Source organism: Mirounga leonina, unplaced genomic scaffold (genome assembly GCF_011800145.1).
Source record: "Mirounga leonina isolate KUSES-001 unplaced genomic scaffold, KU_Mleo_1.0 Mir_173, whole genome shotgun sequence".
NCBI classification, from domain to species: Eukaryota; Metazoa; Chordata; class Mammalia; order Carnivora; family Phocidae; genus Mirounga; species Mirounga leonina.
Window position 1 is genome coordinate 39551942 of NW_023270447.1, and position 144179 is coordinate 39696120.

Sequence of the window (144179 nt, forward strand, 5' to 3'; positions counted from 1 at the left end):
ATTCATGAGGATGTGGAGACATTAGAAACCTCATTAATTGCTGGTGGGATTGTAACATGATGCAACCTCCTTGGAAAACAGTTTGGATCCTCAAAATGTTAAACATAAAGTTACCATATAATCCAGCAACTCCATTCCTAGATATATATACAAGAGAAATGAAAACATGTCCACACAAGCCCTGTAAGCAAATATTCACAACAACATTACTTATGATAGCCCCAAAACAGAAACAGTTCAAATGTCCATCAACTGGTAAATGGATAATTAAAATGTAGTCTATCTGTATAATGGAATATTATTCAGTCAAAATAAAGTACTAATACATACTACAATATGAGTGAACCCAGAAAACACTATGCTAAGAAGCCAGTCACAAAAGACCACATGTTATATAATTCCTATATAAGTTGTCCAGAATAGGTAAATCTGAGACAGAAAGTAGATTAGTGGTTGCCTAAGGCTGGGGGTGGAGGGAATGGGGAGTGATTGTTAATTGGTATTGTTTTCTTTTTGGGGTGATAAAAATGTTCTAAAATCAGCTAGTAGTGATAGTTGCATAACTCTGTGAGTATACCAAAAACCTTTGAATAGTACCTTTAGATGGGTGAATTATATACGGCGTATGAATTATATCTCAGTAAATCTTTTTTTTTTTTTAAGAGTACAATGCAGGGGTATAAAAGGAAGGGAAGTTTAAAATTAAGAGGATCAAACTTCAAAGTAAGTTTGAGGTGGCAAAATAGAGAGTGTAATATTTCTATTTTTAGCTTTGATATTCTAACTTTAGCAAGAGCATAGACTTGCAATTTTATACTTAGCATTACATTCTCAGACACAGAGGATTTGCCCTTTTCTCCACAAGTACCATCTTTATTGCTTTTGTTTTAAAAATGCATAATGTATTTAGAGTGCACTAAAAATTAGAGCCTTTTATTTACATTTATGTGTTGCCTATATCTAGTGCCCCCAAAGTGTTATAATAATAATTTTACTTTGCTAAAATGTAATAGCAATATAAAGATGAAAGACTTTGTTCCCTCTGCCATGTCCCTCACAAGTATAATAGTTGGGTGCCCAGGCTGTGAGATCAGACTTCCTGAACTGTTCCAGGCAAGGTGAACTTGGGAGAGGCAGTTAACCTCAGTTTCCCTATATGTAAAAGAGAGGTAGACATCATGATACTATTTACTTCATAATGTTGTTCTGAGAATTAAAGGAAATAATGCATGTGAGGAACTTAGCACAAGATGTCAAGAGCATAGTAAATGCTCAAATTACAGTAGTTGTAAGCAATCATTATTTTAATTTAGCAACAGTGATAAGTGATTGAGATTATTAAGAAATGGGTAGAAACAAGTTATAATGTGGTTGAGAACTGAGTATTAAAATTCTAACAGTGAGGAATGGAAGGATGTATAATATTCTTATTCTCAGTTTTGTTAACATTAGGTAACTGCATTCAACATTTAAACAAGATATTTGGGTAGTCTTCAGGATTTATCGCTAGAAAACTCTTTAGAGAGCTTGCTAAAGATAAAGCTTTGAAGTTGCATGAATATTTTTCAGAGAACAATATGTGATTCAAGCATTGCTACAGAGTCCTGATATTTTAGGCTATGTTGCTAATCAGTGGTGTCTTATCACTTGTCACTTTACAACTCAAGCCTTTGAGTAACAGATTTGCCAAAAAGTCTCCTTTCCTCCTCCCTTGAGGTTTGTTCAGCCAATATTTTTTTCTATGGAGAGCAGCAGGAATTTCTAACCATTTTTAAGGACTATTTTAACTTCTTAGGAGAAGAAACATTAGTGAAAATAATTACTTATAAAATAATAACTGATTGTGAGGTGTGAAAGAATTGCTGTTTTGAGCTTTGTTTGTATACTTAAAAGTGGGCTTTAAAACTTTCCCAGATTAACCAAAATTCCAGGAAAGAAGAAAGGGAGAGAAGGAAGCTGAAAGTACTTAGAAATTTCTTCCCTTTTCCTCAAATGTTTATTCTTATTTTTATGTTATATTAGTAGGTAAAATTCTCTAAGGAATATAAGTAAACCTCAGAAACTCATAGCCACACAATTCCCTTCTGTGTAGCTTATCTGTAAATATTCTTATTGTAATAACACTTGGTGGTCATAAAGATCTGTTTGAGGAAACAGAGGATCTGTACATAAGATAAAAATTACTAAGGATAGGCCTACCCCACGCCCCAGTTAGTCTCTCTTTCTACTTCATTTTCCTCACCGTAAAAAGGGAAAAATGAACTTTTTCATAGAGTTGATAAAAGGGTGAAATGAAATCAAACATGTAAAGTGCACCAAGCACATAGTAAAATGTCAAGTTTTTGCTCTTATTATTGTTGTTGTGGCAGTGACCAGAAAGAGGTAAAGAGGAGCTGTAGCAGATGTCTCAAAGATGCAAATATTAACAGGCCATGGTAAAGAGGAAGGGTTTGTTAAAGCATGGACATTGCACTTGAGCTATTTTCAAAGGGGCATAAAGAGTACTGTCAAAAACTCCTTGTCTTTTGTCTTGGTGGGAGCCACAAGAATCAGAGCTTGTGGAAGGGGGTGGGATGTGTGTGTGTAAAACGAGAGTGTGTGTAGCAGGGACTGAGGCAACAGAGAAATAAGTGACTTTGAGGAGTGGGGTTGGTGTTAGAAACTAGAAAACCACCAGGCTTGCTGCCACATGCCTGAACTATGACTCTTTTGTTTTCCCTGTTAAGGAATTGATTTAAAATCTCAGAAATTAATAAGATTATATTCAGCCATGTTTACATACCCTGCCTGACATGCAACAATATTTAAATCTTATTAAAGATTGGAAATAATTAATAATGGACTGATTTCTATCAGAAGGCAGAGTTTGGATTTAAAAGTTGATGTTAACAGTCTCACTGTGGAGTTAGAAGACTGGGTTACCTCCTGGTATTAGCACTTAAAGAGGTGTGAACTTGGTAACTCATTTCACCTCTGAAATGGTTTCATCATTTGTGAAAAGAGGAAACTACCTACCTAACAAGTTGTTGTTGAGATTAAGGTTATTCACAGCACCTGGAACATAGAGATGCATTTTCTATTTTGTGTAAATGGGAAAAGGTTGAAAAATTATGGTGATATATTTAAACACTTAAGAGTGTTACCAAATATGTTTGAATGTGCACTGACATCTATTACCTTAATAGACCTTAATATTCTCAATTAATATCAATGCTTTTAGTAAAGGCAATTAATTTGCCGACATATTTTCCTCCCCTCACTGCATCTGTCAGCACCCTGCACACTCGGATGCTTTAAAATGTTATTTCTTGAGCACATGTTACTAACACCTAATCCTTAGCTTGCCGGACACTAATGGACAATTGGATTGACTTCCCTAGAAGCACCCATCGCAACACCCAGGAAAGGCTCGCAACACTCCCCTGCGAGAGTTCAACCTGCCTTTTCGGTTAATTCTGCTAACCGAGCTCGTGTCCCAGCGAGAGAAAGCGTATTCCTCCTCACATTAAACAGAAGAGTCTCGATTCATTATTGGCCGTGCAAGAGGGCGACTCCAGCACCTGGGCAGGTAGGGACTTGGAACAGATCGGGACCTGCCTTTGGGAGGCCAGTGGGGTACCTCAGCAACCCTCCAGCCCTGGAAGTTTGCGAGTCCCCACTTGTAAAATCTAGAGTCACCTTGACCTTCCCGGGGAGGTGGGGAAAGTTAGTCCAGCGATGGAGGCGGGGTGTGTAAAACTAAACACAGAGAACTTTCGCGAGCGAAATACGCCGTCACGTTTTCCTGTTTTCGGCGTAGCTCGAGACCCAGAGTTCGAGGGTGGCAAGAGCAGGTGGCAGGACTCCGCCCACCACCGCGCTTCCCCGCCCTCCGCTCGCACGCTCCACTCTCTCCGTGGGGTCCCGCCTCTTAGGCGCGCGCGAAGAGTTGTCACGCCGTGCCTTCTGGGAATTGTAGTCTTGGCGCCGGGAGACGCCTCAAGAGAAGCGACTTTGGCCTACATACCCCATAGTGCCGTGCGGCGCTGGCCGCTCCCGGATGTGTGCCTGGCGCCGGAAGAGAAGACGGCCCCCCTCTCTCGGCCCGGCCATCTTGTGGGAAGAGCTGAAGCAGGCGCTCTTGGCTCGGCGCGGCCCGCTGCAATCCGTGGAGGAACGCGCCGGCGAGCCACCATCATGCCTGGGCACTTACAGGAAGGCTTCGGCTGCGTGGTCACCAACCGATTCGACCAGTTATTTGACGACGAATCGGACCCCTTTGAGGTGTTGAAGGCAGCAGAAAACAAGAAAAAAGAAGCCGGCGGGGGCGGCGTTGGGGGCCCTGGGGCCAAGAGCGCAGCTCAGGCCGCAGCCCAGACCAACTCCACCGCGGCAGGCAAACAGCTGCGTAAAGAGTCCCAGAAAGACCGCAAGAACCCGCTGCCTCCCAGCATTGGCGTGGCTGACAAGAAAGAGGAGACGCAGCCGCCCGTGGCGCTTAAGAAAGAAGGTAAAGCTGTGGTAGAAGGTGGGGGAGACCCGGGATGGAGGGAAGGAGCGAGGGGACTTACGGCTACCACTTGCTTCTGGACTTCGAGGGTCCGCGGGAGAGTTTGCCTCCGATTTCCTCACGTTTCCCCCGCACGACAAAAGCCAGGTCCCGCGAAGGTGCCGGGAGCGTGGTAGCCCCAAGTTGAAACCACCTGCAGGGATCCTGGAGCCACCCCCTTCCCGCCTCAGGTCCTGAGCGGCGGGGGAGCGTGCTCCGGAGATAAGCCGCTCCTCGAGCGTGTTCGCGGTCCTGGGAGGCTGTTGCCTTCCCGCCGGATTCCTTGGCGGGCAAGCGCATGGACCGAGGTTCGGGGAGGCTGGCCACTTACTGAAGCTTTTGTCGCTACGGGGTAACAGCTTTTCCTGTTCAGAGCTCTCCCTCGGCGTGCTGCTTGGAGGTGCGGTTGGCTTCTCTTCTGCCATCTTGTCCCACGATGGCGCGGAGTCCCCCCACTGGAAAGCTGGGGGTCGGAGACTGCACCTGAGCTAGTTCGAGGTTCTGTGGAGTGAGCTACCGTTTCGGGTGCCTTATTGTCCCCCCTCGTCACTTCAGATATTAAAGACTACTAACTTGCTGGAGTGAGTTAAGCTTTTGAGAAGAGAAATTTGGTTACACAGTAGTAAGCAGAAGCGGGAGTTCTGAACGAAGACTAGTTATTGCGGGAAATCCTGAGGGTCGTTCTGTCTCCCGACACCCCCCCCCCCCCCACCCCGCACTCAGTATTTCAAGTGGTGGCTCGGCTTGGGCCTCGTGGTGAATTGAGTGCAGAGGCTGTCACAACTTTTGCCACAGCAGAGCTCTTTTGAGTGTAGCTTTTTCTCCACATGTGCGTGAAGCGTGGTCGGGATTCATTGGCGGGGAATAGTTGCTTCCAGAGGTCACTGTAAACTTCACAGGATTGTCTTGGGGTTGATTTTTTGCATTTTCTTACTACTGTTTTGTCTTTTGTGGTGGACGAAAAAGCTGAACAGTTGAGGATGAAAAGTGTACGTGATCAGTAGCAAGTAGGTGTGGGACCCGAAGAGTGGATCTTTATGAAGTTGCCTTTTTATGTTGAAAGTTGAAATTTAGCCTATACGGCCACGTGCTCCTGAAAGAAGTGTTTCTCATTAGTTTTCGTTGAATTCCGTAGCATTCAGCTAATTTTAAAAATCACAGCAATGGTGCTAGGTTTTGGTTTAGGATTTTTTTTTTTTAATAGAGAACTTCTGTGATGCTTGGAATGAAGAACCTATGTGGTGAATAAAACAAAAGAATTCTTGTATTAAAATTACAGGTTGGGGAGAAGGACAAGGTAGGAGAGTTGGAAAGCCCTGTATACATCGTTTAGACCAAATATCTATTCAGTCATCTTAAGTTTTAAAGCAACCTGTAGCACAGTTGAATAATTATTTAATTTCTGCATTAAGGAACACGGGCCTGTGTTATTATTTCTGTTCAATTTTACCTCCTTGATCTCACTAATCCAAAAAAGTGCATGAAAAAATTGAATCTAAAGTATAAATCTAAAGTGTACCAGGTAGATGTGTTTCACCCATTTTTAATGCTCAAAGCATGAAGCCTGGTTTAAACCCCTCAGTTGTTTTGATCATAAAGCCCATATTTGAGGAGGTAAGCTTTTAACTTGGAACCTAGTATTTTAAGTTGTACAGGTGGGGAATTATTTCATAAATTTATAACCAGGACAGAGTTCAACATTCAGTACTCTTTACTTGGGAGAACTTCCATATTAGCTGTCACCATCTTTAGATCAGCAATACATAGCACTCTTAACCTTAAATTGCATAAAACATAAGCTAATAAATATGGAAAAATGTTGAATGAGAAAGATTTCGTTTTTAGATTCTACTACCTGTCGGTTGATGTTCTGGGCATTGGAGACAGAGAGACGTGGAAAGTCTCCCTACCTCTTGTAGTGGGAAGAATTGCTACCTGATTATGTGTTCTTTGCCTTTGGATGTAGGTGCTGGCAAATACTAGACATACCTTAGATACATGTATTTAATATTAAAGGAGTTTTGTAGCTTGTCTTTTGTTCATTTGAAGAATTTGAGAACTGACACCGCAGAACTTCACTAACAGTGTAGACCAAGGTGTTTTTAAAATTTTTTTATTCAAAGCCTGGAATCTACTGAAAATCAAGTGAGTTTGCAAGTACAGGTAACTAGATTAAGAGAAGCTTGAATTTTTAAATGTCAGTCATTGGGTGAATTTATTTAGCAAATTTTTTAGGCTCTGTAAGCATAATGAATATTGGGTGGGGAAGGAAGCCATTGTTCACATTTGGGTGTGTTTGGCTTGGATATCATTATTACAAGGACTGGTTCCATAGCTCCGCCCCAGTATACTATACCTGTGACAACATTTGTTTAAGATGCCTTAAGATCTAACATTTGTGGTCTATTCTGAGAGTTTATGTGGCATGGACCTTAAAATTTCATTTATGAGTTTGGTATTTACTATTTGACTTTAGTTACAAGCAACTGAATGATGGGGTGCATCCTGGTGGTGGGTCACTTTGTTAGAATCATTGAATCAGTTTAAGATCTTGTTATAAAACCCAATTCCTCAGCTTTTTTTTTTTTTTTTTTTAACTTTGTCAGAAATTATGGTTTGGGAGTTAGAGCATACCTGAAATTTTCCAGTCATGAATTTATCTACTTATCCTTAAGGCCAGTAATGCATACTGGTTGCCTTTGTGGGCCTCAGACACTAGCAGGAAAAAAGTAATCCAGGGGGAAATCAGTAAATGCTTCAGCCATCACTTAGTGCCACAAGTTTCTATTTCTTAAATACAGTTTTTAAAGGGGTGTGTGTGTGGTTTTTAAAGATTCTTTGGAAACAAAGATATGTGTTAAGGCAAAAAAAAACCCCTATCCATTTATAATAAAACAACTGGACTATTTCCTAGTGGTTGCATAGCAGTATGGTTTTTTTTTTTTTTAGTCTGTGTGTGTATGGATATGGATGGATACATATGTGACTACATATACAAAAACTAATTGAGGAAAATACTTTTTTCTGGTTAATTAGTTGTTTGAAACTATGGAGATGTAATCCTCAATGCTCTTTTCCTTTCAGTTTTGTGATTTATAAAACTATCACTCTTTTTACTCTACTGTAGTTTTATTTTCTCCAGATCATGTAAAATAGTGTGGTCTTCACTATTTTTTTGAGGGCCCTTATCTGGTGAGTGTGTTGATTTGCTTGGGTGTTATTAATGAATGGCTACTGGTGTTAATCTTTTTGGTATCTTTAAAGCCAAAATGTAGCATGCCTAAAATTTCTTAAAAGTTAGAATTTTAAATTAAGAGACTGTGGCATTTTGAAAAGAGGAATGATGGCTACCCAGATGACTTTCAAGTCAGTTACAGAGACTGCTTCTTGGGGGAGGCATAATTTGGCAAACTAAATAGAAGTTTGAAACCTTTATGGTTCTTTAAATAGGAATTTCTCAGGTACTTTGTTACACTTTATAGAGATGCCCAGTTTTTGCCCCCTTCAGCAGCAAGTGCTAGTTACTGGATTGAAAGAATAGCAGCTTTTTTTTTTTGGTCTTACAGTATTCTGCCAATTTTTTTGTGTTGCAAAAAATAATTTGCTTATGCGGGTTATTTATCATTTCAGGAATAAGACGTGTTGGAAGAAGACCCGATCAACAGCTGCAGGGTGAAGGGAAAATAATTGATAGGAGACCAGAAAGGCGACCACCTCGTGAACGACGATTTGAAAAGCCACTTGAAGAAAAGGGTGAAGGAGGAGAATTTTCAGTTGATAGGCAAGGTTTTTTTTAAATCTCTTAATGTTTTGTCAGTTCAAGAGTCATATCTTAATACAAGGCTATAAATTGGGCATAATTTGCCAGGTAGCAGTGTGGCTGGTTACATTTATCAGAAATACGAGTGTATTCATGGTCTACTATGAACATTTTGGTAACAATTTTTAGTGTTCAGTCTTGGATTTCTGGTAATGAAACACTTCAGTTGAATCGATGGACAGTTTCTTTTCCTTGGCATCCCTAGATGTTAGCAGGAAAGTTGTGTTAGGTAATTGTTTATAGCAAAACAGATTATTCATATTATGCATGTTATATGCGTTTATTTACTCATTATGCATGTTAGATATGTTTAATTTAGAAGTGTATTGGTAAGGTGTAGTGGTTTTACTGGATTATAATATGAATAATCATGAAAAAAAGTATAGGCACTAGTGGTAAAGTTTTAGAGAAAGCAAAAATAATTTTCTTGTTTTGGGGGGAGCTTCCTGGTTCGGATTTCTTTTACGTGTTTAGAAGTAGACTGTTTCTGAATTTTCTAAAACGTGTGTTTACTTAGCCATTGAATTATTAGCCAGTAAATATGTTTTTACATTTGAGCCTTTGGATGCCTTCCCCCCCCTTTTTTTTTCCTGGAAAGCTTGGAAGTATATAATATTTTTTATTTGTTGTAGACCGATTATTGACCGGCCTATCCGAGGCCGTGGTGGTCTTGGAAGAGGTCGAGGAGGCCGTGGACGTGGAATGGGCCGAGGAGACGGATTTGATTCTCGTGGCAAACGTGAATTTGATAGGCATAGTGGAAGTGATAGATCGTAAGTCTTATATTGGTTTTTATTGTATTTTTTACATGTGAATCTACTTCTTTAATAAAACAAAATTTGAATTTCTAGAATTAAAGAGTATTATGTTAACTCAGTTTTGTTAGTTCTTTTTCACATTACAGTGGCCTGAAGCATGAGGACAAACGTGGAGGTAGCGGATCTCACAACTGGGGAACTGTCAAAGATGAATTAACGTTGGTATTCTGTTTTTTAAAAATAAATAATATTTAAATAAGACTTTATGCTTTATTAGAGTTTTATCCACAATATTAAATTTTACTTGTCCCTAGGACAAGAACAGAGGCTCTCATCTCAGAGCTACTTCTTTACAGTATCTTGTTGGATATGTTTGAGTACAGTATGTCACATGACCAATTTTTCTATATTTAAATAAATGTGATGTTAGTTTTTCTTTTCATATGGTTATGTAACTTTTCCTGAAACCCTACATTTAAGTTATTTGGGTATTCTGATTTTCTGTGTGTCTTTAATAGTTCCTGTTGTAGCTCTTGATCCTTGTGGTCATTACAAAAATTTGATAGGCTGGTGAAGCTTTGTCTTAAAGCAAGCTACTCTGTCCTGCTACTTTTGGAATAAAGTACTTGAAATATAACTTGGATCAGTATGCATTTTTGAATTATTTTCTCTAGGACATCTACTAGGAAGTAAATTTAGTAAGAAAAGACTCTTAGAATGTGAAGATTTTAAAACTGTATAAAGAATCCTTAAGCTACATGTAAATGGACCTAGATGCTTTTCTTTTTCTTTTTTCCTTAGAGAGTCCCCAAAATACATTCAGAAACAAATATCTTATAATTGCAGTGACTTGGATCAATCAAATGTGACTGAGGAAACACCTGAAGGTGAAGAACATCCAGTTGCAGACACTGAAAATAAGTAAGTGGTTTTATGTACGGTGGTGATGCCACAGCATTGGAAGGAATCTGGGTTTCTACCGAGAAAATAACATATAGGTTTAATGCTATTATGTGATGGTTTTTGATAGGAGACTTGTACCCCAATTCCTCAAATAGTTTCTATTTAGAAGAGTGTTTTACACATTCATATATTAGGCTATAATGGTTTAAAAAATAGAAATGGTTATTTTTATTTGAAATTATCATTGTCATCTTTGAAAAGATAAGGAAAATACATTATTTTACCAATACCTGTTTACCTTAAGAACAAAAATTAACTATTTAACTTGAGAATGGAGAATAGGAATAAGATGTCCTGCATTATTTTACTTAGCTATATCTTATTTGGTAGAGAAGTTGTAATGAATAATCCTGGTGATGATAGTTGTCCAGAGACATTGAATAGGTAGGAACTGGAAGCTAAAGTTGGGGGTTTCTAAAAATTTGACCAAATGGTTATCAGAAGAGAGAGAATTTAGAACACATAGTTCAAAGTACTTTGGACTCTTAACTATATAAATTTTATTCCGAGACAGTTTAAAAGTAGAAAATGTGACCATTTTAAAATTAATTTCTCTGAAGTTTTTTTCTTTTTCCATCAACATAGAATTGGAACATAGCCTATTGGCTTATTTTAAAATGTATGAGGAGAGCAAGGGCCAGAATATGTTATTAATTCATTGGCTTTCTTAATCCTTTTCATTTTCTGAGTTTTTAGGTATAAGATTTGGTTTTGAAGTTTTCATTCAAGGATGAAGGAATTATAAATATACAAGTTAACGCTGGTAGAAATAATTTAATGCCTTCCTTTATTAGTTTCCATCAACCCAAGCAGAAGTTATATGCCGGCCATTGCTTACAGTATTGTGGTTTAAGGTCTTAAATTACCAATTATTTAGGGTTTGTAATTCTTAATCAGAGCTTATTTAAATCAGGGAGGGGATGCTTTTCTGCTTTTTCTCCAAGAATTGCTCCTCCAGTGAACCACTATTGGTAATAACTTACTCCATAGGTTTGTTGGAAGAAGGAGTAACAATTGATTTACTGTTAGATAAAAATACATGGTATTAAGTGATATGTTGAACTTGGGGTAATATGAAGTTAGAATTTTGAGTGGTAAACAATGAAATTATGATGGGCGACTGAAATGAACCTTAAAGTAACAGAAGTATTTCACAACGCCCAACACAGCTGTTCCTTTAATAAGAGCCCATGTTTAAATCACCTTAAGAGTAATTTGCAAAGATTATAACTGTTTATCAGAAGAAATGATGTATTGACAACATATTGCAAACAAATCCTTCTCTCGGGACCCAGGAATGAAATTGGGGATATTTGGGCTAAAGAAGATCAAGATGATGACATGAGAGCAGTCTCTAGTCTTACTCCAGAGTAGGGGGAATCTGAATATAGCATTAAATCTTGCATGTGGAAATACAAATTTAAGAAGCACAGGCTGAACTTTGATTAACTCCCTTAATACATAGTTCCCAGAACTTTTATTTTGTTCCATTTGATCCTCAAAACAACCTTTGAAGGTAGGTGTTGGGGTTTCATGACATGGTAAAGGTATGCCAAGTTCTATTCTTGGCTATGTCATGACTTGGGAATAACTAGGATCTTTTCTTGATCCTCCATTTTCTCATTTGTAAAGTGACAGAGTTGGACTTGATAGCCAAGATCTCATTAATTAAATGTAAACTTGGTATAGGCAGTTTTAAGATAAGGATTTGTCAAACAGGAGTAGCATGGAAGGGAGATATTTGAGCTCTAAGGCTAATTGAATCACCTGCTATCTTTGGAAGGAAGCAGGTCTCCCAAAATAGCAAACAACTTGTTTGGTGACAATTGCAAGTTGAGATTAGACCAAAATAATGGATTCTTAGGTCCATGCTTTGTTTTTATAAAAAGGGGAAAGGATTTATATAACTGTTACATCCTGAGAATTGTATTTGGAAATAACTAATTTCATATTAAGTATTGAAGCTGTGTGTTTTGTGGAGGGTTCCAGTACTAGTGGAACCGCAGTTTCCTATCCATATACAGGCTGCTTTGAAAATTTGGAGTACACAGGATTTTGGATTTGTGGCAACTTGGCTTTTAAAATTGTTTTGCCATTGAGTGTTGATAAAAGAGGAATAGTTCTTTCATATTCTAGAATATGAATTTTGGCTGTTCACAGGCATCCTAGATGACTGCCTTTATTTTTGTTATAAGTCCTACATTGTGGGAAATTAAAAGTGTGTTTTAGGAGAAGCTAGGTTAAATATTTTAATCACATAAGGTATGATTTTAAAGCAGTATAGTTTTAAGAAATACGTATTTTGGGTAAAGACAGTTCAAGGTTGTTATTACCGATAGTTGATTTCATAGTTTATGAAGTTGAATTGTATATTTCTCAGTTATCCATGCTTTCACTAATTGAATAAGCACTGAATTCCTAGCCTCCACCTAGTTATGTGTTAACCATTAGGTGACAGAAGACTGGGATCCTCTTGTCCTTGGATAATCTCTTAATGATTACCAATAAGCCAATATTAACTTCTTATAATCATAAGTTATGATTTTATCAACCCCTTACCAGCTATAAAACAAATATATTTTCACAGGGAGAACGAAGTTGAAGAAGTAAAGGAAGAGGGTCCAAAAGAAATGACTTTGGATGAGTGGAAAGCTATTCAAAATAAGGACCGGGCAAAAGTAGAATTTAATATCCGAAAACCAAATGAAGGTGCTGATGGGCAGTGGAAGAAGGGATTTGTTCTTCATAAGTCAAAGAGTGAAGAGGTAAAATTAAGTTTTGGGGTGTTTGAAAATGTTCAGATGTGTATTGAATTATATTTATACTTCCTGTTTTAAAATATCACATGGATAGTTCATAAAAAATGAAAGCTTTACTTACATAAGATCATTTGGGGTAGATAAACTGTTCAGAAAGGAAAATAAACTGCATTACCATATATTTCAAGAAAGGTAGTCCGTCAGTCAATCCACAATATATTTAATGTGGTTTTGTTGTTTTTTCTAGAAAGCAGTCAGTTGTATATAATACATTTACTAGTATTTAAGGTAGGTCTTTTCAAAGTTGTGGTAATATTTTTTAAAAATCGTGCCTAACAGTGAATCAGTTGAAAGATTTGCATTTTCATGTGGTTTAAGCTAAAAGAGTGGCTTCATCAGTATTCAATTTTTCAAACTCTCTGCCTTTGTCATTTGTAATGATCAAGACTCTTCAATAAATGATGCTGTCCTTTCTGAGGACTGATGTCTTATAAGAACCAGCAAATTAATTTACTAATGAAAATATTTGAAAAAGATACATTGGTGGTTTTGATTTGGTAACAGTCCCTGGGGCAGGTCGTTAGAGGAATGGCTCACTGCTACATCATTTAGGGCTTGTGCAAGTATGAGATTTTAGTCATAAAGTTAAATTCAAATGTTATTAAGGCAACCTGTAATAAAAAGATTCAATGAGCTATTGCATGTTAATTTTCTTAAATAGTTGTGACACAAACTTGGGACATTTTGAAATAAAATCAAGGTTGAAGAGACTTAAATATCATTCTAGGTTTATAGATTGTTTTTTTAAACAACATTCACTCCATAAAATAATATAAATGGGGACATTGTCTTAAGTGCCAAGTCCTGTGGGAAAAAAATATTTTGCTTCATTTGAATGCTTCTGCTTATTTTTTTGGTTAATTCATTCAGATAAAGTTGTGTATCTGGGTTAAAGTATTCCTGATTAAAGAAACCATGAAAATTCATCTTGGAGAGATTGTTAATTTGTACTAATGATTAAATTGCTTAGGTTAATATGAAAAAGATTTATTTAGGCACCTTTGACACAATTACCTGTAACTCTTTTGGGGTCTTGACAGAACTTTTCTCCAGAACAAGACACATTCACAAAATACTGATGTATTTCACATAATTTATTAGTTACTTGAAGTCTCTTTATGCATTTTGTAGACATCAGGTTAGATACAATCTTACAATGAGCTTTTCAGAAATAATTATTATATAAGATATATGATTAGAAGTTTTTTGAAAATTAAAGTGTGAAATTGGTTATGAATAATTTTGAAACCATGATATTTTTGTTACCAAGCCACTTTTATTTGTTTGGATTCATGTTGCTTTTGTGATGTGGCCACCTGTTTAGATCTGATCTTATTGGCATATATGGTCTTGTCTTTGAATATGTATAGGTCTTCAAGTTTGTTGTATATTTAAGCGCTCTTTCTTTTTATGTATCCTAATCCTCAAAACAAGTAAGTAGTAGTTAGCGGAAATAAGAAACTTTAGAAACGGAAAACCAAATTAAGGTGTTAAATGACAGGGCTGAAGCCAGAGCTCTTATTTCCTGATGATCATTTCACTGCTCTAGGAAAAAAGAAAAAAAAAACTTTGCAGATTTATTTGCTGCCTTTAAAGGGATGTTCCCTGAACATCCAGACTTCCTCTATATTACTGTAGTAAAACCTTTGAGGTGTTTCAGTAGTATATCGATTAGGTTTTTTTGCTTCTGTGCTCTAGAAACTTAGAAAACGCTTCTAATTAATGAATTGGTATTGTTGCCTTGCAATAGCAAACGTTTAAAAATTAAACAATTAGTATATGTAATTGATTTTAATTTGCTAGTGGTTTTGTGGATTTACATTTAAACATTAATTTAAAATTGCTATTTTAAGAAGAACCTTCTGCCTTTAAGTTAGGTTGGCCTAGCACTGAGGAATGACAATTTGGGTATTAGATGATTAAAGGGTGAAAACATAAGTACATAAGTACAAAATTTATTGGTACTTTCAGGGATAGTCATTAACAGTATGTAGCGTTACAAGATTTAGAAAGAACAAAATCTTTATTCCTTCAGAAAAGGATTATACCTGTATTTAGAAAAACTAAAACATACTTTAGTGTAAGAAAAGTTATAAACTAGAAGATTTTAAAATTTATTCGTCGCAAACATACAGGAAGAAATTAAGAATTAAGCAGTATAAAACTGGGTTTTGTTTTGTTCAGAGTGGGGTGGTGTACCTTATATATAAATACAAAGGAGGATCTGGATTTCACAAACATGTTAACTTTAAGGTTACTGGTCTATAATTAAGGCTTGGATTTATTTGTGTTTGGCTTTTCAAGGTTCCCTGATGTAAAGTTTTGTTTCATTTGAATCTGTACTTCTCCAGTATATAGGGAAGAACACAGAATAGTTGCATATGAACAGAAAAGCATTATGAGAAGTTAATACATGATTTTTTTTTATTTTTTAAAGATTTATTTATTTGACAGAGACACAGCAAGAGAGGGAACACAAGCAGGGAGAGTGGGAGAGGGAGAAGCAGGCTTCCCGCGGAGCAGGGAGCCTGACGCGGGGCCTGATACCAGGACCCTAGGGTTCATGACCTGAGTGGAAGGCAAATGCTTAACGACTGAGCTATCCAAGTGCCCCTACACATGATTTATTTTCCCAAGTAATACTTGTTATAAGAGTACAGAGCCAGGGTGTTCTTTATAACTTAAAAAGTGATTCATTATTTATCACCAATAGAGACCTCACATGCCACCTATCCAAAAGTCTTCATCAGGGGTTCATATTGGAATCTAATCTGAAGGACATATTTAAAATATACTTACCAGACTTCATTCCTAAAGATTATGATTTGGTAGATTTCAAATGGGGCCCAGCCACTTGAGTTGTTTGATTATATACCTTTAATTAAGACTTGCCAGTATCAACTGTAGTTAATAAAGTTAAGAGAAAAGTGAAAGGGGTTCTTCATCTAAGATCACTATAGCTGATCACAAGCCTTATGTATTAGATTGGCAGTTTTTATTATTGATATATTTGTTCACATGAAGTGCAGATTAGATTTTTGGTCTTTTTAAGAGAAAGTTCAATATTTAGAAATTTGCAGTGTTGCTTTCCTATTAATCACCCCATGACCTGCTCTTAAATTTTTAGGCTCATGCTGAAGATTCGGTTATGGATCATCATTTCCGGAAGCCAGCAAATGATATAACATCTCAGCTGGAGATCAATTTTGGAGACCTTGGCCGCCCAGGACGTGGTGGCAGGGGAGGACGAGGTGGCCGTGGGCGTGGTGGACGTCCAAACCGTGGCAGCAGAACTGACAAGGTAATTTTAAGAATTCTTTTACTTTTTCAAGTAATTTGAGGACCTCTTTTGGTAAATCAATATCCTAGGTCCTTTTGGGGGTAGGATTAGAAGGGAAAAAAAGTAGGTATACTTTCAAGAACTTGAATTACATTTTAGGCTGTATTTTTGTTTAAAGCACTTAACTGAATAGCAGTGCTAGTAAAGTTATCACTGTTTATTGAGTACTTACAGGTGCTGGTCATAGTGCTGTGCTAAGTATTTTATGTACTATGACATTTATTCCTTGTTACTACATTGACATCCCCATTTTATAGGGGAGGAAATTTAGGTACAGGGAACCAAGTTAACTCTTGGCTTTGGCTGAGGTCTACTTCCTTTGCTTTGACTCTTTGCTACTTTTGTAGGTCTCAGTATAGCATTTGTGTCCATAATTGTGTGCCACTAACTGGATGATGATTGGCACTTTTTTATTCTTGACTTTTTTTTCTTTTTTACTACATTGTGAGAGCTGAGTTCATTTTTGTCCTACTTTTATAATTTAATGCCTTGTACAATGTGTATGACACAAAACCGGTTCTTAAATATTTTTATAGCAGCCCTGGTAATTGATAAATTTGCACTATGATCTTTTTGATGCCCAAGTATATGCTGTTAATGACTAGATATTATTTAAGTATTAGCAGTAACCTTTGGGTTAGGTTAGTTCATTGTCTCTTGTGGTCTGGCTAGGGAACAATGATGTCCTCCTGAATTCTCAACACCTGATATGCAAATTGGGGACCTACCTGCTTGATTGAGTCTGTCAATGTTTGATTTTAGTGGTAGCTTAATATAGATTTTTATAGTTGATAATAATGGGGTGATGATTTCTTTTTCTTCCTCTGAACATCAGGTTTTTTAAAAGGTCAATGTTGTGTATATGGATCTTTCAATATGTTTTTGTTGTTATTCTTTGAGTGTAAATAGCAGTTGGGTCCCTTTCTAGCATTGATGAATGAATCACGTAATAGGTTTCTTAGCCGGCTCTCAAATTGATGCCATTTTTATTTGCAAGTGAGGAGAATAATAGTAAACAAAGAATCCACATACATATCCCATGTGCATCTATTTATGTGATTTATTAGAAAACTAAACCCATGATGTTATTAAGGAATAGGTCTTGATAGACACTCAGGACAAGCCTCATTGCAAATAATTATAGTCCTGATCCATAACAGTAAAGCTTTGACACGTTTTTACTTAGTATCTTAGAGTTATGTGTGTAAATGCAGACACTGGCAGTCCAAGATTTGAGAATTGTTAATTTCGATTTGTTTCTTTTTCAGTCAAGTGCTTCTGCTCCTGATGTAGATGACCCTGAGGCATTCCCAGCTCTGGCTTAACTGGATGCCCTAAGACAACCCTGGTTCCTTTGTGGACCCTCCCATCTGAGGTTTTGCATGCTTAAGGATCCCAAACGACTTAAGAATTTAAAAAAAAAAAAAAAAAAAAAAGACTGTCATTCATACCATTCACACCTAAAGACTGAATTTTATCTGTTTTGAAAATGAACTTCTCTCGCTACACAGAAGTAACAATATGGTAGTCAGTTTTGTATTTAGAAATGTATTGGTAGCAGGGATGTTTTCATAATTTTCAGAGATTATGCATTCTTCATGAATACTTTTGTATTGCTGCTTGCAAATATGCATTTCCAAACTTGAAATATAGGTGTGAACAGTGTGTACCAGTTTAAAGCTTTCACTTCATTTGTGTTTTTTAATTAAGGATTTAGATGTTCTCCCAATTACAAACTGGTTTTAAATATTGGACATGATATCAGTTTTAATACCTGCTTTGCATTTTCACACATGGTCAACTGGGTCATGTAAACTTTGATTTGTCAAATTTTATGCTGTGTGGAATACTAATACTATATGTATTTTAACTTAGTTTTAATATTTTCATTTCTGGGGAAAACCTTTTTTCACTTCTCATGATAGCTGTTATATATGCTAAATCTTTATATACAGAAATATCAGTACTTGAACAAATTCAAAGCACATTGGTTTATTAACCCTTGCTCCTGCATGGTTCATTAGGTTCAAATTTATAATTGACTCACAATTTCAAGTATATTTACTTTTAAAATGTGTGACTTTCCCATTTTAAAAACCAGACTAGACACCTTACTGGTGGAAGTTTAAGCTACTTTATTGTTGATAACATCATAACAAGTGAAGTAGTTTTATGGGTGTTGGGTTTTTCCCCCCCAAAGGGTGGGTGGAACAAGTTGATTTGGCTACTGCGGAATATTTAAACTGTTGTGTAAAATAAGCGTCTGGCCACTCAGTATGATTTGTGTGTATGGAAGGTCCCAAATCAAAATTGTTCTTCCATAATCAACAACCCTTTAATCCTTCCTTTTTCTAAAGAAACCAAAGGGCACTGGTTTGTATGGTAAGATGGGGGAGTATGTTAATTTTTGGAATTTGGAAAGCAGACAGCTTTACTTTATAAGGTTGGAACAGCAGCACCGTCCATGAAATATAAACCAAAAAATCTTACTGTTTCCGAATTTCCTATATTGCTGTTAATTTTGATCGATGACTGTTCCACAGAAAGTGATAAGTATCTTTTACTTCTTCCTCCATTAGAAAATTAGGTTAATGGATTCCTTGAATGGGAGCATCACCACTTACTAAAACATACATGGAGAGAATTGTCAACACAGATTTTCTAGGATTTTTTTTTTTTTTTAAATCTTAGGCCACATTTATTAGTAAATAGGAAAGGAATTTTCATGTATAGTTTCAAAGATCTTTTTTCACTCAGTATTTTCTACCTGTGTATGGTAATGTCCAGTTTTGAAATATTGAAGATCTTAAATCATAAAATGTCTTCTATTTAGCTGAATCATTCTCCCATATACTTCTAAAAGAGAAATTGTACAGTACAAGAGTTATTCATTTGGGTTAGATTTATTAATCTAGTTACCTGCTAGTTTGACATCTTAGTAAGGAGGTAATTGGTTTTTAATGATGGATAAACTTTTGTGCTGGTGTTTTGGATCTTATGATGCTGAGCATGTTCTGCACTGGTGCTAATGTCTAATACAATTTTATATTTACGAACATACCTGCTACCCAGAGGCAAGTATTAATTTAGTCCATATGGACTATTGACCCCTCTTGAGATTGCAACATACATGCTCCGAAATCATTGTGGTTAGACTTTCAAGTATCATAACTTGTTTCTGGACATGTAACATGTTTATAAACCTTGATTTTTAGCAACATAGAGAAAACACCTCCTATTAAAAAACACAAGTTCTACTTAGTGTCAGCCATTGCTGGCATTCTGTCACTAGAGAATACAGCAATATCTGGTATGTTGCAAGCTTTCAAGATAGCCTGAACTTTAAAAAGTTGGTCCATTAGTTGTATCTGATGGATGTAAATTTGCCTCCTAGTTCACTTTTGTGTCAAGAGCTAAAACTGTGAACCTAACTTTCTCTTATTGGTGGGTAATAACTGAAAATAAAGATTTTATTTTCATGCTCACTTCTTAAAAGTAATGAAAACAATCAAATAGGAGCCCATTTATCGTCACGTGTTTTCTGACCTGTGTGTGCACCCCGAAGATAATGTTCATATTTCATTTTTCCCCCTTAGATTTAGATTTTGTGTATGTGGGTTTTTTGTTAAATCAGGACGTTGGATCACATTTGGAAGGGATGAAACCTACTACAATTAGAAAGTTGAATTTTTAACTTATAAAATGAATTTTAAGGACTGACATGGCAATTGGCATTTCTCTTAGCCAATCACATTTTGAGCCTGAAGGTTAATCATACTGAATGCCACTCTTTTTTTAAACCAATGATATAATACTAAAAAAATCCCTTAATACAGATCTCTAAATAATAGTGGTGGCTGATTTAATGTTTTAGTGAACATTTATCTTGATGCTTTTACAAGGGAGTAATGCCAGAGTTGATGGCATTTTCAGCTTGCATTGAAATAATGGGAATCTAGTTTCTTTTTTAGTGAAATAGTTTTTGGAGACCTATGTGGAATTAGGAAAGATTTTAAAATGTGCAGTAGGTATTATATATCTAGTTAATTTACTCAGTTTTATTTAAAACATGGAAACAAGACACATCATTTCCAGGGTTGTAAATATATTTGGGGCTTATTTCTAGATATGGGTTTGGAGGGAGAATATTAAGTACTCATTCTGCTTTTATTATTTTTCTAAATGCTAGAGGTCATTGCACTAAAATAGAAAAATTTTATTGTGCCATTAGGGAGTTGCATACAAATTCTAAATATTATGTATTGGATATTTAAAACACATCTTTAAGAGCACTAGTATTATGTGGAAGGAACCAACAAGTATTAAAAGGTTAAAACAGAAGTGTGAAGCTGCTGGATCCTGAATGATACTGACTTCAAGGTAAGATTATATCAGGTATATTAATGGCCATCTGTCCCAACTTTGAAGTAACGTATGCAAATTCTAGGGCTGTCAGGTACATTTAAGTTGTACTTTCTAAAGAAAGTAGATTAGTACTTAGATTTTAACCCATACGTTTGTAATTTTGAAGTTAACCTGTGTTTAGCAAGTCTAAAGCTGCCACATCTCCACATTAACGGGAGAAAGCCCAGAGTGTGATTAGTGGTACACTTTACAGAATATTTAGTGACAAGTTGTAAAATGATCTCTTAACCAGATTTTCAGACCTAGTAAATAGTGAACTAATTATTGATGTGATTGGCAAAATTGTCAAAGTTTTAGCATTAAGATTATATTGACTGGCAGCTTTAAGAAATTTGGGTGGTTTCTTTTTGCTCAGCCAAGGTTTACCTTGGAAGTGTTCTTATTGAAAAATCCCACTTGATTTTTAGGTTAGATAAATAGAGATGTACGAGGACTAAAAGCTTGTTTCAGTCTGAGAGGAATTCACTAAATCGAAGAATCTAAACAATTATAACTAAAGGATGAGAGGCTTAATTTCAGAAAATGATTAGGATATAGAGATACATTATTGAAGCTATCAAGATTTTGGCCTCAGGAAGAATAATATTGGAAATGAATATTGTTTAAATAAGTTCTATATCTAAGCTAGAAGTCCCCAAACTTCAGCCTTTGGCCTGCTTTTGTACACTTTATGAGTTAAGAATACTTACACATTTTTAAAGGGTTAAAAGCTATTTGTGTAGCCCACAAATCTTAAAAATCTGTCCCTTTGTAGAAAATATTTGCTGACTCCTGATCTATCATTCCCAGGTCAACATATAATGAGTTCTTTTAAGTGAAGGTTTAGTTCTAGGTACAAATTAAATCATCCTACCCCATGGGAAATTGTGAAGTTAGAAGTATATTAAAGCAAGTTACCTCTTCTACAATCAAAAGGCAAGATATCTTACCTGGTAGCCTCTAGTAAAGATGGTCATGTTTTAAAAAAGATCATATAACTTGTAACTTAAATATATCTCCTGAAAACTTTAGGAGAGTATAAATTTACTGTAAGAGTAAGCTTAATGCCATGATTACAGTTTTATGTTTAGTGCTAGTTTTTGTCAGTGCTAAACTGTTCTAATTGATTTTTCCCATGAGGTGAGAGTTGTGAACATTTTGTATAGGTGAGAAAACAAACGTCTTTTAATTAACTCCATAGGTTGAGCTGGGGTGTGAATCACTGGCTTCTTGATGACTGCCTTTCTCAGAGCTTACTCAGGAAAACACTCATTTGGGCAGAATTTAGATTTTGTGCCATTGATTACCTCATAAATAGTCGATTGTGCATTTCTAAATGGAAAGAAAAGATGAAAAATGACCCATACAGGTTAGGAAATTACCAAATTATGTTTTTGTTTGAGGTGTCAATTATGTAGGTACTTGAGTGTTTTAAATTAGTTAACGTCCCTTTTGCTGCCTATTTGGCAGGGTATAATAGTTCCTACTGTGCTTATATGTATGTTAAGCTTTGTGCTTGGAGATCTATAAAATAACTGGTGATAACTAGTATCTGATAATTCTGATTAATTATGGATTTCTTAAGCCTACTTTGGATACCAGGTGTTGAGAGAGTTGCTCTTACCTGATCCTGGCTTTATTTCTTAAAGAGCTGCATAAAGTATCACTGGTATGGAAATGTGGAGAGCAGAGGGCTAGTTAATATTCAGGGTTTTGATATTTGGTGAAATGAGTACTGAAAATGGACAGTATCGATTACCCTATGTACCTTCAATTGCAGTTGTAGCTGATCATTTATCTCTTAAAGATTTTAGGACTTAAAGAGTTGTCTTAGTTTGAAGAAATGGCCCTGGTTTTCATCTGCCTAGCGTGAAGATTATTTAAAAAGTGGTCCACCTGAACGTGGTTCTTGACGTTTGACTGCATAGAGTTTTGTTACCTTGAGCCTAAAATTTATTAGCTGATGAATAACGTCAAAAACTTTTTGGGAACTTAATTGAATTCTTTAACACCTTGGGTGTAATAATCCATAGTGAAATGTTGCTTTGTTTGGCAGCCACACTCAGAGTGCTCAGACTGCCAGAAGTAGTTGGGTAAAACAGAGCAAAGAAGATGGTAGTTGTCACCACCCCCCGCCAACTTCCAGTTTCATGGCTGAAAATGTTTAGGCTTTCATTGGTGAATCGAACTAAAACTTTGCTGTCTAGAGAGAGTTTGTCTTTTATCTAGAAATTCTGAGTTTCCAGTGAGGGTTCCACACTTTTTTTTTTTCCCCCAGTAAAGGAAGAACTTTTCCAAAATGACAGATAATTTTGTTTCAGCATGATTTTATGTACATAGTTACCAAGGTTTTACCTAAGTGCTAACATCTAAAGAGCTGAAGAGTGCATGAGAAGAATGGATTGGATAAAGGTACTTTTAAGACCTGTTAACTGGTCACTAGGAAGGAAATCAGCATAATTTAGCAGGTATATTTTATTCATAATGGTATCCCTTCAAGATTGAGTGGCATTTAGTCACTGTATTAAGAAAACCCAGTAAATCGAAGTTTTTAACAATTAGACTGACCCCTCCGGAGGCCTACACACAGACACTTGGGTCATGGTAGAACTCTGGAAGTCATGTTGACTTAAGTAGAGAAGGGCTTTGGATGCTGTGTAAAGCTAAGTGAATTAATCTGAGAAGACGTTCCCTTCGGGAGAAAATGGGCAGGATTTATCAAGAGAAAATTGCCAGTATATTGTTGGAATAACTGTAATAACAAGCACCTCCAGTTAAGGAGGGCATGGATGTTCCCCTTTTTTCCAGGATCATCAGTCTTGTTACTTAAGAGTTATTAGACTTTAAAAATAACTGCAGATTTTTAGAGGAAAGAAATCTGAATTGATTTGAAGATTGCATCTGTAGCTGGAGAAACGACTTACTGACTTAATTATCCTTGCAAGTTATTTTAGTCTGTTGGAAGCAGGTCAAAGGTGTTTTCTAAAAACTCTCTTTGCAGCTGCTTTGAAATCTACCCTGCCATAGACCAGGAGGGGTAAAGTAAAGGGGGTGTATAGGAATGCAAAGTAATCTAGTCATAATGACGTTGTAGTACAAGTAGGAGAAAGCCTTTTTAAAAGTATTTTACGCAGTGTTGTGGAAAGATGGCAAGTGATCATTTTACTCTCTGTGATGGAATAATGGAAGATTTCTGTTTCTAAATGAAATCTTGCAACACCCTATTTTCAACCTTGAGAGTTTTTGTTTGGGGAAGATTGGGGATGGGGGTCTCCAGGCTCCTTGGCTTAGGTGGCACAAGAAATGTGCCCTCAGCCTAACATAGGCCACATTGTCTGCTATGATTGCCATTTTAGCAGGTGAATTGAGATTTTCTTTCATAAAGAATAAGTGTCTTATGTTTCTGGTTTTCATCTGATTTTGAAAGAATGTTTTTGCAGTTTTTTGAACTAGTAAAAGTATTCTGCTATGGGGCGTTCAGGCCTTTTCAGTGACAATTCAGGGCTTTTGAGAACAGTTTATTCTCTGAGGAACTCCCTAATAGTTGTTAGAGTATTTCTTTGGGGTCCTATTATTAACTTATAGGTAGTCAAATTGACAAGGAAGGGTATTTTGAGCCTCACCTCACATTCTTTTGCCTAGGGCAAGGCCAGGGTCTCTTACGGAAGAATTATTTAAATTTGTGGAAATTAAAAAAAGGCATGAATTGACTTAAAGGGAACCCATGACAGCACATAAGTTTGTCTCTTACAAATGTGATTGAAATCTCAGCAGATCCAATTAACACTAGTTTTGCTGCTTTAAATAAATGATCAGTAGCAAAATGTGGAACCAATTACCACAGAATGGAGGAAGGGCATTTATGTTTCAATAATTCACATTCACAACAAAATTAAGTCAAATGCAACCCCAAGAAAGCCTTCATATATGGAAAAAAAAATAGATAAGTTGGGTGGGGTAATAGCTGTTTTTTAATTAAAGAGAAAACACATTGCTCTGGTTATTTTTCTATTTAGAAGGCATAATGTTCTTACAGCTTTAAATACTCAATTTATCAATTCTTTAAAATAATGGACTTTACTGGGAGTGTTACTTTCTGTGGCCTACCTGTGCCTTCTATTATAGGATTTAGATTAGCTGGGTGGGTAGATTTGCAAATTCAGGAGTGCCAGATTTTTTCTGGTCATTAAAGCTTTACCATGGTTTTAGGTAGATTTCTCAAGAACCAATAATCTAGAACTTCAAAAGTATAGAAATGCCATTTTTTGGTTACCTAGTAAAAATAGGCATCAAAGATTTTTATGGAATTAACAGTCAACTACAGTCAGAACCCCAGTTGATGTAAATTAGTAGAGCAGTCTTGCATAGGAAGGAATTAGAGTAAAGTTTATGCTCTGAAACAAGACTGCCCAGTATTACGTACTAGTTACGTGACTTAGTTTGTATCTGTTTCCCCACCTCTGTAGTCAGCACTGCATTACACCCTTCAAAACTGCATGTACTAAGGACTGTATTATGTGTTATTGATCATTATTCCTGTTAAAATGGGGGATTTGGGAAAAATAGGCTTGTGATACAAACTTTGTATTTTCAAGATCCATCGTTTAAGTTATTACCCTAAAATCTGCAACCCCCACCCTCACCAAGTGTGTCATATACTTTGCCTTTTTTACTTTTCTGCTATACCCTCTGACAGGAGTACTATTGGTCAGTGAAAGTGCCAGACACGGTGGAGGATGAAAGCGGCATGGGCTTAAAGAAAGTGCTCAGCTCAGTAGGGTCTGTCTCTAGATCCACTGTTTCAAGTCTTCGGAAAGAAATTGGTAATACTTCATATTTTATTGACTTTATCCAATTATAAAAGTAATGAGTATTTGGTGAAAAGGATGCAAAAATGTAATTTAAAAACCTATGGCTGGAGATAACCATTAGCAGTTTGGTGTATATTCTTCCAGGGTTGTTTTTTGTTTTTGTTTTTGCATTGATTTTATAAAAGTGAGATGATTCTATTCAGCCTTTTGTAACTGACCATTTCCATGTCAAATATTGTTATACTTTTATAAAGACTGTATAGTATGCTTTTCAGCAATTCTAAAATCCATTCCAATTTCAGGCATGTTAAAATGGGGGGGGGGACGTTCATCATAGAAATTGATGGAATATTACAGTTTAATTTTCCTGCTCAGAACATAAAGTAATGGTGTGTCCTAAAACTGGTGGAATCAGATTCCATGAAACTTGAGTGTTTCATAATATGGATTATGCTATAACCAGGTCTCTACTGAAGGGCATTTAGGCCCCCTCTCCATTTTAATCTATGCTGTGATCAGTCCTTTATCCAGTGGAGTTACTTATCCAACTGCCTCCAGAAAGGAGCCAGCTAACATTCCTGGTTGTGAGCACCAGTTTCTCTGATTAATACTGGCTAATTTTTCCCTTGATTTTGCTAATTTGGTAAGTGAAAAATGGTATTTAACTTTCATTTCTTTGATTCCAGGTGATTGTTTCTTTCATGTTTCTTGGGCAGTTACATGTATTGTGAGTTGGTCCAGTCCATTTTTCTTTAGTGTTGGCTTTTATCATACTGATCTCTTAAGGGCACCTAAGTTAGTTATTTTGGGCATATATTGCAAATATTTTTATCTAACTTAGTGTATGTGTTTTGCAAAGTTTATTATTGGAGATTTATTCTCATTTAGGCTGTGACGTAAAGATCTCTTTTCCGTTGACAGCCAATTGATTGTGTATCTTTTATTAGTGGAAAGGAGATCTTTCTGATCTCTAGTTATGCTAGAGAAGTGACTTCAGAGTTCACTTAGCCTTTCATAGGGTGGATAATATGAATGTCCAGGAGTCCTTCACATTGGGAAGAGAAAAATGGGGTTCTTTTGGAGGGTTTGAGCTGCAATATTGGAACAGATCACAACTGTATCAGATGAAGGAAAAAGAGGCTAATGGAGAAAAACCAAGAATCAAACATAAGGGATTGACTAGAATAGAATGTGCCTAGCTTGGCATGTCTTTCACTGGCCTCGGCCTTGGTGAGTTGCAGCTGTGGGCTATTAATGGAAGCTGAGAAATTAGGACAGAATGGAAGGGAAAAGTCAGTAAAGGGAAAGAACTAGATAACACTAGTTAGACTTTATTGCCAAAAAAGAAGACAGAGGCCCAGGAAATAAAATCTCCGGCTTCTGAGAAAGAGGACCCTTTCAAGAGGCAATTTAAGATACGGATCTCTACACAAGAGTTAGTGGTGGAGAGTCCCATGAATCCACTAAGAGTGAACTTGGACTCCATTTGTAGTATCTAGGTCTCAGAGAATAAGGAATTTGATGTGTTTCAATAGAACAGAAATTTCTGGGTTGATTTTGGGATGTACAGAAGGAGTGAGGATTAAAATCATAGCTAAGTATCCTGAGTAATAAAAACTGGGCATATAAATATTCATGAGCCTCATCTAGTCCTGGTTAAAGGAGGCAACCTGATTCGGTATTTTGACTGCATCTGCAGGATGAGGGGATTGTGAAAACTACTTGGCAAGGGCAGAACAAGGTTACCCGTCCTCTGTTCTTCATGAAAAGAGGATATTTTATGTGGCAGAGTGGAGTAACTAATGCCCAAAGAGGTCTTTAAAATAAGAGCTACTGCTACATGTATTATATAGCAATGTTGTTAGTGACAGTAGGGTAGAGTGTTGGGAATGAAAAACAAATACTCAGTTGTCCCAATAAAGAGGAAGCAGGCACAACTAGACTGGCTTCTGGAACAGAAGGAACAAGTGAAAACAGTGGCAGGTGATCGTTCTTACTTTTTATTGATAGCCTACTATGAACGAGGCATGGTGCTGAGGAAGCAGATTACCATCGTTCCTGCCTTCATGTTATTTACAGTCCAGTAGAGGAAGTAAGTGGTATGGGCATCATGCTTAGGGAAGCATTGAGAGGGTGAGACCTCTGTGGTCTTAGAAGGAGCCTTTAGAGGTCAAGGAAGTCTCTCTTAATTTTTTTTTACTTTTTAGGAAAACAAATGCAGTATCACCTGGAGACAGGAAAGGGTCTAGGGGGTAATAAGGAGATTGGAGCTGGGTGTTGGGTCCAAGTGGGGAGGGGATGAATGACTTAAGATGGATATCAGGCAATCAAAAGAAAATCAGAGATAGGCAATAAAGGTATTTCAAGAAGAGAAGTTGGCTCCCATTGTCAAGAGGCGATAAGTTAGCCAGCTTCTGAGGAGGTGGCCTTGTCTTTTACGACCCATTGTAAACAGTCAAACATGGGACACCACATCCTGGGTATAGACAAGCTAACACTGAATCTGCTGAGATGCAAGAAACCATGTGCGAGGGTGCTGCTTAGCACCTAAATAGAGTAGAATAGAGATGTAAGGAAGGAACTTAAGCTTTTCAAAGAAAGCCTGAAGAAACTAAGTATGTTCGAAGAACAGGGAGCATAGATAAAGAATTAAACATGAATAAGCGGAGCAAATGTTCATGATTTCAATTTCTAGAGCTCTGAGGGACATCTGGTAAACAAACACTGTCTTGGTGCCAGTGTTTGGGTTGGGGTCAGGGTAGGGGGTAGGCCTGGGGCTTGACAGGGATTTAAGAAGAAGGTTCTTGGACCTTTCATCCTGTTATTTGGGAAGGGCACTACGCATTTTGAAGACTTCCCTACCAGCTTTGCAGAAGGGCCTATAGTGAAGGGATAGAGGCAGTGATGGGGTAGGGGAAGGTGATAAGCCAGGGGCCACAGCTTTAAATGAGTAAAACATGTATCATGTTCCAAGTTCTCATGCTGAGGAAAAGAGAAGTATCTTTTAGGCTCAACTTGAGCTGTCTGAGGACCAGCTCAGAGTCTTCCTGAGGAAGGAAAAACAGGATGCCCTGGGGAGAAGGGGATGACACAAGTGTAACCTTAATGATTTGGGTCTTAGACCCTGAGACATCCCTGATCCTGAAGGCAACAGCTGCTGCAGCAGAAGGAAGAAGAAACAAGGTGTCAGCCTTTGGCCCACTACTTTCCAAGATACTGGATTGCAGAGAGGGGAAGCTTGGCCCAGGGTCTTAATGGCAGGTTTATGGTAACTTTCCACCATCAAGCTGCTCTTGATTCACTGAAAGAGGGTGAAGATAAACAATAGGAAAAAGGTACATTTGTGTAGGCTTTCACAAGGACAGTCATGACCATCGAGGAGGGCGGGGGGCTTTTATATTGGTGTTCACCAGGGTCTTCTATGTCTTCTCTGTAAAACTGGGTTGATCTGTTTTGAAAACTCTATAATGCTTACTAGTGTATCCGTCATTTAGATCTGTGCCCTCCAATACAGTAGCTACTAGCCATGTGTGACTAATTACAATTAAAATCCATTTACTCCCTCAGTCCTACTACACACATTCCAAAGTGGTCAGTAGCCAATGTGGTTCATATCTACTGCACTGAACAGTGAAGATATATAAACATTTCTACCTTAGGCCTATTGAATGCTACTGACCTAGGTGTATGACCTGCACGAATAGTCCCCTGGACTATTAGTGATTGCTAGTAAGAGCTTTGGTTTCTACGCTACCCTTTTGCTTTACTGGCCAACAGAGCCAAGAAAGTTGCAGGAACCCAGATTGCAGTCTAGGTACACATGGTGTACAGGTGACCATTGGACAACATGAATTTGAACTGTGTGGGTCTATTTAGGTGGATTTTCTTCAGTGAATACAGTACAGTACTATAAATACATTTTCCATATGATTTTCTTAACATTTTCTCTAGCTTTATTGTAAGAATATAGTATATAATACACAAAATATGTTATCAATAAGAGTGGTCACCAGGCCAACAGTTAACTTTCTGGAGAGTAAAAAATATATATATATATACTGATTTAAGCCTGTGCCGCTAACCCTCACACTGTTCAAGGGTTAACCATAATCCTAAGGCTCTGGAGAAGGCAAGACGAGGTATCTGGGTTAAGGCCAATTCTCAGTTCCCAAGATTGACCCTGAACTGCTTGTCTGCCCTCTAGTTGCAAACCTGATGGCAGCACCCAGAAGTATTGACCACTGGAGCAGGAGGCTGGGGAGGTGGGACACATTGGGGACTGGGGACACATTGACTTTCCAAGCTTTACCACTTACAGCATGAGGGAGCTGCACCCCATCTTTAACCGATCCAGAGTCAGCTTCTTATCACAGGAGAAGGTGAGCGGGTGAAGGGAACTTGAAGGGAAAACAGAAAGAGAGATGTGCTGAGTCTCTAGTTCTTCCAGAGGGTCAGTTACAGGAACCTCATGTGAAGGGAGATACTGTATGTTGGAGGGTAAGTATCCCTCATGGGTGGGAAGGTAGTCCACTGGAAGGACTGTCAAAGGGTTGGCTAGGTGTCCTGGCTTTGAGTCAGGGCCCCTGCTCCCCAGCATCTTGTACAGATCCACTAGTTGTCCTGTCTCTGCTATAAGAGCTTTTGAAGGTGGTAGGCTTGAGGCACTGTACCCTGTGTCTTCCTCAGAGGTATAGTGACCTTGGACTCCTTGTCCCTTGTCTGGCCAGTTGGGGTGATAGGGATGTCTGAAGGCTGGGGTCACTTGATGAAGGACTTCGGTGATGACCAGGGTCTCAGGTTCTTCAGGATTGGGCCAGTCTGTCAGGAGCCTGTCCGAGGCCAGCTGCGTCTTCTCCTGAGAAAGGGGAGGAAGAGGCTCATACAGCTATGTTACGTAAGTAGCCCTTGACAACGGACTTCTCTGGGGTTATGAAAGGCCTCGCAGCCTACGCTGCCCAGTTGGCTCAAGGTGGGACATTGTGGGCCCTTGACTTTGTGACAGGAGTGAAGCAGTTAACATCGTCAGGGAAGAAGACAGGAGCCAAGGACTCCTGAACCCCCTAGCCAGTGAGTGACTCACTACCCAGCCCAACCTTCAACCAGACTGTTTCTGATGGGTCCAACTGCACTAGCTATTTCTCTAGGATAGAGGGCACAGTAGGTTCAAAGGGAAGGCTGGGCTTGCTCCTGTCTGGGGGAAGAGGCAGGGAAGACTCAAAATGTCACACTGGAGCTGAATCTTGAAAGAGATGCTTTCCAAGTAAGGAGGTAATGGGCCAGGAGGACTGGTCTGTTCTGGAACCTGCTAGTTCTTTCTTTTGCCAGGTGAACTGAGGTTTCAGAAATCTGAGGCCATATGATGAAGAGGTTTTTAAGGGATGCTAATGAGTTTGGGCTTTGATTAAAGGTGCAGGGTAAACTGGAAACTGGAGTAACTTGGAAAAATGTTCATTTCTTTTTACCCCTATGGCTAATTTTGTCTGTTACTTCTCTGCCTTCTCTTTGTCAATATCACATCAGTTACTAGCTCTTCAATGTCCTAATTCTTCCTTTCCCAAATTATGAATTCCTGAGTCCCAAGTCCAAGCACTTTGTTATTTTTCTTTCTAGGTTTTATTGGGCTCTACCTACCCCTCAAAACTATCTTTCACACTGACTGCTTGATCTTTCTAAAGCAGAGTTCCAAAGCCTTCATCAACTCAGACTTAGTATCTGCAGTGAAGCTTCTAGCCCTTAGTGGGGTAGTCAGGTTCCTGCACCTTCTTCTACCTCCCCCTTTGTCCATTCAGAAACTACGTCAGGCACACCATCCTGGTCTTTTTAAAACCATTTTTCTCAGTGCCACCCCCACGCTGGTGCTTCCACTGCCAGCTGCTACCCTGCTTTTGTTTGCTGCACCATTTCCTGCTTGATGCCCTTCCTCTCTCATGAAGCCCCTCCTGATTGTTTCCTGCACTGGACTCCTACAACAGCAAAGAAATCACCGTCAGGTTCTTGGCACATGATGTTTTATACTGTCACTTTTTCTTCTTTTTTAACATGCCCATAAACCATCTAAAAACAGGGATCATTCATGCCTTAAGAGAGGAGGAGGAGGACAAAAAATAGCCTTGGGACAGGGGAAACCGTGAGGACTAGTCCCAACTCTGACACTCTATAGCTTGGGCAAATTCCATCAACCTCTCCGGCCTTTGGTTCCCTCATCTGTCAGATGCCAAGTTGTGTTAAGAGTGCTTAGGCCTGGATCGGCCTCTCATGTCCCCTTCTTTCCTTGAGCATGGCATGCATCCAACAAGTGAATGATGGTGCTGTCTCAGGACAGACTTCCGCAAAGGCCACTGACAAGCTAGAGGGTAAGTGTGTGTTTCCTTCTTGGGAGTGTGCTCTTTTCTGATCATTACCCAAAACTGGCAGTGGCACAATGGTCTGGCTTGGTAGATGGCCTTCAGCTCTGGGAAGCAGAGCTGACAAAGCACTGTTAGAGAGACTATATAGGATGCAGAAATGGTTTGTTTTTTTCTTAAGGTGAGGCATTTGCTATGCCTTCTTGAAGGCTTTGACAGTATTGATAGAGCCTGCTCCTCAGAGTTGTACAAAGTAGGCCCTCTGGCTAACAAGACCTGGAACCACTATTCGTTCAGGTACCTCGTGGACATGGTTTAGTTTCTACAAGCTCAAAATGGAGAACGTCCCAGTGATCCCCTTTATGATTTGGCCTTTTCTCTAGAGCTTGAAGACCTGTTATATTTTAGCCACATCTTAAAAAGTAAAGGGGGATCTAAGGCCTGGAAACTCAAAAGAATTCTGAGAATTTTGTTGGAGGTGAAAGAACACTGTGTTTCTAATGTTTGCCTCAGCCTATGACCAGGAGAGCAGTTTGGGTCTTTAACAAAACAGTCCACCCACGTCAGGGGTCAAGTGACATGGTGTTCTAAGGCTACCTCAAGGCCATCATCAGAGATGCCATATTTAAGCTAAATTTTATTTTCTAATTTACTGGTTATTTTTGCAAAAGATATGTATACACATAGTTTTGTAAAAAAATTTAAAAGTTTAAATAGACTTTGTAATGAAAATTAAGTGACCCTCTTACCTCCAACCTGCTACCCAAAGGCAACCAACATTATCAGTTTCATATGTAGGCTTCCAGAAATATCCTGTACACAGGCTGCAGTTGTGTGTGTGTATATAAAATCTCCTTTTTATACAAATGAGAACCCATTTCAGACAACTGTTACAAACTGTTTTTTTTCACCTTCAAATATCTTAGGGATTTTTAGACATGTAGATCTCTCTCTTTTTTTAGTAGTTGCTTAATATGGATGTACCCACGTTTAATCTGCTCCCCTGGTGGAAGGCTATATTATGCCCAATTTTTTGGCTTCTATTTATAATGCTACAATGAACATACACTATACAACTCTGGACAAATGGATGGCAATTTCTGTTATCTTTTCCCTGTGTTACTGTCCTAACCCTTGTGTGTGTGTCTTAGCATTTCTTCTAGGTTTTTACAGCCTTCATAAGCCCTGCATACCTCTGTTTCTCCTCATGCCCAAGCAGAGGCAAACAGAGACCATGACGCCAAAGCTACAGGTTTGGAAGCCAGGTGTCCAGGACTGACCCAGAGATGCTTCCCACCATGCTATTTCAGGCTCTTAGGACATGGGACTGTGGAATCTCAGCATTGGAAGAGATCTTGAAGCTCAGCTGATGCAGCTTCTGGTACTTGAATCCTCCCTGACACCAGCAGTAGCATCCTTATCGAGTGCATGCCCAAGTGAGAGCCCAGCGTGGGAATACCTTTTCAGTTAGCCTGTTCAGCTCAGAGGTGTTGACTGCTAGAAACATTGCCCTCACCCTATGCTTAAAGATCTTTTAGAGAATATAATGGCAGATAGCACATCCTACTTGTATGTGAATCCAGGATCCACCATTTACTAGCCAACTAGTGTTGGGCAAGTTATTTAGTTCCTCTGTGCCTCAGTTTTCTCATCTGAGAAATGAGGATAACAATAGTATAACCTCATAAAGCTGTTGTATGGATTAGATTTTAATGCATCAAAGAGGTTTTTTTAAAGTGCCTGGCACAGAAAAGCTATATAGCTGTAGATCTACCTCTATATCTATTTATCTATCTATCTACCTATCTATCTATATATGGCTATAGATATACTTCATTTTATCATGCTTGGCTTTATTGCACTTTGCAGATACTGTGTTTTTTTACAAAGTGAAGGTTTGTGGCAGCCCTGCTTCAAACAAGTCTGCTGGCATCATGTTTCCAACAGCATTTGTTCACTTTGTGTCCCTGTGTCACATTTTGGTAATTCTTGCAACATTTCAAACTCTTTCATTATTATATTTGTTATGGTGATTTATGATCAGTGATTATGACTCGCAGAAAGCACAAATGAGGATTAGCATTTTTTAGTAATAAAGTATTTTTAAATTAAGGTATGTATATTGTGTTTTTAGACAATGCACTGCACACTTAATAGACTGCAGTATAGTATAAACATAACTTTTATGGGAAACCTAAAAATTCTTTTGACTTTATTACAATATTTGCTTTATTGCAGTAGTTTAAAACCAAACCAATAAATCTGAGGTATGCCTGTATATATGTATATATAAACATATGAATATATTATTTAATAATACAATTATATACTATTATGTATAATTATCATGTATATGACATATAATACATATAATTAAATATATGTCTACATATATAAAAGCTACTGTTGCTATTATTGTTCTTGCTATTGTAACTTAACAGGGCCAAAATCCCTCAATAGTGAAATATGTCAAGTGTGAGTATTCCTGGGAAGAAAGTGAACTACCTTTGCCTTGTATGACCCACGTGCCTTACATGGCATCTTAATCCTCACACTGGTTTACATGGAAGATACTGTCAATTCCTGTTTTACACAGGGTGAAACTAGGGCTCAGATCATGAGGCAAATTGCCCAAGGGCCATGCACCATAGTAAGTGGCAGAGGTGGGGTTTGCACCCAAACTTTATTTCAAAGGCCCTGACAGCAGTGACTTCAGTTCCCACTGAGCCAGACATGGCTGAAACCTCTCTTCCTGAGCAGGAGCTGGTACCACTGGCTTCTGGCCTGAGAAAGGGTGTGGATGAGAGAATGTGCTATGTAACTGAGGAGAAGAATCTTGGAGGAGAATGGCTACGAGGTGTGAGGAAAAGTGTGGGGCTGCCAGGGTCCTGGGCAATGGGAAGACTATCGGCATACCGCCTTCCTCCTCTTTGCTCCCCTGAAATGCACAGTCTTGCTCCATATTCAGATGCCTCCAACTCCCAGAACCCCCACCTGAGATCCACCGTGAGCTATTCTCACCTCCTCGGGCTGTGCGGCAGTGCCCTTCTCATCCTTTAGTCTCTCCCATCTGCCAGCCGAGCAGCCTCTCCTTCTTTGAAACCTTTTCCTTACACAATGGAATGACTTACTGGCTTCCTGCCAACACCAAAATAGTCTGAGCTCTATTTATCTGTTCCATGCTCAGGACAGGAAATGTCACGGTAAAGCTCCAATTCTCTTGAATTTGGATGAGTCAGGCTAGTGCTCAGCAAATGGCAAAAATACTTGCTTTTTTATTTCTTTTGAAGTTGTTGAGGTGAGGACAGGAATATAAGGCAGAGAGAAGAGTGAAAAGCAATGGGTCTTTTAGTCTTTTGGTCATAAGCTTCAGAAAATTCCTGTGCATGGGAGTGATGACTCAGTAACCTAGCACAGGGGGCTCCACCTGTCCATAGGAACTAAGCACCTTGTAACTAGAGTGGGAAACTTACATCACTGGAATCCAATCAACTCACCAGTAAGGCTTTATAACCTTACCTCCACGATGGGGTATTTCTTGGCCCAGGTGCTGTTCGCTGGGTCTGGAATTTCTTTACTACACCACTGCGGTCTGAGGGCCAAAAGGAGAACAAATGCCCTATAGATAAAACAATGACGTCTGGTTAAATGTGCTCATGGTGGCATGGAAGCATTGATTCTTCGTGCACTGATTTCACTGTAGAGATGGTTCAGGATAGGGATATGCAAGTGAATACAATAAAAACCCTGAAGGAGAAAGAAGATGCATCATGCAAGGCTAGACTCGTTTTCTGAGAAGTCTGGACAGATGATAGAGTCATGATGCAGCCATTTGGGGTTTACTAAATAAACTGTGAAACTTTTACTCAATGTAATGTTTAGCTGTCCTATCCAGCCATACATTCTATTCCACAAACACTGACTAAACCCCTAATGTGTGATGAGCACATGCCACATACTGGGCATGGAATAGCAAGCAAGAAGAATGGTTCTTATCTGTGGAGAACTTAATATTTAGTTTAATATTAGTGTAATAACAGGTAAACTATTACGGATAAAGTAAAAAAAAAAAAACCTTAAAGAACAAAACAGGATACAAAGGGCATAAGTAGCTTGAACATAACCATGTTTAAAAAAAAATACCTAGAAAAAAAATAGAGAAATAACCCAAACTGTTAACAGTAGTTGGATTCTTTTTTTTTTTTTTAAGGACATTTTTTATTTATTTATTTGACAGATAGCACAAGTAGGCAGAGCGGCAGGCAGAGGGAAAGGGAGAAGCAGGCTCTCTGCCGAGCAGGGAGCCCAATGCGGGGGGCTCGATCCCAGGATCCTGGGATCATGAACTGAGCCGAAGGCAGCCACTTAACCGACTGAGCCACCCAGGCGCCCCAACAGTAGTTGTATTTGATAATCAGAAGAAATATGGGTCTTTTTTTTTCTATCATTTCTGGGTTTTTGAAAGTATTTTAAAATGTGTTTATATTACTTTTGTGACATGGAAAGAAAAAAGTCCTAAAAATGTTTCTTATAAATGCATGTGACTTAAATGTTTTATTTTTTAAAAATTCGAAAGTAATATGAAACATTTTTGAAGAATTGGCTTTAATAAATCAGCTTTGATGTTTAATAAGAATGGAAAGCTTCCAGGATGTTTAGCCCTTTGAAGCAAGAGATGTGCCCATGTGACTGGTTTTTCTCCAAACAAGTGTGAGCAGATCATGCAGATGAGGACAGTGCCCAAGGGATGGTGGGCCAATCAAGTGGAAGAAAACTGGGTCCCTAATGACTGTGTGGAGCACAGCTGCCAACCGACCTGGATGACTCACCTCAGGACTGTTCTATGGGAGAGAAATAAACTATTTTATTAAAGCCACATATCTGGGGACTTTTTTTTTTTTTTTGAACAAAAAAGCCTTCACCCTGATAATATTTCCCTGAAGATGAATTGTGATCCTGCTGGACTCTATTTGAATTAAACCTTTTCAAAGTCTGCCTAAAGAGAGCTCTGCTTTGAAGTATCTGTCACACATGGGAGCTTCAATAAATGTAAAGCCTTTCAGACAAGTTCAATGGCTAGCAGAATGACTTTGAGCTAGTTTTATTCTGACCTCTTCTCTTAACTTTACACATTTGAAGAAAACTGTGTTGAATAACTCATTAAAAAATTCTCTTTACAAAATACTTGTTTAAAGAAACTGTAGAAAATAGTTAAACAGAACTATAATCACCTGTTATTCTACCCTCTGATATAGCCACCATTAATATTTTGGTGCATATCTTTGGGGTAAAGTGTGTTAATCACTACTCAATACTCCTTTACCCTCTTCCTTAGGAAGAGGACCTTGATTTACTGGGATGACAATGAGCCCAGATGTCAGACCACAATTTTAAGTCTCCCTTGCCCCACCAAGTTCTGGCCAATGAGGTGTAACCAAAAGTGTCCTGACTTACTCATGTAAAGGCTCCTGCATAGGGAGGTGTGGGCACCTTCCTTCCTTCTGCCTGTAAGTTGTAGAATGCAAGCATGACGGGTGTAGTTCCTGCGGTCATCGGACCATGAAGTGAGCTTGAGGATGGAAGCCCACAGAGGATAGTGGCACAAAAAGAAGGAGTCTAGATCCCTGATGACTACAGAGCTACTACACCAGTCCTTGACCTAAGTATACTTCCTTAACTTGGGTGAGAAACTGTCACCTAGTTTAAGTCCTATAATTGGCTTTTTATGTTATATAGAACCAAATTTAATGCTAGCTGATATATCTTGCATATGGGTATGTGTGTGTGTATGTACTTTTTAAAAAGTGAAAGTATGGGGGCGCCTGGGTGGCTCAGTCGTTAAGCGTCTGCCTTCGGCTCAGGTCATGATCCCAGGGTCCTGGGATCGAGCCCCGCATTGGGCTCCCTGCTCGGCGGGAGGCCTGCTTCTCCCTCTCCCACTCCCCCTGCTTGTGTTCCCTCTCTCGCTGTGTCTCTCTGTCAAATAAATTAAAAAAAAAAAAAAAAGTATGTAATTCTTTGCAACCTTTTTAACATGTAATATTGCAAATATACCATTTAATTTTCTTATACCTCTTTAACGGATATAATATGCCATACAGCATGAGATATAGTATGACGTAGAAACCAATCCCACATCATTGAGCATTTAGGTTGTTTCAAATTGTTCTCCTTTAATGAACAATAATTCAGTGAACATATCTGCCACTAAATATCTGCAGATACTTATGATATAATTAGAGTAAATCTCTACTTAGGAATTGCTAGGTCATAGATAAGTTTTAATTTTTTTCAAAATATTTAACATATACTGTTGTCCAAGAAAGTTGGATAAATTTAGTCTGCTACCAGCAATGTTTGAGAAAGCCCATTTCTTTGACACATAGTGGCAACAGCTATTATCATTAAAAAAAATAAATTTACTGAAATTGGAAAATGTAACCAACTCACTTTTGCCGGAAGTAACGCACTGAGAAAATGCCCACTATGACGACAGCAACGCAAATGCTTGGTGCCACAAACACACTCCAATTGGCTTTACCTGAAAAGTTAGCAAACCTTGTGACTGAGTTACCTGCAATGAACATCTAAAAATACTGTTTCGTGAACCCTCTGGCACCTACCCACAGCTACTGGGAAGCTGGGCTCAGGAACAAGGCCAACTTGTTTTTGTCCCTTCAGTTAGGGAGAAGGGGCCCTAAGGGGGTCAGCTCTGTGGTTCTAAGGAAGGGACTCCAGCCCTACAAGGGCTCCTTCCTCTAACAGGGGCAGAAGGAGAAGGGGATATGGTACACAAAGCACTGGCTGTGAACTGGGAGCCCTGAATTCTAGTCCTGGCTTTGCCACTGACTGCTGTGTGATCAGTAGACTGATCTATATTCTTGATCTATAAAAGGTGAATGATGATGTCTACCTTGCAGGTTGCTGTGAAGATTAGAGATGGTGCATATAAAGCACATGGTGCTTTTTCTGAACATAAGCAGCCCTTGAGAAATGGTATTACTGATTTTACTAAGCTATTGGAAAAGCCTTCTGTCTAACTAGGGTCTTTGAAATTGTTTTGATTCCTTGCTATGAATATGTATTTTGCTGTGTGTCAGCATTCTTCATTACATCATCCAGTTATTGAGTATTAATGCATCAGGCCCTCTTAGGTGCTAGGATGCTGAGATCACTAGGACATGGGCTCTCCTGCCTTAAGTCATGAATCTAGTCCAGGAGACAGATGTGTAAACATGTAAACAAACCATGATGCCATGGGGTATACAAAAAAAAAAAAAAAAAGGCATGTACAAGACAGTGTAGCAGGGATCAGCATGGGAAATGACATCAAGGGCAGCTCAGGTTGTTCTCCCAAAGGCACGATGTGAAAAGTGACAGATTTGAAGGATGGAGCGAGCAAAGCAGACAAGTTAGGGAAGCAGACTAGACAGAACCAGGCAAAGGCATGGGAAGAGCAAACAGTGCGGCACTTTCGGGCAACCACAGGTAGTCTGGTCTTGCTTTCAAGTATAAATGATGAGCATGTGGCAGAGGATGAAGCTAGACGGGTGAACAGGAGCAGCAGATCATGCAGGGCTTGGGAATGGACCAGTTTGAATTCCGGCTTGAAGGCCCTTGGGGAACTACTGATGGGTGCCACAGGAGGTGGAATATCAGCATGGAGCAGGGTGTCTTGCAGAAAGATTCTTCTGATGGAGTGCAGGAGAGGGGGAGGTGGGGGCGGGGGTTGGGGTGGAGGGAGGGAGGGTGAGCAGGGAGGGACTAGAGGCCACAGACCTGCCAGCCCTGAGAGAGGTGTGTCACCAGGGCTGAAAGAGGGAGTTGACACAAGCAGCTTTGCTACTCCCCACCGACCCACCCACCCAGAATCTGCATGATCTGACATTTCTTTAGCATCTGCTGTCCTTCCTGGGCAGATGGGACAAGTCTGGAGTATCACAAGTAGAAAGATGCTGAGTCGTTAATCCAATTAATTGCTCAAAAGTTAGCTTTCATGGGAGTACTAGGAGATGGGGTTTCAGCTTTCCCAGTGGAGAAGTACCTGGCATAGAACAACAAAGTCCTGAATGATTAACTTGATACCCCATGTTGCAAAGCAAAACAGCTTGTTTCATGCTTGGACCAGATGCAGACAGGTGCTACCAAAGAGAACAGCACAATTTAGCCTGCGGAGGGAGGCCCATGTTAGCTAGGTCACTTCTTTATATACTCCAATTTAACTGAAGTCACTAAAATCGGAGTTTGAATTGTAGTTCGGCCACTTGCCACTTCTATGACTTTGGGTAATCTTTCTGTACCTTCTGGGCCTTATAAAAAGGCATCCTCATCCCTATTCCTTTATTCATTTTCAATTGAGTGCCTCTTGGTACTGTGGCCAGGTACACTCGTGTAAAGCAGACACTTTACATGGCTATGGTCAGGATTAAATGAGTAAAAGTATGTGTTATGCAGGTTGAATTGTGTCCTCTCACCCCAAAAATCCATATGTTGAAGTTCTAAACCTCCAGTACCTCAGAAAGTAACCGTATTTGGAAATGGGATCATTGCAGAGGTAATTAGTTAAGATAAGGTCAGACTGGAGGAGGGTGGCCCCAATCCAGTATGATCGGTGTCCTTATAAAAAGAGGAAATTTGAACAAAGACCACCCAAGGAGAATTCTATGTGAAGATGAAGGCAGAGATCTATAAGCCAAGGAACACCAAAGACTGCCACTCAACTTGAGGGGAGAAGCAGGGAGCTGATTCTCTCATAGTCCTCAGAAGAAACAACTCTGCTGACACCTTGAACTCAAGACTTCCACCTTCCCCAAGTGTGAGAAAATAAATTTCTATTGTTTAAGCTACTCAGTTTGTGGCACTTTGTTAGAAGAGCCCCAGCAAACAAATACAGTATGCAAAGCTCTTAACACAATGACCGGTGCATAGTAACTATCTGATATGCAATGGCTGCTATTATTATTATTGAGATTATTCTCATTGGTCATTGGAACAGATATTTAGTGAACAAGTACCATGTGCTGGGCACCGTACTAGACCTTGAAGATAAGCAGATATCAGTTCCTGCCTATTGGATTCAGAGTTTTGAATAGGGGTCAAATGTAATGCATTATGAAGGAATTATGGAGGTGCATCTGGGAAGGCTTCCTGGAGGAGGAAACATTTAGGCTGAGTTTTGAAAAATAAGTAGGTACTATCTCCAAGCAGACCATGAAGTGGTAGCGTACTCCAGTTAAAGGAAACAGCAAGTGCAAAGGTGTAGCAGCAAGAACGTAATTAATGAATTAGAGAAACTCTGATCATCTCTATGCCAGACATAATGGGACTGTATGCCCATGTAGGAATCCAGGGTGGACACACCATATTTAAAGTTGTTTCTTACCTTGCAGACAAAATTCCCTCTCGTTTCCTGGGGGGCTTTCACCAGCAGCTGTCAGAGCTGTCATCCACAGGACATATGTCACACTGGGCTGCAGGTTGTCTACTGAATGTGAATTTGGGGATACCCTATAGGGAATTTCTGAAAGGAGGATAAAGATAAAACAAGAAAGGCACATATTAAAGGAAGTATTTGAATGTGAGCTTTTACTTATTTTTGTTGTTGTTAATGCTCTGTTTAATTTGAAAGAGAAAAGCACATTGTTGTTTTAAAACAGTCCTAATTCATTAGTACTTAATATTTTAATAGGCCCTAGATACTGTCATTTATGGAGGTCCTACTTCACAGCATACCGAAATAACGAAATATATTTTCTGTGGTAAAATCCTCTGAAAGAACTTCTATCATTCTGATTTTTTTTTTTTTAAGATTTTATTTATTTGAGAGACAGTGTGCATGCAGGAGCACAAGCAGGGGGAAGCAGGCTCCCCGCTGAGCAGGAAGACCCAGGTGGGGCTCCATCCCAGGGGATCATGACCTGAGCCAAAGGCAGACACTTAACCAACTAAGCCACCCAGGTGCCCCTATCATTTTGCTTCTGAAATTATTTAGCTGTAGTAACTCCTTTTATTTCCTATGACTATAATGTTTCCAACATTTTTAGATCTCTTTGAGAACTTTTGGGGAGGAAATTAAATACACAAAATGTTTTCAATGGAATTTTTAAGCAAGCTAAGTTTAGCAGTTAATGAAATAGACAACATTAATTTTGATTTTCTGCTTTTTTGGGGGTAGGTTCTGGATACTGGTCTTAATGGGTTTAATACGATGATCCGCTTTGACATAAAATCTAAACGTGGGAGCAATGGTACTTAGATTAGATTTACTTGGCAGTTTAAGCCTAGATTATCAGTCCCTTTTGCTCTCAACACTCCTGCAGAGTCTCAGCAGGGAAGATGTTGGGTTTTTTGGGCAATGCACTGATGTTGTTTTTCTCCTCCTGTAGTACATAGGCAATCTTCTCCAGAGATCTGCCGGGTGTGAGTTTTGGAGTGACTTCTGAAAAGCTGGGGATGCAGGGGCAGGGGGACTACAAGATCAAGGGCAGAACCTTGGCAGGAGTAGCCTGCTGGCTCATTCAGCAGATGCGCCTGTGCTGGTGATCAAAGTGGAAACTAGAACTCAGCACTTTGAGCCGCAACATCAGTTACCACCTCACAAACCCCCGGGCAGGTCAGACAATGCTCCTGTTTGCCAAATTTATTTCAACAGTCACAAATATTTATTGAGCTTGTGCTCTGGACAAGTCACCAAGTATTCAAAGGCACAGAATCCGCCTCGAAGAGTTCACCATCTAGTGGGGAAAACAGACCTCTTATACTCCCACACCCCTGCTTACTATGGGCAACCAGCAAGAAGGAGTCCTTTAATATCAGGGCCACTCCACCCAACAGGGCTGAGGCCTGAGCAGATCACTTAACAGCTATGACTATCAGAGCAATTTCTATATTCAACATCCTGTTGAGAAAAAAGTACCACGTGGAAAACTGCAAGCCAACTCTAACCTGGTGAAATTGCTTGCACAGACTTAAGCAGTATGATTAAACTCAAAAATCTTTTTCCTTATTCCTAAGGCAGGGGATGAAAAAATAAATTTTGGAGAGACTTTTGCTGCAGCAAAGCATCAGTGAGCATCAGAGTCAACTATCCCGACTGTGTGGAGGCATTTTCAGCTCTGAGAGTGAAATGAGAGCTCAAAACAGAAGGGCAGGGATTTGAACGGTTTGCTGGGCCAAAGAGGTTTGCATGCAAACACACACACAAACACACACACACACGTATATTTGAAGAACAAAAACAGTAACTGCGTGGAGGGAGCAGTGAGGCAGGTGATGGCACCAGCAGTTTGGCTAGCAGAAGAGGTTGTGTTGAGTAATGGGACAAGGAAGTCATGCCAGAAATACTGGTTCTGCTGCCTGGTCTGGACTGCGATCTCCAGCAGAGAGAAAGGGGGGCATTCAATAGGGGGGGTCTGAAACTTTAGGCTCCCATGGTGGGTGGTGAACTGAGGAGGCACCAGTTTAGGAAGATGGGGTAGTTGCCAATCATTTGAAAGGCTGCAGGCAGGAAGGTCAAGTGCTACCAGACAAAACAGCTGCTGTTACTGCAAACTAGCTCTAACCTAACAATCTACATTGGTTTAACAAAGTGTGGGGCAATATTCACTCATGTGTCCGTCAACAAATACTGTTTTTACAAAGCACCTCCTGTATGCCTAGCTGTATTGTAGGTCCGGGGAGACAACGGTGAGCAAATTGCCACAGCTTCCTCTTTCAGGATGTGAAAGAGTCTGTGGACACAAGCAGCCCAGGAGTAACAAAGCACAATGTACGCGCCCGTGGAGACATGCACTCTCGGTGCACACAGCGGTACGGGCACGTTTCCAGAGAATCCCCTGTAACGCAGATGCCCCACCCCAGCTGCACGCCTCCCTTCTGCTCAGGCAGGACAACTGCACTCCCCATGTGCCCTTCACGCTGCTGCCCCCCAGGGAAGAAGAGGACAGGGCCCCTTCTTCCTTGGCTCTCCGTTTGTGATGCCGCTCTCTTGGGCGTCTTTTTCCCTCGTCCTTAACCTACTGCCCTCTATTACTCTCTAGAAACTGTACTTGTGGATTTGCCAATGATTTCTGGTTGCCAAACACCATAGGGAATTGTCAGTCCTTGATCACAGCAGTTATATCACTTCTGTGGACTTTTCCATCTCCCTCGGTAGACTGCGAGCTCTCTGAAGATAGGGGACAGGTCTAATTCATCACTGAGTGCTTACTAAACAAAAGGAAAACTTAATTTAAACTGGTGTGAAATAGGACTTTGAATCTGCACCTCCTTTCAGCTTTTTTTTTTTTTTTTAAGGTTTTATTTATTTACTTGACAGAGACACAGCGAGAGAGGGAACACAAGCAGGGGGCGTGGGAGAGGGAGAAGCAGGCTTCCTGCAGAGCAGGGAGCCCGATGCAGGGCTCGATCCCAGGACCCTGGGATCATGATCTGAGCTGAAGGCAGATGCTTAACGACTGAGCCACCCAGGTGCCCCTCAACTTCTTTTAAAATGCCCTTACAGAGGGGGCGCCGGGCTGGCTCAGTCCGTGGAGTGTGCAACTCTTGATCTCCAGGTCTTGAGTTGGGTATAGAGATTACTAAATAAATAAATAAATAAATAAAACTTAAAATGCTCTTACATAGATTTCAGATTCATCAGATTTGTGGTAAAATAAGGTAGAAATTTTCTTCAACATGTACAAGAGTAGCTTTAAGAACCAACTGACCGTGTTGATTGTTAATAGCCATCATGGTTTAAATTCTGCTAAAATGACAATTGGGGGTGGGAGGAAGGAGCACATTTCACATGGAGAATTCCAAATGGCCCACAAAGAGGTCAATGAAGTCATCAGGTTCTGGGGTGCATTTCTGAACTGACTTACCCTGACAGGCCCAGTAGGAAGCAGCTCTGTACAATGATAGATTCTACTTAGCAATGGTGGATTAGTTAAGTGACTGCTTGCAAGGCCTTACAATAGAATTCTACAGAACTGTTAAAAAAGAATGATGCAGGGCGGGAGGTTTGTGGTCCACAGGGCGCCAGCCGAACGGTACTGGGGAGGTCCTCAGCCCAGCACGGTATTTTTAGCCAGGACATCAATGCAAGCCTCAATAAGAAAAACAATTTCTTCCTCCTAAGCCACGGCATATCAGTTATACAGAAATACCACTTTGGGAAACAGTCTCCAGGAGAGCCTTGATGGGCTCATACAGTCTCAACAGATCACCCCCCAACTTGCCCTTCAAGTTCTACTTCAGTTTGATAAAGCTATAAATTCAGCACTGGAGCAGAGGGTCAGGAACAGAGTCAATTTCAGGGGCTCTCTAAATACATACAGATTCTGCGATAATGTGTGGACTTTTGTACTGAATGATGTTGAATTCAGAGAGGTGAAAGAACTTATTCAAGTGGATAAAGTGAAAATTGTAGCCTGTGATGGTAAAAATACTGGCTCCAATACTACAGAATGAATAGAAAAAAAAAATGGCTTTTTTAATGCCATCTTCTGTTATTATTCATCGCTTTTTTGAAGAGAAGCATAGAAGAGACTTTTTTATTTATTCTGGCATCGCAGAAATGACTACACTGAGCTATATATACTATCAGAATTCCAATAGAAAGAAGCTTATAACTCTAGCCTCTTACATTACCTTTTCAGCATGAAGAAACAGAAGTTTTTTTTAATAACAAACACTGTTACCTTCCTAAGAACATCCTTGAATAAACTCATTCTAAAACTCAAAAAAAAAAAAAAGTGATGCAAATCCATACGGACTGATGTGGACTGATATATTATTGAGAGGTAAAATCAAGATGTAGATCAGAATACAGATGATGATCCCAAATATATGCTTTTATCTGCATTAAGTTTTTTTCTGGAACACCATGTGAAGAACTGCTATAACTTAAGAATGGAGAAAGAGATAATTTCCATTGTATAGCTTTCTGAACTATTTGAATGTTTTTTACCATGTGCAAGTGTTATTTATATAATAAAAATTAACTAGCATTAAGAGTCATAACTTTCAGAAAATCAATACTGAAGACCTTCTAAGGTCAAGAGAAAGGACCACCCTGTATAATTTCCCAGGTAAAAGTCACTCTTGCAGGCAGCTCTCTGCTGGCACCCACAACTCAGGGTGGCTTTGCTGCATTCTTCCTGGACCTAACAGCTCTCATGAAGGAATAAAAATATTGCTTCTTTATGATAAATGCTCCTGAAAGAAAGCCAGATGCTTGTGAAATAAAAAGAAGGTCAAGCCAGGAAAAAAAACAAACAAACACGACTCTGAATAAATCAAAGATTTGAACATCAAATCTGGCAAGTGACTTGGAGCTGCTACATAAATGAGAGATGAAATCACTTGAGATAATGTCCCAGCCAGAATTTAATTGCTTTCGTTTTAAAGTTATAGAATAATTATGGGTGATAAGAAGTGACTTAAACTGTATTGTATTTTACCCATTTTAAGGAGAAAATAATACTCTATGATAGTGTTTGCAAATGTGGGGATTCAAAATTTCTTCCAACTCCTCCCTTGCAAACCTCAGGGGTCTATGTAAGTGCTGTTACTGCTTTTTGAAATGCTGTCTCCCTGTCTGAGCAGTTCCTGAGAGCCTAGTCCATTACCTTTGCTTCTTCAATTTGCTTGGCGCATAACATATTCAGGAACTCTGCGTGCATGTGTGTGTTTAGATCTTTTATTTTTCTTCAATTAATTTCACAAGTATTTACTGAGCACCTACTATGTGCCACTTATGCACGTGCACATAGTTATATGTCCCTGACACCTAAATAAGAAAGGTCCCACTGCGTTTGTTTCTCACACATACCATAAAGTTGAGGCTGGGTATTGGAGTCCCGTTCCTTCCAGTATATCCTGTAATGGAGGAGGCAGCCCATTTTCTCCTGGGCTGGAATTTCGGTCCATGAAATTAACACGCTCCCTTTTTCCTCTGAGATGGCATTAATGTGGGGGCCACTCTGTGGTGCTGCAAAGTAGAACACAGGAAGCTTTTGTCACCCTCCAAATCCAAACTGTTGAACTAAAGCAAAATTTGGCAAAAGGTCCCAAGACTCACCTTTGTGCTGAGAGTCACCCCAGATGGAGCTGCATCCTCTCTGGTGCCCCGACAGCGCATACACACTGATTTCATAACAGCTGTAGGGTTTTATGTTCTCTGAAGGGAAAAGGGAGTTCTTATAACAGGTTTGGCATCACATGTGAGTCACTAAAGGAAGACATTTAAGTGTCTGATATGGATGCATTCAAGGCGCTTCTTTGCTCTCCTTACTTCGAAGATAGTTCAAGTACAGTCTGGACTGAGGGTGAAGGGATGACCTAAGTCACGAAATCTCGGCATCCTGTTTGCCACGTCGATGGCTTCTGGAAGCCCCGGCTCCCACCTCCCAAGTTCACCTCAGTGTCTTCGCAGGGTCACACGATCAAGGAGACAAAAGCTATTCCACTTTCAGCAAAGATTTAAATATAACCACACAGACTGCATTTGAAACAGAACTCACTTTCAAGGAAAAAAAAAGCCCATGGACTTCTACAAACAAATCATTTGCTATTTACAGAGAAGTGTGGCTGGTGTTTTGCAGCTACAGAACCTGGACAGCCCTTCTAACTCCGGAGATGTTTATCGGGATCTGCCCCACGCAGCTGGGACTAACTGGGGCGGCTCAGGGCAATCCAACCTCTCCTGCTAACCTCCTCCCCCTCGCTCCCCCCTGTGCTCCAGTCAGATTTCACCTGCTTCACAGCCTGGAGATTAGGAGGATACCTGGGACTGTGAAGGCTACTTCCTAGCTTTTAAAATGCCACACTTGGCAATTTTCTGTCAGTCATGAAGTTGGCTGGCAAGCTGCTCTTTCCTGTCAAAATTCCTTATTTCCATGAATTTCAGATTCTACTTCCTGTAAAGAAAAGGCCCTTTTCATAGATACTGCCCATGGCGGAACTTTCAATTCCCAAGGAAATTTAAAGGGAAATGAGAGAGAATCCCTACCAGGCAATGACAGGGTCACATGGTCAGAGTAAGGACTCTCTCCCATAGTGTTTAATGCCCTTCCATGGGCAGATCTGGTCCCCTCCACTGACAACTGATTAGGGTTTAACATTTTATTTTTGAGGAAGAGGAATTTTACATCACAGAATAATTTACTAAATGATGTGTGTTTTATATGAAAATCCATTGTCCCTTAAATATTCCAGCAAGTACCCTACAAAAAGCTCAGATGTGCAACCAGTACTGTCAGAAGAGACCACGAGGAGATCCAAACTCATGCCATGGTGAGTTTCCATTTGTATTCATGAACCAAGTGATATGGATAAAAAGACACAGTCAGCTTAGTCCAGTCATCCAAAGATTCTTCTCAGGGGCATGCAGACCCAGAAGCCGAAAGGGCAACACGGAATATGGAATCATATTTCATTTGGGAGAGGGTTGGGCCTGGCTGCCGTCTCTAGTCCTGGAAGCAGCCAACCAACCACTGTGCCATGAGCAGGTGTGGGAATTCCAGATGAGCTCATTAAGCAAATAGTATCATTGCATTTTGCCATGCAAAACATGAGTTCAGGGCAAAGGCCTTGGGACTGCTGCATAAGAAGCTGTGGGCTTCTTGTGAACAGCCTACCCTTAATGGAGGAGGGAAGAAAGTCTGGCTCTATAACTTAGCTGACATTTCCTTTTGCATGAAGAAGAGAACCCTCACAAGCTTGTTCCCTGGTTCAGACCTTAGGGACTCTTGTTTTATTGGCTAATTCTTACACAAACACGCCCTAATCATTAGCTTTCAAAAATTCACCTCAAAACTTCCTTAGCTTTGCTGTCCAGTGCGCAACATCCACATTCCTAAGATTTTTATTTCTTTCTACAACCTGGCCCCAACTTCCAGCTCATTTCCCACTACTCCTGTGCATATATATATACCTGGCATCCTTGGGCAAAGCCTCTGACGCCATGTATATAAACTACCTCTTTGGTGGATTTTTTGCAGAAAGCTACTTTCACCTATTAAGTATGGGAGAAGACAAACATTAAATGATCAGTAATGAGGAGTGATCACAGAGGAAATACAATGGGAGCATGCAGAAGAGGGACACAAATAGCCTAGGCATTGGGGAAGGCATTTCTAGACACCTACAGATTTCTACATATTTGTAAAAGGAGTGGTTCTATATGGTCAGAACCATTTTTACCCACAAAAGACAGTACTGATGGTCTCCCAGCCTAGGCCCCATAAACCCATCACCCAAGAGCTGGATTATATTCTGGCCTCCAGAATATACTCCAAAACACCCAATGCTGCCCCAGCCAGATGCTGGAAAAAGGCTGGTAAGGATCCGGTGGCAAGGAGTCACCTTACTGTCTGGAGAGTGCCATACTGAATTCATAAGTACGAATTACTTAATTTTCTAAGTGTTTATTTCCAGAATGTAGCTTCAACACTAATAGCTAACCAAGTGTTTTCAAGCAGGGGAACAACTTTAATTCATAAAGTTATTTTACCCAGTATTATACTGATTTCATTCAAATGAGTATTTCTAAAATGCTTAAAAATATTTTAGTTCCCTAAATAGGCAAAACATTCTCTCTTGTCATCTCTTTTCTGGTATTTGGGTAGTATTACAGATTTTCTAAAAGGAAGAAACTATAAGGACCACAGGGTCCAAACTATCCCACAGAGGTCAATCCTAGTATAGTTTATAATAAGCATTTACAATTTTGTAGCAGTTTGGCGTTCAGTAAATGCCTTTTCTATCCACTATTTCATTTGATCTGATGGGCATAACAGCCCTAAAGGGAAGTTGGTTCTACTGCAACAATTCTAGGGACAGGGAATGCATTGCCCTGAGGGCTACTCAATTGTCCTATTAGAGACTATCACATGTAAGGCAATTTCTGTCTCAAAATTGAGCTGATATCCGCCTTATAATTTCCATGTAGAGGACTTAGTTTTGTTCTCCAGAGCAACAAAGGACACATACTCTTTCTCACATATACATCAAAGCCAGCAACAGCCATCAAATCGCCCACACACATCTAGAATTCTCTTCTATGGGCTAAATGGTTCCCACATTATTACTATTATTATTATTATTATTATTATTATTATTATTATTTTAAAGTAGACTCCACACCCAGCATGGAGCCCAGTGCGGGGCTTGAACTCACAACCCTGAGAGCAAGACCTGAGCTGAGATCAAGAGTCAGATGCTTAATCAACTGAGCCACCCAGGTGCCCTTAAATGGTTCTCACATTAAAAGTTCCAGACCCCCAATGACTTGTTCGTCTTCCTCTGATGTTCACTGGGTTATCTAGACAACACCATCTTTAGGTGTAGTGATTATAACTGAACACAATCCACTAGAAGTCTAACAGCTAAACTGTAAAAGAGGCCCACAGTTAAGGACTAGCTCACGTATTGTTTGGTGGTGTGCTCTGCTTATTTCATTTGTCTTGTCTCCATAGGCAGGGTGTGCATATCCTCTTGGGCAGGTGTAATGATGGCATGGCATAATAAAAATACTATAGAATTTAGAGTTTGAAAAACTATGAGAATCTTAGCCCTGTCATGTATAATAATAACAGTGACAGCTAAATTACCAAGTACTTAAAATGCGTGAGGCTCTGTTCACAATGTTTTCTCTACATTAATTCCCAATGAGGTAGGTATTATTATTTTCCTCATTTGACAGATAAGGAAACTGAGGCAGAGAGAAGTTAAGTAATTTGCCGTAGGTCACACAACCTAGTAAGTGAGAGGGCCAGGGCTTAACCCCAGATAGTCTGGCTGTAGAACCTGCACTTTTTACTATGCTGAGCTTATTCCTAAAAGTGACATTGACGAAGTTCTGTCCGATCGTTTTAACATCTTTTCAGATGCTATCACTTGATAGAAACCACTGACAGATTTGGACTTGAGGACTGAGATGCTGATTATCATATAGATAATTCTGGATTTATTATCACACAAATAATATTCAGGAGAATTGGGAATGAAAGATCTCCTGGTTTCCTCATCTGTACAACGGATATAATTAAACACTTGCTGCACATGATTGTTCTGAGAATTACATAAACTCCCAAGTGAAAGGTGCCCATCACACTGACTGGTTACTACTTAGCTATCAGCCATGCTTGTGTGGTTCAATGATGCATCTGTTTTATATGGCTCTGTGCCAGGCACACGAATTTTCCATAAATACTAGAGTTTTTGGTCAATCAGTTGGTCTTCTATGACTGTAGTGCTGTATTCTGAGGTGCTGTCTTGAAGGACTCTAGGTCATCACTGTCCCTCTTATTCAGCTGCCTGTAATTGAGGAAGGTTCTGGGTTCTCACCTGTGATTTCTTAAAAATAAAAAGTGAAACTCAGTAGCATTTGAAGAGGAAGGTGAACAATAAAATACCTGAAATCAGAGCAGACACATTGGAGGGGGTACTCCGCAGCCAGTTTAGAGGGGGCTGCGTGCCACCCCTGGGATGGAGCTCCTTCCACTCCACCACATACTCCTGGACAGCAGGTGCAGCTTTCCCGGGAGGCTCCCATGTCACCATAATGTTGTCCACACCCTTCGAGTTGGCAGAGACCTGGCGAGGAGCCAGCAACTCTTTTTGGGGAAAAGGGGGGAAGCACAAAAGCAAAATCACAGATGGATAAAGATGTAAAAACAATTCATCCCAGCAAAGCTTTAGGAAGAACCAATTTCTTGTTAAGAACTTCAGATTTGTTCTTATTAGTGCAAGGATCCTGTGCAGGGATATTTGTAGAATTATTTTCCCCTTCATCTTCCACTTCTGTGTTCCCAAAGGTACCTGCTGTAGTGATATATGCATCCTTCTAATCTACCTCTCAGATGTTTATTTAGGTATCTATGTATCCTTGAAAGTTAATGTGGCTTTGTGCTAGTGTTCTGTATTTTCATGAAACGTGCTGGGAGTACATTTAATGCTTTTTCTTACTTTTTCCTTCCCACTCAATATTATATTTCTGGAATATGTCCACCCTGCTGCTATATGTAAATCCAGCTCATTCCTTCCAACTGCTACCTCAAACCTCTTTCTGTCCAGTCTCCAAGTGACAATCAGGAGGTTCCTTCCAACTCTTTGCTAACACAAACAAGGATGCAGTGAACATTCTCTGGCATGTCCTCATGTGTGCAAGAGTGTCTCTGGATATATCTTCACAGAGCTGCTCAATTATAGAGCAAATCCACACATTATTTCATTAAACACAGCCAGAGTGATCTCTAAAATAGCTAATCAGTTGACACTCCAACAAGAAAAGCATGAGGATTCTTATTTCCCCACCAACACTTGGCATTCTCTGACTTTCAAATTTTTGCCAATCTGGTACATGTAAAGGGGCTAATTTAACTGTGGTTTTATTTTGGTTTTCTGATTTTTTTTTAATAAATCATTTTCCAATTTCTTATGAAGCTGAGCTCTTCTTTATATATTACTAGTAATCTGACTTCTCCCTCGGTAAACTCCCTGCTCATATACTTAACTCATGTTTTCTCTTGAGTTTCCTGTCTTTTCTCTGATTTACAGAAATAGGTTTTATATTCTGGCTATCAGTCATTTGTTAGTTTTCAACACTAGAAATATACTCCAGTCTTTCAACTCTCTGATAACTTTATGAAGTGTTTGTTGCACATATTTACTTTGATGTAGGTAAATTTATCTATTTGCTTGTGCATTTTGAGTCTTGTTTATGAAATTCTTCATCCTGGGGGCACAAAGATACTCAACTACATTTTCTCCTATTGGCTTTTGGTTTTACCTTCTCCATTTAAGTTTTTAATCCAAATCTAGCTAAAAACCTTTTTTCTTAAGGGAATAAATTTTTTATATTTTTCCATACTGTGAGTCAATTTTTCCAAATGTGATACCATCCCTAACATATACACCAAGTTCCATATATTCATGGGTCTGTGTCTGGGGTCAACTTCTTTGCCAGAACACACTGTTCACATTATTAGGCATTGTGATATCTGATTATTTACTTGGTAAAGTCCCTTCCTCATTTTGCCCATCATTTTTCAAAGTGGTCCTGGATATTCATGACACTTTATTCTTCCATATAGCTTTAAGAATCAGTTTATCAGAGTCCCCAGAAATTCCAGCTGGTATTTTTTATTGGAATTAAGTTAAATTGTTCCATTCATAAATATGCTGTTTCGTTGAAATTTTTCAGTTCCTCTTTAAAAGCCCCAGCTCCTCCTTAATGGAGGTAAGGCTTTTATGCATTCTTTGTTACAGGCTAATTCCTAGACACTTTATACTTTGAGTTTGCTATTTAACTGGCATCTTATTTTCTACCATTTATTATAGCATTAATTTGTGTGTGTTATTCTTATTTCTGGCAAACCTGCTAGAATTTCTAATTGTTCTAATAATTTATTGCCCTTGTTGAATTTTCCATGTAGTAATCTTATTAGCTGCACACGTAAAATATCTTCTCCTTCCAATCTTTAAATCTCTTATTTTTTTGTTTTTATCTTGTTGCAAATTTTAAAGAGAATATGCCTACCTATATTCATTAGCGTGATACTTGCTGTAGGTTTTTGGTAGAAAGTCTCTAAAAAACTAAAAAGTTTTCTTTTTTCTTCATAGTTTTCCAATAGGTTTATTTTTATAAAATCCTGTTTACTAAAAAATTCTTTTTCACCAGGGCGCCTGGGTGGCTCAGTTGGTTAAGCGACTGCCTTCGGCTCAGGTCATGATCCTGGAGTCCCGGGATCGAGTCCCACATCGGGCTCCCTGCTCGGCGGGGAGTCTGCTTCTCCCTCTGACCCTCCTCCCTCTCATGCTCTCTGTCTCTCATTCTCTCTGTCTCAAATAAATAAATAAAATCTTAAAAAAAAAAAATTCTTTTTCACCAAATACTTCTCTACATCCATTAGAAACATACCCCTTTTCTCTTTTTTTATTATTGTGATGAATTACATTAATACATTTTTCTGATATTGATCCATCTTTGTATTCTTGGGGTCAATCCTGTTGCTCATTCTGCACTAATTTGTTTTCCTCTCCCCACCCCCCTCCCCCTGCTGATTTTTTCTTTTTTTTTTTGCAGAGACTTTTCAAAAACAGAGTTTATGTTTTAGAGGAGTGTTAAGTTCGCAGCAGCATGAGTGGAAGGTGCTGAGGTTTTCCGTATCCCCCCCACCCCCACATGCACACAGCCTCTGCCCCGCTGCCAAAGGCCCGCCCCAGCGCCGTACACCAGCATGTTATACGCCACCAAAGGATTTTCTTATAAACATTTTCAAGTATTTTCCCCCTTCATTTAGTTTTTCCTGTTACTGGAAATCCTTTTAAGTAGTTCATAACTTCTCTTTCTATTCTCTCGATGTTAATTTTAAGTTTTCTCATGTTTTGACTTCTTTCCCCGTTTTGGATGCCTTTAGCAAAAGTCTCTCACCCAATCTTCTGCTCACTCATTCAGTCTTCAGATGAGTCCCTTCTGCTATCCAACCCATTGGCTGTGTTCTTGATTTCAAAACTAACTTTCCATACTGAATCTCTTTATTTGGGGCTTCTTTATAACCACCTAATTCTGACTGAGTCATGTTTCTAGCATCCTCTCTAATCTTTCTAAGGATACTTGTTATGCTTATTCTAAACTTTCGTTCTTTCTGTTGCATTAGTGAGATTTCCTATGGTACAGGCCGCCTTTCCCAGAACATGTGCCCCTCAGATTTCTCCTGATTTTCTCCTTTGGGATCTTGTGTTTTTTTTCTTGGGCTGCTCAGCAGCCTTGGCCTTTATCTTTCTATGGGAGGAGAGTGAAAGGTTTCCCCTAGCTTGTGCTTCCCCAGGCAAGTTCAGGTGGGGAGGAGGAGCTGTTCAGGGTGGAAAGCTCCAGGCCTGAGAGCCTACAGTGATGCAGCCTGAGCTCCACCTGTCCCCAGGTTCCCCCGAGGTATACCTGGTACCTCCAGAACCTACCCATGCCTCTATGGCTGGCACTGCTCTTCATGGGGAATCAAGGCTGTTACTCTCTTTTGTAATTGCCAGGCACATGGGGTGGATGGCAGGAGAAATCTCAAAAGCCAGCCCGCTCACAGGTACTCTTTGCTCTCAGACCCCCTCTAGAGTTAGGTATCAGGGCTTCCTTGAAGTTACTCTGTTCTGCTCTCTGGACTTCCCTGCTCCATAGCAGAAATGTCCAAGCAGTGATCATATCAGGGTAACAGGAGCAAGAAGAAGGAGTAAAACCAGAAAGTGCTTACCTCAGGGCTCCCCCTTATCACTATCCCACTGCATTCAGCCATCCATCGTGTCCCTTGTGTAGCATCCTCAGAACTGTGCTTGGTGGTGAGAACCTGTAACCTGGGCATTGGCTATTTTGCCAGGGACTGGAATTCCCCAGTAGGGGTTCCTTATATTCATCTGCCTTGGTATTGGATGTCCTGGCTATGCCACAAGATTTTTTTTTTTTTTTTTTGAGAATGAAATGCATTCATTTAGTAAATATTTATTGAGCACCTATAGGTTCCAGTTACCCTTTGGCAGGTGATGGGCTAAAATAGCCAAAGAGCCCTTCTGACCACTGCTTCTTTGGAATGAGCTAAGCAAAGCAACTTGGCATTGCCCTGTCTGAGTCATCATATTTACCAGGAACACAGCCTGAATTTCCTTCCCATGATGTTTCCCAGGGCACATTCTCTCTTTCAGAACTCTGCTAACAACTCACCTTCTTTCTATCACCTTTCAAAATTTTTTCTTTAGCCTCAATCATTCAACTTCCCATCTCCTTTTTCCCTGAGAGCTTCTGAACAGAATTATGCAATTCATAAGGTATTTGGAATACGTGCCCACCTAAAAGACAGGTGGCCTGGTTTTTCAGTCCAGCTCTGCCACTAACTGGATGTATGGTCTTGGCTAGGTTCCTTCACCTCTTGGGGCCTCAGTCTCTGACATTTGTGTGGGTCTGTTTATGACTGTACTGGCTTCTGACTCTTCCTGTAGTTTCAAGAAGTCTTGAGCACAGGGACTGGTCTGAAATATTAAATACGTTTTTACTTGTTGACTGCAGGGTTTAGCACACATTCAATCTTCATTGTAAACCAACAAAATCAGTCTAATGATTCTTTATAGGCAATGCTCTGGCAGGTGCTTTTTACAACAAAGTTGTCCCTACTTTCTCAAAGTCAACATAATTCTGCCTGGGTGGGGGGCACATTATTTTTCCTTTCCTAAGAGGAAAGTTATATATGTGAGTGGTGTGAACAGATACTGAAAGAGAGGGAGACAAAATCATGGTATGCCATTCCTACAGATCATTCAGAATATGTGTGAGACAAGAGCACTCAAGGATGGGATGGTGTAATTTGCCAATGTGTCCTCCATGTCATTCTGGGATACACAGAGTATTGGGTGGTTTTATTGGGTGGTTAAGATGTGATCTTAGGAGAGACAATAAAACCCTTGAGAATTCAAGATTTCCAGGACCAGGATCCTCTTGGTTACAGCTCCGTTCAAGTACTGTCCTATCATACCTCCTCTACATGTTCATCCTTATTGAGCCTCATCCTTATGCAACACCTAGTTTCCATCATCTTCCCACTCCCCATGAACCTCATTCCTTTAATTAGCTCCTCTCTCCCCTTTATCTCCAAACTCTTCCCAACCCAATTCTCTTCCTCAACTTCCACATTTGCTCAGATCTCACTTTAAAGCAAACCCTCATGCCCACATACCTCCACTTCCTCACCTGGCTCCCACCAACTTGTCTCTCCATACTCCAGTCACATGTTCTTCCTTCCCGGGCATCCTCTCCAAGCCCATGCTTCATCTTTCCTCTGTTCCTAGAGTTACCTGGGCATCCCTCTAATCTCACACTTATTATACTGCACCACAGTTTCCTTGTTTATGTCTGTCCCTCCCACATGACTGAATATAACTGGAGGACTTCAACAGTATTTTTAACCTATTATTGGATTCCAGCTCCCTTATGTAGTATATGCTCAGGAAATGACTGTTGAATGAATGAAGCAGAGGCCAGCTCTAATATAATGAATGTGTCATTTTGAGAAGTTGTTACCAAATCTAAATAAAGCACCTGGAACAAACCCAGAAAATTCATGAAGTTTTTAGCTTCAAGACCCATCTGCAGTGACATTTGAAGAAATAAGGTATTCTGACATACTACATTTTAACAATAGCAGGATACTAAATAGTGATGTGAGTTCAATTTCCCCTACAGAATTCACTTTAAAAACTATATATGCAGTACTTACCCAAAGAAGAAAAAATTTTAAAATATAAAAAGCAAAAGGGAAGGAAAATCACCTGTAGTCCCATGATACAGTCGTGACCTCTATTAACATTTCCACATACATTCTACTAGATGTTTTACAATGCAAAAAATGTGTACTCGTGTAAACACATATTTTAAATGGCATCATCCCATATATACTATTGAAAGCCTAACGTTTTACTAATTATGTGCATCTTTCCTTGCCAATAAAAACATAGCTACAATGTCACTTTAACCCTAGTGTGGGGTGAAGGCAGGTAAAAGTCATGATATATTAAACCAGCCCCTTCTGTATTATTTTACATTTAGGTTGTTTGTGGTGTTTCACTATTTCAAAAATTTTTCAACAAACATCTTTGTGCTTACACTTTTAAGCACTTATCATTTTCTGAGGATACATATCTAATGGTAAAATTTTTTGGTCAAAGATACATTAGTATTTAAAGTTACATATGGCCAAACTGTCTTCAGAAAGTTGTACCAATTTACATACCCACCAGCAGGGTACAGCATATCTTTTCCCCAGACACTCACCCACATGGGTTAAACTAATTCTACTTACTCTTTCTCAGTCTGATTTGGTTTCTCATGTTTTCTCAAAATTTGCATCTCATTGATTGCTGGTTAGGCTGAACATATTTTCATATCTTTACTGCTACTTTTCTATTTATTTTTTGAGTTGCCTGTTCATATCCCCAATCTCTTATTTATTTGAAAAAGTAGATAGATAGATAGATAGATAGATAGATAGATAGATAGATAGATAATCAATCTCTTTTTGCCAAAAATGTGATATATGCTTTTCTTAAACTGTTATTTACATTTTTAAAGCTTTGTTTATGATGTTTTTAAAATTTTTATTTTACTGTGCATAAAGTTTGAGCTTTATTCCCCCACAGTTAATTCATCTTCTCAGGTTTGTGCCTTAGGTACCCACCCACATAGGCACAGATTACCAGTTGCCTCCCAAACATTCTCTCCTCTTTAGCAAGGGAACACTGCTGCCTGAAATATATTTCTAAGCCTCCTCTGCAGCTGGGTGTGACCAGGTGACCAGTTAGAGCCAATGACTACAAGTGTGTTGTGTGACCTGGAGCAAAGCTCCTTGAGGGTGAGGTGTAGGCCCTCCTCTCTTCCTTCTTTTCCTAGAAGAAAGTAGATAGCGCTCTGGCAGCCATCTTGGTCCTTTTCCATCTTGAGGTTGGAAGCCAACTTGGCAGAGGAAACAGAAGGAAGGAGCCTGGAATCTTAATGATGTCACCAGACCTCTGGTACGAGCAACCCTTACTCCTAAAAGCAATTCCTAACTCATATACCAACTTCAAGTTACATCAATATTTACTTGTATTTTCTTCTAGTTATTTTTATCTACTCTATCATCTCTAAGTTTATGGATATATGACTGAAAGGATATATAACTAAGATTTAACAGTGTATATAAAATAATGTTTGGGTAGAAGCTTCTTTCAAGCGATGATTGTTAGACTCATATGTAGATAAAATTGTTCAACTGAATTTTAAGAAAGGATTTAATTATAGTTTTATTAGGCATTTTTGGAAAAGTTAGGCCAATGATCTTGACATTGAGAAATAGCACTCATATCCACTTTATTGACTAATCATAGGCTTTTATCTTAAGAAATGACTTTTCAGAGCATGCAACTATAAAATGTGTATAGTTGGGAGATTTCAATGTAGATAATTGGATAAATATCTAAATTTGTGTAATAAAGAGCTGCAATATAGAAAAATTTTACTGCAGTTTCATTACAGCCAGGATTTCATTTTAATACTACTGGTTTTAAAATATGTTTTGACTATAAGTGTAGAATGTTTTTTCCTAGAATTTGACAACACATACTCTTCTTGTGTCCAGAAAAATTAGCCAGATATTAGTGTTCAATTTAATGTAACTAACATTTCCTTAACTAACATTTGTTAAGCACCTGCTATGTATTAGTTTTTGTATTTAATCTCACAATGACCTGCAAGACAGATAATATAATCCTTACTTTACAGAGGGGGAAATTGAAGCTCAGAGGTGTTAATTCACTTGTCCAATGCCACTCATAGGCTAAGTGCAAAAGAACCTCTGAAGGCTGTTGGCTCCAAAGTCTAAACTCCTGTGTTACTCATGCCAGGCCCTGGGCTGAGCCTGTGGGAGATAAGACATAAGTAAGACACAGTTTCCCATAGGCAATATTAAAGGAAAGTTGGTACTTACCTGCCCCACACAGGTCCGTTATGTTAATACGAGTGGGCAGGGAACTGCCTTTTGAGTTAGCTGCAGACACAGTCACAACCCAGTTCCCAGTTCTGGGAACGACCCAGGTCCAGGAGGTGTGTTCTGTGATGTTCTGTAGTGTGACTTTCCCCCCTGCCACCTCCTGCAAGGTCACGCGATAGTGGAGGATTTTTCCTCTTGTCTCAGATATACTCATATTCTGCAACGAAACACATCCACTTACTTGTGTACTCCCAGACAAGGTCGCTGGACGCTCTGTGGCTGGACCTGATGGCTCCCCAAGCAGGAGGAGACATATGAGTGACCCTTTTATTTACCCCTTCTCATCTCCTCCACTGCATATTTTTATGCCTCCGCCCAAGCCCACCATTTAGGGAAAAAAAATTCAGTTGACATTTTTCAAAGCTAATTCTTAAGAACACAATTGATTTTCCTTTCTTGCTTCAAAATGAAACTTCCTAATAGTAGAAACCTCAATTATATCCAATGGAACAAGAGTGGAATCTGAACTCAGATGATCTGGGTTTCTGTTCCATCGCTACCAATCACTACTAGCTGTGTGACCCAGAGCAAGGCACTCAGCCCCTCTGAATCTCCAGTTCTCAATCTGTGAAACACACACACACACACACACACACACACACTTTTCATATGAAAGTGTAATGCTGCTCATTAAGTCAAAAATGAGATTTTCAAGAGCTAAACTCGTAAAATCCACACTTAGTGAGCTGGATTAGCCATCTGCACTAGAAAAGTAAGACACTGTTTATAAATGTGTGACTAATGAGTTTTGGAATTGCAAAAATTCCAATTGAGATCATTTGGGAGCAATCCCAGAAAGTAAGCAGAAAACTAATTATTTGTATTGTAACCCTGTTCGGATAAGAACCATGGGAAACAGAAGCAATGAAAATGGAGAGCGGCCAAGGGCAGCCCTGGCAGTGCCTGTCCTTGCCTAGTGCAGGGAGAGGAAGATTAGCTCGCCAGACTTAAGCATGATGTTTTTTTTTTTTAATAAATATTTTATTTATTTATTTATCAGAGAGAAAGAGAGAGAGAGCACAAGCAGGGGGAGCAGCAGAGGGAGAGGGAGAAGCAGGGCTCTCCGCTGAGCAGAGAGACCAATGTGGGACTCGATCCCGGGACCCTGGGATCATGACCTGAGCTGAAAGCAGACACTTAACCAACTGAGCCACCCAGGCATCCCAAGTGTGATGGTTTTCTTGGCAAGGCTATTCCTTCTATGGGTTCGGGTGCTGAAAGACATACATTGGACTGGCAAATGCCCCTTTCTCTGATTCCCTACCCCTTAAACAATCTTCTAATAATTTGGTTTCCTGTGTATTTATCTGTCAGGAGAGACTGGGGTAACATGAACATCTGGTTCACTTAAAATTTGTATTTTTCACTTTAAGTGAATAAATTGGCCTTCTGATGATAATTTGGCTTCTGAAATAATTAGCATGCTGAGAGAGAATGTTCCTATCTGCTGACTCAAGCCTTCTGGGTAGCCCAACAGCTGCATTCCTCACTGTAAATTAATCCATGAACATCTAGCTTTTTATACTTCAGTCTCTGGGAACTTGATTAATGCAGGTCCTATCCCAGCTGCCCTTCTGGATTCTCAAAGTCCAGGACTGTATCTTAAACCATGGTCAATGCACCAGGGGAATGCCATGTTGCTGAGGGCTCTTTTGGGTGCACATTCAGCCTTTCCCTAGAAGACATCTTTGTGTTCTGGCAGGAACCAAGAAAGTTAGCATTTTAATTGTCCATCACAGTCAATCTTACAGACCTGTTGTGTGGATTAAAGTAAATGTCTGCTTTTGAAATTGTGGTATCCTAAACTGTTATTAATGCCCTTTGTCACAGGAGAAAAACAGAATAAATTAAAGCAAAAGCAGGCGGGGAAGACCATTCCCTCAGCTCTTTCTCAATGCATCCTTTTCTGTCTCCTCTGTAGGTCCAGAGATAGGACTATTATTTCACCCCCACACCATGTACCCTCTCCTTAAGGTACTGCTCAAGAGTTAACTGAGCTCACTAAGCTCCCCATTCTTGCCAGGAACCCAAGGGGCTTCAGTCTTACTCTGACAACTGAGGAACGAGAGCCCTAATTAAAAAAAAACAAACAAACAAAAAAAACACCTTGTAAATCAGTCCTTATTACTTTCCTCTCATTCTCCTTAATAGACACCTCAGTAATCCCTATCAGTCCTATGACAGAGCATTGGAAGAAGGGGAAATGTCAAGTCATCTTGGATCCAATGAACCTGCCTCGTGACAGCTGTGGAAATCTAGCTGATTTCCACACACCACACACTACAGTGATCTAGTAAGAGATGTGGATCTGAAAGATGAGTAAAGGTTCCTAGAGGGTAGTGAAGGGCCTGGACCCAAACCCTTGCATTTTCTCCTCCACATCTCATATTTTAGATTTGAAAATATCATTGAGAAGGTAAAGGTAGAATTAAGGTAGTTAGAGAAATAAATATGGTATCCCATGAGTTATGCTTGTATAAAATGTCAAGCTCAAGTTTTGGGATAAAGGCTAACATCTCTCAGGCAATTGGCCTCCTTCACCAATTTGAAAATGGGCCTAACTTGTCCAATATGGTCCATGGAACAAAAAACCCAATCAGCTAATAGGAAAGCAGGTATTTATCCAGCTGGATGTAGTTTCCTGAAGCAACTGAAAACAGTTTAATTTGGTTTTAAAAAAATAGCAACATAAAGTTTGCAAATAATGCATGTTAATCCATCACCTCTGAATTATATTGGCCCTGATGTAATGGAACATCATCACAGAACTACAGAACCAGGAAGGATTCTATAGCTTAACAATTAATTCAACATTTCATTTTATCAATAGGGAAATAAGTCCAGGACATGAAATGACTTGCTTAAGGCCACTCAAGGAACAGATGGAGGAGCTGAGAGTGGAACCCAGGGCTCCTGATTTTTAGGCTAGCGATCCCTCTACTCTGACGTGCTGCTCCTTACGTTGTCACCACAGAGCACTATGTTTCATATTTGGAATCCCCAGTCACCCTCCTGGCCCAAAGTTGAAAAGTAGCTTGTCTAATTGGGAGGTTGTGGTACATTCTGATGTGGAGCATCAACAGCAGACATCAGGTCAGCAATTTTGGGGAAAGTGGAGATCCAGAGTTCTTTTTTCCTGGAGTCAACAGGCCTTAGGTCACAAGGAGACTAGCTGTGAACCCAGAACTGCCACCTGAGGAGCCAGCTGGGTCTTTCCAGATGAACTTACTTTTACTCTAATGTTAATCTATTTGGGTGAGTGATCGGGAGAAGCTATCATTTATTGGGCCATACCATGAGTCAGAAGCTTTACATCTACTGTCACATTTAGTCCTCATATTTCCTTGTCCTGAGGTTAAGACTAAAGCAGTCGCCACAGAAAAGGTGAGATTTTAGTGCGCCCCCTGGTGGGCATGAGGGAGGAAAGAGATGTCCCAAATGTGTCTGGTGTCCCTCGTACTTCTTGTACCTTTATGGGCGGTGCTGAAAGGGGTGTCAAGCCAGTGTTCCTGTCACTGTCATCCTCTCCTACTGGTAACGGTGTGCTAAACAGGAAAAGCTGTCTTATGGCTTCCTTCAGTTTTCTTTCTGCTCTGTGTGTGAGAAATGATCTAAACTTAGTAAACTTAGCTTTTCTGACTTAGGTTTGTCTGAGAAGCAGAGTGAGCAGCTCCCTTATAAAATTATTATGAGAGTTCTGTTGGCTGAAAAGGCTTTCAGCATCAAAAATAACGTGATGAATATAGGACATGATAGGACAAAATCTGGTCCATGTCAAAATGCAAGGCCTCTGTGTTTTGTTTTTAAATGTTTTTAAGTAATCTCTACACCCAACATGGGGCTCAAACTCACAACCCTGAGATCAAGAATCGCATGCTCCACTGACTGAGCCAGGCTGGCACCCCTGTTTTGTTTTTAAGTATATGGGAGGAGGGGTATTTCTGTGAATTGATAAATCATTTCTTATTAGGACTTGAAGAAAAAAATGACTGTTCTTGTCATAAAGTGATATTTTATTCTGAAATTCCCCTAATGCAAACAAACAAACAAACAAATACAAAAATCTGTCAGAGCTAAGCCTACATCAAAGAAGGGAGTCTGTAATCAAGACCTTTTAGAAATCTGGGGAATTCTAATACATCAGTTTTGTCTATGAAGACTTTTTGGGGGGTGAGGTTGGTTTTTCTTATTAAGACAGATTGTTCACTTCCCTGCTCCACCACACAGCAGCCATGTGACCTTGAGCAAATTATTTTACCTCTCTGAGGCTCAATTTACTTATCTATAAAATAAGGATAATTCTATGTACAGCTTAAGCTTACTGGAGGATGCAATGGGTTGAGGGAGGCAAACGGTTTCAAAGAGTGCTTGGCCCAGATGTCAGCCACCTGGTGAGTTCCCTGCTCTCACTCTAATATAAAAATCATCATAATTGGCACTTTTCCCATTGTAGTTATATGACTCTTCCACCAATCAATGGAAAGCCAGGCCATCTTGACTTGGCTCCCACCACAGCTCTCTATGAAAGTCTCACCAATGTCATACAGTTGATTACAAAGTACATATAATTTGTGGGTTTAAGCCCGGGTACCTTGATCTCAGGACTCATGACTGCTTTCAGCAACCCCAGTCCAAACTGAAGGAGCAACTCAAAAGACAACCTGATCTGGAAGTTTTAAAAAGTCACTGTATTGAGGTGATCTATCTGTGGATCTGTCTTCCCACTAGCCTATGAGCCCATCTTTGCGTCCTTGGCGTCCTGCACCATGTTTGCCTTCTAGTGACTTAGCAAACACTTTTCATGATTCTCTCATTGATCTTCACAACCACCTCATGTGGTATATACTACTACTATCTGCACTTGACTTGAAGGAGAGGAAGACACAGAGAGGATAAGCACCTTGCTGAAGAACACACAGACAGTAAGTGGTGAAGCCTCCACTTGAACCCAGGTAGCACAGCTCTACCTAGAGGATGAACTCTTAACTGCCGTCATGTTAGCACGATAGCCCCAGGTGTTTCGTTACCTTGAACTTATGAAATTGATACTAATACCTCATGCTAGTTACCCTGACATAGTGATTTCTACCTTATTTTGCAGCAAAAAAACAGCAAAATAATAGAAACTTTGTCAGAGCAAAACCTGAACTCCCCTTCCATCTCTGTTTTCCATCTTCTGTTAATTCTCTGGTACCCAGTTTCTTATCTTCGTCATTGACCACATTCTGTCATCCAACTGAAATTCCCTACATAACAGCTGCTAGTATGATATGTATGACTAGTAAGCAAGGCAAAACAACCTGTTCTTTCCAAAAATACCTTCAGAAATGCTGTGCCAGCCTGCTGGGAAAGGGAAGGAGACAGAGTTGAATATTACAACAAAACTATCAAAATCTTCCTATTTGCTGCTTTTGCATTTAAATATCGATTCTGAGATTGGATGCCTCCTCTAATTATATAAAGGCCTCAGGCTCCCGACAACCAATCTTCCCTGTGGATTTATGACAGACTTTCATTCTACATCAATATAAATCAGATTACAAGTAATACTTTCCTACATTTACTGGATTTCTTTCATATGAGGAGGCCAAAGAACACATCGCCTCCAGGCAATGTGATATGGATTGGAATATTCTTCATACAACACAGAGAGATACAGGGAGAAAGAGACAAAGGAAATGTAGCGACGAGGCTGCCTCCGGCCACAGCAGCGATTCTGAGGCTCCGCTGTGAGCTGGGGTATGGGGCTTGTTACTTTCTCTTTCTTCTCGCCTTCTGTGGTTTGAGGGTAGCTGTTTATCCAAATGAGTTACTTCATTTAGCAAGTGAGTAAAACCCACCAAATCTTTCCCCCACTTTTGGAACCGAGTTTGCCTAACTCTCTTCTCTACTGCTTGTGAAGGGCCCTGTTCATTACAGGACGGAGCCGCTGGCCGCACGCGGCCACGGAGCTCTTGAAGCATGACTGAGATATGCTGCTCTCTGGAGGGGGAGCTCTTAGCCACTGCACCCATGGGCACTTAGTAGGCACGCCAGTTTTCAAAGACTTAGTTGGATAAGGAGAATGTAAAATAGCTAATCAATAATTTTTAAATATGTTGAAGTGATAATATTCCATACGTACTTGGGCTAAGTAAAATATATTGTTAAAATTAATTCCACCTTGGGGCGCCTGGGTGGCTCAGTTGGTTGAGCAACTGCCTTCGGCTCAGGTCGTGGTCCTAGGGTCCTGGGGATCGAGCCCCGCATCAGGCTCCTTGCTCGGTGGGGAGCCTGCTTCTCCCTCTCCCACTCCCCCTGCTTGTGTTCCCTCTCTCGCTGTCTCTGTCAAATAAATAAATAAATAAAATCTTAAAAAAAATAAAATTAATTCCACCTTTTAATTTTTTAAATGTGGCTACAAGAAAATTTTAAATGATACATGTGGCTCTCATTTGCAGCTTGCTTTATGTTTCTATGGGATGGTGCTTCGCTACAGTTATCCTGTGGGATGGTGCTTCGCTACAGTTATATTTCTATGGGATGGCCCTTCGCTACATATATTCCAATTCATATCACATTGCCTGGAGGGGATGTGTTCTTTGGCCCCTCATATGAAAGAAATCCAGTAAATGTAGGAAAGTATTACTTGTAATCTGATTTATATTGATGTAGAATGAAGGTCTGTCATAAATCCACAGGGGAGATTGGTTGTTGGGAGCCTGAGGCCTTTATATAATTAGAGGAGGCATCCTTTACATCCTACCAAATGTCCTCCCACCTTTATCCCAGCTAATGTGTTCTTCTGGGGTCAGTTCCAGTATTACCTTGCAAGAGGTCTTCAGCGACTCCTCACCCATTCCCCTGCTCTACTGGCTGACCCTGATCATCATCCCCCCAGCTGAATCTTTTTTTTTTTTTTTAAGATTTTATTTATCCATTCATGAGAGACAGAGAGATGCAGAGGCAGAGGGAGAAGCAGGCTCCCCGTGGAGCAGGGAGCCCGATGTGGGACTCGATCCCAGGACCCTGGGATCATGACCTGAGCCGAAGGCAGAGGCTTAACCGACTGAGCCACCAAGGTGTCCCTACCCCCAGCTGAATCTTGAACTCCTCCTTTACACCTGAGTGCTCTCATCATCCCCATTTCTGGCCTTCTGCTGGTCTGTGAGCTCAAGCACCTGAGGATGGCATTTGTCTTACTCACTTCCACATCACTGGCATGCAACATTGTCCAGTACTAAAGAGAGGCTTTCATATGTTTGTTTGAGTGAGTGAGTGGATGATAAATAAAGTGAAGTTGGCTTCATTTATAACCACATTTTTCTCTTCCAAATCCATGGCCTCAACCACAATTTCAGAAAGTTTATGACCTGCCATGATTAAGAAATTAACAGAAGAAACCGGAAAAGTTAATGTGGTTTAAACCCATTGTCATATCTTTTCATGTATTATCTATCTATCTACCTACCTACCTACCTGTCTATCTATCTACAAGGTGATTTTCTTTTTAAAGAATACATGTTGTGCTAACTGGAAGAAAGGTGTATTGGAATCATGGATTGAAATGCTTAAGCAAAGGAAACAATATAAAACTTGGGGAATCTGAGGGAGAGGAGTCCTGTGAAGGACTCTGACATGACACTGGGGCTATTTCTGACAGAGTAACACTTTCTACTTGTTTTTGCATTTATTGTTTTACCAATACCTAGGTATTTTTGTTTTATTTCATAGATTAAGTTGTACTTTCTGGCTTCAATACAGGAGAAATTCTTGCCTTAAAAATAGCTATGGCAAAAAAAAAAAAAAGTATAAGATCATTTTGAGGAAATAGAACATTCAGAAGAAACCCTTTAGGAGAAACCCAGAGTAAATAGGTAAGAACCAGAACAACAAAGCAAAGGTCTCCTTTACCCTCAACACACTCCCACACTCACATTCATATACACACACATCCACACTCATACCCCCACACACTCCCTCCACACACTCATACTCACTGCCGTAAGTCTGAATGTTTGTGTGTCCCCAAGGTTCACGTATATGTAGGAACCCTAATGCCCAGTGTGATGGTATTGGGAGGTAAGTCCTCTGGGAGGTGATCAGGTCATGAAGGTGGAGGCTTCGTGAATGGGATTAGTGCCCTTATTAAAGAGAACCCACAGGGGCACCTGGGTGGCTCAGTTGTTAAGCGTCTGCCCTCGGCTCAGGTCATGGTCCCAGGGTCCTGGGATCAAGCCCCGCATCTGGCTCCCTGTTTTGCGGGAAGCCTGCTTCTCCCTCTCCCACTCCCTCTGCTTGTGTTCCCTCTCCCGCTGTCTCTCTCTGTCAAATAAATAAATATTAAAAAAAAAGACAGAGAGAGAACCCACAGAGCTCACTAGCCCCTTCTTCTTCTTCTTCTTCTTCTTTTTTTAAGATTTTATTTATTTCAGAGAGAGAGAGCACAAGCATGAGCAGGGGTAAGGGCAGAGGGAGAAGCAGACTCCTTGCTCACTGAGCAGGGAGCCTGATGTGGGGCTCGATCCCAGGACCCTGGGATCATGACCTGAGCTGAAGGCAGACGCTTAACCCACTGAGCCACCCAGACACCCCTCACTAGCCCTTTCTGCCATGTGAGGATACAATGAGAAGTCTGCAACCCAGAAGAGGCCCCTCACCTGACCATAATGACACCTGATCTTGGACTTCCAGCCTTCATAATCATGAGGAATAGATTTCTGTTGTTTATAAGCCACCTAGTCTATGGTATTTTGTTATAACACCCACATGGACTAAGACACTCACCTACATGCATCCACACTGACACATACACTCATATATACATACCCACACTCACAACCCACATACATATAAAAAACTCACACCCATTCACACACACACATTCACACTTACCCTTTGCACTCACATACATCTACAACACACATACACACATATCACTCACTTAGATGCACACTCACACATACTCACACTCACCTATATTCATACTTCACGCCCTCACACACATGGGCTATACTCATTCAGCACCAAGCTCTCTTCTGATGTAAACATCCTACAAAAATGAAAGGTCATCTCACATTTCCCCAGTCGCAAGAGAAACATGTTCTTACTTTGTTCATAGACTAATGGGGTTTTACCTGGGGCTTCCTTTGGTGCTAAGACCCGAAATCCCCCTCTCCGCAGTGGCAGGGTGTCCCTCTCATTGGGTTTCCCAGTACCGATCAAAGTGAAAAAAAAAAAAAAAAAGCCACCACACATACGTCTTTGCTTCCTTTCCCCAGTGAGGTCTGATTTGGGCCCCACCACAAGGCACCTGATCTGGCTGCAGCGTTTCCTTCTAGTCTGTCATTTAGACAAGTCCCTATGTCATGGCACCATCCCATCAAATTCCCAAGCCTGCCTAAGAGGAGCATAAGGAATCCACAGTTGGATGAGCGGGACAGCAGGGGTTTTAGACAGAAGGGGCAGTGATTTCTGCCCAGGAAAGTCTCCCAGCAGCAAGCACCACAATACCTGAAATCCTCTTTGGAATCACTTCATCTCCCTAGACCTGTTTCTGTGTTTGTAACATGAGTGGTGGGACTGCACACTGCTTACATTCCCTCTGGGTTTCGGGCTCTGTAGTTCTGTGGTCCGAAGCAGGCCCGCTCATCTCAGTAACTCTGGTCAGTCTTTTACTCCCACTCCCAGGTAAGTGGCCTACTTGGGGCCCCTGAAGAAGCCCAGGATTTTGCAGAAAAGGACTTAATCCTGTAATGGTCCTGCAAAACTGAGGACTAGATCCAATATTCCTTAAGGAGCCTCTCAGACTGGATAGTCACTGAAGGTTTTGAAGGTGCCCTGTCTTGATCACCATCAGGTGTCAAGTTGTAGAAATTTCTAGTATTTACATTTTTGGCTTCTTATTCAAGCCAGTTCCAGTCCAGTACCCACAATTCTGGCTCCACAAAAGGGGAAAATTTTTTTAAAGTTTTATTTATTTATTTTAGAGAGAGTGAGAGGGAGAATGTGCACATGAGTTAAGGGAGGAGCAGAGGTAAAGGAGAGAGAGAATCCTCAAGCAGACTCCCCACTGAGCATGGAGCCCAACGCAGGGCTTGATCCCAGGACCTGAGCTGAAATCAAGAGTCAGCTGCTTAACAGAGCCACCCAGAACCCCCAAAAGGGAAAATTTTCTAACAATAAGAGATGCCCACCACAGCATGGACTGCTTAGAAAGTGGAATTCTACCTGTCCCAGATGGTCCCAACAGAGGTATCTATCTGTCCTGGCTGGAGTGGGAGCAATGTTTATGACAGCAAGGGTGGACTAGAAGAGAATTGAAGTCTTCTTGAATTCCAAGACCTCACTTTAGAATTTAGGCTTTTCAAGGATTAGGGACAAGATTAAAATGAGAAGCAGAGAAGAATTTGCATATGCACATTGGCTGAGCCTTACCTGTGGCTAAAGTATGTTTACTGGAACTAAAACAGTGTATCTTTTCAGATCACTGCTAAGGACATTTAGGGAGAAGGAATCTTTATGGAAGGAGGAATTTTGTTTTTAACCAGTTGCTTACTTGTGAAAATGAAAACCAACAGCCAAGAACTAAGCTAGTTTCTTCTATAATATTCACAAATTATGGCTGCTCTAAATGTCTTGCATTGAGAATTGTCTTGCTCTTAAACATGGCTTTATTTTAAAATAAATTTTAAGCTGCAGTTTTAGTTTCAAAGTGAAGAGCTTGATTATGACTCACCAAGCTATTTATAGTAGTCTCATACCAGACATTTTGTGTGCGTGTGAGAGAGAAAGGAAAAGAGGGAGAAAGAGCTCATTTCTTGCCTGGCTCATTTCTTAAAACTGAAGAAGATTGCAATTATCAAAATCTATCATGCTAACCCCATCAGAGGACTTTATATTCATTTCTCTGACTATTTGGGGTTTCGTGCTCATTAGCTTCATAATTCCAAAACTGTTGATTTACCCTTAACTGGAAGAGGTGTAGTGAGAGGGATGCAGGCTTGGGGAAGTAAAGAGGAGTATAGCTCACCTGAAAACCTCTTTTGAGCATCCAATCAGGAGCTCAACTCAAATAGTATTTTCTTTTCATGAAGATGAGTCATGATGTAGCAGAAAGAGGTCTGGATGGGGTTTCGGTCTCAATTCTGCACTTAGTAGCTGGGTAACTGTAGGAAGAACATCCTCTCTCTCTCAGTTTTTCCATTTGTTAAGTGGGGATACCTGGTACCTGCCTCACAGGGTTTTTGAAGGATTACGTGAAATAACCGCCCTAGATTTCAGCACTTTGTGAAACTCTCACATCCTGTAATAACATTAGGCCTCCCTGTTTTCAGGAAGGTTGTTCAAATCACTACTGTTTTACTATGATTCCTGAGGAAGAGCTGCTTTCCGTTCCTGTTCACACTATTTTCTACTATTGCTTGAGTTTTTGAGGTAGAGCAGCCTTCTTTCCACCCTCTCTCTTTTTGGTGACCATAGAAAATATATTCCTGAATACCCATATCCACACACTTCCCATCTTTAATTTCCCAAAAAAGTGCATAAGTAAGGTGACATGGTCACTGCTGGGGATGTTGTCTGTAGGGGAGATAGGGTGACTGGGAGGGGCAAGAGTCAGAAGAAATGCTGGAGTAGAGTCAGAGGATGGACATGCCTGGGCATGGGAAGGGATTCAAGAAGATGAGGAAACGATGCGGTGTGTGGAGGAGAGAACTCAGCCAGAGCTCTCACCCTTCTCTGGCAAAAGTTAATGACACTGAGTCAAGGGTCCTGATGATATTGTTGAGAAAATGAGCTCCAACTAAGTCTGAAGCCTCGTATAAAGCCATTACAGAAATAAAACTTATTTTTTGGCCTTAAACATTGTTCAAATATATAATTCTTTTTGTGTAACAATTATATCTCAATAAAAACAAAGACAAAAAACAATTAAATATATAATTCTCTTGAATTTTACATTGACACTGAAAACTTACCTTCCAGAAAAGAGAAATCTGTTGTCTACTGTAGTCAATGTGCTGTTTCATGTACCAGACATCCAATGTCCCTGTAGGTTCTGTTTTGAAGGGGAAAAAACATATTTTATATACACACACACACACACACACACATACACATATCCACAGATACACAATATAAAATCTTTCAAAGGCAATTACTTATTTAATAAATAACTCGGGGAGAATAGGATTATAAGACATTCAATTTTCTTTGTGCCCCAGTATTGCTTTCCTTTTGTTAAACAATGAACATGTATATCATTGGCCATAGAAAACACAAGGTTACCTTAAAAACAAATTTTAAAAAATGGTGGTGAGGAAATTAGATTCCTATTTACTCTTAAAATATGTATTGATAAAATAACTCAAAGAAAGTATGTGTGGTTCTTTCTTTTTTGTTGGAATGCAAAAAGAATTCTAAGCAGAAAAATAAAACCATAAATCATAAGGAACATATTTTTTGATCCTGTAAAAATGTAAAATACAAATGATAAACTGTGTTCACTTCCATTCCTGATCTTACCATGTTGTGGCATAATTATTTGGTTTTATGATTATTAGGCAATGATCTACTTGAAAGGAAGGCCTATCTCATTCGTCTTAATATCCCTCATACCTATGCAATGCTTAGAATGTAATATGCTCCCAATAACTCTTTTTTTTAGGTGATGAATGAGCAAATGGACAATCCAGGCAATATTAGCTACCTGATGCTAAAACACAGGCTGAACTGATAGAAGGAATAACCACCAATCCATAAGATTATGGTCAAATATGACCTAATTTAATTTGAAAAAGTCAATCAAACAGATTAGAAAAGAAACTGAATAACAAACTCCTGTGTCTATAAGAGAGAGAGTGTGTGTGCACGCATGTGAGTGGGTGAAATAGTTTTATTTCTCCCATTATCAGATTTGTCTTGATTTATAGTCAGGGGTGGAATCCACAGAAGGAGCCCCAGAAAACAGTCGTCAGCTGCACCAGTCTAACTTGTTTAGCAATGACACTTAGACTGTATTGAGATGAAGCTACACAGGGGTTCCTTCTCGAGTGGCAAGTTCCATTTAACCAGATGGAAGTTTCCAGAACATTAAGTCCCACCAGGAAAACAGAGGACAAGCAGCCAGGGAGAGGAGAAGAGAAAGAGGGGAAAGTAGGGAGCACATGCACCTGCACATAATCTGGGCAGGTCCTGTGGGGGCCCCACTCACAGTTACCTCCCATGTCCTCCTCACCCCCATGATGTACACAGCTCTAGAACAGTGGTTAAAGTGTGAGCTCCAGAGCTAGACTACCTATGCGCAATTCCCAGCTCTGCGATCTTGAATGAATGTTAACCACGTCCTTAAGCCAGTTTCCTCATCTGTTGAATGAGTGTCGTAGTTCTATACGTCACATGGGGCTGTTGTGAGAATTAAATGAATAGAAGAATCCCGACCTGTGGTAAGCACTCAGTAAATTTAGCTGTTGCTGTTTTGGAAAATGAAGTGCTGAGAGCCAAAGGAGCTTGTTCAAGGTCCCAGAACTAGTAAGTGAGGCCAGGTTTTGGACACTGGTCTGTTTCATCACATAGCCCAAGCTTTTTGCTTTGCACCCTGCAGTTACCTGGCTCTGAGAAGGCTTACAATTTCTCTTCAATACTTCCACCCCCAATAGGTGCTCTTTCATGTTTTACTGTCTTCCTTTGTCACTTCCTTTTCCTGACTCTCTCACCCTCTTCCCTTTCTGTTTTTTTTCTAAATATTCACTTATTTTCTTCCCCTCACTTCCCACTAGTGGTAACTTCTACCCTTGCAATGAGGACCTAGAGATAAGAAATGCTTACCTAAGACATTCTGAAAATGCTCTCCATCCTTCAGGATTATGAACAGAGACCCAGAAATCAAGCCTAGGACTTTTTTTCTACTAGTCCAGATGCAAAAAGGAAAAAAGCACAGGCAACAGAAGGAAAGGGGACCTGACAGTTATCAACCACCTACTATGTTCCAGGAAATACTTGGACACTTTATATACTGTACATTATCTCATTTAATCCTCACACAATGCAGGGGGTGCATGCAGCTACACCTGTTTTAGAGCCGAGGACAAGGAGCCTTACAAAGGTTAAATGATCTACAGAACACTTGGGGCTGGTAAATGGCAAAGCCAGGAGCTGAGCCCAGGTTTCACTGTTTCCAAGGACGCTACTCTTCCATTACAGTTCACTACATTGAGCAAAGACGTGAGCAAACTAGGTAATCCAGACATTGACTACATAATCAGGATTTGGAAACTTGGGTGTGCTCAATGTCAAAGCCAGCTGACTCGTTAGTGCTAATGTCCCTAGTTAATTACATATTGGTAAGATATTTAAATGAACACTCATTGCCTCATTAAAGGTCTACAACCTACCAGATTACTACGGGGCTAAGAATTGAATTCTAGAATCACATTCTCTTCAAAGGAAAAATTGCAAGTGAAACTGAAATTTTAATGGTGCCCACCTGCTGTGTTAGCCTCTATGGGAGAGAAATCATTAGTTGAATCTGTGTGAGTTTCAAAGCGTAAAATTTCATGACCGGGGGTGTTAAACCACTGCTGCGTAAAGCAAATAAGAGTTGATATTAAAGAGAATCTCTGACATTCAACTGACGCAAAATCACTTGAAGTTCTAACCTCAGTGTTATCTAACAAAGGCAGATAAAACTATTATAGGCAGGCCAGAAAAGGAAAGTCAAAGGCCAATGTCCAAGTGATTACAAAACAAATGGGCACAAATTATTAAAAATACAAATATTGAGAAATGAAAGTTCTCCTGAGATGAAACTACCTCCTATATAATAAATGGGGAAACTACAGGGTTGCATAGAGTCACCAGCATGGAAAAAAAAAGCAAAGATCCTAAATTAAGCAGGAGATTGGCCTAAATGACCTTGAGGGTGCTTTCAACTCTAAAATCCCAAGATTCTGGGTTTCTACGAAAAAGTATGTGTGGCAAACAAATCAGAGTCAATCCTTGTGCTTCTGAGATGAGCATCCATATCTAAAGCTAAGGCAAGTGCAGGAACGTGGACAAGAGCAACTGAACTGCAGGTGGAAAGCAATCCCTCGACAGAGGTTTTCACACAGTGAGGAGGAGTATAAAAATTTCCAAGAACAGTGAAAATGGAGAATTTACCACAAAGAGAATATGGAAAAGACATTATCTTGGGAGAATTTAACACAAAGAGAATATGGAAAAGGCATTATCTTGGGAGGTTTCAGGTAGTGGACTAAATGCAGCACATGAGAAGTTTTTGGTCCAAGTCATGCTCCAGGCAGGGCAAGGCAGAGATAAGTTATTCGCTGCCCTGGTTCCTTGATGTGCACTTTTTGGGGATGACACATTTATCTAAGATCTAGTTTTAAACAATTAGATTCAAACAGATCTTACAAGTATCCACTTGATTAAACAAGTTTTACTTTCAGATGTTATCACCTGCTATGTCTGCACGGGAAGTCCTATACAGGCTCCCCCATTCCTCTTCCTTCTTGATTAATGATGTTTAACACTTGGTTCACTCTCTCTTTTCACCTGTCACCTCTTTTACTAGTTGTGAAGGGCCACCATTCACAGGTTGTTCCTTCCCAGTAGCTGGTGCCGTCATCCCTTCCACCTGCCCACTTCTAATGATATGTTTCTCCCAGCTGATGCTTTTGTTTCATACTTCACTGAGCAAAAGGAAGTAATCAGGCAGGGATTCCCTCATTTTTCCACCATGGAAACCTCCAAACTTCACCATCGATTCCCTGACATAGCACCCCTACTTCCATCAAAGTTCAACCCCTTAACCTGAGTGCTGGATCCCATCCTCTCTTGCTTTATCAAGGACCTCTCCCCCACTTCTCTTGTATCATTAATTTCTCCCTCTCTGCTGGAACTTATCATTTCCTTGAAAATACACTATATTTTCTCTGATCCTAAAAACAAAACCAGGCAAAGCATTTCCTGATACCTCATCCTGCTCCAGCTACTGCCCTGTATCTCTGCTCTCCTTTATAGAACTTCCTGAAGAGCTGTGAATTGTCATCTTTAGTCCCTCACCTCACACTCACTCTCAACCTACAGCAACTGAGATTGTCTCCTCATCATTCTACTGACACTGCCTCTGGTTGGCAGTGAATCTGTGTTGCCAAATCTAATAGTCACTTCTTTGTTCTTATGTCATTGGACTTCTCAGCAGCATTTGACATAGTTGGGCACTTTCTTTTTTTTTTTCCTTAGAAACATAAACTTCCAACATTTTTTTAAAAGATTTATTTATTTGAGAGAGAGAGTGTGTGCCAGGGGAGGGGCAGAGAGAGAGGTAGAGAGTCCCAAGCGGACTCTCCGCTGACTGCGGAGCATGATGCAGGGCTCAATCTCATGACCCTGAGACCATGACCATGAGATCATGACCTGAGCTGAAATCAAGCATTGGATGCTTAACTGAGCCACCCAGGCACCCCAAGCTTCTTTTAACATTTTTAACATCCGGATTACAAGTGAAGAGCTTGTTTCTTGATAGAAGCAGGGAGGTTTCATCCATACTAAACTAATGGAGGCATTGTGCCAGACTGCTGATGGGAAACAAAGCAAGTTGCATTACACTATATAATTTTGATTAAGCTCAGAAACAAGCAAAACTAATTATTGTTTAGAGATACATTTCTGAAGGCTATGAGAAAAGTACTGATAAATGTACAGGATAAGAGTTACCTCTGGGGAGGCATGACAGGGGTAAGAATATATTGGTAATTTTATAGTATTTAAGTTGAATGGTAGGTTAATAACTGTTCATTTTGTTGTTAACCTTTGTAAGGAGAAAGTAGATTAAACTAGGATAATCATGGTGGCAACAGAAGGAATGAACAGATTTTGAATGTTTACAAGAGTCAAGTGCTGATAAAGGAGAATTTTTTTTTTTTAAAGATTTTATTTATTTATTTGACAGAGAGAGACAGCGAGAGAGGGAACACAAGCAGGGGGAGTGGGACAGGGAGAAGCAGGCTTCCTGCCGAGCAGGGAGCCCGATGCGGGGCTCGATCCCAGGACCCTGGGATCATGACCGGAGCCGAAGGCAGACGCTTAACGACTGAACCACCCAGGCGCCCCAAAGGAGAATTTTTTTAAAAGGAGAATTTAAGAATAATTTCTTGATTTTTGACTTCAGGAACTAGGAAGATGGTGGTGTTGTTTACTCAAAGAGAAAATATTAAAGCAAGTATTTTAGAAACATTTTGTTTTGAAGAAAAATGTTTTGTCTAGGCTATGTAGGGTTCAGAATGTCTATTGATGTCTAGGTGAGATATGGAATAGGCTATTAGAGCACAAATCTGAAGTTTCGGAGGCAGTCCAAGACTAAAACTATATACTATCTAACTATCTATCTATCTATCTATCTATCTATCTATCTACCTATCTAATCTTCTATCTATCATCTGTCTAGTTTTAGAGCCATGGGACTGGATAAAGTCACCTGGGAAAAGAAGGGAGCCATAGGGATTGATACTGAGAAGAGAAAAATGACCAGCAAGAGACCAAGAATAACTGGTCAATAAAGCAGAATAAAATCCAGGAAAATGAGATTTCACAGAATTCAAAAGAATCTAGTACTTCAAGGAGAAACTAGCTCCCTTCTCCTACTGCAATGACCTTGGAAGCCATATGTTTCAGGTGAGGGAAGGCCACAAGATTCCCTTGGAACTTGCATTTCTTCTTGGTGTCATATCCTCCAGGAATCTTTCCCTAATATTCCAAAATAGACTATATGCCCTTGAGTCTGAGGCTCTGACTAGTTATCACTGTATCCCAGCACCTGGCATAGTTCCTGATACACAAACATCGTCACAGATCATCCAGAGAAGCATATATTTTTCATTGGTTTCTGTTTGGAAGGCTACAGGGAAAGCATTTCTTCCTTTGGGATAATCACCACCTTATCAAATAATTGAGCCCAGACATTGATTTCTTCCAGGATAGGTGTTGGGTTTAGAGGGACCAAAAGAAGAAAGGAGGGCAGGGACTGTCATTAGATCCAAAACATAACATTTTCCTTCTAATGAAAATGTTTGCATGTAAGTCTCTTTCAAAAGCTAAGAACCTTTCATTCTCATTTTCTCAAGCCTTAGGCAGAAAGACACAAATATGATATATTCAAGTTTAGCTAGTTCAGGAGTCAGCAAATTATGGCCTGTGGGCCAAATCTGCTCCCTGTTTTGGTACAGCCTGTGGACTAACAATGGTTTTTACTTGTTTTGTTTTGTTTTTTTTTTTACATTTTTAAATGGTTGCAAACAAATAGAAGAATAATTTTTTGTGGCATATGATAATTATATAAAATTCAAATTTCAGTGTCCATAAATATTGGAACATAGCTTTGTCTACATATTTATATACTGTCAATGGCTGCTTACACACTGTAATGTCAAATTTTAGTACTTGTGACAGAGATATGGTCTGCAAAGCAGACAATATTTACTGTCTGGACATTTACAGAAAATGTTTGCTGACCCCTAAGCTAGACTGTTAATGTAGTGCTTGCTAACCAAAATAATAAAATAACCTCTAGTATTTAATTGGCCTTCTCAGAGCTAGGTAACTGAGGGGTGCAGAGCAAAGAGCTTGGGTTATGCAATGAACAGACCAGTGTTTGAAACCTGGCTTCTCTGTTTATTAGTTCTGGAACCTTGAACAAGCTCCTTTCTAAATGAAGAGAACAACAGCTAAATTTACTAAATGCTTACCAGGGGTCAGGGCTCTTCTCTTCATTTAAATTAACCCATCTTGGCAATATTTCAGAATTACAAATAAATGAACGAATTGCCTGGCGTCTCAACTTGAGAAGGGGTGGTTGCAACTGGTAACCCTACATTCTCTCCTCTGTGGGGGTCTCTCATCAATCACCCATCCCATCACCTATGCTGGGGGAGGGCTACTCCCTTACTGCTCTGGCATGAGTTTGAGCATGTAGCGTTTCCTTTATTAATTGTCCGTAGTAGACTATAAATTATAAAACATGTAAACAAGACTTTAGAAAATGGTGAATGAGCAGACAGAAACACCTAACTGACACTACAGCTCTAAGGAATGGCCTGTTCATCTTTATCTTGGAGTCTCCTCCTGGGTGTTCTGAGTGGTGAGGGAATCACCTTCCCCCAACACCTGAGTGTATTCTCAGGCATGTCTGGAGGCCGTGCAGCCCAAACTCAAGAATGTTTTTCCACTACAGTCGAAATATGATTGCTCAGTTCCCAGTATCAGGCCTGCTTTTGACAGATACCGACTGAGGGACTGTCTTCCTCAACAGAGGAAAGCAAGTTCTTTCCTCCTACTCCTTACTTAGTGGCCACTTAAAAAGTGTTTTTCGGGCGCCTGGGTGGCTCAGTTGTTAAGCGTCTGCCTTCGGCTCAGGTCATGATCCCAGGGTCCTGGGATCGAGCCCACATCGGGCTCCCTGCTCGGCAGGAAGCCTGCTTCTCGCTCTCCCACTCCCCCTGCTTGTGTTCCTGCTCTCGCTATCTCTCTCTGTCAAATAAATAAATAAAATCCTTAAAAAAAAAAAAGTGTTTTTCGTGGAGGACCATGTCAGGAGTTGAATTTAATGACATAGGAAAGGGCCATAATGGAGTAAATAAAGCCCTCATTGTCTGCTTACATGATCTAAATAACTGTGCCCAATCCATCAGAAGATAACATTGCTCTCAGTTTTGAGCAGCAAAGGCTGCAAAGAGCTCTCTTGTAAGGTCATTCACAGTTTTAAAAACTATAAAAAAAAAAAAAGGAAGAAAAAAATTTTTAAAAAGCTTACTAGTAATTTTTTTAAATGCCAAGTTACATTTGAGTACACAGTCAAAGGTTGAAAAGGAAGAAGTGCTAAAAAAAATTCACACCTTTTAGGTGATATCAGTTGGTGTTTCATAAAGAAACTGATGACAGAAACAGTGGTAAGGGGTGAAAACCATGCGGCTCCGAGTAAGAGGGAAGAGATCTTGCATCAACCCACAGAAAGATCAAACACAGACAAGGGAAATGCAGACACTGAAAGAAAGCCAGCAGAGCTTGGTAAACATGGTATCTCAGAGGATGGGTTTCTTCACAAATGCCTGTGATTACTCTGAACAAGCCAGTTCTTTGGTTCAATTCATAACTGTCCACGAGTTCAGAACCATAACAAGCAGCTGTACTCATTGTTATGATAGTGGTTTATTTTAAGGGATATGGGAAATTCACTGTCCTACCTTGAAGTGTTTTTAATTCAATAGATAGACACTTAAAACAAACAAAAAAACAAAAAAAACCCTTTTCACATGTCTCCAAACAGGTAATTATTAAATGTCAGTAAGAATGACAAGAATTCACAAGCCCAGAGTTCCCCTGGTTTATAGTTAAGCCTAATGTGATAGAACTTAAAAGCTTCTCAGCCTTTTTACTACCTTGGCCTTGGACATAAAATATGGCCCATTTTCAAAAATTTTATCTGTAGGGCATATAAACAAAGTCTAATCCATGAGGTATTTAAAAAAATACATTACTTTGACTATGTGTAATAAAAGGATAAAAAGAGTAAGCTCTGGATTATAAAAATGACAAACATTTAAATGGAGAGCAAGTGTCTCAACATTAAGAGATTTGTATCATAAAATGAGAGGGAATAAATTATAATTTGTTGGGTGGATTTATGTTAAAATATTTTTTAAAAATACAGAAATGCAATTAATATAAGAAGAAAGGAAGAATACACAATTATTCTACAATTTATATATTAGGTATTTTATCTTATCAGTAGACCCTTTGGGTCCTTGAAAGTCACTGGGCTATCACTGATAAGTGTCATCAACTCTCAAAGGCCATTAGCAGCTCACAGAAAATGAATGTAACTTGTATCATGAGACTAACTTACAGGCACACATATCCATAAATTTTACAAATAAGCACTTAGGCTTTCTCAAATTAATACTTCAAAATCTCCACATAATAAAGTAATGAATTATATGATAATAATTTTTCTTCTGAACCGGATTTATAGATTGAGAGAAGTCATATAGTATGTCACTAAATGAGTGCCTTTAAAAACTTATATAAGGAACTTCTCAAACTCAACACTCAAAAAACAAATAGCCCAGTCAAAAAATGGGCAGAAGACATGAACAGACACTTATCCAAAGAAGACATACAAATGGCCAACAGACACATGAAAAAATGCTCAACATCACTAGCCATCAGGGAAATACAAATCAAAACTACAACGAGATACCACCTTACACCAATTAGAATGGAAAAAATTAACAAAACAGGAAACAGCAAGTGTTGGCAAGGATGCGGAGAAAGGGGAGCCCTCTTACACTGTTGATGGGAATGCAAGCTGGTACAACCACTCTGGAAAAAAAAATATAGAGGTTCCTCAAGATGTTAAGAATAGAGCTACCCGGGGCGCCTGGGTGGCTCAATCCGTTAAGCGGCTGCTTTCGGCTCAGGTCATGATCCTGGGGTCTTGGGATCGAGCCCAACATCGGGCTCCCTGCTCAGCGGAGAGCCTGTTTCTCCCTCTCCATCTGCCTGTCACTCTGCCTACTTGTGCTCTCTCTCTGTCTCTCTCTCTGTTAAATAAATAAATAAAATCTTTAAAAAAAAAAAAAATAGAGCTACCCTACGACCCAGCAATTGCACTGCTAGGTATTTACCCCAAAGATACAGATGTAGTGAAAAGAAGGGGCACATGCACCCCAATGTTCACAGCAGCAATGTCCACAATAGCCAAACTGTGGAAGGAGCCGAGATGCCCTTCAACAGATGAATGGATAAAGAAGATGTGGTACATTTATACAATGGAATATTACTCAGCCATCAGAAAGGATGAATACCCACCATTTGCATCGACATGGATGGAACTGGAGGGGATTATGCTAAGTGAAGTAAGTCAAGCAGAGAAAGACAATTATCATATGGTTTCACTCATATGTGGAACATAAACAATAGCACAGAGGACCATAGGGGAAGGGAGGGAAATCTGTAGGGGGAGAAATCAGAGAGGGAGATGAACCATGAGAGACTATGGACCCTGGGAAACAAACTGAGGATTTCAGTGGGCAGGGGGTTGGGGGGTAAGGTAACAGGGTGATGGGTATTAAGGAGGGCACGTGTTGTGATGAGCACTGGGTGTTATGCATAACTGATGAATCGCTGAACATTACATCAAAAACTGATGATGTACTATACAGTGGCTAACTGAACATAATAAAAAAAAACAAAAAAACCTAATATTCAGATGGCTACTTCTGTGTATCCAAAGATTTGCTAATATTGACATAAAGCTCATACAGGTAATTTTGCTCCAATAAAATGTTTGATTACACCTTCGTAATTTGTCTTCCCTATAATTGCCAAAAAGAAAATTCCATCAGACTGAGAATTATATTTGATATCCTTTCCATAGCTATGGGCAGTCTGGTGGCCCTCATTTGAGCAGTGAGTATCAAAGGCATGATGAAGGGCAGTGCCATAATATTTGGAGGAGAGAGGATTGCTGGATGTTAAACTTTATTTAAAATGTTATGTCTCCACGAACCATGAGAAACTATGAACTCTGAAACAAACTGAGGGTTTTAGAGGGGAGGGGGTGGGGGGATGGGTTAGCTGATGATGGGTATTAAGGAGGGCACGTATTGAATGGAGCACTGGGTGTTATACGCAAACAACGAATCATGGATCACTACATCAAAAACTAATGATGAAAAAAAAATGTTATGTCTCCAGAGTCTACCTTCTTTCAAGCTTTTAATTTTCATAGAATCCAAAAGGTAAAATGTATCAAGTTTTAAATTTTATAAAGGAATGAAATTACCAGTTATGGTTTTGTGGAATGAGAGAGTTGCTGAGATAAGAAGTGAAATAGAAATAGAGTTATAACCAAACATTACTGAAGCATCAGCTTGTAACAACATGACAACATGTGGCAAGAAAGAGTAGGACTTACCGAATGTTAAAAATTTCCTAGCAATATAAACATATAGCCCTGGATAGTTACAGTACTTAAGCTAATGTCAAAATTAAGTTGTTAATTAATGTACTCATTTACTTGTTAATTAATGCATTAAATTAACTTGTTGGTTTAGTACCAGTACTTAGAGATCCTATTCCAAGGAAATCCTTGTATCTTCCTCTCCCCCTCCTGTCTCTCCTCCCTCTCCTTCCACTCCCCTGTTTAAAACACATACCTTCTTCTGGGGTTTGTGTTCTCAACGATTCACTCCAGTCACTCCAACTACCTTTATATAGATGTAGTCTAGCGGAAATCTGAAATTCATACTCTGTAAATGGTTTCAGATCCAGCAAATCATGTCTTCCTTTGGTATTTGTAGCACTGACCTTGAATAAGACAAGATTTTTTTAAAGGGGTCTATTAAAATTAAATGAAAGAATTTTGACACACATAGGTAAGAAACTTGAGTAGATAACCTTTTCTATTTTTTTAGATCTGTCATTCATTGAGAAGACAATGACAGGGTTATTGAATACAAATGATGTTAATCTGAATTAGCTTCTCAATAAAAACAAACTCTGGGGTCTAAGAACCCATCTATAAGGCCCCAAGGGGGACCCTGAAACAAGCTGAAAAATACCAATTCTCAGAAAAGTCTTGGAGAATTTTCTAGAGATTATTTTTTATTTGGTCGCAATTACAATGTGATAAATGTTTCTTTTAAAAAGATTTTATTTATTTGAGAGAGCAAGAGAGAGCAAGATAGAGCAAGCATGAGCAGGGATAGAAGCAGAGGGAGAGGGACAGGCAACTCCCTGCGGAGCAGAGATCAGAGCTCTAGATCCCAGGACCCTGAGATCATGACCTGAGCTGAAGGCAGATGCTTAACCGACTGAACCACCCAGGTTTTAACACAGACATAGAACTGGCTTCAAAAAGAAAACTTTAATTATATTAAAAAATTAATTACTATGTTTCTCCTGAGTTTCAGCTATATGTGGAACTTACCTTCTGTTATTTTTATAAGTCATTATATTTTACAAAAATACCAGGAGGAATTATAATCTTAAAATTTAATTGTAAAAAAATTAATGTCTAATATTAGATCAAAGTATGGGTCTTTATCTTTGGAATATTCAATTCCATATAAGTCTCTATGGACATTTCCTAATATGTTAAAAAAAATTACTAAAAAGTAATACAGAGGGAGTTGTAGCATAACAAGGTGAAATGAGTCCTTTATGAGAAATAAATCACAGAAAATTAATATTGGTTTACAGAAGCCTGTGGCTAAATAAATTTCAGAATCAAGGACGCCTGGGTGACTCAGTCGTTTGGGCATCTGTCTTCGGCTCAGGTCATTACCCCAGGGTCCTGGGATGGAGCCCCGCCTCAGGCTCCTTGCTCCACGGGGAGCCTGCTTCTCCCTCTGCCTCTGCCTCTACCCCCATCCCCCCACCCCGGCCTGCCTGTTCACGCTCTGTCTCTCTCAGATAAATAAATAAAATCTTATTTCTTAACAAATAGAGGTGTATATGACTATCTGATCTATCTCAAGTGTGTACTTTAGGGCTAAATATTCTTAAACCCAGTATTTTGCTGGCATGAAAAGACAGAGATCTGTGCAGTGATATTAAGAGCCCTTCCCTGATTTTCCCCTTTACTCTAAAACCATTACCATTTTCCAGGTCCCACTGCTGTTGGGCCGATATCTGAGTCGATTAAGCAGCACGAGCCCCTCATCGTTCCACTGAAGGATACATCTGCTCACAGAAGCGTTTACACATTTGATTCTGATGTCCCATGGAGGAAGAGGCCTCACTGGTAATCAGAACAAACAAAAAAGTGTGATTTGGGCTCTACAATTGGAAATAACCTTTGTTTTGACATGAGTTAGAAAGAACTGAACAAAACTCATTTCTAAGATACAGGACCACCAAAGCTGGTGAAATAGATAGAGAGAAACCCCTGGCTTTTCAGAGAAGAAAAAGTTTCATTCACTACGGAATCATTAAAATAATTCTCCTTAATCTACCCTTATTTTTACCAAATAAACTACCTCCAACATTAGTGATAGTGTCGACTACATTTAATCCAACGTAACCAAGAAAACCAATGTGCCAAACCTGAGAGTTCCAATGGCTGAGAAGGGAGAGGTGGCTAGTGGTGATCACCTCTCAGAAAGGGAAGAAATGTTGGTAGTCATATGGAAGGGACAGAGGAACAGAGAACACAGGAATAGAGTAAGAGGGGAAAGAAGGGGCCTTACAGAGGAATAGTCAATGGGAAGAAATGAAAGGTAAGATGGGGAGAAGTATGATAGGAAAATGTATAGTAAATGCCTATGTCAAGGCTCATAGCAGTATGCGTGCAAAGAGGTGCTGTGGGAAGAGAGAAGAGACACGCCCAGTGTAAGGCCAGAACTTAAGGGAGGCCAGAAGCCCAGTCCTATTTGGGATGGTCAGAATTTGAGGATGCTTGAGATTGGCCTCTGATTCAACTGGGCTAATTATATTTGCTCAGAAACGTGCTGGGATTGGCTCACTCCAGCTCCTAAGGTGATGAGAGGAATGGAAGTAGGTATTCTCAGAGTAAGATGCATTTGTAACTTGATACATTTTATTGATAGTAGGCACCTCTGCTCTGGCCCAGCAGGCCCACAGGTAGCCTATCTCAGAACAGTGGAGTAACCATGGGGTAAAAAGACACCTCTGCCGAGAAGTACCCACTCTGAGCTTCATGAATAACCTTGCAGGACCCTCTCCTCAGTCGAATGGTATCACTGGCAGCTAGTGCCTCCATACAACTGGTCTCTTTTTTCTCCAACAGAGAGAATAATGTTGAATATTCCATTTTGTACGACCATCTCTATAAAGTTCTAGGATCATGCACCCTTTTACTTGCATCAAAGTAATATCTACCCTTTGTGACACTGTCCCTTTTGAAACAATCACATATAGAACATCCGAGTGATTTTTAAAATAATGTTCATATACCAATGAATGATACCTACAAAAAGTGAAATAAAATGTACCTATGTCCAAGAATGTAAATGTGGATGGAAATGAAGAAGCAGTTCCAAGGCTATTGATAGCAGTAACCTTGGCTGTGTAGCTGGATTCAGGCAATTCAGGGGTTAGGTTGACTCCAAGGTCCAGATGGTCACAATAATGACCATTACATTGCTTCTGCCAAGTTAAATTTTTTGGTCCATTTAACCTATAAATAAAAGACAATCGTGTTTAGCAAGATACTTTATGAGCTACTGGCTCCCTCTAGTACAAAGGAATAGAATATTTAAGTATTTAAAATTCTAGACATTTTGTTAAGGTCAGTCTTATTACTAGGGGATACATTACGGGAATATTTATATTCTATGGTCATAAATAGGACCATATTTTCCTCTCCTCTCCCCTTTTTTGATAGGACTGAGACTTTTTGATGTTCATGTAGATAAGTAACCATACCTACACCACCTAAATTCCCAAAACCCTGACTGGCATCCTGGCTCCTCAGGGCAGATATAATTGTTATACAAAGGATCCATGGCCACATAGGCATTTTCTGCACAGAAGTGCCAGCTTCTGGTATAGACTGGAACCCTGGGCTCCACTTCCTTTCCCCCATTTCCTGCTCACTTAGGCATAGGGCAAACCAGCTGGATCTTTGGATGGGATTATGGGATCAACTCCAGGGAACAGACTCTCCCAGACTCTCCTTTGTGTGGACTTCCTTCCAGGTCAGGCAAAGGTGCTTTAAAAAGAAACTCGTCCAAAGCTAATGGAAAGAAAGCTACCACAAGGATGAGTCTATTTATATATTATGACCCCAAGAGTCTACAATGGCAAAACAGGGAAGGGATATAATGCAGCCAGTTTAACCCTATTAGAGCAGGGAGAAACATCCATAACGTGGACCTCGGATGCTCTGAGAACTCCCGAGTTAGATCTCAGATTCAAGACCTTAGTTCTCACACTTTAGATGAACCAGTTTTAATTGATGAACCCTAGACATTTTTTTTTTAAGTACCTAATTACCTAGAGGTGTCTATTGCTTCTTCTCTCTGGCAAAAATAAAAGTATTAGATATTTCTAAATGTAGTCTAAGATAACATCTACAAAACAGTTGCAAAAATACAGTCTCTCACTCACTGTAAAGTATATGCAGTATATAGATGGGTGTCACGTCCTCTGTCCCAGGTGCAGGTCACAGTCCCACGTTCTCCCTTCTGTATACAAGATACGTTCTGAGGCTGTTCCGGAACAACTTTAAAAACAAAGTGCAAAGCCTCATATTGTAAACAGCACACAGTTGATATCTCTATCACATTGTTATTATTTGGCAATAAGATAACAATACTTTCCCTATGTCTAGATTCCACCAAGTTCAAATTTGCTTCCAAGGCATGAACATCTTCTAATAACAATAGTGAATATGGATCAAACACTACATGCCAAGTCCTATGCGTTATATGAGGTTTTTCTCAATTAGACATCACAGTAGCTCTATCAAGTATTTATTGTTATCATCCTCAATTTATCGAAGAGGAAACTAAGACTTAGAGGTTAACTATCTTGTCCCAAATTACAAAACTGCGAAGTGGCAGAGTAGGAGTAGCGGACTTGAGTCCAAGCCTTTTACCACCACATTCCCCCATTCTCCCTGACAGGTGAACATTCAGTGCTACGTCCATTACCACTGGTGAAGTCCATTCAAATATTAGAAGCCTCTAAAGATTACAGGCGTCTTTCTCTCCACAGACCTGGTATTTGTTGCCATGACACTTCCACCCACTAGCCCTAGGCATGTTCTTCTGGGCTGTACCAGCTAATCTAATTTCTGCAGCATCACTTGGAACACTTTATAAACATTTGTAAACTGATTCTTTATGTATGTGGACACTGAGTACCTTCTATGGGCTGGGCATTGTGCTAGCTATAGACATATAAAGGTGTACAAGGCAGACAAGGTCACTTCTATCAAAGGTGTGTATTTGTAAATTAAGCCATTTTATAGTCAAAGGTAAACCCAAAGCTAGGAGTTTCTCAGATTTAGTGGAGGTAAGAGAAAATTCTGTTACTCATTGATCTCATTCCACTCTAATACTGAGACCCACATGTGAGAGATGTTTCCTTTGGGTGAGATAAAACAAATATACCACTGAAGCCCTAGATATTGTCTGTACCAAAAAAAAAAAAAAAAAAAAAAGCCTGTAATTGATGGAATAAATGACTTTTTTTTTTTTTTTTTTTGTCCTTAGCAAACACCACAGACCTGGGCACAATAATTATCCACTGGGTGATAGTGGACAGGTTAACTTCTCAGAAGTTCAGTTTCTTCATTTATAAAATGGGTATGTTAATATGTAGCTCATATAGTTTTGTTTAATGGAATAATAAACTTTCTTTTCCTGAAAGAACAGACTCTTTCACATATATATGAAATACGTATATCTTATACTGAATATATATGAACTATACACACACACACACATATATATATACACACACGCACACACACACTCTGTATATACCATATATAGTTCCCTGGCAAAGGGTGCTGGGAAGGAAATATTTTGAGCATGGTTAAATGTATATATACACTGTATATATCTGTATACATAACTACTTATGATCCACTTGATCCACTTAGACTACTACATTAACTTCTCATTTTCTGTACAACTTTTTGTTTACCTTGGAGCCCGTAAAAAATCGTCCTGTTCTTCCATTAGTTTTCTTATTCTTAATATAATTCCAAACTCTCAAGCCAATTATCTGAACCACTGTTCAACATATTCAAATGCTGTTTCGTTTGCCTGAAGACCTCTTTCTAGGGTCCTTGGGAACTATCCAACAAGACAGGTTTGCCTCTGTGCCTGGTACACAGCTGCTATTTTGATATTGCCAGTCCTTAGTATAATGGAAATTCCTTCATTTTCCAGTGTTTGACCTCCTGTTTCTTAAATCCAATTCTTTCTTCTCCCCTGATTTAATTTTTTGTGATGGTGGGGTACATCCTCCAGTAATTCCTGGGAAAGGGTACAGGGAGGAAATATTTTGAGCACGATTAAAAATGTCTTTATTCTACCCTCACACTTGACTGATACTTTGGCTGAGTATTGAATTCTAAGTTGAAAAGAATTTTCAAAATCCAGGATTTTGGAAGCAATGCTCTGTTGTCTTCTATGTTCTAGGGTGCTGTTAAGAAGCCTGAAGCCAGGGACGCCCGGGTGGCTCAGTCGGTTGAGCGTCTGCTTTCGGCTCAGGTCCTGGATCCTGGGATTCAGTCCCACATTGGGAAGGGCTCCTTGCTCAGCGGGGAGCCTGCTTCTCCCTCTGTCTGCTCTGCCTGCCGCTCTCCCAGCTTGTGCTCTCTTTCTCTCTGACAAATAAATAAAATCTTAAAAAAAAAAAAAAGATGCCTGAAGCCATTTTGATTCTTGAACCACTGTTTTTAATTTTCAGAAAATTGTAGAATCTTTTCTTTGTCCCCACTTTTCTGAATTTTCACAAAGATATGCTTAAGGAGGGTCTATTCTCTTCTGGTTTCTCAGAGTTCATACATTCTGGGAACTTATATCTTTCAGTTTGGGAAATAGTCTTGAATTATTTCTCCGTCGATTCTCCTATTTTTTCCTTTCTAAAAATCCCTAGTTTTTAAAGTTTGAGTTTTCCTCTAATTTTATACCTTATCTTCTATATTTTTAAGCTCTTGGTCTTTCTGTTCTACTATCAAGGAAAAGCCTCCTCAGTGTATACATCCACCCTCCTATTAAGTTTTTCATTTGTTTATCTTTGGGGGCAATGTTTTCTCTGAGTATTTCCTTTCCACACAGCATCCTATTTTTATTCTGTATGCACTAGTTTCTTGTAATTCTCTGAGGGTATCAAGGATAGTTTTTGTTTTTTAACATTTCTTCTCCCTGAATACCCTCTATTTCTTCCACTTTGCTTATATGCTTTGTTCCATACGTTTGTTCTGGTTTCTATCTTTCATAGTAGACATTTTCCCCAGATCGTTATATTTCTACTCATGTGTAGGAGTGAGGCACTAATTACAGATTGGAGCTCTGCATGTGTGTCAGCTGAGGGGTGTTTGCTGACTCTGAGTTTCACTCCAAGGTGATCTGGCGAGGTTTCCTTGGGAACCTATGTTGTAAATAATTTTAGGTATTTCCTCTCGGACTTACCAGATTTCCCAGAAAAGGATATTCTAACTTGAGTGGAGGAGGGTACAGGGCTCAAGAGAGCTGTATGCAAATGTTCCTTTAATCCCCTTTGTTTTCCAGCATGGTACTACCAATCTCAGCTGGACTGGCTGGAGCTAGTTTAGCAGCCCTTTAATGCCAAGCCTTCAGTCTTATGCCAGAGTAGGAGAGCAGTGAATGTCTAGCTACACGGAATTGGGAAAGAGATCTGAGAATCTGTTTTTCAAATAGATTTTTCAATCAAACCTCTCATTTTTAGTCCCATTCTTACCCTCACTCCCAGAAGGACATGGTACCACCAATTTCTGAGTCTTTCTGGGGCGGGAGATTCTGCATTCACTCATGTTGCATCAAGATGTTTCTCACTGCTGGCTAAGCCAATTATCACTGATCTACCTGTATTCCAGCTTCCAAAAGTTTGTTGGTATGTCTCCCCTCCCATCTCTTTTGTCCTTTAGGATTTGTGCCTCTAGAAAATTTTCTTTACTGCATCTTGGCTTAATTTCGGGGGGATCAATGTAAATATATGTGTTCAAACCACCATCATTACCTTAACCCTTCATAGGTAATGGTGACCAAATGAGATATAAAGCATGTGGCACCTTTAAGTAATGAAACAATTCTAATCGTACCTTTACTCCTAAAAGTTTGCAGAGACTCTCATTTTAAAGAGCACAGCTTTTACTGAAAAATCAAGTCAACTTTCCCAACATGAGGTCCCCACACCATGAAATCAAGGTGTCTACTTCAGCCCAGGACTTGGTTTTGGCAGAGATTATCTGTCCCAGGGGAACCCAGATCTCATTCTCTTCAATACAAGTGTATAATAGCTGACACCCCCCCAAAAAGGACAGAAATCAAAGCCTCTGAAAATTAAAATAGCTTGCAATATAATAAATTTCTATGAGTACTATGGTTGTTATCATTTTTGTTTTTTTTAGGGAGAGATTGCAACAGGGTGAGGGGCAAAAGGAGAGGGAAAGAGAGACTCCCAAGGAGGCTCCACATGGAGCCCGATGTGGGGCTCAATCCCACAACCCCGAGATCATGACTCAACCCAGGCATCCCACGGTTGTTACTGTATTTAAAAGCCCTACTTACTATGGGAAACTAAATGGCTTAGAAAAACAGCTTTCAGAAATACCACCAGTCAAGCATATATTGAAAACAACCAAGCAAGGATCCATTGTCTTTCATTTATTACCTTGATTTTCTAAGTAGTTTGTGGATCAACCCTGTGAGGTTAAGCTAGAGCACTGACTGCTTAGTAACCACACAACTTGAATGAACTCTTGGTAGTAGAACCACCCAAGCCCAAGGAGAGGCTGGGAAAAAAAGGTTAAATTACCCATTCCCAGTTCTGAAAAACCAGCCAACTTTATGACCACATTCTCAGGATATACAATGGCCCTACAAAAAAGGATACCACTTACCACAAAAAAGAAAAGAGGCTGTTTACTCCCTCACTAGATAAGATTAAGCTTACCATACTAGGTGAAACCAAAATTCATTGCGTCTTTTCTTGGAATGATTAGCCATACTCAGAAAAAGCTGTTGCTTCCAGTCAGTCCTTCACCTCAAAGGTGCTAAACTTGCTCAAAGAGCAGCCACTGATGGTGTGGTTACCATTTAAGCACACTGGACAAGCAACATTCCAGCAGTACCACCTAACTGAGCTGCACTATGACAGATCCTCTTAACCATCTCCCTAGGTCTTCTGAGGCTGCAAACTGTCACAAATGCATCTGCATACTCTGGATGAAAAAAAAATTAAGTAGACTCCATGCCCAGTGCAGAGCCCAATGCAGGGCTTGAACTCACAACCCTGAGTTCAAGACCTGAGCTGATAACAAGAGTCAACACTTAACCGAGTGAGCCACCCAGGCATACCACTGGGTGGAAAACTCTAAAAATGGAAAGGGGTCGCAGCACTCTAACACATCTGAGCAAAGTAGGAAATGGACTGGATGGCTAAGGACATGTGCAAGAACACTGACCTCCAAGGCTACTGTTAGCCTAATAAATATGAAGAAAAACAGCAGCAACTGACGTCATAGGCCTGAGAACATCTAATACAAATACGTAATATTGGTCTACTAAGACGGCGAGTTACCTGGGTGAAACATTCAGGTGTTCTGAGGACAAAAGAGGTGAGGACCAATGGTGTTTTTTAGAGGAATTTTCATTTGTCTATCACTTTCTTGTACTTTCTTTTAAGGGAAATGGACTCGTATCTACCATGTGGCACACAGGAAGAAGAGTCAAGCCAGCTGAAACCTCCACCCTAGAGCTTATCACCTCAGTGCCTTCTCTGCGCCTGGTACTAGATTAAACACTTTGCATACCAGATGTCATCTAATCACTACAACCATCTCATGAAGTAGGTGTTAATATCTTGATAACACAGACAGAGAAACTGGGGCTCAGAGAATTGAAACTGCCTATCAGTATACTGTTAGTGACAGGGCTGGGCTTCAAAGCCCATGCTCCTTTTAGGACACCACAGGCGGTCGGAGCTGAGAGTACATGACCCGTAAGTGGTGTGAATAGGAGGCCACAAATGGGAAGAAGAGGCCTGGACCTGGTTTATGTCTCCTTAGCCTCCAGTGATTCATTTGGCTGTGTGCTTGGTGTTCCGCTCGGTGCTTCTGGTGGCTCTCCAGCAAGATTGCTTGGCCCCAACCATATCCTTATAGGTTACAGAAAAGTGGTTTCCATTTTTCCTGAAAAGAGTTTCATTGAGCTTTGCTTCACTGTCTTCATGTCAGGGGCTCTGTCCTTGCATCTTGGTCAGTCAGCCTGCAGTCCTCCTACTCTCCCCACCCCTCTTACTGTCCACTCCTGACCTTCTCTGGAACCACGGAGGCACAGTTTCCTGGGATGACTCAGAGCCCATGCATACTCACTGGCTTGCCTGGCTGGGCCTTTGAGGCTAAGGGTGCGGGCTGCAGTCTACAAGCTTTAGGCAGGTATACTGCGGGCTCACCTGGGCACTGTGGCTCATGTTATAGATGCCAGCTCTGAGGTCTTAGTTCTTACTCCCAGCAGCTTCCTGGAGGGACCAGCAGTGCAAGCCAGCATGTAGGGGAGTTGATACCCTATGGGTAAATTTTGACCAATGAGAGTGAAATTCTTCTCTTTCTCTGTCATTGTACTCCCATATGTTTTTTCTGGGAATGTCCCTAGTGAGCAAGCAACCAGCTGTATTTTCTGTTGGTGCTGTGGCCAGCTCAGTAATCTGACCTCCTTGTGTTTGCTTTGGTCCTTTCCTGGCTCATTCCCTCACTCTTGCTTCTTTGAGACTATATAAGTCAACTCTCCTGACAAAGCATGAGCCTATCAGTTCTGGCTCATGGAGATTTCTAGAAAACCCAGAAAACGGGGCACCTGGGTGGCTCAGTCGGTTAAGCAGCTGCCTTTGGCTCGGGTCATGATCCCGGGGTCCTGGGATCGAGCCCCGCATCGGGCTCCCTGTTCAGCGGGAAGCCTGCTTCTCCCTCTCCCACTCCCCCGCTTGTGTTCCCTCTCACGCTGTCTCTCTCTGTCAAATTAATAAACAAAATCTTTAAAAAAAAAAAAAAACAGAAAAGAGTGTGACAACAGTTCTCCTTTAACCTCTGCTAAGTATGATAACCAGTTGTCAGGAGTGAATGTGGATATAAGGACTATTAAGTTAGGGAAAGGAGAATTGCTCAGCCTTGGGTACTCAACCTGGGCTTCATAAGTCAAAAACGGTATCTCTTTCTTCTTTTTAGGAGGTTGTAGCTTTGAACAAATTCTCATAAATCAAGAAGGCATGAAGATTCAGCTGCAGAGATTCTCTTTCCTGCCACTGGAGTCCAAGGACAACAGGTCCTTAGTCTTAATGGGCAAAATAACTGGTGGGGAGGGAGGGTTGGGAGAGAGAGAGAGAACACTACTACATGAAGTCCAAATTCTATTTCTTTCTGGATTTCTCATATTGAGGTACTCATATTGCTATCAAGATAAAATATACCCATGTGGCAGGAAAAGAAAGAACACTGCCCTATATTTGGATTTCTGTCTAACACATGACAAATACCAAAAGATGACTAGTTTTTAAGAATTCAGAATGGAATGCTCACCACCAACTGAGATCTCTGCCCCACATATTCGTAATTCCTTGTTTTTGCTACAGGCCAGTTTACAGAGAAACACTGTTGTACCCAGAGGAAGACCTGTGACTTGAGAACTGAGGAAGTGACCATGCAGAAAATTGATTCTTCTGTTAAACTTGTAGAGGATTAACATATTAAAACCAGGATATTGTGAGCAGCCTTGTTTGGGCTTCAAAGAGCATGAAATATTGACAGCTGATCCAAGTGAAATTACATGGGAAGGCTCCACAGTCACATCTCCTCTCCTGCATGCATCTGCAATAAGACACAAGTCAGCACATAAGAAACCCATTTCAAAATGGTGGGTTTGTGTGATTCTCAAGAGCAGGGTAAAATTAATCCCATCAAATCATGGAAATAGAAATAACCCACATTACTCTGGCTGTATTGTTGATGCACAATGAGAACAGAAGGCAACCACATTAAAGTCTAACTTTATTTTAATTAAAAGATGCATTGTTCTCAAAACAGTAAGACTAAAAGTGCTGAGAGAATAGGGTTGGAACAGAGGACGAGGAAAAACCAATCTCTCTTATATGCAAATTATCCACCAGATTACTGGAAAATACTTCCCACAGTAAATCACATTTGCTTCCATCCTCATTTCTGATTTATAAGGCTTACTTCAATACTCAGAGCAAAAAGCAAAACAAACAAACAAACAAAATGACCATTTAAAAGGCTATTACAAACTTTAAGGGGTAGATTCAGGAATAATACTTTCTCTTGCTGTAGTGGTATAAAATATATATAATCTAAAACATTATTTTATAACAAAAGAAAATATTCAGTGGCTCTGGTATGTTTGTGGTTGGCATCAAGGATGAAAACTAGGTCCTCCATGCCAAACTTTGGTATTCCTTCAAGATGAAAGACACTGGGCTAAATGAACCATAACCCAGTACAGCTAATATGGCATTACATGAATGTATTCTTCTTTTTAAAAGAGTGTATTTATTTATTTATTTATTGCCAGATACCATATTAAACTCATTAAAAGAGAGGTCATTCTTACTCTCTAGAAGTTTTTGTGTAAATAAATATGACAACTATTCAGAAATGGAACAGTTTTTGGTGGTCCCGCCAATGAAAGAACCTCAGAATTATAGATTTGCCCTGAATTTTCAGATGTGATGGAAAGCCTCCACTGAAAGTACTTTTTTTTTTGTAATTGTAAGATTGCTTTAATTACCCTAAACAGGAATTTGTAAAAAAGTTACTTAAATCAAATAAAGGAAATACTTAAATAAAACATTCTTTTTTATTTTCAGAACTAAAACTAAGTCTCTCTCTCTCTCTCCCCTCCCATCCTACTTATATGTCTGTTCTCTGCTTCTTTGGTTTCCATTGGTTGTAATGAGCTAGAAAGTAAAAAAGTAAGCTCCCAATAAAGAAAAGGGAAGGAAAATGTCAGCTATTATTTTTTTTTAGCATAGTTGAATTCATCCATGCATACCCTCTGTTAAAATGCACTATCATTTCTCATTTTAGTAAAATTCACAATGCCAGCTTTGTGGTTACCTAACCACTTTTTAAAGAGAAATTATATGATTGGACTAATACATTAATCAGCATAAATTAAATAAAATGCATATTAGTTCTAGATATGGAACCAGACTTACCCATTTAAAATGAGAGAAGACAGACTACAAAAGACCAAATACCAGAACAATTCTCACAAATACATATTTCATCTGTAACTGAGAGTTTAAACCACAAATCCTTCTACAGATTCAATTATAGAAATATCTTACCTATGTTTGCTTTAACCAACAACAACACAATGATAAAAATAAGTGCCAGTGAGCACCCTCCAACTGTATGTGCCATGAACAGTCAATTCTGGAATACACCTCTGTAATTTTCCTTGCAAAAGAAGACAAATTCATTCATGTTAAATACATTCAGAAAATACCAGAACCAAAATCATTCAGAAGGACTTAGAATGCTCCTTTAACTTCTCTATATTGTTAAGATTTTTTTAAGCAGTATACTTTTAAAACTAGTAAATTAAAAATCTTAGCCACCTCTAACCCCCATTCACTTAAGCTCCTTGGCGTTGGCAAAGGATGGGAGAAGAGACATTGGAGTCCTTTAGAACTGGGCTTAAGAACTTTGAGACTGTGGGGCACCTGGGTGGCTCAGTCAGTTAAGGTTAAGCATCTGACTCTAGATTTTGGCTCAGGTCATGGTCTTAGGGTTGTGAGATTGAGCCCCACATTGGGCTCTGTGCTGGGTGTGAAGCCTACTTAAGATTCTCTCTCTTCCTCTCCCTCTGCCCCCCCAAATAATAATAAAATAAAAAAATAAAAAAAAACTTTGAGGCTGTGGGCGAGTTACTTAACCTTCTGAGCTTCAGTCGCATACAAAATTTTTTTTCTTCCAAATAGGGCTGCATTATCATAGTCAAACATAGTGGTGTTAAATCTCAAGACAGATGAGAATTTCTGAACTTCTTTTAGAAGTAACAGGAAATTAAAAAGTAGCTCATACTCCTCTCCTGGAACTTAGTAAAAGACTGATCTCTTTGGTCATAAGAAAGGGAGTTGTTGGAGTCTTCTACAGAAGTTCAAGTTTACTTGTTTGCTTGTTTATTCATTACTTGTTTATTTTACTATGTATTTCTATCTTGAATGTTTCAGAAAATGCAAACTGGTGATTTCTGATTGTTTCCCAATTTAAACCTAAGGAATGGTTCTACTATTCATTAGGAAATTAAAGGTGGGCCCCAAATCCATAAAGTAGGCTGGAAAGTTCTGTGATGTTAGGCCACTGGGAACCAGCAAATGCAAATGTTCACCTCTTACTCCCATACCTAGAGATATGCCAGAACATATTGGCCATTTTCAAAAAAACTCACTTATTCATTCAATAGGCCACCTTTCATGTACCAGGCACATCGTTAAGTGCTAGTGATACAACAGTACTGCTCTAATGGGTATATAGAAATGTGCTCACTTGCTCCTTTGACTTTTCTACCTCTAGCCTCGCCATCAATCAGGACAGCTCCAAAAAATTTAGCACCTTTTCAGTAGTCTTTGCTGGTTGCTCTTCCTCCTCCTGAATTTCAACTCTGGGAGGACCTCAGCTCATTCAAAACATTTTTTCTCTACTTCTACTCCCTTCCCAGGGGATCTCATCTGGTCACCTGGCTCTAGAAATTATTTGTATGCTAATGACTCTCAGGTGCATATCTTCAACTCAGACATCTCTCAGTGCTCCAATCTGTCTCCTTGCATCACCTCTTGGACCTCTAATAAAGTGCTCAATATTAACATGATCAGTTGGAATCCTTGGTCTCCCTTCCACAAATTGGTTCTTTCCCTAGCCTTTTTGATTTCAGTAAATAACTGAAGTTGCTCAAAAACCTAGAAGTCATCCTTGATTCCACCCTCTTTCTCATCCCCTACAACCAAACCATCACTAAGTCCCATCAATTTTACCTCCAAAATATATCACAGATCAATCTGCTCTCCATTCCTACTGTCCTCACTCTAGTCCAAAAGACTGTCATCTCTCCCCAAGGTGACTTCAGTAGGCCCTCAGTGTGTCTCTCGAATCCATCCTTACCCCTTTCTAAGTCATTTTTACATAGCGACTACCTTTTAGAAGAATAAATAAGATTACATTACCTGTTACATACCACCACTACTTAAAACCCTTCAATACGTCCATTGCTGTTAGAATAAAATCGAAAATCCTTACCGCACATGATCTTTCAGGCACCGCATGGCCTCACTTCTCCTGTCTTGCCACCATCATTTGCTCAACTTTTTTAGCCTTGCTCACTCCACTCCATTTGCACTGGCTTTCAGATTGTTCCTTAAATAAGACATGTCTTTTGCTGCCCGGAGACTCTGCATTTTACATTTCCTCTGCTAGAATCCTCCTCCTCTGTTTCTTCGCAGCTGGCTGACTTACATACTTCAGATCTCAGATCATGTGTCACTTCCTCAGAGAGCCCCTCCCTGACCACCTAGCCAAAGTGGTCTTGCCCAGCTACTTTCTACTCATCACCTTATTTATTGCCTTCATGGTACAGTTGGTAACTACTGTGTTTATTTACTTGACTACTTGTCTACCTATCTTTGTGCTAGAATAAGTCACCATGAGAGCAGGAACATTGGCTGTCTTGCTCACTGCTGTATGTCAGCACTAGGAAAGAGTACTTAATAAATGTTTATTAAAAGAAAGAAAAAAGTGAGGAAGGGGGAAGGAAGATGAGCTATAAAAAACTCCCTGTAAACATCCCTGTAGTAGGCAGAATAATGGCCCACCAAAGATGTCCATGCCCTAAGTACCTGTGAGTATATTACATTACATGACAAAGGGACTTTGGAGATGCCATTATAGCTAAGGATCTGAAATGGGGAGGATTCTATATTATCCAAATGGGCCCAATCTAATTAAGGGAGTCCTTAAAAGTGGGTGAGGGAGGAAAAAAGGTCTGTCAGAGAGCTGTGATATGAGAAGGCCTAGATCTTCCACTGCTGGCTTTGAAGATTGAAGAAAGGGGCCATGAGCTAAGGAATGTGGTGGCCTCTAAAATCTGAGGGTGGCTCTGTTTACAGAAAATATAAAATGTATTTTTTTTTTTTTAGATTTTATTTATTTATTTGACAGAGAGAGCACAAGCAGGGAGAGAGGGCAGGCAGAGGGAGAAGCAGGCTCCCCACTGAGCAGAGAGCCCGAAATGGGGCTCGATCCCAGGACCCTGAGATCATCACCTAAGCCGAAGGCAGACACTTAACTGACTGAGCCACCCACGTGCCCCTAAAATGTATTTCTTATGGGTCTTGGTTAAAAATGTTTGAGAAACACTGATCTAAATTGAAATCTGACCGTTTCCCTTCGTCTAAACCACACAGTCCAAGGTCATGGCATACAATGGCCTCTGTCGGCTAATTCCTGCCTTTATTACCAAGCACATCTACCTCTACTCCCTGCTGGCATTCTACTGTCTACTAACACTGAGCTGCATTATTTCCCTGCACATCTCATGCCAATGCATGCTTCTGTATCTTTGCCGATTCTATTCTCTTACTTTTCCACTATTAGAATGGCTATATTCATCCATCCCAACCCAGTTCAGAAAACTTTTATTCAGCCATTCATTCAACAAATATGTATTAAGCAGTTGCTATGTGTCAGGGGCTAGGGATAGAGTAGACAGGATTTCAGCACTCATGGAACCAACATTCTAGAATAGGGAGACAGAAAACAAAGAAATAAATAACAAACAAATTCAGACAATGATAAAAGAAAAACATAAGAGAAGCTAAGGGGAAAGAAGCCTGGGGAGGAGAGAAGTTGGTCAATGAAGGCATTCCTAGGAAGTGAAGCTTGAGCTGAGATTGGCAGGGGACAAATGAAGACTCAGGATGAAGCCTAGAGGCAGAGGAATGAGCTGGCTATGAGTGAAGCACAGAAAAAAGGTCAGGGTGGCAGGGGAGGTGACTGTCATCAGAGAATGGTAGGACATGAAATGGAGAAGAATCCAGGAGCCAGATCTACCATGGACTTGTTTGCCATGGAAAGGAGCCTGATTTTACTCTCAAATCTATAGGAGATCACTGATGTTTAATTAAAGGTTTTATTTATTTATTTAACTGAGTTTTAATTGAGGGTGTTACAAGATATGAATTATATTAAATATACACAGGCAAAGGCAAAAAACAAACAAAAAAGTTAGTCTTGGCTTCATGTACGGGGCCAGAGTGGAAGCAAGCAGACCAGTTAGGAAGCAATCGCAGGTACCCAGTAAGAAATGATGATGTGGACCACACTTACAGTAGTAGAGAGGGAAAGAAGTCGTCAAATCTTAGGAAGCCTTACCTATGTCTTTAGATCAGACTGACGCCTCCTACATAGCATCCTGGCATCCTCATATCTTAGCACCTGCCATATTAAGTAGAACTACTTTATTTAGTTATCTGGCTCTTCCGTTTGTTTACAAACTCATGAGCAGAGGGCACAATATATGGCACATAGTGGGCATGTGCTGAACTGAACAAAACTTAAATGGATTTTTTGTGTTCATCTATTAATGTAATGACATTACAACTACATTAAATCTGATTCTGCCACATTGTGGTTGACATAATTAATAATAAGTTTTTCTTTATTACCACTACCTTAGTTGCTTCATTAAAATTTGGAATAATCTGGCATAAAGGAAATTATGAATTGAACTAGAAGATAACTGAATCATGAAGGAATAGTAACACATGGATTAATAAGTTTCTGCTTCCTGACTACAAGGGGTATCTACAGGGTATCTTTCAATATGCACTGCAATTTATGGAGCTATGATAGTCTCCAAATAAGTAAAATATTTAATATCAAAATATTTGATTAGTTATTATAAGAATTTTTAAATGTATAAATATGAAATATGTAAATATAAAATGCATATGAAATATGTATATAAGAAATATATATGAAATATGCATATATATGAAACACACCCCTACACACCTATATATGAAATAAGCAAAAGAGAGGATAAAGTTCAGTTTATATAGTACATTTATCCAAACATGAACTTGCTCATTCTCTTTGAATACCCAGTAAAATACTTTCTCCTTTTATAAGAAACTCAGAACCTCAAAGACCTTCAAGTAAATGAGGTATCTTCCAATAAAATGAAACCTCCTACCAACTGTAAACATCTTTCAGACAGCCTGCCTGTACGGTTGATATTAAAACTACAACTCTATCTTGAATCAGAAAATCAAAGAGTATGCTATGTCATTGACTCATCATTCAAATTGTGACAGTTTCCAGATAGTGAAAACAATGTCTCAGTGAGGGGGACAAGGACCAGCCAGAAATATAGCAACTGGCAGGAAGGCAGGGGCATCTATTACCCCCTCAGTGAGTCTCTTTCCCCACTGCTCCAGGAAGAAGCACAAAATATGAACTACTGCAAAATCATATTTTACTAGGCCAGGAAAAACCCTTACCACAGGTGATAATTTCATGTAGGCAGGAGCACGTTCTACTTCCACATTACTTTTCTTCTGTGGCACCATGTTAAGTTCAAGGGACAGCACGGTATTATGGAAAAGAAAAAGGCTAGTGAATCTCAGTCCCACTGTGTGCTTTTAACAGTAAGAGTGCCATTTCTTACAGTGGGTACAGTAATATGGACCTAGACAAAGTTATCGGGAAGATTAATCTGATAGTGTCATGGACCCATGAGAATACCTAGAATGAAGTAGGCACTCCATTGAGGCTAGCTCCCATTTTCTCTTCTGGGTCCTGCTTTTGTATTTTTTTTTTTAAATCGCTTATGACTTTCACTGTACTGGAATTATATGTTTTGTTAAACTAGGTAAAAAAAAAAAAAATCGTATGTTAGTCTATCTTTATTCTTAACCCTAGCTATCAAATATTTTAATAAGTCAGAGGAGGAAGGAACCTCAAAGGTTAGCTATTAATTCCCATGGTCCTGCTGCTTTCCTCCCCTCCCAACCGCTGACATTTGAGTCTGGGCCACTGTAGAACAACCAAGTGATTGTTCTAGATGTGCGTCAAGGCTGGCTGTCTTACAAATGAATGCCCTTGGGGCGCCCGGGTGGCTCAGTCATTGAGTGTCTGCCTTCGGCTCAGGTCATGATCCCAGGGTCCTGGGATCGAGCCCCCATCGGGCTCCCTGCTCCGAGGAAAGCCTGCTTCTCCCTCTCCAACTCCCCCTGCTTGTATTCCTGCTCTTGCTCTCTCTCTCTCTGTCAAATAAATAAATGAAATCTTTTTTAAAAAAACAAATGAATGCCCTTAATTACCCAGTTCACTCAATGAGGCAGAGTACAAAATCCTTCCCTTCTGCTGGCAAAGCTAGTTACAGACATGTCTTACTGGTGGCAGCTCAGTATAAAGACAACACTTTGGAGGCCATCTCTTTTACCTTCCCCATTTTACAGATAGATAAACTGAGGCTTAGAGAAAAGAGGGGACTTGCCAAAGGTCATTAATAGCAGAATCCAGATCAGAACATAGGTTTCCTGATTTCTAACCCAACATTACCTCTAGCATGTGAGACTGCTCCTGATCAGTAGCAACAATAGCAGCATAACATTAAAAATAGTGCTAATGCTAACTCTACCATTAATACTAATGCTATAGTTTGTTGATCTCTTACGATATTCCAGGTACAATGCAGTTTACGTACAATCTTTATGATACCCACTAGTAAAGCAATTATGATGCCTGATACTTTAATCTTCAGAAGCTTGAATCATTATTTCTTTTCTTTTCTTTTTGCTGAGATTATATGATTTATTATAGAGCACAGAACCACCTTCAAATAAGAGGTAAGAGACTTAGAAAATATCAAACTGGAGTCAAAGAAAGACTGTATTCTTACTGAATATACCGTAGCTTTGCTTCATGGATATATAACAGAATATGGTTATGGAAAAGAACACTTCTACCAAAAAGTGGCATTTTGATGATTAAGGGGAACCTGGTAAATTGTTCAAAACCTATTCTGCCAAAAAATTCTAATGTTAAAACTTGTGGCTCCTTATAAATTTACCCTAAGATGAAGCCATTAGTCAACAAATACCACTCGTAATCAGTTTAACTACTCATTCTTTTTTAAATTTAAATTCAATTAATTAACATATAGTGTATTATTAGTTTCAGAGGTAGAGTTCAGTGTGAATCACTATTTCTGATACCCTCCTCCCTCTCTCAAAAGAGGATGAAACAAACACAAGAACTGTATATATGATGTATGTAACCACCTCTAATGATCTATTCCACTATGAGGATGGAAAAGGATAATCCTATCCACCAAGTAGGTAACTTGCAACTTAGCCGTTGGAGCCAACCTTCTTCTCCATGACTTTTCATGAGCTAAGTCATGAAAAAGAACGGTCTCCTGACTGAAGCATTATTTCCTTTTTTCTTCTGAGTCTACCATTTGGTGAAAAATCTCACAAGCCGTAACATGGACAAATGCTGGCCTGTCAGGCCCTGATCATCAAATCAGCCTCTTCATGATGTCATGTTAGGTGGTATGACAGGCAAGGAAAGTAACATCACTTCAACCCTTTCTGCTTTTTCTTCTTTCTCCACAATAATCCCAATACCCTTTACATGAGCGAAGCTGGACAGGACAGACATCTGTTTTTCTTTCATACACACCTGCTGAGGCTCTCTTGAATTTTCTTTCATCTCACTGGTAAGCATTTGTAGTCCTAAATTTACCTATGCATAGGAGCATTCTCTTCTTGCTTGAAATCATGAGACTTCTGAAATTTTCGTCCTTTTTTTTTAAATTTCTGTTGGAGGGTTTTCTCCTTTCCCTCTTAATAACCTCTTCATTATCTTTCTTTTTCTTAAAGATTTTATTTATTTATTTGACAGAGAGAGAGAGAGTGAGAGCAGGAACACAAGCAGGGGGCGTGGGAGAGGGAGAAGCAGGCTTTCCACAAAGTCCAATGCGGGGCTCGATCCCAGGACCCTGGGATCATGACCTGAGCCTAAGGCAGATGCTTAACGACTGAGCCACCCAGGTGCCTTATTTTTCTTTTTCTTTCTTTCTTTTTTTAAAGTAGGCTCCATGCCCAGTGCAGAGCCCAATATGGGGCTTGAACTCTTGACCCTGAAATCAAGACCTGGAACCAAGATCAAAAGTCAGACGGTCAACCAACTGAGCCATCCAGGTGCCCTACTTTATCATTTTTCATAAGAAAAGTTCCCTTACACTTTTACCCCTTCTTTTATATTTTTCTGAAATGTTCTTCTGTCAATTTTATTTGCCTTTATTTCCATTTCAGATATATCACCCTGAACATAACAGACAGGCTCTTGAAATGTTGTATGTAAACAAATTACATTTAAAATGCATTAGGGAATCATATCCCATCCCAACCCTCAAATCATTTGTAGTGTGAACTATCTTGTAAACTGAACAACATTCCCACAAGAGAACTACAAAAAAAGAAATAAAGAAAGGAGAAACAAGACATGGATGGAGTGTTGAAGAAACTAGTTACTTTCAAATCAACTGGTGGTGTTTTGTTTCCTTTTTTCTTTCTTGAATTAGCTCCAAAAGCCAACAATTTTCATAGCACTTGTTCAATTAAGTTCTAACAATCCAACCTTCTCTATTTTCACTCTCTGCATTCTTCTAGAGCTATAAATAAAATAAGCCATTTACTTTTGGGAAGGATGATGTACTGGAAAGAGCACAGTGTCTAGGGCCTGAGGAACTGGGTGCCATCCTGGTTCCTCCACTTTTATCTGTGTCACCATCACAAGTAACTTCACACTTTAAAGCCACTTTTCCTTGTTTGAAAAATGGCAATTTACCTTTATTGAGGAAATTAAATCTCTTTCACTTAAATTTTCTTCCTTGGTTAACTGGAAGAGTCTCCCTCCATCTTGAAGTCTCTATTTGAGGACAGTGGCATGAGGTGTGAGGTTTATTTTTGGATCTTGGGTATTATGAAATCCTGGCAAGTTTTGCTTCACCTTGTAACATCAATCACCTAGTGGTTTCATAAAGTGCTACGAGGCATCAAAAATATTAAAGCACATTACAATTACTTTGTTTTTGGGAATTTTCTAGGAATTTCACAACTGAAGATAATTGGAGGCATACTAACAGGGTGTGGTGTGAGCTAAGACTATTGATCATCATCCCACAATTTTCCTCAAGTTTTCTTATATAAATGAATTCAGCTGAAGTCTCTATACAAACCCCATGTCTCAACATCTCTGTCTGATGTTGTACTCAATGTTTACCTCTTCCTCTGCATACCACTGTAAAGAGATGTAAATTAAGATTCTAATCTTAATCATCTTTTACAGGCATTTACTTAGCAATTTATCACAATGCAGAGCATATAATTGAGTTGTTAATATTTGGTCATCTGCTACACAAAGTAACTACTGGTATCTCAATTCTATAAGTGGGGAAATCTGCACATTGACCAAGATAATACAGAAAAACCAGAAGCAAATTCAGAATTAGATAAATTAGAACCACCTTCCATACTTGAGTTTCCTCTCATGTAAAATGAGAATAAAAATAGCACCTCCCTCACAGGATTATTGTGAGGGTTAAATAAGAAGCTCTTATTACAGTGCCTGGTACATAGCAAGAGCTCAATAAATATTATTATCTGCTATTATTATTATAAGAAAATGGATAATATCACTTACTTTTCAAGGACAGCCTTGCTTTTTGACCTCTCTCTTTGCCTATTTTTCTGGCTCATCACTGAAGATTAATTTGATTAAAACTAGATCCCATACCTCCTTTATAATAGGTGAATTTATGCCACCTATCATCCTTGACATAGTAAGTGTTCTCATAATTATTGTCTTCCCAAATAGTTTTAACATCTTGAGGACAGGAACTGCATCTTACATTTCTTTATATTCACTACAGTGACCAGTACAATGTCTTGAACATAATAGCTATGCAATACATATTTGTATTTAAAAAAAAAATCATTGTTACCATTAGCAAAGAGCACCATGATTCCAAGAGCAAAGAGCACTGGACAAGCCTTCTTTGGGATTTGGCTTGCTTTTTTAGGTTGGTCTGCACAAATTTACATGTAGAAGTTGAGAGCAGTGCCCTCAACTTGAGTGTTATTACACTCAACTTGAGTGTTATTACAAAGATGACAGATAACCAGAAAACAAAGCATTACTATACCATAGTAATACAAAAATAAGTCCATGCTAGAGAAATGATGTGCAACATCTACTGAGAGGATTCTTCTCCCATAAAAATCTTACATATGCTTTAGAATTTTTTCACCCTAGAACTCATTCTAACACAGGATTCAGAGCTTGCCAAATTTTGGGAACTGACCATCCCATGTAATCATCATGACATTCAAGAAACAAGACACATCAAAAAGGAATACTGCAGACTCTTACAGTGCCTTTCATGCCTAACAAAGTGCTGGTAATGATTGAGGATTTTACATTACCGGCGGGAAGAGAGTGTTAGCTCTTAGCCACTAAAGTCCTTTCGTTGGACAGAGAAATAGTACCATTTTTAGTTAATGGGAAATGAGAATATAATGTTTGTTTGTCCAAGTGGAAGTGGATATAATGTTATGAGCCAGAGATGCAAAGGCAAGAAGCACAGAGTTTGGAGCCAGAAACCCGTAACTTACCATCTCTGTGAAAGTGTGCAAGTTTCCATATCTGTAAAATGAGAATACTAATAACAACTTCACTGGCTTTTTAAAGAATTATATAGGGTAAACAATATATACCCAAAGGCCAGGTACATAGTAGGGGCTCAACAAAGACTTTTATTCACACAGGATATACATGTAAGGGATTATGACAATTATCCAGAGTTAAGGGATAAAGACTAATTTTGTCCTGTTCTCTAGACATACCTGGGAAAATCTCTTTGTAGGCTTAAGATGTCCATCTAATCTAATGCAGATACTGATCTCTTCGAATGCTTGTATTTAGTGCCCCTTCACCAAGCGAGAAGGGACTTCCGAAAGACATTTCACAGATGAGAAAATTGAGTCTGGCCAGTGGCTAGCCAGTCGGCTTGCCCCAGACCATTCCTCCAGTAACTAACTGGCCAGGTAGGGACTCTCGGTCTGTCTACAGAGGCCACAGGAAAGTGCTGCCCATAATGGGACAGTACACGCCCCGTAAGAGGCTAAGACTCCAATAACCTAGTCAGAGGCCTATTTTCTAGCCTGAGTCACGCCTGAGGGCCCGGGCCGAGACTGGACTCTGACTGGTGCCCCCAGCCCTTCCCCCGACGCCAGCCCTCCCTGCCCCACGCACCCACCATTCTGCGTCCTGCCCCAGGGAGCACCTGGGAGGCTCAGTATGAGCGCCCTCTCGCCTCCAACCGGCCGCACTCCAACCTGGCACCTTCACGTGCACATCAGCGCCCAGAGAGCGAGCACCTCGACGAGGAGAGCCTCCCGCCGCCCTCCGGGCCAAGCCTCCAGGGGAAAGCGAGGCACAGAAGCCCCAAGCGTTCAGACCCCCCGCTAGGTCCGCGTCCCGGGGTCCCGGTGCCCCACCCCACTCGAGCCACCCACTCACCGCGCGTCGTGGGTCTGCGAGGGGCTGCTCAGGCCGGCGCCCGCCCGGCGCTCCCGGCGCTGCCGGCGCCCGTGTCGCGCCAGCCCCCGGCCCTACGAGCTTCCCGCCGCAGCGCGCGCCCTCCGGACGCGGTGCCCGCGGCGCGCGCTCGTAGCCCCCGGGGGTGGGCGCGGCGGCGGCGCGGCTGGCGGATGTGGTGGCGCGCGGGCAACGCGGCCGCGAGTTCGGCTGCCGGACGCCCGGCCCCGCGGGCGCTGCGGTTTCCGCGCCGCGCTGCCGGGCGGCCGGGGCCGGGGCTGCCACGGTGGGCTGCCACGGTCGCCTTGAGCAAGGTACGCATCGCTCCGCACCTTCCTCCCCCTACGCGAAATGCGGACGGTAAAGCCTTCGCGTACGGTTGAGCGAGGACTGCCTGAACTGGTGCGGTGAATTATGTGCAGGGTGGGACAAGCACGACGAAACCATGTCCTCGGCTTGCACCCACAGAGGAGTCACTCTGGAGACGCTTACTAGGGTGAGACCTTTCCTCGGGGAGGTTCCTCCCCGCGCGCGCTGGGCTGCCCGCTCACCACACACTGGTGCCCGGCTCTGCCCCGTGGGCCGTGCCGAAGTGCTAGAGCTTTTATTTGGGTCTGCTGTCTAAAAAATGAAGCAGTGAACATTTCATAGATGGCATGACACCAACGCTCAATGGTCCCACGTTCCAGGTGTTGTAAGTGGGGTTCTGAGGGAAGAGGGAACGCTGCACAGAAGGCAGAGGAGATGACAACAGTGCCCTTCAATTATGACAATATTTATTGAAGCCAGGAATTCATCAACTATACGACAGACCATTTTTTTGTGTACCGGTAAGAAGTAAGAACTGTCACATGAACTATGACACGTGGGTTCTTATCACTTAATATACTTTCGATTAAAATGTTATTGAAAGGTCCCTTTTAGACTTATTTAGAAATATATGTTTATTATCTAACACTCTTGTTCATTCATAAAAGGAAATAGAATAAATTGGTTAAAATGTTCTTTTTTTTTTTTTTTAAGATTTTTATTTATTTATTGAGATAGTGATAGAGAGAGAGAGCATGAGAGGGGGAGAGGCAGAGCAGTATGTTACCGAATAGATATTTCTGAAAAAAATCAGTTCCTTCAAGGTAAAGATAACATTTTAACACTGAGTGAGAAGGTACTATGAAGAGAACATTTGAAAACAAATACTTCAAAATGTTACCATTATTGGGTGTGCCAGGGGGTGGGTTGGTAAAATTATATGTTTGTCACCTACAAAAATAAGTGCTTAAAAAACCCTGGAAACAATTCGCTATCCTATTTCAATGTTTCAGTTGAGTAGTTCAGCAAATTTTAAACCCATTTGTTAAAAAAATAGGAAAATGCAGCAGCTTCTGAAGGACAACTAATCAATAGCAGAGATAATAAAATTATGGTAACCAAATGTTAATAATAAGCTTGTACAATTCATGGATTGGCTTATTTTTTCAAATTTTTTTTTGGTAAAAAGAAAGGCTTTTATTTAGTTAATAAATTATTCCAAAATGTATTTTACTCTTTATCTCATTTTAAAGTTTATATTTTGTGTACATTTTACTACATATAGTAAACATATATTTGCAATACATATTTATGTATATATAAAATTTATAAGGAAGCAAAAAAAACAGCTAAACATATATTAGCAATATATTCTCAATCCCTTTTTTGCTTAAGGAGTGCACAATCTAGGGGTGCCTGGGTGGTTCAGTCTGTTAAGCCTCTGCCTTTGGCTCAGGTCATGATTCCGGGGTCCTGGGATTGAGCCCTGTGTTGGGCTCCTTGCTCAGTGGGAAGCCTTCTTCCTCTCCTCTGCCTGCCGCTCCCCCTGTTTTTCTTCTCTCTCTCTCTGTCAAATAAATAAATAAATTTTTTTTTTAAAGGAGTGCACAATCTAAAACATTCTAATTGCAGCATGTTATAAAATTGCTAAGTCAGATACAGGATGGTGTTCCAAATGCACCTGAGCCATTTTCTTTAAGAGAATAGATAAAGGTATTGGAAAAAGGACTTGAATCTGATTGTTAAGCAAACAAAACAAATTATAAGAATACAATAAGATGCAGGCAACAATGATGGCCTTCGTTATTCTCTTCTTTTCCCTAGATGCAAATAAACAAGATGACGAGTCTTACATAAATATTATTAGAGAAGTTATCATCTAAATCCATCAGTATATCATCCAATTAGGATTAAATGCTGAGGGAAGACATGTGCTAATAGTTTCTGATAACAGCAGTTCTCTCATCCTTCATGCTCCCTCCCTGTGTTGTAAGCTCCATTAGTACAAGGACCACATCTGTCTTGCTTGTTCTTTTATCTTCAGTACCTCGCACAATGAGTGGCACATGACAGGTACTCAACAAATGTTTATTGAGCTGAATTGACTTGTTCCAGAGAGATCTCACTCTCTTTGGTCAACCAAATTTATAGGTGGTGTTGAATCTTCAAAACTTTCAAGTTAAAAGAAAAGTAATTGGAAAATTATAGGTAGTTTTTCTTAGCAAGCCAGTGACCCTTCCATATAGAATCTAACCATTCTTTTTTTTTTTTTTAACTGTTCTTTATTTGATAGACTATAGAGACCTTTATATTTTCTTTCTTCCTTTCTCTTCCTTTTCCTCCTCCTTTCTTTTAATATTTGGGAGTTTCCCTAGTAGATGCATGTTTGTTATGAGGGGCTACTTGTATAGTTAGAAAAAAAAATCTTGCTTCTGTGTTTCTGAGAATAAGCCTAAGTAGTGGAGAAAACCTAATGAAGCAAGAGCCTAACATACAAACCAAAATATCCACCTAATATGATTAGTAAGTCTACGGGTGTGAAATGGCCTTCTGTAAAGCTATAGCTAGATGATTGTACTTGCAAATCAGAAGCTCAATTAAGTGAATAACCACAGTGACAATGACAAAGACTTTTCTAGGAAATACTAGTTCAGTTTCCATTTCTGGTACTTTTCCATTCCTTTACATGTCTATTTTGTTTCATTGTTGATACCAAAAGTTCTAAAATTACTTAACTCACACAGTGCTATGACAATTGTGTGTCATTTGTCAAAATAAGTACTAAGAGATGGCTGGAGCAGAGTGATTTAGGGCATCAGACAAATGCTGGCATCAGTTAAACTTGATAAGAAAGTTTTGACATATATTTTAACGTTTTACTTTAATAAGGAGATCAGAATCTAAGATTAATTATTCACCCTTGCTGCTTCACTTTGCAAAAGTTTCATTTCTAAAAGTTTTCACTTATTCATCTGTCTAAAATGTTACACTTATAGGACACCAATATAGCTCCTAAACATATTTGTAGTATCATATGTTGAAAGGCTTAAATAAAATACTGTAGTGCAAGATTCTTAGATTATTAGTAATCTCCAAAGAGTCTTAAAATGCAGAGCTGTAACTTTTCTACAACTGACATTTAGCAAGCACAGATGTTGTTTACAGATGAAAAAACCACATGGAAAATGCCATGTCTTGGATAAGAGTAGTGTATATTCAAGAGGTTTCAAGGTTGCCATAGGCCTTATTAAATGAAAATAAAGGTTAAGGAGTAAAGTGAAACATGAGGCAAATTTAAAACACTGACAACCACAGGGTCCCACACAATATAAACTTGATTCAGTCTGGCTCTGCTATTCTCAATCGCTAAATCTAAGAGACACAGGAATTATAGGATTCACAGATTCCATAATATAATGGCTTGTAACCCTGTCCTCAGAGGCAGAACTTCGGTGGTCCAAGAGAACGTGTTTTCTAGATTCTTATAAAGATGAGAGTGTTTCACGTAAAGGACAAATTTCTCACAAATATTTCTACACAAAACCACACATATTTTCCTTTAGCTAGTTAGTTAGTTATATAACTCCTCAATGAAAGCCTAACAAAGAACACTCTGGAACATGGATGCTTGGTGAGCATTAACATTCTATTCTGTATTTCATTACTTGAGGCTCCAAATGCGCCTTTGTGCATGCTTCCCATACATAGGAAATAGTCCCTGATTTCCTAAGTGAGACAACCAAAATCCTGTCCTGTCGCTGCATCCAGCTCAGAGCCAAGCTCTGTGGGAAGTGAGCAGCCGTGCCTGCCTAGTGGGATATGACTCCTCTGATTGTAATCCAAAAACACATTTTACCTATACCCCACACGCCTCCCACAACTTAAAGTGCTGGAACAGGAACAGAGAATGCTCCCCTTTGGAAAGAAGAAACATGCGAGATGCCAGAAGTCACTGGTCTGATCTGCTGGGCGATCTGTTAGGGTTTTTGGTTTTGGCCTATAGGATCTCTGTTAAAACTGAGACAGGAAGAATCTCAAGCGTCCTTTTCTGCAAGTCAAACACAATAGAGTAATACCAAATTTTAATAATTTGTCCTCTCCCCTCCAATCTCTTCTCCAAAAGTAATAGTTTTGTGAGACTCTTTCCACATTTTTCTTCATGCCTTTATAGGTGTATAAAAGCATGATGTGCTTTTTCCCCCTACATTCAAACAAAAATTGAGCCATGCTATTATTCATGTATCTATCTATCCATCTATCTTTGTTCGTTTTTCTTTACCACATGGCATAAACTTCATTCCAAAACATACATAATTGATCTAATTCTGTTTTCAATAGCTACAATTTTCCATGCTGTGTATGTACTAAAATTTAGCTATTCTCTTATTTATAGGTCTTCAGGATTTGTTTGTGTTTTACTTTTCCCCCAAACAAAAATATAATATATTCACCGAAATAAAAATATTTTATACATATACAGGTATATGGAACTTTTACATGTTTGTGATAGACTAGATTCTGTTTGTAATAGAATTCTGTTTGTAATAGAAATCACATATGTTTTGTTGAATCAAAGAGTATGAGCTTTTTCACTTTAATGGATTATGCCAGATTTTTATCCAAATTGTAGTAATTCACACTCCTACTAACATACAACATTATCACTAACAGTGAATGATATCTATCTTCTGTAATTTTTATCAATTTAACAGATGAGAAATGGTATCTCATTTTAAACTACAAACATCTTTTTATATGTCTGATAGTTTTTACAAATATGTATTATCAATTTATCTCAGTGTATCTTCAAATAGCATATAATTTAATAACTTTACAATATACTTCTATCTTCATACTTTCTGTGCTATTTCACTGTACATTTTACTTTCATATATAATACAAACCCACAATACATTGTTACTACTTTTGTTTTAACTATTTATCTTTTAAAAAGAAATTTAAGAATAGAAAACAAAAGTTTTTTTCCCACATATCTAAGATTACCAGCACCCTTCATTCCTTTGTATAGATCAAAGTTTCCATGAGGTACTGTTTCACTTGTAAAGAAATTCCTTTAACATTTCCTATAGTGCAGATATGTTAGTGACGAATTTTCTCAGTTTTTGTTTGTCTAAAAATGTTTTTATTTCACCTTCATTTCTGAAGAAATTTTTTTTTAAGATTTTTAAAATTTATTTATTTGGCAGAGAGAGATATAGCAAGCGAGGGAACACAAGCAGGGGGAGTGGGAGAGGGAGAAACAGGCTTTCCGCTGAGCAGGGAGCCCGATGCGGTGCTCGATCCCAGATCCCAGGACTCTGGGATCATGACCTGAGGCGAAGGCAGACACTTAGTGCCTGAGCCACCCAGGCGCCCCAGAAATTTTTTAGTGTATATGAAATGACAGGTTTCTTCTCCCTAGCACATTAAAGATATTATTCCACAGTCTTCTGGCTTGCATTGTTCTGATGAGAAGTAAGTGGAACTCTCATCTCGTTCTGTTGTATGTAATGTCTTTCTTTCTCTCAACCCCTTTGAGATCTTCTTAGCACTGATTTTCAGTATTATATTTTGATGTGCCCCTGTGTGGTTTCCTTGGTGTTTATTCTGCTTAGTGTTTGTTGAGCTTGTTAGATCGGGGCGGGGGGGGGGGGGTGTTTGTTTCATTAGTATTTTTAGTTTTTATTGATTTAGAAATTTTTTCTGACATTGTTTCTTCAAATATTTCTTCTGTCCCTGCTCCTAGATTCCAATTACATAATTTTTGAGTGCTTTATAGTGTACACTGAAATTTGTTCTTTTTTTTTTTCCAGCTTTTTTCCCCTCTCTTCTCTTTAGTTTGGATAGTTTCTATTGCTGTCTTCAAGTTTATTACTCTTTTATCTTCAGTGTCAAATCTGTTAAATGCTTAACCAACTGAGCCACCCAGGCGCCCCTCAAATCTGTTAAATGCATCCAATTAGTTTCACATAAGATATTAAAATATTTATCAGCTCTACAAGTTCTATTTGATTGTTTTTTATAGCTTCCAAATCTCTTATTATTTAAATCCTTGATTACATTTATAATAGTTGTGTAAAGTTCTTGTCTTCTGTTTCTATCACTTCTGCTATTTCTTGGTTTATTTCTATTGTCTGATTTTTCTCCTACTTATGAGTCACATTAATTGTGCTTCTTTGCCCATTTAATATTTTAGTTTACCGAAACCTAGAGATTGTAAAAGTTATGTGATCTACAAAGGCTGAAATATTTGCTATCTGGCCCTTTATAGAAAACATTTGGTGACCCTGCCCTAGATGTATAGAATTGTACTGAGTATAATTGTTAGTATATGAAGTACACAGCATGCAATTGTCTTTTAAAGTCCTACTCTCCCCTTTTATTATAATTAATACATCAGCCCCCCCCCCCTTTTTTTGGTCAAGATTCAAGAATACAAAAGAGTGAAAGACAATATGAACAATCCCTTTGTTCCCCACTCCAATCACAAACTCAACAACTGTCAACCTTTGGTTTAGGGAGATTTGAGTTCTCTCATCATCTCCATCAGTCCTTCTACACCATATTTTTGAGAGTGACACTTTCTGTTTTTTCAATTTATGTGAAGTTTTAAACAAACACAACTTTGACCTGGGTCTACTGTTAACAGTTTCTAATCTCTCCACCATCTTCTATTCATTGTATTATCAAAGATACACCTTTATTTGTATGAGTGTATTTGGGACCATAGACTATGTATTGTTCCTTTATTAACATTATTCATCTTGGAGTTCTTACCATGTCAAGGTATGTAAGTCTACCTCACACTTTTCTTAAGCAATTTCATTACATCTATAGTACAAATAAGCCACAATTCATGAACTATTTCCATTCTCATGGACATTTTATTTGTAGTTTTCTATTATTACACATGATATTGCAAGAAACACTATATAGCTTACATATATGTTTATGAACATGTGTGGCTATTTCATAGGATTTTGGAAATAGAATTTCAGCATCAAGGAAAGTGCATGTTTGTAATTTTTTATTCAGATATAATTGACATATAACATTATATTCATTTTAGATGTATAAGATAATGCTTAAATATATGCAAATATTGCAAAATGATCACCATAGTACGTCTAGTTAATATCCATTACCACATATAGTTACAAATTTGTTTTTATTGTGATGAGAACTTTTAAGATTCACTATCTTAGCAACATTCAAATATACAATACAGTATTATTAGCTATAGTCAACATGCTGTACATTATATACCCAGGACATATTTATTTTATAACTGGAAGTTTGTACCTTTGACCCCCTTCACCCATTTCACCCACCACCCACTCCCTGCCTCTGGCAACCATCAATCTGTTCTCTGTAGCTATGAGTTCAGTATTTGTTTGTTTTTTAGATTTCACATATAAGTGAGATCATACAGTATTTGTCTTTCTGTCTGACTTATTTCACTTAGCATAATGCCCTCAAGGTCCATCCATGCTGTTGCAAGTGGCTTAATAATATTCTGGGATATATGTGTGTACCACAACTTCTTTATCCATTTATCCATCAATGGACATTTAGTTTGCTTCCGTATCTTAGCTATTCTGTATCTTGGCTATTATAAATAATGCTGCAGTGAACATGGGGGTGCAGGTATCTTTTTGAGTTAGTGTCTTTGTTTCCTTCAGGTAAGTACCCAGAAGTAAAATTGCTGGATCATGTGTTAGTTCTACTTTTAATTTTTTGAGGAAACTCTATACTATTTTCCACAGTATAGAAATTTACATCCCTACCAACAGTGCACAAGGGTTCCCTTTTCTCCAATTCTCACCAACACTTGTTATTTCTTGTCTTTTTGGTAATAGCCATTCTAATAGGTGTGTGAGGTGATATCTCATTATGGGTTTGACTTGCATTTACCTGATGATTAGTGATGTTCAGCACCTTTTCATGTGCCTATTGGCTATCTCTATCTTCTTTGGAAAATTGTCTATTCAGATCCTCTCCCAATTTTTAATCAGATTATGGGTTTTTTTTGCTATTGAGTTATATAAGTTCTTCATATATTATGGACGTTAACCCATTATAAGCTATATGACTTTCAAATATTTTCTCCCATTCAGTATGTTGCCTTTTCATTATTTTGAGGATTTCCTTTGTAGAAGCCTTTTAATTTGATGTGGTCCCATTTACTTATTTTTGCGTTTGTTGCCTTTGCTTTTGGTGTCAAATCCAAAAAATCATTGCCAAGACTGATATCAAGGAAATTGCTACTTATGTTTTCTTCTAGGAATTTTATGATTTCAGGTCTCATGTCCAAGTTTTTAATCCATTTTGAGTTAATTTTTGTGCATGTAGTAAGATAATAGTCTTGTTTCATTTTTTTTTTTGCATGTGGCTGTCCATTTATGTTTGATTACTATAACTTCGTAATATAGTTTGAAATTAGGAAGTGTGATATCTTCAGCTTTGTTCTTCTTTCTCAAGATTGCTTTCCTATTTGGTGTCTTTTGTGGTTCCATACAAATTTAAGAATTTTAGGATTATTTGTTCTATTACTGTGAAAAATGCCACTGGAATTTTTTTTTTTTTTTTAAAGATTTTATTTATTTATCTGAGACAGAGAGAATGAGAGAGACAGAGAGCACATGAGAGGGGGGAGGGTCAGAGGGAGAAGCAGACTCCCCGCCGAGCAGGGAGCCCGATGCGGGACTCGATCCCGGGACTCCAGGATCACGACCCGAGCCGAAGGCAGTCGCTTAACCAACTAAGCCACCCAGGCGCCCGCCACTGGAATTTTGTTAGGGATTGCATTGAATCTGTAGATTGCTTTGGTTAGTATGGACATTTTAACAATATTAATTCTTCCAATCTATGTGCATAGAATATCTTTACACTTATTTATGTCCTCTTTAATTTTTTTCATCAATGTCATAATTTTCAATGTACAGGTCTTTTACTTCTTTGGTTAAATTTACTCCTAGGTATTTTATTCTTTTTGATGCACCTGTAAATGGGACCATTTTCTTAGAGTCTCTTAGTGTATAGAAACCTAACTGAATTTTGTATATTGATTTTGTATCTTGCAAATTTACTGAATTCATTAATTATTTCCAACAGTTTTGTGGTGGAGTCTTTAGGGTTTTATGTATATAATATATCTGCAAGTACAGACAGTTTTACTTCTTTCCAATCTGGATGTTTTTTGTTTCTTTTTCTTGCGTAATTGCTCTGACTCGGACTCCCAATACTATGCTGAATAAAAGTGGTGATGATGGGCCTTCCTGTTGGGTTCCTGATCTTAGAGCATAGCTTCTAGCTTTTCACCACTGAGTATGATTATAGTTGTGGGCTTGTCATATATTGCCTTTATTATGTTGAGGTATGTTCCCTCTATACTCATTTTGTTGAGAGGTTGTTTTTTTTTTTTTTTTTATCATGAATGGATCTTGAATTTTGTCAAATGTTTTCCCTGAATCTATTGAGATATGATATGATTTTTATCCTTCATTTGTTAATGTGGTGTATTACATTTGTAAATGTTGAACCATCCTTGTATCCCTGGAATAAATCCAACTTGATTATGTCTATGATCCTTTTAATGTATTGTTGAATTTGGTTTGCTAGTATTTTGAGGATTTTTACATTTATGTTTATCAGGGATATGGGCTTGTTATTTTCTTTTCTTATAGTGGCCTTGTCTGATTTTGGTATCAGGGTAATGCTAGCCTCATAGAATGAGTTTGGCAGTGTTGCTTCCCCTTCTGTTTTCTGGAAGACTTTGAAGACTGCCATTAGTTCTTTAAATATTGTTAAAATTCACCAGCAAAGCCAGCTGGTCCCGGACTTTGTTGGCAGGTTTTTGATTACTGATGCGCTCTCCTTACAAGTAATCAGTCTGTTCAGATTTTCTATTTGTTCATGATTCAGTATTGGGAGGTTGAATGTTTCTAGGAATTCATCCATTTTTTTAAAGTTGTCTAATTTTTGGCATATAATTGGTCATAGTAGTCTCATGATTTCTCATGATATTTCCTTGGTGATCAGCTGTAACATCTACTCTTTCATTCTGATTTTGTTTGCGTCCTCTTTTTTTGATGAGACTGGTTCATATCCCCTTTTAATTTTTTGTTTTGTCTTTTTTTAAAAGATTTTATTTATTCATTTGAGAGAGAGAGAGCATGAGTGGGTGGAAGGGCCAAGGGAGAGAGAGAAGCAGACTCCCCACTGAGCATGGAGCCTGATGTGGGGCTCAATCCCAGGACTCTGGGATCATGACCTGGGTTGAAGGCAGACGCTTAACTGACTGAGCCACCCGGGTGCCCCCATTTTGTTGTCCTTTTTCCTCTCTTCTCCTCCATCTCCAGTCCTATTCTCTCTCCCACCCATTGATGTTCTTATTTACATAATGTCTTTGCAATCCATATTCCTACGCTTATTTATATACATATGAATCTGTGATAAATATGTAACATTTTTATATTTTAAAATTTAAATGAATGGTATTATTTTATAAATTTATACTGTTTTTAATTTTATCCTTAAACATCTTTAAAGAGAATTTTATTCCCCTTTAAACATGTTTTAAAGAGAAATATAATTATGATCAATCCATGTTGTTACAAGTAGCTTTGGTTCATTGTTTCAGCTTGCTGCATGGTATTCCATCAAAAGCTTAACCCACATTTCCCCATCCATACTCATACTAATGGGCTTCTAGTTTGCCTCCAACTCTTTGCTACCCCAATTAATACCCTGATGAATAAACATCCTTGTGTATGCCTCTTGTACATGCATGTGGATGTTTCTCTGAGGTGTATACCCAGAAGTAGAAGTGCTGGGTCATAAGTGATGTACACACTTCAATTGCACTAAGTCCTACAATACTGCTCTCCAGAATTGGCTATGGCAGTTGCCATTCACATGAGTGATACTTGAGGATATCTGTTTCTTCTCATCCTTTTCAGGATTTATATTATTCAATTGGATTACTTTCCTATTGCTTTGCAACAAATTACTACAAGTTTGGTGGCTTAAAACAACAAAAATTTTTATAGCTCTGGAGGTCAAAAGTCCAAAATGGGTCTTACTGAGCTAAAACCGATGTGTTGGCAGGGCTGCATTCTTTTCTGGAGACTCTAAGGGGGAATCCATTTTCTTGCCTTTCCCAGCTTCTACAGTCTACTTGCTTTCCTTGGCTCATGGCTCCGTTCCATCTTTAAAGAAAGCAATGGCTGGTCAAGTGTTTTTCACATTGTATCACTCTGGTGCTCCCTCTTACGTCTTCCTCTTTCACATTTAAGGACACTGTGATTACATCGGGCCTGCCTGGATAATCTCCCCCTCTCAAGGTCAACTCATTAACAACTTTAATTCCACCTGCAGCCTTAATTCTCTTTTGCCATTAACCTAATCTAGTCACAGGTTCTGAGGATTAGAATGTAGATTTTGTGTGTGTAGGGAAGGCATTTTCCCGCCTACCACAGCACCTTTCTAATTTTCGCCAGTCTGTAAAGCATCTCAATGTAGCTAAGATGTACAAAGAACTATAAATTGGTAAGGAAAAAAATGAATAGAAAACTAGTAATGGATATAAGTAAACAATTTACAGAATAACTGAAAAGCAAATAAATATATGGAGAGATGCTCAACTTCACACTTAATAATAGCAATGCAAATTAAAACTATGTGAGACCATTTTTTGTAACAATTTGAGATACATTCAGATATAGTTCATGTACCATATAACTTAGTCATTTAAAGTGTACAATTCAGTGGTTTTAGTATATTTACAGAGTTGTGCAACCATCACCACAATCAATGTTAAACTGTTTACCCCCCAAAGAAACACTGTAACCTTTAGCTATCCCCTCCAACCCCTCCATCCCTCCTGACCCTTAGTAACCACTTATCTACTGTCTATATCTCTGGATTTGCCTATTTTGGACATTTCATGTAAATGGAATCAAATGTGGTCTTTTGTGGCTGGCCTCTTTTACTTAGCATAATGTTTTTAAAGTTCCTCTGTGTTGTAGCATGTAGTATTTCTTTACTCCTTTTTATGGTTGAATAATATTATTCTCTTGTATTGATATACTACATTTTGTTTATCCATTCATCAGCTGATGGACATTCTGGTTGTTTATGTTTTTTGGTGGAATGATGCTGCTATGAGCATTCATATACAAATTTTTGTGTGGATATATGTTTTCACTTTTCTTGGGCATATTCCTAGGGATAAAATTGCTGGATCAAATAGTAACTCTATGTTTAAATTTTTGAGAAACTGCCAAAGTGTTTTCTAAGGTGGCTGCATCATTTAAAATTTTTACCATCAGCAGTGTATGATGGTTCTTGGCCGGAACTTACTATCTGCCTGTTTGATTATAGCCTAGATCCTAGTGTATATGAAGTGGTATCTCTTTATGGTTGCCATTTGCATGAGACCATTTTCACCTGTCATATTGACAAAGATAAAATTTTTTAAAAAACACTGAGGTAGAGAATATATGGAGAGAAAACAAGCACTGGTGGGAATGTGAATTAGTGCAACTTCTGTGGAGGACTATTTAGCTTATTTATCAAAATTTTAAATGCACATACCCTTTGATTTAACAATTCCTCTTCTAGCAATTTGAACTTGAAATATTCTTACACATGAAATTGTGGAAAATAATTCAGGTACAGAGATTTTCACAACAACATTGTTTGGGCCAATTTTCATTTATATGGAATGGATTGTGTAAATGGAATACAATGGTACACTTCAAAAGAATGAGGCAATTCCATAGGTCTGGATATGAAATTATCTCCAAATATATTGATAAGTGAAGAAAAGTGGGGTGCCAAGCATTCTACTGTGCTGTCATTTTGCAAAAAAAAAAAATAGGAAAAATATATATTTGCCTGTGTATGCCTAGGATATCTCTGAAAGAATGCATAAGAAACTAAGAGTGGTTGCCCCTGGAGAAGGGAATTGAGTGGCTAGGGAAGGGTGGGAGGGAATTTTTAAATAATATTTCATTCTTTCTGTATTTTAAAATTTCAAACTATATGTATCCTATGGTTATTTTATAGATAATTTTTACTTAAAATTTTCTACATAAAGGCCTGGTGTTACTTATTATACTGATTCCAAATTACTGTATTGTTTCTTGCTATTATAAATGAAATCTTTTGGCTATGTTTTCCAATTGGATATTGCTGGGATCAAGGGACACTAGTGATTTATTTGTGCTGATCTTGTTTTGACAAAGTATTATAATAACCTTTTATCATAGTTTATCTTATTAGCTATCATAATTTGTCTTGGTTTTTTTTTTTTTATAGTTTATCACCTAAAAATAATGAAACCTTTTGTCTCTTCACTTCTAATTTTTCTACTTATTTGTTTTCATTGTCTTAATTTGTTGGTTTGGTAGAGTTTTCCTTGTCCCATTTTCACTAACAGGACAGCCTGTCTTTCACAGGATTATTCAGGCTTTCCATCAAGCACAGGTCTGAGGCTGTCTGCTTATTCTCCTCAGAGGTAGTAAAACTCTAGTCCCAAAGGTCTTATAAGTATCTTTACCCTCTGAGCTGTTCAGTTTTAGCCCTTACTTGATGCTTTTACTTTTGGCCTCACTTCATTTCTCACCAGTGGGGTTGTGCTTTCCTGCTTTTGGCTTGGCTCTGTATTTTATTTTATTTTACTTTGTTTTATTTTATTTTCCTTCAGAGAGAAAGAGAGAGGGCATTTGTGGGTGAGTGGGGGTGTCGGGGCAGGAGTGGGCGTGGCACAGAGAGGGAGAGAGAGCATCCTAAGCAGGCTCCCTGCTGAGCATGGAGCCTGTCACAGGGCTCAGTCCCATAACCCTGAGATCATGACCTGAGCTGAAATCAAGAGCCAGGCATTTAACCAACTGAGCCACCCAGGTGCCCTTGGTTCTGTATTTTATTTATTTATTTATTTATTTTAAAAATATTTTTATTTATTTATTTGACAGATAGAGACACAGCGAGGGAGGGAACACAAGCAGGGGGAGTGGGAGAGGGAGAAGCAGGCTCTCCGCCGAGCAGGGAGCCCGATGCGGGGCTCGATCCGAGGACCCTGGGATCATGACCTGGGCTGAAGGCAGACGCTTAACGACTGAGCCACCCAGGTGCCCCTAGTTCTGTATTTTAAACAATTAAAAAATATATTTAGAATTTCTGTGTGTTTGGAGTTAGAGACAGCTTCTTGTGTCAGCTGCTATATTCTTATCTGGAAGTCTCCACCTGCTGTGAATGGAATGTTTGTGTTTCCCCACCCCAGATTCATATGTGGAAGCTTTAATTCCCAATGTGATCATATTTGGAGGTGGGGCCTTTGAAAAGTAATTAGATTTGGATGAGGCTGTTGTGGTGGAGCTTCCAGGATGGGATTGGTCCTTTTAAAGGGTTGAAGAGACCAAGCTCTCTCACACTGTGATGAAACCAAGAAAAAGACTCTTACTAGCATCTGACTATGCTGGTACCCTGATATCAAACTTCTAGCCTTAAAATTGTGAGAAATAAATGTTGTTTAAGCCACCCAGTCTTTGATATTCTTGTTATAGCAGCCCAAATTAAGACAACCACCCCATTTTAATAGCCATTACTTTAACCTGTTTCTTTTCCCAGTCACTCAAATGTAGGTATATTTGACAGAATTTTTTTTTTTACCCTCTTTGGTTCTCTCCATATTCTTCTTCCCTTGGTGTGTTAGTATTCTACTGTTGCATCACAATTTGCCACCGATGTAACAGTTTAAAACAATAGATATTTATTGCCTTACAGTTGTGGTGAATGAGTAGTCTAGGTACAGCTCAGCTGGGTTCTCTGCTCAAGGGTTCACAGGCTGCAGCCAAAGGGTTGACCAGGGCTGTGGTATAATCTGAGTCTTCCAAGTTTACAGAGTTGTTGGTGGCATTCATTTCCATGCAGCTGTAGAACTCATGCTTCTTCAAGGCCAGCAGGAGAGTATTTTTTTGAACTCAGGAAGGGCTTCAGACCCTCATTGAAAGGGCTTATCTAATTAGGTTAGGTCTATCCAAAATAATCTCCCTTTTGGTTAACTCAAAGTTAACTGATTTGGGACCTTAATTACATCTGCAAAATATTTTCACACTTGCCATATAAGGTAACATAACTATAGGAATGATAACGTATCACCTCTAGCATGTTTTATTGATTAGAAATAGGTCACAGGCTCCAGCCAAGGAGAGAGGATTACACAAAAGTGTGAATACAAGGGAGCAGGAACCTTGGGGCCATTGTAGAATTCTGCCTATCACACTTGGTAATCTCATAAGTAGGTATGTGAAATTCATTCCTCAGCAGGAATGACTCTCAAATCTGTATCTCAATTTCAGTTTCTTTTCTAATAGTTATTTCAGCTATCTAATGAGCATCCCTGCCTCTGCAGCCCATTAGCATTTTAAACTCAACACAGTAAACCTTGATATTCAAGATGAAGGAACATCTGCTAATTCTCTCATAAAGAAATGCTTGTTTGGATTCATAATTTAAATTAGCCTTTAAAGTAACGATTTTCTTTTGCATATACCCATTCCACAAGCTGATCTTTTTCACTTCGTTAGGGAAGGTGTATAAACAAGTTTTATTTGCAAGGTGCTCTGTTGGGCTAACTTCTAAGTGACTTGCTGTTATATAGCAGTGCCTCAGGATTCCAATATGCTTCAGCATTCTTAGAAATTACACATGCTCCCCAAGGGTCTCCCCAAGGGTGTCAAAACCATGCACACTCTAAGGTCTTCTGTTTTCTCAAAACCCAACTTCCCTCCACTCCTCTAAACCAGCTATTTTTCAAGTTCTTTGTAGGTTGGTTAATTGTGTCACCATCCTCCAAAACATCTAATCTCACAACTTTAAAGTAGTGGTGTGTGAATTTGAGTGGGGGATGTTTAGGAAAAGAATCTCCTGATTTAATGTGCAAAAAGGTTTGTGAATGAGCATATGTGCATTTTTTTAAAGGTATGAATGCCCTTAGCTTTCTTCAGATTTTCAGAGGTGCCGAACTGAATAAAATTGACCTACGATTAATTTTGTTTGTTCTTTCTCCTTAACTTTTGCTTGATTGTCAAATCCTTTTAACCTTGCCACCTTGATATTCTTAGTATTTCTATCAATACTAGCAGCATCCTAATTCAGGTCTTCATTGTCTTTGTATTTTTTTAAAGATTTATTTATTTACTTGAGAGAGAGAATGAGTGGGAGGGGCAGAGGGAGAAGGAGAGAGAATCTTAAGAAGGCTCTGAGCTCAGTGCAGAGCTCGATGTGGGGCTTGATCTCACAACCCTGAGATCACAGCCTGAGCTGAAACCAAGAGTCTGATGCTTAAATGACTGTGCCACCAAAGTGCCCCCATTGTCTTTGTATTTTACTCCTAATTACTCTTTTGCCAATTTAGTCTTCCCAAAGCCTATATTTGAACATTTGTTTAGCCATGCAACCATTCTTTTGGTTTACAGTGCCAATGGCTGAGAACACCAAGATATGTAGACATTTCATGTCCTCAGTCTTTTCATATTTTGGTGAAGAAAACAGATATAAAGATATATTTTAAAAAGACCCCACAACATATGTGCAAGAGTAAGTTTTAGAATGTATGCATTGCTATGGGAATAATCAGAAGAGTATCTAACTCATTCTGAAGGGATCAAAAATGGAGTTGCACAGGTTGTAATACTTGAGGTGGGTCTGGAAGGATGAATAGGAATTTTGCAGGCCCATGGAGTGTGGAGCAACAATCCACAGAGCTGGACTAGTACAGTTAGAATAAGGAGTTAAAGTGCAGGTTGAGCTTGGGAAGTTTTGAGTAATTTCTGTGAAATAAGATTCATGGGGCAGAGTGCTGGTAAATGAGCTGAAATATAAGGTGAGTCCGATTGGGAAGATACTCATTTGTCCTTTGTGAGGACCCATGAAAGATTCAGCCATCCATTCCATTAGTAACAATTTGTTAAATGCCTAGTATAGGTTGAAGATGATAAACCCACAGGAAAGAGATAAGAGACACATGTTGAAATTTGCTTGGATAGTAAACTTAAATGTTTCCACACATACACACAAAGATAAATATGTAAGATGATATATGTATTAATTAACTTGATGGTGGGGGGGATCCTTTTACAATGCATATTTATATCAAATCATCATGTTGTATACTTTAAATATCTTATAATTTTATTTCTCAGTTATACCTCAGTAAAACTGAGGGGAAAAAAAGACCAATAAATAAGTAATCATAATAACTTCTGATAAATTCTATGAAAGTGGCCATCTTGTGAAATGGGGGAGACAGATCCCAGTGTTTTGCACATGAAAAGCACTCATCAAAGATAATTGAATGATTACATGCACAAGAGACTGGCAGGCTGATAAGATGGGAAGGGTCTTTCAGGGAGAGGATGAAGGAAGGGTATGTTATGTTTAGGGAAGGATAATTATCCTGAAGTATAGAGATAGCTAAAGATAAATAGAGAGGAGAATGACTTGGAGGAAGGAGAGAATGAGTACTCTGCCAGTGGACAAGAGACATTTAGGAATATACTCTAAGACTTGAACAGGAGATCATGGAATGTCAGAAAAGAATGAGTCTAAGATGGCTTGGGAGATTAAGAAACCTGAGGATCATCAGGTCTGGCTAAGAGGATAATGAGTTCAGCTTTGTACATGATGAGTTTGAGACAGTTTGGGCATATGATGGGGGATGTTTAGTAGGCAGCTGGCTATACAAGTCTGAAACTTTAAAGAGAGATCTAGCTAAGATTTAAGATATTAAAGTCATCATCATGAAGGTGGTAATTGAAAACATGAAAGTACATGAGATCATCCAGGAAGATTTTATAAAGTTCTTGGGACCCTTAGGAACACCAGCCTTTAAAGGATGTGGAGATGTGGGATACCTGGGTGGCTGAGTTGGTTAATTGTCTGACTCTCGATTTCAGCTCAGGTCATGATTTCGGGGTTCTGGGATCCAGCCCAGCATTGGGCTCTGCTCAGTCCGGAGTCTGCTTGAGGATTCTTTCCCTCTCCTCTGCCCCTCCCCCTGCTCTCTCTCTCTCTCTAAAATAAATAAATATATTTTTTTTTTAAAGTGAAAGATGTGAAAATATATAGACAAGAAGCAATAAGAGGTAGGGGCAGAGAATGAGGCCATGGAAACTGAGGAAGGAGTGAGCTTAAGAAGGGAAGAAACAGTCCAAACTGCTAAGTTCTATTTCAAAGGAATACCTTTAGTCATTAAATTCATTTGTAAAAGATTAATTGGGAACTTAGTCTGTGTTAGGTTCTAAACATTAAGAATAGAAGTAGTTGTAAACATTAAGAATAGAAACTCAAAGTTTGACAGCTTACATTCTAAAAGAGAGAGTATATACATAAGGAAACATGTGTGATGAAGTATTTAAGGTGCTTGATCAAAATTTCCATAAGGTACAAAAAGAGCACCAATGCAAGCAAAACCAATTCTACCTGTGGAAGGCAGGGGGAAAGGAAAGGATTCACGCAGAAGGTGACATAAACGAAAGTTTCAATTGGATTTGGCATCAAGGAAGTCAGTTATCTGCATAAGAGGAATTTTTTAGATTTTAGGTAAGGGAAAAAGTCAAATTGTAGTTGGTGAGGAGTAAATGAGGAATAATCAAGAAATGTAAGTTATTCTTTCAATAAATTTAGTTCTGAAAAGAAAGAAGAAATTTGAGATTCTGTCTCCTTCTCTCCCAACTTCTCTCTACTGCTTCAGCTTCTGGGAACTTCTGTCAGTATGTATTAATCATGTTTTTCATTTTCTGTATTTTACAATGCTTTGATTTTGGGGGCCTGAGGATCCAGGGAGAGACTGACCCTCCCAGAACTTACTGATTTCTGAGATAGTAAACAACTTGCCTAAAAACACTCCTTTCATGTACAAACCAACTATCTTTGTCAGCTCAGGCTGCTATAACAAAATACCACAGGCTGGATGGCTTAAAAAACAGACATCTCTTTCTCAGAGTTCTGGAGGATTGGAAGTTTAAGATCAAGGTGCCAACAGATTCCGGTCCTGGGTGGGAATGCTCTTCCTGGCTTGTTTATGGCTACATTCTCACTGTGTGCTCACATGGCTTTCCTCAGAGCGTGTGTGTGGAGAGAAATCTCTCTCTCTTCCTCTTCTTATGAGGGCACTCATTCCATCATGAAGACCCCACCTTTCTGACTTAATCTAATTACTTGCCAAAGCCCCTACCTCCAAACACCATCACATTGGGGATTAGGGCTTCAACATACACATTTGGAGTGGGGAAGGAAAAAATATTCAGTCCATAACACCAATTAATCCAAAGCCCATATCTCCAAACATATAATTTTATCTAATTCCCACACATTAAGTCAGTATTTCCCCTGCCTTAAACCATCCCATGTCCCAGTACCAGACAACTAAAGACTACCCCTATAGTCCAGAGCCCACTGAAATTATTCCAACTATCTCAATTCTAAACTTGCTCAAACTTGCCTACCCTGCCTTGCCCATTTCTTCACACACACACACACCACAAAAAAGTCTCTAGATCATGCTATCCCCTTGTTCCTTCTGCCTCCTGACCAATCCTGAAACTTCCCTATGTGGTCCTGCCCAGTGTGATATGCCCCTTTCTCTTGGGAATTGTGAGTAATAAAGCTTTTTTTCAATGGCATTAACCTCTCCATGTCATCACTCTATTGCTTCTATAAATGAAATCCTGAGTACACAATCAAAACAATGCCACAGACTTAATACTAATAAGAGAAGTTATGATTAATTTTCTTAGTCATTGTGTTAGTTCCTCAGGGCTGCTATAACAAATTGCCACAAACTCAGTGATTTAAACAACAGAAATTTATCCTCTCATAGTTCTGGAGGCTAGAAGTCTGAAATCAAGGTGGGCCTCTGAAGGCTGAAGCCTGTTGGGAAGAATCCTTCTTTGCCCTTTCCCAGCTTTTGGTGGCTCCCAGCAGTCCTCAGCTCTGCCAGCATCTGATCTCTGCCTGTGTCTTCACATGACCTCCTTATGAGGACACCAGTTGTTAGATTTAGGGCCCACCCTAACCCAGTATGACTCTATTTTAACTAGTTATATCTGTAAAGACCCTTTTCCCCAATAAGGTCACATTCTGAGGTTCTGTGGAGACATGAATATTTGGGGGACATTATTCAACATGGTACACTCTCCAAACTGCCATTAGAACTAGTTGTCACATCAGGCTGCTCACAAAGAGTGCTCATGCTGCTGGCTATGCCTACATCCAAAGCCCAACTTCAAGATGAAGTTTATTATCTAATTTAAAATATATACAGATTCGGCTGAGGTGTTGTGGAAAATGAATGTCTTTAAAGCAGTAATTCTCTAGAGAATGCATTTTTTGTTTTAAAGTTTTTATTTATTTATTTCCGAGAAAGTGCCAGCACGACCAGAGGTAGGGGCAAAGGGAAAGGGAAAAGCAGGCTCCCTGCCGAGCAGGGAGCCCAAAGCTGGCCTATCCCAGGACCCTGAGATCATGACCTGAAGTCAGACACTTAACTGACTGAGCCACCCAGGTTGCTCCCAAAATATTTTTAAGGTTAATTGACTCCAAGTGTGTGTACTCCAGTCTGTTAGAGAAAGCCAAGATTGGTGATGGGGCTCCTTGTTCTTGAGGCAATAGCAGTGGTTCCGTGAGAATCTGAGCACAGCCAGCTCAGCCAACCAACCAGTATGTCCTGACAGTGGAACCCTTTGAGAAAGTCAGCTTCCAAAAAGGTGATTCTGTTTACTTCTTTTCCCATCCAAACCTAGCTGGCAAGAGGCCAAGGAAGACAAAGAGAACTTGCAAGACCAAGACTAGGAAGAAAAAGAAAACCTAGATATGTGAGTTCAGCATTTTGACTCTCTTTCTTTTTTAGAGATTTGGGACAAAAATGGTGACAGAGAAGCTCCATGAGAAGTGGGATGAAAAAATGGAGGGACAAAAACATGAAGCTCAGAAAAATTTACCTGGCAAACACTCCAGACATTTAGTTGAGATTCTGAAGGGCTTCATCCTAAGAGTAAATGTAAATGGGAGATGGGCTTCAAAAAACTGCAGCCTAGCTTTGCACTATCTTAATCCCAGATTACATTAAGATGAGTCCCCTCTGGCCAAACTTCCTGCCAGAAGTAAAGGTCAACCAGAGCTTCAAACTGCCTTTGTAATTCTTAATGTACAATGTCTATAACTCAATAAAGAATAATGAAGCCTATGGAAATAATAATCGACCCAAACCAGAAAGAAAATAGAGCCATAGGAGACACAAATATTGGAGTTTTAATTTTAATTTTTTAAATATTGGCATTTTTAGACATGATTTTAAAATAACTAGGAGAATGTTTAAGAAATTAAATGACAAGATGGAGAATTTTGCCTGAGAGCTATAAACAGTAAAAATTAAATGGAAGTTCTAGAACTGAAAAATACAAAGAACTAAATGAATGATTTAATAGTAGATTAGATACAGCTAAAGAGAAAATAAGCAAATTGGAATGTAGGTCAGAATAAAATATCCAGACCAAAGTGGGGATAGATAAAAGATGTAAAGGACATATGAGACACAATAAAGAGTTTTAACATACATCTAGCTAGAGTCTAGAGAGAAAAGAGGGCTAATAGGACAGAATCCAGGATATATAAAGAGCTCCTAGCAGCAAACAACTCAAAAGAAAAATGGGGAAGAGACTTGAAAGATACTTCTACAAAAGGGTGTTATGGGCTGAATTGTGCCCTCCCATTGATATGTTGAATTCTTAATCTCTATTACCACAGAATATGACTGTATTTGGAGACAGGATCTTTAAAGAAGTAATTAAGTTCAAATGAGGTCATTAGGATGGGCCCTGGTCCATTATGCTGGTGTTCTTATAAGAAGAGGAGATCAGAACACAGACACACACAGAGGGAAGACCATGTAAAAACAGGGAGAACCAGACATCTACAAATCATAGAGAGGCCTCAGAAGAAACCAACTCTATTGACACCTTGATCTTGCACTTCCAGCCTCTAGAATTATGAGAAAATAAGTTTCTGTTGTTTAAGCCACCCAGTCTGTAGTCCTTTGTTTATAACGGCCCCAGCCAACTAATATAGAAAGTATTCATAAGGCCAAAAAATACACAAAAAGGTGTTCTACCTCATTAGTCACCAGAGAAAAGCAAATTAAAACCATGGTGGGATATCACCACTCACCCATCAGAATAGCTAAAAATTTAAATGTCTGATAGTGCCAAATGTTAAGTGTTACTACATTTATTGACCCAGTTAATAGATATTTATAAAACATTATCCCAGGTACTGTGTTAGAGAAAGGAGCCACAAAGATAAACAAGACAGATACTATCCTTACGTTCCTTGAACTTATAGTCCAAGAGGGAAGATAGATAACTAAACTAGTTAACAGAAATAATATGTACTAAGTGCTGTGATCTTGAAGGTGTAAGATGCTTTGGGGATACACAGTAAGACTACCTAGCCTAATGTGGGAGTAAGTTCAGTGGCGATTAAGGACATGGAGATGAACTGAGATATGTGGGTTCCACAAGCAGGCTAACAACTGATGTTCCTTCAGGGAGATGGTTTTCAAATAACTGCTCAACATTTGTACAGAGATGAGGCTACATCTGTTTGGAAGAAGAGCAGAGAAGATCACAAGGTCTACTTCAACCCCTCCCCTATTATTCACAGCCATCTCACTCTAGCCTCAAACTCATCAAAACAGAAGTCTGCAAATAAGGCTAGCTTTGTGGGTGTGTGACCTGGGCTGTTGCACAGGCCACACACTGAGAAAACCTGTGCTTAGTTTAATTTTCTGCTCTCGAAATTTTTAATAATTTTTGAATAAGGGGCGCCACATTTTCATTTTGTACAGGCCCCTTAATTTATGTAGCTGGTCCAGCCTGCAACTAACTACACTTGCAATCCTTAAACAGCTGTTCAGCACACTCCTTGGGAGTTTCATATGCCAGGATTGTTGTAGATGCAGATTCTCTGGGCCTAGTACAGACCTGCTGAATTAGAATCTGTATTTTAAAAGTTACCCTGGCAATTTAATGCACATTAAAGTATGAGAAGTATTCATTGAGAACACCTCATCCCCCATATGTGCTGAGAGTGAAGCTAACCCCCCAGCTCCTCTGGTGGGCATGAGACTTGGCCTGACCAACAAGAGCATTGCATTCCTGACAACAGTGATTGATTCGTCTAGACATATGCATGTGATGCATGTTATGCCAAACACACTATTGGAATTTATGTAGGAACTACTCAGCTGAGACCATCTCTTTTTCCCTGGGATTGCTAACAGTAAGAGTGACCTGAGTCTGGAGTTGTTGTGGCCACCACACGAAGCCTGAAAATAAAACCAACATTATAGAAAGACAATCTAAGAGATGGGGAGAAACTGAGTCTTGATGCTGTTGCCTTAACACCTGGATCAAAGTGTAGTTGAAGTTAAATCTACCCTGAACTTTTGAGTTACTTGATCCATTAAATTTCCATTTTAAGTTCAGTTGAGTCAGATTTTCTACTCTTTAGTACCAAAAGAGACAGGATGGATAAACTCCTGTTCATTTCTACCTAAGGGGACTCTCAGAGGTAGAGAAATATGTTTTGCTGTAATCATGTGTGTACACCAATAGGTGCATTTTTTGCTTGAACCATCAGTTTTGGTTATCAAGTTGCAGAAATTCAGTGGATAATTACCAAATTTCCCCTTCATTTTACTTTAAGTGATACCAGTCCTGGATCAAAAATACTTTTTCTTGTGTTTTCCTACTGTTTCAAAACATGCCTTTCAATTGTAGCTATTAATAAATGACCAGTCAATTTTAGTGTGTAATAACATGTTTTCTTTTGGGCTGTAACTTCCTTGGGCAGTTAGCTAAGCCAACAATGCTGAGAATGAAAAGCTCCTGTTTTTACATCAGGAATACATGGCTAAAAGCTTTTCTCCAATGCCTGCCCTTCCCCCCACCCCTATTCTTTTTCACCTTTAATTGTAGCTTGAGTTCTATTATCTCAAGGAAATGATTAACCAACATTTTTTCTTTAATACAATATCAGAGCTTTTTTTCCTTCAAAGTATTCCAAACTAAATTTTATTTATCTCTGACTACCTGGTAGGTAGCTCAATGCCTTGCATAAAGTATTTTCTCAATATGTGCTTATTGATTTCTGTTAAATTAAATCTACACACCCTCATAAGCAGGCTAAAGTTTATAAGGGTTGTTAAGGTAACAAATCTAACTTGAATATAGATCATTAGAGCTGGAAGGGACTGAGAGATTCTTTAGCTGAACCCTTTTATTACACTCTCTGTCTCTCCCTCCGTCTCCCTCTGTCTCTCCCTTTCTCCCTCTTTCCCTCCCTCCCTCTCCCTCTATTTTTCCCTCTCCCTTCCTCCCTCCCTCTCTCGGTCTGTCTGTCTCTGAGAAATAAAACGTTATAGATACAACTAAAGCCCACACTAGTATTCCCTCCCTCTGCCCTTCCCTCTAGGTAAGCTGTATGGTAAAGTTGGTGTCTATCAACCCAGTCTGTTTTTATACCTTTATGATGTATTTTAATGTCTGAAAATTTTTATAAATGGAATCATATTAATGGATCCTTTTGCAGTGTGCTTTCTTTCCCCACTCATTCTTATATTCTTGAGTTTATCCCTGTTGATACATGTGGATTAACTCTAGAACAAGCTTGTATATGAGCACAAGGAACCATGTATACAGCTGCTCACTGTGGCAGTTAGTAATCGTGAAAAAGTCAAAACTACTCAGTGTAGGGGAATGGATGAGCTATTTCCTATAATGGAATGCCAGTCCACATTTAAAACAGAACTTCTGTGTTTTACATGGTCCAGAGAGGTTATGTGAAATGACACGTACCACTCAGGCGGGTAACGGGAAACCTGAGCCTGTACCCAGGACTCTGGGTTGAAACCTAGTGCTCTTTTTTTTTTTAATTCATCTTATATTTTGAAATAATTTCGGACTTAAAAATCATGAAAACAATACATACAAAGAATTCCTATATACCTTTTACCAGATTATTTTTAACATTTTGTCACTTTGTCCCCTCCCGTCCCCTCCTCTTTCTCTTGATACAATTTCTCCCTTTTTAAAAAAAATGTTATCCAAGTATAGTTGACACAGAATGTTACATTAGTTTCAGGTATACAATATACTAATTCCCCTTCTCTGTACACTATGCTTTGCTCACCACAAGTGTAGCTACTATGTGTCACCATACCACGCTATTACAACATCACTGACTATATTCCCTGTGCTGTGCCTTTTATTCCCATGACTTATTCATTCCATAACTGGAAGCCTGTTTGTTATAATTTCTTTCCTAAGCCATCTAAGAGAGGTTGTTTGCATATATTATGTCCCTTTAGCTATACTCCAGCGTGTTTTCATATAGATAAAGATACATTTTTAAGTATTCATATTACAGGTATCAAATGCAGGAAATTTAACATTGATACAGCATCTTAAAAATAATCTACAGTTTGTATTAAGATTTTGTTGAATGTTCTAATAATAATCTTGACAGCAAATCTCCCCTCTTACTTGCCTTTGATATAGGATTCAATTCAGGATCATCTGATGCATTTAGTGGTCAAGCCTAGATTTTAAATGATTATTATTGCTGAATCTGAAAATATTTCATGGGTGTGCCTTTTGTAATTCCTCTACTACACATATCTGCTGACTTTAATATATTCTTGGTGTAACTGCTATATTCTTTGTGCTGTACACATTATTATTACCAAGAAGATTCTAGCCTTGCATGGCAAATGTTAATTTAAAGAAACAATTTAAACAGCACCTCCCATATGTTGAGGAATTCATACTAGGACACAGTGCTATAGAGGGACATGGTGGGAGTGAGGTGACCTATGTTCAGAAGCTAGATACAAGATGCAGGATCTCTCTGACTCAGTCTCCTCAGCTGTAAAATGGTGATGATAATGCCTCACAATTTGTTGGGAAGTTATATAAGGCATGGGAAGCACCTGATATGAATTTGTAGAACTCACTTATGGCAGATACTTTTTTTCAGTTTGTGCACTGAGATTTAGTGTTATGGCAACTAGTAGCCCTTAAGTCTGTTCACACTAGGAGACGTGAGAGGTGACAGGTCATTTCTTCCCCAGTTTATGACAAAGTTACCTGGTTCCTGTGCAAACACAGATAAAGTGCTTTCTCTTTTACATGTTATACCACATAAAACTTGGTTCTGTGCAAAAGATTTTTGTTTATGTCGGCATAGAAAAGGAAATTTGCATCACTTCACTTGAACATTTTGGTTAGCCATGCTTTACTTACATTCTGAAATTCAGTCATGTAATTTATTTATTTATTTTATTTTTTTTAAAGATTTTAAAACCTTTAAAAGAGGTAGAGAGAGCACAAGTAGGCGGAGAGGCAGGCAGAGGGAGAGGGAGAAGCAGGCTCTCAGCTGAGCAGGGAGCCCGACATGGGGCTCAATCCCAGGACCCAGGGACCATGACCTGAGCCAGCTGAGCTACCCAGGTGCCCCTTAGTCATGTAATTTAAAGGGATTTTCCTCTTCTCAGATAACGTGCAATATCTTTATCGAGACATAATTATTGAGATGGAAAGATAACAATTATATACATTTATAAAAACAAAAACATTAGAACTTGGTTTCTATTTTAGTCTTCCAAATAGGATGCAAAATGAATTGATAATGCAATCTAGTGGTCCTTCATAGGCTTTTAAAATTTATGGTGTTTTCTTTCAGCTGAATTGCATTTATTGCCAATTCCTCTGTCTGTAATTGCAAAAAAAATTGATGTAGCGAGAAGTCAGGATAGCTTGAGATTTAACCCCAATAACAATTTACTGAAAACAACATCAAATACATCTTTGTGTGATAGTCCCTATTCAATACCAGGTAAATTAGGATTCAAGATAAAACAAATGCCATCATTGCTAATCATCACTAAAAAAAGTGATATAGATTCTAGGAGCAAAATACAATGCTCTTTTCTTTTGAATTCTAGGGGATTATAATAGGACTCTCAATCATAAATAACAGAAATACAACTCTAGGAAGCTTAAGCAAAAAGACTGTATGATAAATGTTTCTCATATATTATAAGTCATGAAGATGATTGAACCTTATTAAAATTAAAACCAGGGATTCAGGTGCATTTAGGGTTCCCATTCCATCTCTCTTTGCCCTTTTCTGTTCATCGGTTTATTCTTTTTGCTCTGTCTGCAGACCATCCTCCTTTTATTCTGGCCACACAGAGAAGAACGTGACCGACAACAGCTTCTGAACTTTGCATCTAAAAGACTCTCTGTTTTTTTCCAAAATTCCTGAGGAGAGCCTTTGATTGGTCCAGCTTAGGTCAAGTGTGCACCTCTAGCCCAATTGTTATGACCAGAGGCAAGTCCTGGGGCAGGACTCATCCACATTGAATGAGGATACCTCATACCAATCAACTGCAGCCAGCTGACCAAGGTGACACCAAAGAAACACGTGGAGAAAGGGGTAGTTTCCAGAAAAGAGGAACTGGGGAGACAATATATGATCACCATAGGAGTATACTCCATCCATTCTTTGAAAAAATAGTTTCTGATGGCCTATTGCATCCATTATGATTAATTCAGATATGGATAGCAAGACCAACAATAATAGTCATTTAAAAACATTATTCTCAGGGTGCCTGGCTGGCTCAGTCTGAGGAGCATGTAACTTTTGACCTCGGGGTCATGAGTTTGAGCCCCATAGTCAGTGTAGAGATTACTTAAATAAATAAATCTGTAAACAAACAAACAAATAAAAATATTAGTGTGATCTAAAAGTAAGAGATAAGTGCTCCAGGACAGCTCCTCAAAATCATCTGGGACATGGCCTTCTTCCGTCTTTCTGCTCCACTATCCCCAGTGCATGGCTTCTATCTCCAGGTCACCTTATGGTCCCAGATGGCTGCAGGAGCTCTAGCTATTATGCCCAATTTCCAGTCAGGAAGGAGAAAGGGGGAGGGAGAAGGGGGGTAAAGATTTATCCATTTGTCTCCCTCCCCCTTTAAAAAACCTTCTTGGAAATCCTTCTAACAGCTTCTATGTATATTTCATTGAACAGAACTCAGTCACATGGCCACACCTAGTGGCAAAGGAGGCTGGAAAATGTATCTTTTAGGGGGGTGCATTGTTGCTTCATTACTGGAGGAATTCTGTTAGTAAGAATTTGAGAATGGATGTTGAATAGACACTTCGAAGTCTCTACCACATTTACTATGAGACAGATACTGCTGAATGGGAACAAGATGAGTATGATATGTAAATCTATACCCATAGCCAGTCCCTAAGGAGGCACAAGATGAGGGGAAGAGTCCAGTGCTAGGTGGAGACATCAGCCTGACCAGGGAACTATGTACCTCTTTTGTTTTATGGAACCAAAGGAGAGAAGATGGGTGAAAGCAAGTTTGTAGCTGGTGTATAGTGAGGTGTCTGATTGATCCACAATCTGTTGTGTCTGAGAAGAAGAGGTGATGGAAGAATCGCTGCTAAATAATAATGAACAAATGCAAAAAGTTCTTTTTATAAGAAGGAACAATTAAGTGGGTGGTTCTCAACCCTGGCAGCACATAAAATACCCCTGATGAAAAAGTATCAATGAGGATGGAATGGTGAGCAGGCTTTGGTAGTTTGTTGTTGTTGTTGTTTTTGTTTTTTAAGTTCTCCAGGTGATTCTAATATTTAGGTAAATGAGAACCACTGGTCCATTTCTTTTTTTTTTTTTAAGATTTTATTTATTTATTTGAGAGAGAGAATGAAAGAGAGCACAAGATGGGGGAGGGTCAGAGGGAGAAGCGGACTCCCCGCTGAGCAGGGAGCCCGATGCGGGACTCGATCCTGGGACTCCAGGATCATGACCTGAGCCGAAGGCAGTCGCTCAACCAACTGAGCCACCCAGGCGCCCGACCACTGGTCCATTTCTAAACAGCTAATTTCCTGTAGGTTGTAAAAGAGATCTGGACTAGGAGTCAGGAAAGTCAGAATTGTCCCCTGCACACACCAAGCCAACCCCAGCTTCATTTAGAAAATGAAGATTTTCTAGATTGAAACACAATTACACGGCATTTGAAACAACAAATAAATGAATAGGTACATTCTATGCATTATCTCTACTTGGCTATTTTAGGTAGAATTTACTGACATTTCCTTAAGCCAAAGTCCCTATCAACTATGAGAATGCCCAGTCTTTTGGAATTCAGCTGTTGTTTTTTACGAGCAAGCTATTTAATTAATGTTCTGTAAGGTGAAACCCCTGTTTGCTCATTTTCTTTAATACATCACGCAATTCATCTGGCCCCGATTATCAGCCAGAGAGCTGTCTAATTAGTGTGGTGGCCTGAAACCTTTCCTCCTGAAGAAATGAAAGATACTGTTTGCTCACTGAGGTGTTGTTAACTCTGCCATATACATCTCTTTGAAATAACAGTTTCAGTCAAAAGTAAAAAAGGTGGTTGAAAAAACTGTCATGTTGAAATGATCTAAGGAATAAAAGAAAACTGCACAGTCGAAAGGAAAAATGCTTATGTTTACGTCATATTATTGCTTTCTCATCAATTAACACAGTGGCAGTTTAGAGAGAAGCAACAATGATGGTGATAAAATAATAGAGTGTTATGGAAGAGCTTCAGAAAATACATTGAGGTCTGAAAGTTCTTGGACACCTTTGTGTAATATTGATTTCCTTCTCATGTGAAGCAGATGGAATTAATAGATTAGACCATTCTTAATTTATTTATTCTTTTAACAAACATTTGTTGAGCATCCCACTGCTTGGCAGGCACTGTTCTAAGCATTAAAGATTTATGGGGAGAAAAAGACAAAATTCCTGCCCTCTTGGATCTTATATTGTAGGTGACAGTGAACAGATTAATGTCTAAAAAGTGCAGCGTACTTGATTTTAAGTGGTGGCGAGTGCTTTGATGAAGGAAAAGCAAAGGAAAATAGGAAATATGGGCTGGGGGGGTGGGGGGTTGCAATTTTAGATAAAAGTGACCAGGGAATGCCTAAAGGTAGTGTGTTCATGAGCAATGCAACAATCTTGGGGAAGAGCATTCCAGGAAGAAGGAATAGCAAGAGTAAAGGCCCTGAGGTACTTGCTAGGTGGCCAGTGGGACAGACAGAGGTAAACTAGGTAGGGCCTCGTAGGTCACTATAGTGACTTAGACTGCTGTTGTTTATGGGATAGGAAGCTGTTGGCAGGTTTTAAAAAGACAAGTGTTGTTTCAGCAGGATCATCTAAGTACCTACAGTTGTGCTATTGAAGATGGACCTTAGAAGACTTTTGCAATAACCCAGGCAAGGGATAATAGTGATTGAACTAGGGTGATCAAGTTGAGGTGGTAAGAAGTGATTTAATTTCTGGATATGTTTTGAAGGTAGGGTGGATAGGATTTCCTGACAGAATAGACATGAAGAATGAGAACAAAGTCAAGGATAATACCTAGATTTGTGAGCACTGGAAAAATGGCAATACTATTTACTGAGATGGGGATGTCTGTGAGAACAGAAGGCTTGGAAGGTCATCTCATATGGGTGTGAGGCCACGAGGATGTGCAAATGGATATGTCAGACAGACAGTTGAAGAGTCTGGAATTCAGAATAGAGGCTGTTCTAATCTGTTGTCATGATGTGTAGATAGATAGTGCTTAAAGCCACAGGAATTGATGAGGTCACCCAAGGAGAAAGTAAGGCCTGAGCTGTGGGGTCTCCAATGTTTATATGACAGAGATACTAGGGGAAGGCAAGAAAGGAGGCCGAGAATGAGTAGTCAGAGAAAGAGGTCATGGGCTTGTGGTGTCCTTGGAGTGAAGTGAAGAAAGTATTGCAGGAAGCAGAGAGGGTCAGCTAATCGCATCTTTTTTAGCAAGGTACACCAAGGTCAGTATCCCTGTCCCAGAAAATTAGACAAGGAGAGAACACCTGAAACTCCAGTGATTGCCCAAAGTCACAGAGTTGGCATGGGGTAGATCTGAAATTCAAAAACCCTGACTGTTTGACCTTAATCCAAGGGAAAATAAAAGGAGAAAATAAAGGGAAAATAAAAGGAGAAGATTTAGTCCAACTGCAGGTATATTTATAGTTCTACATGCGTTTTTGCAAATTTTTTGCTAAATGAGGATTTCCATTGCTTAGTAAAACAAACAAAGTGGAAATTTAAAAAAAACACAAGAATTTTAAAGAGGTTTTTAAAAATGAACATTTCATTGACGTGCTGAAGATAGGTTGAATCTATCATGTATTGTGTTTCCAAAGCGCTTCTGGGTTTGTCTCCACCCCCCCACCCCCCTACCCCTCTGCATTACAATTGCTTTTCTGCATTGCTCTGGGCTTTAGCACGCTCCCTCCCATCCCTCACAGGGTTCTGCATAGTCTGCCTGTGTTCAATCAAATGCAGTCTCCAAAGTAGCACATTGAAGGGAATGTGCAATGAATACTAAAAAAGGAAACATGAACCTGCAAATACGTGGCAAGCTGGCAGCTTCTTAAAATCCTAATCTCCTCATTTAGTGAAATACAAGTGATTTTCAATTTCAACAATTAAGACAAAATAAATCTTCTACATTGACTACCAAAGTAAAATGAGGGCCGAACTTCATTTAAATCCAGATAAGAAGAGGTTTGGGATAAGTATCACATCATCTAGTATCCAGTGAATATCAAATTCTGCATGTTTACTAGGAAGTCCTGAACACAAGCAAGAGTAGGGTGGGAATTGAGGGTCAGTGCTATTTACTAGGTGGACAAGACTGGTCCTGCACTACCTAACAGTGCATCTTTGCAGGTTCTCTAGTGCTCTTTCCTCACTCCTCTTTACTCCATACATCTACCGCCTACCAACATTCCCTGCTTCTTTCTCCTCTCGTGTACCTCATATTCCCATACTTGCTGCGTCCATTCAGGCATCTATCCCTACCCCCACCATTCTTATGTGTATGTAAGGATCATCTATACAAAAGGAATTATTACAGGAATGGGTTTAATAATGAAAAATTGTAAACAATCTAAATGTCCGTAAACAGAATAGGAAAATATATTAAAACACATTTATTCTATGAAATACTATTTAACTGCTGAGAGGAATAAGATAAAGCTATATATAACAACAAATGAAGATTTCCAACACATATTGCTAGGTGAAAATAGCAAGTCACAGAGCAATACCATATGTTAACCATTTGGGTTAAAAAAAATGGGAAAGAAAGACATTAACTTGTTGAGAGTCACTACTTTAGATGATGGGGGTGAGGCACAGGAAGCAGGGGTGTGAAGAGTACTGTCACTTTTCACTCCATTTACATTGGTATTACTTAGATTTTTTAAAGTGTTTTTTCATGAATTAGTGTGTAGCTTAAAAATTAACTTTAAAAACGTCAATGTTGTATTCTTTCTCACTTCTAATAATATTCTCAAGGAGGATATGAACAGAAAGAAAACAGTCAGGTTTATTGACTTCCGTATCTCACACTTGGGCTCTGTGTTTGACTATGATTTCCTTCCTGTGCTCTGACAGTCACTAATTTTAGGTATGCCTTTATGGTTAGAAACTGTATTTTGTTTTGCTTGAATTTTTGAACCAATAATCTCAGGAAAGAACTATGTTTCTGTAATACTTGTGTAGTATAGTGTTGTTGTTTTTTTTTCCTTTTCATAAAGCTAGGCCAGAATCCTCTTACCATCCCAAATAAAAAGAGACCATTTAAGAATAAGTTCCTAATTTGTTGTTAAATGCTAATTATGAGAATTAGACAATAAGTTGTTTTCCTGAATATAAGCATAAAGGAAATGCATCTTCAGAAAATTGATGGAAATACTAGATATAAAAGATGCAGAGTGTTTATCCTAAATTAAGTTGAAAAATGAAATTAGCAAAATGGCTAAAGGAGTTTTAACATGAAACATTAATTGGGATTTAATGGTATAATTTTAGCAGTGGGAAAGAGACATAATAACATTCTATCAATCCTTTGTTGGAGTTCCTTGTAATATTGCCTTAACTGGGGCGCCTGGGTGGCTCAGTCGGTTAAGCGACTGCCTTCCGCTCAGGTCATGATCCCAGGGTCCTGGGATCGAGTTCCGCATCGGGCTCCCAGCTCTGCGGGGAGCCTGCTTCTCCCTCTCCCACTCCCCCTGCTTGTGTTCCCTCTCTCGCTGTGTCTCTCTCTGTCAAATAAATAAATAAAATCTTAAAAAAAAAAAAATATTGCCTTAACTGTAGCTTCTAAGAATGTGTTACACAATCCACTCTATGAATCAGAATCCAATTATTTTATATTGGTTTTTCATGCTTTTACCCAAGAGAAATTCATAAATTGTTTTTAATCACTTCTTTTATTTTAAATCAGTAGTGTCTGCCTAGTGGATAACATTTCCCATTAAAACATCACCTCCTATAATTGGTATAATTACTTTGTAAAAAGATAAACTGCAACACAATTTGACAATCTTTGGGTTTATAAAATCTAATTATGTTCACTACACAATATTTTATTCTCAGTGATCACAAAAAGAGCAAAATCTTGAACAAAACCCAAACATTTATGATAAATTGGAAAGAAACAAGTTAATTATTGCATATAGAACTGCCTCTATGAGCAGTCTTTGAGAGAGAGATCATTTTTATGCAGCTGTTCAGGAAGTAAGGAGGTTTGAGGGTGTTCTGGTCCCCTTCACCTGGGCTGACAGTCTTCTGGCTGGAGATGGAGGGTTTGGTACAATCCCCAAATATAGGTTTTTCAAGGAGGGCCAGGACCCAGGTCACACAGGTTTGGAAGAGAGAATCCCCAGCCTGGGATTTTCATCCTGCAGGCATAGGCTGATGCAGAAGAGGGTTGTTGGAGACAGGCATGACCTTCAACATCTGTTTCAGCAATTGCTTTCATCTATTTTAAATTTTGGGCTTCTGCAACAGATTTCATTTGGAGAAAGGGTATCAGTTGCTAAAATTTATTTTTGAAAACCTCTGCTCTATGCCACGGTCACTTGCTGCCTCTATGTCAAAGGGAGAATGACTGGAAATATAAGAAAAGAAAAAAAGCTGGGAAAATGCTTTGATTGAACCAGGAGGGCAAACAGTAACCCACATTACATGAGAACCACATGCTAAAACTCATAAGCCTTTTTATATCATCAATTGTATATCTAACTCTGGTAAAAACACATTCCTAATTTAAAAAATGATAAAACACACACACACATACACCAAGAAAACAACCCCAAACTATACTTCACTTGTGCCTCCCCCTATTGCTTCTATATAAGAAAAGGGAGGTAAAGTGTGAGGAAGATTCTAGAACAGGAGGAAATTGGATGTCCCTTAATCAGCTTTAGTATTGTCTGGAACTGGGGTTCCATTTTCCTTCAGCATTACTGAAAATTAATCTGCTTTTCTGTTTTTGTATTTCTCTCCCCTTCCCTTTCAGTGGTATGTTGAGAGACTTTTTCTGCCTCTTTCTTTCTTCCTCCTGCTCCTTAACCCATACTAATAAGCGTGACATCTCCATTTAGGAAGCGGCAACTTACAAACATTGTGAGACTCAGAGAAAGAAAGTTAATAATAAGCCAGATGGAAAGATAAAAAGATATACATTTGTCCCCCAAATCTACAGAAGATTCTGGCTGAGAATGGAGAGGTGGCAAGGGGGTGGAATTAGGGCCAACTTGTACAGGAGACAAAAAAGTAGAGATATTAGCCACTGGAGAATTTTTCAATAGAAGGAATTTAAAGTGGCAAGCTGATTCTCACACACTGGCTCCTACCTGTGATTCAGACGGCAACGTCAGTGTCCTTCCCTGGGAGAGAGCTTCCCTGACTGGCCAGCAAAAAATGGCCATCAAATCACTCTCCACTATTTTACCTCATTTTACCTCTCTACACAACATTTATTATTATCTGGAGTTTTTCTTCTTTATTTTTTCTGCCTCTCTCCAGCCCTATCCTTATCCCCTTCCCGACTAAAATGTAAGCTCCTTGAAGGGCATATATTGTCTGTTTCTTGCCCCTAGAATATAAGCCTCAAGGCTGCAGGGACTTGGCTGGTTTTGTTGACATCTGTTTTGCTCAAAGAGCCTTGCACATTCAATACTTCAGGGGATAGTTGTTGAATAAAAGAATCACGGAAAGAAAACCGTTTCTTACTGACAAGGTTGCATTGTGATGAAACAATTGAAACTCTCCCTGAGTTGGAGCAATGGCAGGTACGTTGCCTCCATTATAGGTATAGCCTCCGTGTTTAATCCATTGGGACCAACAAGGGCTAATGGCAGAGATGGAACTAGAAGTATCTTCTCTGTGCTAAAGTGATGTGGGTATGGAAGAGACACCGTAGGAAGAGAAAGGAACCTCCTTCTCACTCCAGGGGATAATAAGTTCTAAAGGAAGCGCTCACTACAGTGGAAGCATACGTAGATCAAATAATGCTGCAGTCCCTTAAGCTTGACAAAAGCTTTTTTGATGTGTGGCAGATTACAATTATGCTGAAATACACTATGAAAATATTCTTCCTATGTTAACTGATGTCTTCATCAGGTTGGTAAACATCAAAGATTTGTCTCAGTCTTTTGCTATTTCTATCCCAAGTACGACCTACCTTTTTGCTTCATTATATTCTCCCTTCGAAGAAGAATAAAGGAAAGGCATATGATCATTTACAAGTCATGCTTAATATTAGCATTTCATTAGTGATTTAAAATATATTCCTTTTAGAATATGTAAAGTACAACAAATATACACATATTTTAGGATAAATAGAATAGAAATTCATAGCAAGGGATACGTTTTTTACATTGTGAATAGTAATGTTCCATTTTGGAGCAAATGGCTTTAGTACATGATATAAAGTAAAAGAAAGATTGTCAATACAAAAAAAAGTGAATTATAACAAATTGCTTATATGCTGGACATTAAAGTATTCATAGATGGAGCAACCATATGATTTATCCTCCAGATGGGATGCTTCTAAGAGTGAAAGGGTGCATTGGTCATAATTAACACTGGGGCAACAGACCATAAACCAGCATAAACCAGGGAGTATGGTCATCTTCCTCATGGGGACACTTAATGACAACACAACTGCTTTTAGGGTTTTTTTTTTTAACTAAAAAAAAAAAGCCAAAACAAAACAAAATAGCTTGTTCATGTGCTAAACACACAGTAGGCAACTGGTCCTTTTTTTTGATTAACTGCTCAATTTGTTATAATAAAATTAAACTATTTAATCTGAATATAAATTTTTATTGTTGACAACTGTTTAGAAGAAAAAGAGAAACTCAGTGCATAGTCTACCCTATTTTCAAATTATTCTGATCATTAGAACACTTTTTCCTTGGACCATAAAAATTAATCAGAATAGAGAAGTCTGCGGGAGGCCTGGGTGGCTCAATCCGTTAAGTGACCGACTCTTGACTTTGGCTCAGGTCATGATCTCAGCGTCTTGAGATTGAGCCCCATATTGGACTCCTCACTAAGTGTGGAGCCTGCTTGTGATTGTCTCTCTCCCTCTGTCCCTCCGCACCTTGCTCACGCACTCTCTCTTAAAAAAAAAAAAAAGATAGAGAAGTCTGCTGAGTACCATTTTCCGCTGAAAATATGCATTTCATATTTTAAGATCACCTATCTCTCAGTATTGACCTGGGTGGCAGATACAGTTCACTTCCAGTCCTAGCTAGACCTTATTGAGTGTAGCTGTCAGGAGCACCATGTTGAGAGGATTCTGAGGTTACCTTAAGGCTTAGCAGAAAGGCTTGTGGTAATCAGTTAGTGATGTCTGCAGGAGACATGGGCTATGGGGCAATGGTAGGTGTGGCAAGAATTGCCATCCCAGATTTGGACAAATACTTGTTTTAACAATAATTTTCTGACATATATCTTATATGTCATATAAGTTGACATATATATATATATATATATATATAGTTGATTACAAAAGGAATAATTACACCTTGCTGATACTGCATCTGCTACTTCAGTTCTGCCATAGTGTAATTAATACACCAACTACACCACAGGTCGACAGTGCCATCACGCTTAACTTGAATGAAGACAACAGTTTCATCATGTCAT

General features: G+C 39.3%; 4 protein-coding genes across 7 annotated transcripts in view; 2 read left to right on the forward strand and 2 right to left on the reverse strand.

Annotated features, from left to right (window-relative positions):
- The first annotated feature begins 4064 nt into the window (after positions 1-4064).
- Positions 4065-20078, forward strand: SERBP1 (SERPINE1 mRNA binding protein 1). 4 transcript variants are annotated; one of them, XM_035018307.1, is made up of 8 exons: positions 4065-4489; positions 8159-8309; positions 8981-9121; positions 9235-9324; positions 9908-10027; positions 12657-12834; positions 16016-16189; positions 17497-20078. In XM_035018307.1, exons 1-8 carry the CDS (start codon positions 4177-4179, stop codon positions 17551-17553), a joined length of 1224 nt encoding a protein of 407 aa, XP_034874198.1. In that variant the 5' UTR covers positions 4065-4176; the 3' UTR covers positions 17554-20078. The 4 variants fall into 4 exon arrangements, with proteins under 4 accessions (XP_034874198.1, XP_034874199.1, XP_034874200.1 ...); XM_035018308.1 differs by having other exon boundaries at positions 4073-4489; positions 9253-9324; XM_035018309.1 differs by having other exon boundaries at positions 4074-4489; positions 9953-10027.
- A 9624-nt stretch (positions 20079-29702) lies between these two features.
- Positions 29703-97690, reverse strand: IL12RB2 (interleukin 12 receptor subunit beta 2). The gene is made up of 16 exons (XM_035018306.1): positions 97350-97690; positions 95399-95510; positions 93612-93899; positions 86447-86561; positions 85330-85514; positions 83974-84116; positions 82531-82681; positions 71293-71372; positions 59273-59492; positions 51188-51388; positions 46852-46950; positions 46603-46761; positions 41170-41307; positions 38238-38328; positions 35307-35406; positions 29703-30298 (listed from the first exon to the last, which is right to left on the reverse strand). Exons 2-16 carry the CDS (start codon positions 95472-95474, stop codon positions 29756-29758), a joined length of 2589 nt encoding a protein of 862 aa, XP_034874197.1. The 5' UTR covers positions 95475-95510; positions 97350-97690; the 3' UTR covers positions 29703-29755.
- LOC118020343 (transcription initiation factor IIA subunit 2-like) lies at positions 41995-45257 on the forward strand. The gene is made up of 2 exons (XM_035020251.1): positions 41995-42034; positions 44908-45257. The coding sequence occupies exons 1-2, from the start codon at positions 41995-41997 to the stop codon at positions 45237-45239; spliced, it is 372 nt and encodes a 123-aa protein (XP_034876142.1). The 3' UTR covers positions 45240-45257.
- Positions 97691-144027: 46337 nt separating the features above from the next.
- The window catches only part of IL23R (interleukin 23 receptor), a 57940-nt gene continuing 57788 nt past the window's right edge, over positions 144028-144179 (reverse strand). The window contains exon 11 of the mRNA XM_035018312.1: positions 144028-144179. This exon is cut by the window's right edge and continues 1406 nt beyond it. The gene's annotated coding sequence lies outside the window, so the exon portion shown is untranslated.

Bases quoted from the DNA above. Each gene is read 5' to 3' on its own strand.
- SERBP1 (XM_035018307.1), top strand. From the start codon at position 4,177: ATGCCTGGGCACTTACAGGAAGGCTTCGGCTGCGTGGTCACCAACCGA. The intron at 4,490-8,158 runs GTAAAGCTGTGG...TTATCATTTCAG, and splicing joins CGTGGCGCTTAAGAAAGAAG to GAATAAGACGTGTTGGAAGA. The intron at 12,835-16,015 runs GTAAAATTAAGT...TTAAATTTTTAG, and splicing joins ATAAGTCAAAGAGTGAAGAG to GCTCATGCTGAAGATTCGGT.
- LOC118020343 (XM_035020251.1), top strand. From the start codon at position 41,995: ATGATCCGCTTTGACATAAAATCTAAACGTGGGAGCAATG. The intron at 42,035-44,907 runs GTACTTAGATTA...CTTCCTCCTAAG, and splicing joins ATCTAAACGTGGGAGCAATG to CCACGGCATATCAGTTATAC.
- IL12RB2 (XM_035018306.1), bottom strand. From the start codon at position 95,474: ATGGCACATACAGTTGGAGGGTGCTCACTGGCACTTATTTTTATCATT. The intron at 82,682-83,973 runs GTAATGGTTTTA...GTCTTATTCAAG, and splicing joins GCAGTGGGACCTGGAAAATG to GTCAGTGCTACAAATACCAA. The intron at 46,951-51,187 runs GTATTTTATTGT...TTTTCCCTTCAG, and splicing joins TGTGTCTGCTCTGATTTCAG to AGAACATAAAACCCTACAGC.